At 42.8% G+C, this 143,131-nt stretch overlaps 4 protein-coding genes and 2 long non-coding RNA genes across 30 annotated transcripts; 3 read left to right on the plus strand and 3 right to left on the minus strand.

Moving 5' to 3' along the window:
- Window positions 1-270: 270 nt before the first annotated feature.
- LOC112666555 (uncharacterized) lies at window positions 271-36,506 on the minus strand. Of its 17 annotated transcripts, none has more exons than XM_049098467.1 (5): window positions 35,880-36,506; window positions 24,450-24,517; window positions 23,186-23,430; window positions 17,839-18,837; window positions 271-867 (listed from the first exon to the last, which is right to left on the minus strand). In XM_049098467.1, the coding sequence occupies exons 4-5, from the start codon at window positions 18,255-18,257 to the stop codon at window positions 705-707; spliced, it is 582 nt and encodes a 193-aa protein (XP_048954424.1). In that variant the 5' UTR covers window positions 18,258-18,837; window positions 23,186-23,430; window positions 24,450-24,517; window positions 35,880-36,506; the 3' UTR covers window positions 271-704. The 17 variants fall into 17 exon arrangements, 10 of the variants coding, with proteins under 10 accessions (XP_048954424.1, XP_048954428.1, XP_048954422.1 ...); XM_049098471.1 differs by having other exon boundaries at window positions 23,186-23,464; XM_049098465.1 differs by having other exon boundaries at window positions 35,835-36,506.
- A 10-nt stretch (window positions 36,507-36,516) lies between these two features.
- Window positions 36,517-57,590, plus strand: LOC112666554 (zinc finger protein 709-like). Of its 3 annotated transcripts, XR_007404387.1 has the most exons (5): window positions 52,957-53,081; window positions 53,440-53,566; window positions 53,743-53,803; window positions 54,347-56,247; window positions 57,255-57,590. XR_007404387.1 is itself a non-coding variant. In XM_025457645.3 (4 exons), exons 1-4 carry the CDS (start codon window positions 36,659-36,661, stop codon window positions 55,992-55,994), a joined length of 1,839 nt encoding a protein of 612 aa, XP_025313430.3. In that variant the 5' UTR covers window positions 36,517-36,658; the 3' UTR covers window positions 55,995-57,590. The 3 variants fall into 3 exon arrangements, 2 of the variants coding, with proteins under 2 accessions (XP_025313430.3, XP_048954410.1); XM_025457645.3 differs by lacking the exon at window positions 52,957-53,081 and adding an exon at window positions 36,517-36,661 and having other exon boundaries at window positions 54,347-57,590; XM_049098453.1 differs by having other exon boundaries at window positions 54,347-57,590.
- On the minus strand, window positions 53,499-86,835 carry LOC118351738 (uncharacterized). Of its 2 annotated transcripts, none has more exons than XR_004807664.2 (3): window positions 86,678-86,835; window positions 57,645-57,897; window positions 53,499-53,636 (listed from the first exon to the last, which is right to left on the minus strand). It is a non-coding gene; the product is annotated as an uncharacterized LOC118351738 (long non-coding RNA). The 2 variants fall into 2 exon arrangements; XR_004807665.2 differs by lacking the exon at window positions 86,678-86,835 and adding an exon at window positions 63,591-63,818.
- A 29,655-nt stretch (window positions 86,836-116,490) lies between these two features.
- On the minus strand, window positions 116,491-117,876 carry LOC125753196 (uncharacterized). The gene is made up of 2 exons (XR_007404396.1): window positions 117,504-117,876; window positions 116,491-116,983 (listed from the first exon to the last, which is right to left on the minus strand). It is a non-coding gene; the product is annotated as an uncharacterized LOC125753196 (long non-coding RNA).
- An 8,567-nt stretch (window positions 117,877-126,443) lies between these two features.
- On the plus strand, window positions 126,444-130,149 carry ACP5 (acid phosphatase 5, tartrate resistant). 2 transcript variants are annotated; one of them, XM_025457640.3, is made up of 6 exons: window positions 126,444-126,594; window positions 127,709-127,797; window positions 128,055-128,339; window positions 128,575-128,702; window positions 128,795-129,140; window positions 129,539-130,149. In XM_025457640.3, the coding sequence occupies exons 3-6, from the start codon at window positions 128,055-128,057 to the stop codon at window positions 129,809-129,811; spliced, it is 1,032 nt and encodes a 343-aa protein (XP_025313425.1). In that variant the 5' UTR covers window positions 126,444-126,594; window positions 127,709-127,797; the 3' UTR covers window positions 129,812-130,149. The 2 variants fall into 2 exon arrangements, with proteins under 2 accessions (XP_025313425.1, XP_025313424.1); XM_025457639.3 differs by lacking the exon at window positions 126,444-126,594 and adding an exon at window positions 126,669-126,822.
- A 5,702-nt stretch (window positions 130,150-135,851) lies between these two features.
- Window positions 135,852-141,224, plus strand: ELOF1 (elongation factor 1). 5 transcript variants are annotated; one of them, XM_035703606.2, is made up of 4 exons: window positions 135,852-135,996; window positions 139,945-140,078; window positions 140,238-140,308; window positions 140,591-140,731. In XM_035703606.2, the coding sequence occupies exons 2-4, from the start codon at window positions 139,963-139,965 to the stop codon at window positions 140,632-140,634; spliced, it is 231 nt and encodes a 76-aa protein (XP_035559499.1). In that variant the 5' UTR covers window positions 135,852-135,996; window positions 139,945-139,962; the 3' UTR covers window positions 140,635-140,731. The 5 variants fall into 5 exon arrangements, with proteins under 5 accessions (XP_035559499.1, XP_025313422.1, XP_048954434.1 ...); XM_025457637.3 differs by having other exon boundaries at window positions 135,853-135,996; window positions 140,596-141,224; XM_049098477.1 differs by having other exon boundaries at window positions 135,879-136,000; window positions 140,596-141,224.
- The last annotated feature ends 1,907 nt before the right edge of the window (window positions 141,225-143,131 follow it).

The following is a 143,131-nucleotide window of genomic DNA, read 5'->3' on the forward strand; positions in this document are numbered from 1 at the left end:
AGCAGACTCGCAGGATACTTGAGGCCTCACTGTTGCCAACCTAAGGCTCTTTTTCCCTCTAGCAGGGCATTAACGTTAAACAGTTGGGAGCTGTTTTACTCTGGCTGCCTCAAGTCTTTGTCAATGGGCTGCAGGTTTTAAGGGCGTTTAATTTTATCTACATTTCCTTCTGCCTTTGTTTCCCACGTCAGACTGAAAAGAGCCGCCGAGCCCAGCTACAGCTACAGGGTCCAGGCTTCTCACTGAACCAAGTGCCCTTGGGATTCTTTCTCTTAAGGACGAAATGAGTGGGGGCTGGAAAGGGATAGCTGGAAGGCTCAACACGAGCAAGGAGGAAAGATAAAATGGATCCAGACTCTTCATTATGCAACCCAACCGACCTGAGTTCCCCGCTTGGTGAGTCACAGATAGAAATTACACTGAGTTGCTGCATCAAGAAACCTTTATTTGCAGCAACTGAGGAGATCCTGGGGATTAACTTCCAAAGCCACAATTCCCTGAGCAACAGTGAGTGGGTTCCTTTAATTTAGGGTTAGGATGAATATTTACATAGGAAAACCTTGTCATTGTATGTAGAGGTGCTGTGTGTGCACCTTCAGAAAACATGCCTATACAGATGCTGTACGTCATGTAAACCAGTTTCTTGGTCCTCCTTGGGTGGAGATTTTAGTATTACAATGAGGTAAAGGTGGCTGTCCGTCATTCTAGAGGGTGCTCTGTGGTCCATCGTGTGTAGGCACCATTGGAGGATTACCCTCAAACTGGTCTGGGTGGGCTAGGCTGGCTGGAGGTCTTGACAGGGCAGTCGATATCGCTTGAGGGGTGGTTCCCTTTCCGTTTGCCTGAATTGAGAGAAACTGGAAAGAGCTTAAGGAAAAATATGGGACAAAGGTTGGTGAGCACAAGCAGGTGAGCAGTAAAGGTCAGGTCTTGAGGTCTAGTTAGTGACAGTTACATATCATTAGGTCACATATAAGTGTGCATTTCTAAACAAGGGTCAGAGTCCCATGAGTGGCCTCGGAGCCTTATGCACCAAACTTTTGACTCCTGGAGGATATAAGACCTCTAGTTTAAAAAAAAAAAAAAAGACCTCTAGTTTAGTCTGTCCTGACCTGAACTCCTCTTACCTGTACTACCTTCAGCTAGAAACTGAATCAGCAATTCCCTGTGCACACCTGTAACCACGCATTCAGGAGCATCCACAGAAAGACAATGGAGTCAGTGCCAGTTCAGAAAAAGTTCTGTTTAGGGACACCTGGGTGGCTCAGCGGTTGAGTGTCTCCCTTTGGCTCCGGTCATGATCCCAGGGTCCTGGGATCAAGACCTGCATCGGGTGGGGAGCCTGCTTCTCCTTCTGCCTGTGTCTCTGCTTTCTCTCTCTCTTCTCTGTGTCTCTCATGAGTAAATAAATAAAATCTTAAAAAAAAAGAAAACCCCAAGTTCTGCTGCCTGTAACTCAAAAGGCCAATACTCAAGAGAAAAGAGATTGGAAAGAATTTGAGCTTTATTCAGGCCAGCCACCTGCAGAGAAGGCCGACTGTTGTCCAAAGCCTTCCCTGGAGGTTTCTGCCGGGCATAGGAATTTTTTAAGGAGTTTAGGCAGTTGAGGGAGTGCAGTAGTCCCTAACATTTCTTAATTAGGTGCAGAAGCAATAGTGCCAGCTACAGATGTTTTCTCAGTGTTCAGAGGGTAGTTCCTTATGTGGGGGGGATTGTGAAAGGGGGTCTGGTTTCCCAACTTGTGGGAGTGCCCTGTTCTCCCTTCCTTCCTTGGTATTATTTATTTGTGAAGGAGAGGGAAAAGCAGACTCTGCGGTGAGCAAGGCACAGAGCCCAGCCTGGGGATCCATCTGAGGACCCTGATCTCCTGACCTGAGAGAAACCAAGAGTCTGTCGCCTAACAGACAAAGCCACCCAGGCTCCCCTGCCCTGAACTTTCTAGGAAAGAATGTAGTTCTATGGATATATAAAGAAAGGTTAATCAATCACAAGGGCTAAGGGTTTGTTAAAGTTTAAAGACTATTATTTAAGTTGGCCAGAGGGGCTGAGGTGTCTTCAGGACATTTCCTTTTTTTTTTTTTTTTAAGATTTTATTTATTAATTCATGAGAGACAGAGAGAGAGAGAGACAGACAGACAGACAGACAGACAACACAGGCAGAGGGAGAAGCAGGCTCCATGCAGGGAGCCCAAGGTGGGATCCTGGGTCTCCAGCATCACACCCTGGGCTGCAGGCAGCGCTAAACCACTGAGTCACCCGGGCTGCCCTGTAAAATATATTTTATTAATAGAAATTAATAAAACTCAAAAGGCAGTATAGAATATTTTCAAACCAGCAAAAAAGAGGTGAATTTCTGAAAATACAAAATATTTCAGCATTACATTCCATTTGTTAAGAGTTTTGGAATCGATCTTTCTTCCTTTGAGTATGTGTATTAAGGTGCTGAGGTCTGCTCTTTACTTTTGAGTGACTTTATGGGGTGCCTGGGTGGCTCAGTTAAGCATCTAATTTCTGCTCAGGTGATGATCCCAGGGTCCTAGGATCAGCTCCACCTCTGGCTCCTCACTGAGCAGGGATTCTGCTTCTCCCTCCCCCCATACCTCAGCCCTCCCCGCTCTCCCTCTCTTCCCTCCCCCCCAAGCCCTGTGCTTGTGCTCTCTGCTCCCCCGCCTCTGTCTCATATAAATAAATAAATATCTTAAAAACAACAACAATAGTAAAGAAGACTCCTGCCCACATTTCCTGCTCCATTCCTCTGCCTTTACTCTAGCCATACCATCAAATAACCAGTTTTGATGACTATGCCATCATCTGACCAGTGCTTCTTTATATAAAAACAAGCCTGTGTGAATGTCTATTTTCCTTACATGTGTTTGCTCTTTTCATGAGTGGTTGGGGTCCATATGCTGGATGTTTAACTACTGAAAATTTGAGGGTCACTCCTCCCTTTTCCCCTAGTGCTCCTTATCTGGACAGGCAGATAAGAAAGCCTTGGTGGCTCCCACCCTGTGAACTGCTCCTTGCTGGGGAGCTGCTCCTGTGTGCTGTGCTACTCTGCATTGTGTTTTTATTCTTTAAAACCTCCTGCAGATTTGGCCCTCTGTCTCATTGAGTGCTGTAAATTATGAGTAATAAGGTGAAAGAAGTTTTCTCACAAAGAATGATGATCTTAAGATGATAATATTTGGTTCATTTGCATTGCATTTCGGTCATTTCCCAGCAACCTGTGGACCCTGCCATTGGAGAGAAACAAGGCGGAATGTGATCACAGGGAAAGTGTGCATACAACTTCCACGTATTCATAATGCTGTTAGATTTATGAGGACGTGTGCAGAGAGAGTAAGTTTCTGATGATCAAGTAATGAAATAAATGTTTGGAGAAGAAAGAATCATTTATAACCTTCCTAGAAATGGAATCTAGTTCTCCAGTGTTGTCAGTTTTACACATCCTACTGAACACATATTGAAGATGTGGCTATGAACTTCACCCTGGAGGAATGGGCTTTACTGGATCTTTCATAAAAGAAACTCTACAGAGATGTGATGCAGGAAACCTTCAGGAAACCTGGCTGTGGTAGCAAAGGATGATGGCTTACCTTCACCTTGTTAATCAGAGGACAAGCGTTTCTTGCCCATCAGCATTGCTTTAAGAGGGGTGGCTGGGTGGCTCAGTTGGTTAAGCATCTGCCTTTGGCTCAGGTCAAAGGGTCATGAGATCTAGCCCCATATCAGTCTTCCTACTCAGCAGGGGAGTCTGCTTCTCCCTCTCTCACTGCCTACTCCCCCCTCTACCCCCCCTTGTGCTCTCTTCCTCTTTCTGTCTCAAATAAATAAATAAAATCTTAAAAAAAAAACAATATTGCTCTAAGATGTGGAATGTGGGAAGGGAGGACACTGGTAAATAAACTAAGCATGGTCACAGCTAACATATGCTAGAGAATCTAATAATTTTTCTAAAATTTATAGTATTTTGAAATTCTTTGTCTTGGCTTTGCATTTAAGAGGGAAAAAAGGAAGATCATGACATTGAAGATTAGTATAATAACCAGGGGAGAAAACTAAGGTAATAGCAAGCAGTGTTTCCTGTGAGAATGCTAGTATGTTATAAAAATTTAAAGGAGGGATCCCTGGGTGGCGCAGCGGTTTGGCGCCTGCCTTTGGCCCAGGGCGCGATCCTGGAGACCCGGAATCGAATCCCACGTCGGGCTCCCGGTGCATGGAGCCTGCTTCTCCCTCTGCCTGTGTCTCTTTCTCTCTCTGTGACTATCATAAAAAAAAAAAAAATTAAAGGAAAGAAACATAGCAACCTCTGCTTCAAATTTGGTGATTCTTACAAGATTTTCATCCCAAATATTTTTATGTGTGCATAGTTGTTCAGTGTTTGCAAGATAGTTCATTTGGAAACTGTATCAATCTCTACCTGTGAATATCACTGTTTTGTTTTTTTTTGTTGTTGTTGTTTTAATTTTATTTGACAGAGAAAGAGAGCATGTATGCATAAACAGGGGATGTGTCAGAGAGAGAGGGGGAGAAGCAGGCTCCCCACTGAGCAGGGAGCCCAATGGGCTCCATCCCAGGACCCTGAGATCATGACCTGAGCTGAAGTCAGATGCTCAACCAGTTGAGCCACCCAGGTACCCCAATATCACTGTTTTGATAATAGCATGGGTGAGGTCCTCTTGCAGAGCATTCCTTCTGTTCAACTTGAAACAGTTTCGACAAGGGAGATAATCTACACTTGAGGTATAAATCGTAAAAATTTTGTTCAAATACTTCCTATTAACAAATATGAAATTTGTTAATAAAGCAATCATTGATAATGTGCTTCTTGTTTTTTTTTACAGAAGTTTTATGGTAGAGAGATTCTGTCCAGCTAAAGAGGCTGGTCACTGTGGAGACAAGTTCAGCTTTATTCCAAATCTCAATCTGAACAAGAAACCTAGTGAAGTGAAACCATATGAATGCAGTGCATGTGGAAAAGTCTTCTTGTATCTTTCATCCCTTAATAGGCACATCAGATGTCATACTGGACACAAGCCATAGAAGTACCAGAAATATGGAGAGAAGCCATACAAGTGTAAGGAATGTGGTAAAGCCTTTAGTTCTCCCCAGTTTTTTAAAAACATGAAAGAAATCACATGATCCCAGGGTCCTGGGATCGAGCCCCAAGTCAGGCTCCCTGCTCAATGGGGAGTCTGCTTCTCCCCCTTCCTCTGCTGCTTCCCCTGCTTGTGCTGTATCTGTCTCTCTCTCTCTCTGTCAAATAAATGAAAATCCTCAAAAGAGATAAAGTTGCATATATGTCGTGTTTACTGAACCTCATTCTAAAAGCAAATTGTTGCAAGGTGAATTTCTACTAATTACTCTCAGAAATGAATTTAAAGTGATAGAATTCAGAGTTGTCTTTCAACAATAGCACTTAAGATTATAGGTAGTGTTTTTCCTAAATCAGTTAATAATATTTGAAAATCTTAAAAAAAAAAACAGGAAACAAGTGTTGGTTGGTAAGGACATGAAGGAAATGAACATTTGTACTCTGCCAGTGGGAATGTATGTTGGTATAGCCATTGTGGTAAACAGTATGGAGATTCCTCCAAAAACTAAAAATGAAACTAACCATATAGTTGAGCAAACCACCTTCTGATTATACATTCACAGAATATAAGTTCAGTACCTGTAAGACATATGCATTCCCATGTTCATTGCAGCATTATTCATAGTAGCCAAATTATGGAAACAACCTGTTTCGTCAACAGATGAATGGATAGTGAAAGTGTGGTGTGTGTATACAATATTCAGCCTTAGCAAAGAAGGAGATCCTGACATTGGACAACAGGCATGACTTTGTAGGACATTATGCAAGGTGAAATGCATGATCTCACTTATATGTGGAATCTAGAAAGTCATGAAGCAAAGAGGAGGGGGTATCAGAGTGGCTCAGTCAGTTGAGCATCAGACTCTTTATTTCAGCTCAGACCCTGACCTCAGAGTTGTGACTTCCAGCCTGATGTTACGCTCCAGGCAGGGCATGGAGCCAATTAGAAAAGGAAAAAAAAAAAAAAGGAGAGAGAGTAGCACTGTGGTTGTCAGATGATGGTAGATGGGGGAAATGGAGAGATGTTGGCCAGACTGTATAAGGATACAATTATGTAGGTGAACAAGTCTGGAGATTTAATGTGTAACATGGTTACTATATTAAAAATACTGGGGGTCCCTGAGTGGCTCAGTCAGATAAGCGCCTGTCTTCCGCTCAGGTCATGATCCTGGAGTCCTGGGATCAAGCCCCACATCAGGCTTCCTGTTCAGCAGGGAGCCTGCTTCTCTCTCTCTCTCTCTCTCTGCTGCTCCCCCTGCTTGTGCACTCTCTCTCTCAAATAAATAAATATTTAAAAAAAATAAAAAATAAAAAATAAAAATACTGTATTAGATACTTCTAACTTTCTAAGAGTAATTTCAGATGGTTTCATCACAAAGAAATGGTAATTTTGTGAGGTGATACATTAATTAGTTTACTTGTAATTTCACTACATATGTGTATATCAGATCATGTACACCTAACATATATACAATTTTATTTAAAATATGTAAATTGGGACACCTGGGTGACTCTGGTTGAGCGTCTGCCTTTGGCTCAGCATGTGATCCCAGGGTCCTAGAATCAAGTCCCACATCAGGCTCCCCATAGTGAGCCTGCTACCCTGCTACTCCCTTTACCTATGTCTCTGCCTCCTCTGTGTCTCTCATGAATAAATAATATCTTTAAAAAATATATATGTAAATTAATAGTAGTTATAAAGACCATCTAAAAAGCTCTGGATGGTGCTTACTTTGCGGGGTAGGAAGCAATGGTCAGGTTGGAGCTGCACAGGACAGCTATGAACTGCCGAAGTCTATTTATTACTGTTGTTAAGCATCTGCCTTTGGCTCAGGGTGTGATCCTAGAGTCCTGGGGATTGAGTCCCACATTAGGCTCCCTGCATGGATCCTGCTTCTCCCTCTGCCTATGTTTCTGCCTCTCTCTTTGTGTTTCTCATGAATAAATAAATAAAATTTAAAAAATAAATAAATTATACATCCTTCATAAGTATGATCTGTTCACTTCAAAGAGATGTTGAGGCATGAAAAAATATTTTCAAATATTGTGCATTATTTTCTAACCACCTCCTTATTTGGTTTTTACACATTTAGCCCAGCAGGGAATTTCAAGTGTTTCTTTAATGGGCCTATTGATATTTACCTTGATACTCATTTTGACTAAGGAATGAGTAGCCAGGGATCCCTGGGTGGCGCAGCGGTTTGGCGCCTGCCTTTGGCCCAGGGCGCGATCCTGGAGACCCGGGATCGAATCCCACATCAGGCTCCCGGTGCATGGAGCCTGCTTCTCCCTCTGCCTGTGTCTCTGCCTCTCTCTCTCTCTCTGTGACTATCATAAATAAATAAAAATTAAAAAAAAAAAAAAGGAATGAGTAGCCAAAGATCGGGAACATGTTCAGTGCCTAAATTTAGAAAGAACTGATTACATAAATTTGTATCATCTTATGTTCCTTCATAAAAATCCAGAAAGCCACCTATTGATATGAAAACAAGCATCAGGGTTTATTTTTCAAAAAACAAAAAGTATATAGTACTATACTTTCTATAAATCTATTACCTTTGTATATTAAAAGGAAAATAGAAAAATGTATAGTTTAAATAATTTGTTTACACAGGTGCTGAAAAGACTAATAAGGAACGAGTGAAATGTATGGGAACTTGAGAAAGAACAAATGCTAAAGAACATGCTGGCAGTGAGTGAGCCAGCAGACTTATAAATAGGCTGAGTTTTGTGGGGTTTTTTTTTTTGTGAAGATTTTATTTATTTATTCATGAGAGACACAGAGACACAGGCAGAGAGAGAAGTAGGCTCCACGCAGGGACTCGATCCCGGGACCCCAGGATCATGCCCTGAGCAGAAGGCAGGCACTCAACCGCTGAGCCACCCAGGCTGAGTTTTTGAATCTTGATATTCACTATATTCAGTTCATGCTAAACCAAAAAAGTGTTTGTTATCCATATTTTATTTTTATTTTTTTAAAGATTTTATTTACTTATTCGTGAGAGACACAGAGAGAGGCAGAAACATAGGCAGAGGGAGAAGCAGGCTATCTACGGAGCCCAATGAGGGAGTCAATCTCAGGACCCCAGGATCAAGCCTTGAGCCAAAGGCAGATGCTCAACTACTGTGCCACCGAGGCATCCCTGTGTTATCCATACTTTAGTTTTAATAGTTTATAAATCAGTGAATTAATGGAAAGTCACTTCTGTAAGTGTTAATCTTCTAGGGAGTATTTTTCATGAAGTGTCCAGTATGGGTTTGCACACCCTCCATTTATTTTCTCAATTGTATTTGTATATAAATGATAAGTGGTATTATAGCTTGTAGGGCCATCATGTTTTAAATTACAGAGCATTGGGATTCCTGGGTGGCGCAGCGGTTTAGCACCTGCCTTTGGCTCAGGGCGTGAATCCCACGTCGGGCTTCCGGTACATGGAGCCTGCTTCTCCCTCTGCCCATGTCTCTGCCTCTCTTTCTCTCTCTGTGTGTGACTATCATAAATAAATAAATAAAATTAAAAAATAAAATAAAATAAATTACAGAGCATTTTCTGATACAGCATTTTATTTTTTTTTTAATTTTTATTTATTTATGATAGTCATACAGAGAGAGAGAGAGAGAGAGAGAGAGAGAGAGAGAGGCAGACACATAGGCAGAGGGAGAAGCAGGCTCCATGCACCGGGAGCCCGACGTGGGACTCGATCCCAGGTCTCCCAGGATCGCGCCCTGGGCCAAAGGGAGGCAACAAACCGCTGTGCCACCCAGGGATCCCATCCCCGCTTACAGCATTTTAAATGCATCAAGTTGCAGTATGAGCATGAGGAGCTCTGCTGACATACTGCACAGTGAAAGTCTTAAAAATTATGTTTAAAACAATCATTCAGAGTCTCTGGAATTGATTGTAACAGTAAGTAGGAAACAGGGAACATCAATTTAAGGGATTCTATGAAAATTCTACAAAAAAGGTATGAATCTGTGGTATTTAAACCATGACTGCCCCCTCCCTTCACCCTCTCAACTCACACTCCACTCCAGGGTAGTGTATCCAAAAATACAAAGTTTTCTGTTCCAACTTCCTTTTGGAGGGCTTTTTTCCCTAGGAATAACAGGAATTCACCATATCTCAACCTGTCTCTAGCTACCCATTACATGAGGTTATATTGCACATGATATACTTGAGAAGTGGGAGCACGCTTTTTTGCACCTAGCCCCTGCTCTTGTTACATAGGCTTTACCATGGGCATGATATGCTAATACTGGGATACTGATCACCCTTGCCTCAGCTCATAAGTTTGTGGTTCCATGCCATCAAGAGGCAAAAGCAGAGAGAACATCAAGCTCTTGTCCCTCCCCTCCACTGAGTAGTCAATTCCTAGAAAGAATGTAATCCAGACAGAAGCTTGCCATTATCCCTACCCATGTTCCAGAGCCCTAAGCAGAGAAATTCTGCTTGTAGGTGAGGGAAGAGCAAGCTGTGAAACATAGTTCTTGATCTCCTGGCAAAGACTTAACTTTAGTTACTACATTATGAGAGTTAAAAGCCAGAGGGCACTCCACTCTCAAGACAGGAAATAGATGCGAAAGACAATTGGCAGATTTGTGGATTTAATGAAGATGCAGCTTGGTCTATAGGCCAGCTCATTCACAGGAGAGAACCAGGGAATAAGACTGCAAAGAGGAGTCTGCTAAGGCTCAGAGCAAATGTCAAACTGTATCTTCAGACAGTATTACTATAAAGGATCCACACAGTATTACTATAAAGGATCCACAATATGTTTGGATTAGTTTCTAGGGCAAATTTGTCCAAGAACTTTGTTGAAAATAGTAGAGCCACCAGTCAGCAATTAGTCCATTTTATCAACTGGCTGTGGTCCAAGAAGGAGGAGAAGAGTTTCCTGCTAAAACCAATGTACCAGATGAAGGTGGACATAATCAAAGCTGTATCTCCCTTCTCTGCCAAATGGCAACATCAGAGGCCTAACGCTGTGAGGCAGAAATAAACTTCATCAAGATAATCCAGGAGGTCATCAAACAACAAAAGACAAATAGATAACACTAACAAGGCCTGGAAGAGTGTGGGATACCCACTGAAGGTGCAATATATTATCTAAAATGTCCAGTTGTTGGGGGATCCCTGGGTGGCTCAGCGGTTTAGCACCTGCCTTCAGCCCAGGGCATGATCCTGGGGTCCTGGAATCGAGTCCCACATCAGGCTCCCTGCATGGAGCCTGCTTCTCCCTCTGCCTGTGTCTCTGCCTCTCTCTGTGTCTCTCATGAATAAATAAATAAAATCTTAAAAAAATAAAATAAAATGTCCAGTTGCAACTAAATCATGAGAAATGCAGAGAAACAGAAAGATATGACTCATCCACTGGATGAAAAAGAATAGGCAACAGAAAATGCATATGAGGCTTTAACAGATGTCAGAGTTAGCAGAAAATATGTCAAAGTAGACATTACAAGTATATTCACAACTAAAGGAAAGCATGATTAAAGGAGTAAAGGAAATGACCTCACAACCCTTAGGAATTCCATCAAATACAACAAAATAACAAGGTTGGTGAGAATCTAGACAAATCGGAATCCTTGGACTCTGTGGTAGGAATGAAAATTGGTGTATCTGCCATGGAAAACCATATATTAGCTTCTTTTAAAAAAATATTTTGGGGATCCCTGGGTGGTGCAGAGGTTTAGTTATTTAGAAATAGTAGTGCTATTATTCGATTAAAGCCTATAGACATAAGTTCTAAACAATGACTAGAAAAATTGAAATCAGTTGGCCCAGGGCGGGATCCTGGAGACCCGGGATCGAATCCCACGTCGGGCTCCCGGTGCATGGAGCCTGCTTCTCCCTCTGCCTATGTCTCTGCCTCTCTCTCTCTCTCTCTGTGTGTGACTATCATAAATAAATAAAAATTTAAAAAAATATTTTGTTTATTTGAGAGAGAAAGCATGAGCAGGAGGAGGGGCAGAGGGAGAGAGAGAAGTAGGCTCCCTGCTGAGCAGGGAGTCCCAAAGCAGGGCTTCATCCCAGGACCCCCGGATCATGACCTAAGCTGAAGGCAGATGCATCCAGGTGCCCCCATATATCAGTTTCTAATAAAATTACTGTATGATCCAGCATTTTCATCTCTAGTTTTATAGTAAAAAGAATTGAAAGCAGATTGTTATAGAGCTATTTGCATATCCATGTTCATGGCGGTATTTTTCACAATAGTCAATGGTGGAAGCAACCCAAGTATCTATTAATTGATGAATTGATGAACAAAAAGTGATATATACATATAATGGGATATTTTATTGAGCCGTAAAAAGGAAGGAAATCCTGACACAGGTTACATGTGGACCTTGAGGACATTATACTAAGTGAAAGAAGTTAGATACAAAAGGACAAATATTTCATCATTCCACCTATATAAGGTACAGAGTAATCCAGTTCATAAGGATAGAATGTAGAATGGTGGTTGCCAGAGGCTGGAGGCACAGGGTCTGGTAACTTTTATTTAATGAACATAGAGTTTGTTTTATGAGATGGAAAGAGCCATAGAGATGGATGATGGTGATGGTTGTACATTATGAATGTATTCAATACCAGTGTACTCTGTGTTTCAAGATGGTGAAGGGACGCCTGGGTGGCTCAGCAGTTTGGCACCTTTGGCCCAGGGCGCAGTTTGGTACCTGCCTTTGGCCCGGGGCATGATCCTGGGGACCCGGGATTGCATCCCATGTGGGGCTCCCTGTGTGGAGCCTACTTCTTTCTCTGCCTGTGTCTCTGCCTCTCTCTGTGTCTCTCATGAATAAATAAATAGAATCTTTAAAAAAAAAAGATGATGAACATGATGGGCACCTGGGTGGCTCAGTTGGTTTATCAACCAACCCTTGATTTTGGCTCAGGTCCTGGAATGGAGCCTCACATCCAGCTCCACACTGGGCATGGAGCCTGCTTAAGATTCTCTCTCTCCCTCTCTCTGCCCCTCCCCCATTTCTCTCTCTAAAATAAATAAAATAAAATCTTTTAAAAAAGAGAGAGGTGTATGTGGAGGCTAGATCCAACATGAGGAAGTGTGGCCAGATCCTACTGGCCGACTACAATAATCCTATTCCCAGCCTCCTCCTTTCTTTTTCATTTGAGAGATAGTATAGGTGGGGATGGGGCAGAGGAACAAGCAGACTCCCTGCCAAATGCAGAGCCCAACACAGGGCTAGAACCCAGGACCCTGAAATCAAGACCTGAGCTAAAATCAGACACTTAACCAACTGAGCCACTCAGGTGCCCTTCCAGCCTCCTTCTTTCATTGACTCCACTCTGGAGACTAGAATGTGAAATATGCTCATTATCACTTCCCTTGCATTATAACATGGTTTGGCCAATGAGCCATAAGTCCCCAGAGAGATTTTTGTTTTTTTCTATAATGTTTCATCTATAATGCATATGCATTTGGTACAACACTTTTTTCTCCTTTCTTCCCATGTGTTTGAATACAATGGAGCCTGAAACAGCATCCTGGTACAACAATGACTAAGAATATCAAAGAGCTGCCAATTGAAACCCTATTTGTTGAATAACTGGATCTAAGCCAGCAAATTGCCTACCTTTGGGCTGCTTGTTAAATGAGAAAAACAGGCACTTATTGGTTCAAATCATTCTTTACTCATGAAAGTGAACATAACTTCATTCAATTTAAGAAGTTAGAAAAAAGACTGGTCAAATGTATTCCCCACTTTCACAAACATAAGAAAGAGGATAATAGGGGATCCCTGGGTGGCTCAGCGGTTTAGCGCCTGCCTTTGGCCCAGGGCGCGATCCTGGAGACCCGGGATCGAGTCCCACGTCGGGCTCCCGGTGCATGGAGCCTGCTTCTCCCTTTGCCTGTGTCTCTGCCTCTCTCTCTCTCTCGACTATCATAAAAAAAAAATTAAAAAAAAAAAAGAAAGAGGATAATAAACTTACAAATCAAGAAATAGTAGTGCTAAAAAAAAAGAAATAGTAGTGCTATTATTCGATTAAAGCCTATAGACATAAGTTCTAAACAATGACTAGAAAAATTGAAATCAGTTGCTTTTGGGGGATAGGAATTAGAATTAGGGAGGCAGAGTAAGAGATCACTTTTTAATTTAAAGATTTATTTTAATTTTGGGGAGGATGAACACTTTAAAAATTTTTTTTAATTTTAAAAATTTATTTGAGAGACAGAGAAAGAAAGTGGAGGGAGGGACAGGGGGAGAGTGAGAATCCCAAGCAGACTCCCCGCTGAGGTTGGAGTCTGACATAGGGCTCAATCTCAGGACCCTGAGATCATGGTCTGAGCCAAAATCACAATTTGGACACCCAACTGACACTCACCCAGGTGCTCCTGAGACCACTTTTTATTGCTAGAAGTGTTATGGTATTATGTGATTCTTGAATTAAAGAAATACATTACTTTGATAAAAATGTAAATTAAAAAAAATTTAAAGAGTGAATGGAAAGTAGATCTAGGAACTTTGACCCATCATGATATAGTAGGAAGAATATGGAGAGTCAGAGCTGAATTTAAGTCTTGCCTCTGCTGCTTATTTTTTTTTTTTTATTTATTTATGATAGTCACAGAGGGAGAGAGAGAGAGAGAGAGAGAGAGAGGCAGAGACACAGGCAGAGGGAGAAGCAGGCTCCATGCACCGGGAGCCCGATGTGGGATTCGATCCCGGGTCTCCAGGATCGCGCCCTGGGCCAAAGGCAGGCGCCAAACCGCTGCGCCACCCAGGGATCCCTCTGCTGCTTATTATTAATACAGTCTTGGGTGATTCATTTAGCCTTTAAGTCTGGTTTTTTTCCACTGTGAAATGGGGTATTGACTTGCTCAACTACTTAGGTGGGTACAAGGACAGGCTCCACCCTCCTGGGATAGATCAAGTGTCCACTCCCATCCCCTTTCCTAGCTCAGGTAATACCCCAGCCACAGATACTTGCAGAGTAACTCCAATTCTGTATTCCCTGGTTTCAATTCTTGATTGAAAGTGTTGTTTTGGTTTTGTATTTCTATAAACCATAAGAATTGGGGTATTTTCCATAGTCTCCAGGTCCCTGGTCATTAGTCAAACTTTGAGAATTTCAAGCAGAAAACAGGTAAATGTTATATTTGAGAGCATTAGGGACAAACTTCTCTACATCGACATTTGAAGATAAAATGTATTTCTTCATACTTGGAACACTGTAAACAGATAAACTACAAAAATAAAACCCTGGGGCAAAATTCTAAATCATGAGAATAATCAAGCTCTCATATTGTTGTAAAAACAACAATGTGCAGGGTATTTTTGTTAAAACGCCCTTACATGGATGTTTCTAAGAAATATCTCAGGGGAAGCTGGTTGGCTCAGTAGTTGACCATCTGCCTTTGGCTCAGGGCATGATCCTTTGACTCAGGGCATGATCCCAGGGTCCTGGGATGGAGCCCCACATCAGGCTCCCTGCTCAGTGGGGAATCTGTTTCTCCCTCTGCCCCTCCCCCTGCTCATTCTCTCTCTTGCTCTCTCTCTTTCAAATAAATAAAATCTTAAAAATAAAGAAATATCTTATTAGCTCTGTTTTCAAATGACTTGTATACTAACAAATGTTATTGTTTTTACTTTTCACTTCCTGAAAGCATATATTAAAATATCCCTTGTCAATAATGGATATTCAGATCCACTTTGTTACTTTTTCCATTTAACTATTATACATTCTGAGTCAGTATTGGCCCATGCATGCAAGTTCAGGAATTACTTCTTAGGGAAATTTGATTTTTACCCTTATGCTTTTAAAATTTTGTTACTAAAAAATATAAATAAATAAAAATAAAATAAATAAAATAAATAAAATTTTGTTACTAACCTGAAACTTTTTATCCACTCATAATACCAAATACTTAAATCATGTTTGTGTCAGTACCTCTTGCCAGAAGCCACCAGGACATACCTGTAGTCATGGAGAGCAGCGTACCCACTTGTAATCAGCAGGACTGCAAAGGACTGTGGGTGTATCATGAGAGTCTCCAGAAGTACTTCTAGAATTTGCACCATAGTTTAGAACACCAAACTGTGTTTAGTGATCTGTATGATAGTCAGTGAAGGAACATGTTGCTCTCTATTGGATACTGTGAGGAGGTAAATGTAACTGTGATTGCTAATCATAATTGTTTGGAATGTTTGGTCATTTACCTGTAATGCTTTCCTTGTTTTAAATAAAGTCAGATATACAACCCCAGCCCATCAACTGAAGCCAAATACTCTTTCCTTATTACTGAATGCTTTCCTCTATAATAGTTCATCCCTGCTCCTTGCTTTGAAGTTCTCTGGATTCTTTAGAATAGAGATTGCCCACTTCATGAAGTGTGAAATAAAATGAGCTTAGATCAACTGGATTATTCTTGTTCATTATATTAACTTATTTAATGAGTCAACTGAGGCCTGCATCTTTCAATACAAAATGACAAAGACAGGACCACTTTTCAAAGTAGGTCTTTCTTGCTGAGGAACTGTGTTTTCATGTTAACTTTTGAGTGTCCCTCTCTACCAGGCAATCTAGCCTCAAAACATACATAATAAGCACAAAATGAATCAAGGCCCGATAGGCTCTGGAGATAGAGACATTAAAAAGTTCTTACAGTCCTGGTGGCTTTTAATTTTATGGGGAAAGAGACACCTTTAACAAATGATAAGCCTTGGGTTTTTTGTTTGTTTTGTTTTTAAGATTTTATCCATTTATTTGACAGAGTGCTCACAAGCAGGGGGGTCAGCTGACAGAGGAGAGGGAGAAGCAGGCTCCACGGGGAGCAGAGAGCCCAATGCAGGGCTCCATCCCAGGACACCAGGATCATGACCTGAGCCGAAGGCAGATGTTCAACCAGCTGAGCCTCCCAGGTGCCCCAAGGCTTGGTTTATAAGCCAGAAATAAGAGCTTTGAAGGTAAGTTCACAATGGTATATAAGATAATGGGACCCAAGGGTGTGTTGTCCATCTTCCCTAGAAGGGTAGTGGCCTCAATGATTAAGGATGTCACCATGAAGCATTTCTATTTCCACCACCTCTTACATCTTAAGGTAACGCTGTCTCAGGAATTGCTCAGGTTTGAATGTAAACAGTAGGCATGATACAGACAGTCCTGCCTTTGTAGGTATAGTGATTTTTCAAAAAACTAAGAACAGAATAACCATATAATGCAGCAATTTAATTTCTGGATGTATACCCAAAACAGTTAAAAGCAGAGTCTCAAAGAGATATAAACCTATGTTCACAACAAATAATGGTGGATGTGAACCCAATGTACATCAAATGATGAATGGATAAGCAAAGGGGAGTGCATACATACATGTATGTTATGTTATTCAACCTTAAAAAAGGAAATTCTGACCCATGCTACATGTTCAAAAATTGTGGTGCTAATAGGCTGTATTGGTCAATATATTGAAAACCATTGAGTTGTACACATTAAAGAAATCTGTTGTATAGCATGTATATCTCAATAAAGTAAAATAATTAAATACCTCAATTAAATATGTGCTCTGAGTTTTGAACTAATGTGTTTAGTAGAGTACGAGTTTTCAAGTACGACATACATTACCTAACATTTTATTTTTTCTAACATTGGTGAAAGTAGGAATTCAGTTGCCCTAGGGATATCATAAAGTTTACATTTTTAAATATTTAGGCACACACTCAAGAGCTGGATTTCCTTCTAGTGTAAAATGGACACCTGAGAGGTGTTTTTTTTTTTAAAGATTTTATTTATTTTATTCATAAGAGACACAGAAAGAGGCAGAGATATAAGCATGGGGAGAAGCAGGCTCCCTGGGGGTGCCTGATGAGGACTCGATCCCAGGATCCTGGGATCAAGACTTGAGTCAAAGGGGGACGCTGTACCACTGAGCCACCCAGGTGCTCCAGCACCTAAGAGTTTTAACGAACATACCTCACAGCTAATGGTTGGGGGAGAAGGGTCCCTGAGCTGAGGCTCAGGCTTCAGCATTCAAACTTCCACAACAACCAAGTGCTTGGGAGAACGTGGAAGTCTTTAGCTGAAGTACCACTGCCTGCAGGTGGAGAAAGGATGGGTGGAGCCTCAACGCTGATGACAGTTAAAGATCAATATGGAGCCAATCTTTATTGTATACGGTGAGGTAAAATTTTTGTTAAGATTTTATTTATTTCAGAGAGACAGAGCACCAGCAGTGGGGAGGAGGAGAGGGAGAGAGGGAGAAGCAGATTCCTCGCTGAGCAGGGAGCCCAAAGCGGGGCTGGATCCCACCAACTGAGCCACCCAGGCACCACGGGAGGAGGTAAATTTTAAGTGTGTCTGTAAACAAGAATCATAGCTCCCTGAGTGGCTTCGCAGACTCGTGCCAACCCCTGAACACCCCCTGGCCCCTGCTGCCCTAGCCTGGTCAGGTGCCCCTCTTGCTCTGAACAAGAGCATCCCTCCACTGGAACCGACTCTGGATCTCCCTGCGCACACTTGTGTCCCCACATCTAGAAGGAGCTGCAGGAAGACGCCACTGTTCCTTTATGGCCTGGACCAAATTTTGTCTAAATATTGGCCCAAACGTCCAAGGAACCGACACCCGCAGAGACGGGTTCTACTAAGCAATCGGACCTCCTGTTGTCACTCAGGAGCAGAGGGGCGGGTCCCTTGCGAGCTGTCCAATCAGGGGCAGCCGCAGGGGCTGGTGGGCGTGGCGACGCTCGGCAGCCGTGTGGACGCCGGTGGCCTTGCGATCGCATCTCACCTGCGCGTAACGGTCTCTGGTGGTTCTGCTGGAGCATCAGTCGCGCAGATTGATGCACCTGCTGCCGGCACCATAGGGACGACGCCCGCGGACTGAGAAGCCGGGAAGCGGTGAGTGTGCGGGGCCGGGGGTGCCAGGACGGGCGGAGGGGCTGGCGACGCGCGGTGGCGGGACCCGACCCTCCTCGGGAGCTTCCGAGTACCCGGGGACGCCGCTCTGACCTCAGTCCCCTCCGGCGCGCCGCGTGCGGGCTGGGCCGGCAGCTGGGACCCCGGCGTCCTGTCTGGTCCCTGCGCGCGGCCGCGTCTCCCCGATGGTGCGGTGACCACGGGGAGGGTCGTCAGGGGACAGTCGTGACTCGGTCTCCCGGGTTCGTGCGCAGGAGGTGCTGTGGTCTGTGGGGTCCCCAGTCTCTCCATTCTCCTGGGGGCGCCCCTTTTCTCCTGAGTGTTCTAGATGTTCGGGAAGCAGAGTCTCAAATCCACGATCCTGTGTCCCAGCCCGTCCTTTCCTGGGACTGGCAATAAATGCTTGTTTCCAGATCCCGCCCCGCCTCCCCAGACGCAGATTCCCCTCTCGGATTTACAGCATCAGCGATGATTTGTCCTCCATGGTGCATTTCAAACAGACACAGTGTTGTAATTGTGTATCATTTATCCACAGTCAATGGATGGCTCGTTTTAAAAGGCTTATTTTTTATTCGTGGATATTTTACATGAGAAGAAGCAGAGAATAACCACCTGGAACAAGGTTGTGTGAAATCATTGTGCCCCTCTCCCCAGGATCTTTCCTGGGCACAGACATCCTGTGGAACTTTGAACATCCTTTGGAGCTTTCCTGAGTGATCTGTCCTGAGATCACTTGTGCCTTCGTGGGTTTGTCACGTTGAAAACATGTATTCCCTCTTTTAAAGTCAGTTTTGCAATAAATGTAAAATGTATTTAATCCATAGGTCTTGAAAAACAGTGTATTTCCAAAGCGGCAAGAAAGAGGAGAATTCTGGGGCAAAAAAAAAAAAAAAAAGTGTTACATTGCATATGCTAAAGTTTTTTGTTTCCCTTTTTCTTCCCCTGGCAGGATGTTTCTGAGATCTGTTCCTTACTTTTGGGTGATGTAAAATGAAATTCCAGAGCTTAGACTTGCCACACCAGAGTGTTCAAGTGTGATTGTTTATAAAACAGTTTCCTGGCATACAAATAATAATTAACATCATTTTCTGAAAACAAGAGATACTTGTGTTTTCTTGTTAAAAAATACAGTTGTCTTCCTTCCTTTTACATAATCGCTGGGATTGATTTTTTTTTTTTAAGATTTTACTTATTTATTTATTTATTTGAGAGAGAGAGAGAGAAGGGGAGGAGCAAAGGGTGAGGGACAAGCAGGCCCCCGCTAAATGCAGAGCCAGATTGGGGGGGGTGCTCAATCTCATGACCTGAGATCATGACCCTAGACATAATCAAGAGTCAGCAGCTCAACTGAGGAGCCACATAGGCCCCCCAGGTTTGAGGGATTTTGTTGGATTGTTCATACACGGAGTTTGTGTTACTTAAAATATCAGTGGTGGTGTAGAGCAACTCTAGTGGGGTCAGAGGTATGCACTCAGTATCTCTAAAGGCCCCCATTTGGAGACTGCGAAGTACTTCAAGGCCAAGTTCTTTCTGTGGGACTTCCCCTACAGGTATCTTACCTACTCACACACACACCTGAGAAGGAGCCCTTTACACTGAAAGTACAGAGCCCTGGAAAGCTGGGGATGGAAGGGCTCTAAACATACATTGGAATTTTGTATCCACAGTGTAGGTGTATTCAGACTGTAAACTGTTTACATTGAGAAAGTCTGGGAAAGTCAAGTTCTGTGTCCTGGATTAGGGTCAGTGACTGGCGGGGGGGGGGGGGGGGGGGGTTGGGTTGGGTTTTTTGGTTACCTTGAATTGAATCCTGCTGAGAATTTCCTCACGCATTAGACCGGGAGCCTGAGGGAGGGAGGGAGCAGATCCATCATGCTCCAGGGAGGGGAGGGTGTGTGGGGATCCCAGAGGTCATTCCTGTGACTGCTCAGGTCCCTACCCTCCTTCACCAGGGACTGAGCCACTCCAGGACTTCAGTCTCCACCAGGAGAGTCTAGAATGTGGAACCTTCTGAATGTGGCTTTTCTTCTGTCCTGGGTTCCGGAAGCAGGCTGCTCATCTGTGCTGCGTCCAGGGTTTCTTTCCTTTGAATTCTTTATTGATTGATGAGGGCAGCCCTTTGGCTCTGGTTCCCCCCAGTACTTGGGTTCCTAAACTGTAAGTTGATTGACGATAAGGTGTGAGGAAAGCTAGAAAATTCTGGAAACCGAGTAGAATCAGTGATATGTTGGGTGAACTTCAAGATGTAAAATGAACATGGTTAAGCTCTCAGGTCATTTTTCATTTTGGATCAGTTTTTGTTTGTATGTGTCCCTAGAGAACATTGACATTCAACAGGCTAGAGCAATGGAATTCCTATTTTTTTTAATTAAGATTTTTAAATTTATTTATTCATGAGAGAGAGGAAGAGGCAGAGACATAGGCAGAGGGAGAAGCAGGCTCCATTCAGGGAGCCTGATGCGGGACTCGATCCTGAGACTCCAGGATCAGGCCCTGAGCCAAAGACAGGCACTTAACTGCTGAGCCACCCAGGTGTCCCTGGAATTCCTATTTTAATTGATGGGAGGAAAATGGCCCAAAGCTTCTGTAAATCTTTTAAAATCCAATGCATTGAAGGAGCTACACTCAAACTCCTAAAAGCATTAGAAAATGCTACTTATTCCTGGAAATATCCTAAGTGTGGGTTAGGCAAAGGACAAACTGTTGATGGGAGATTGTCAAGCACGACGGTCAAGAAAGAATTCTTGGGACGTTTTATAACAAAAAGGCACAGGGACAGGACCCATGGGCAGAGTGCTGCATTTGATTGTGAGGAATGACTGATCATATAGGGTTTTCTATCCTATGGAGGTGAAGGTGATATTAGGGCTTCAGGTAATTGAGTCTATAGGTTCCTGGTAGCCTATCATTAAGATTGTGTTTTTCTGGTAAATCATTAAGATAATTACAAACTAGACTGGTGTTTTGGGTCCTACTTGACTGCGATCTTTATCAGCTGACCATTTATTTTTCCCCTGCCTTTGTTCTTAGGCAGTTTTAGTGCCTGAGGAATGTGATATGTATATCTCGCCTTAAGGGGGGTGGTTTCGGGGTGTCAGCTCATGTTTTGCCCTCAGCTTACCTTTAACTTTCTCATCAGTGATGCTATAACTGAACTAATGGGAATTTGCTCCTTGGTGAGTTACAGTAGAGACTGCGCCAGGGGGAGTTATCACACAAGGGAAACTATTTGTGGTAAATAAGGAGATCACAGGGAATAATTTCCAAAGCCTTGACTACTGGAGCAGGGGTGAGTGGGTTCCTTTTTTTAGCATTAGGATGTATATCCAGAAAGGGTAATTCTTTCCTCATATGGAGAGGTGGGAATAAGGTTTCGGATGCGTCTCTCTCTCTCTCTCTCTCTCTCTCTCTCTCTCTTTTTAAAAGATTTATTTATTTGTTTTAGAGACGGGGGCACGAATGCAAGGAGAGAATCCTCCAGCAGATTCCCCACTGAGCCCAATGCAGGACTCCATCTCAGGACCCTGAGATCATCACTGAAGCTTAAACCAAGAGTCCACTGCTTAACCAACCGAGCCACCCAGGTGCCTGAAGGCTGCACATGTGTCCTAAGGAAACACGATTGTACATACAGTGTACGGTAATGAGGTTTGTGCTCCTTCTGGGTGGTTTCTTAATTTTTTTTTTTTTTTAAATAGGCTCCACACCCAGCATGGAGCCCAAAGCAGGGCTTGAACTTAGGCCTGAAATCAAGACCTGAGCTGAACATAAGAGTTGGTCGCTTAAGGGACTGAGCCACCCAGGTGCCCCTTGGGTGGAGATTTTAACATTATAATGAAGTAGAGGTAATTGTTGGACACTCCATGGTCCAGCTGCCCAGGTGTCAATCGCAAATTCTGTAGGCCCCTGGAGCTCTTCCTCTTGTTTGCCTTAAAAGATAAAGTTAACCTTCCTCTGAGGAAGGCAGTGGGGTTCAGAGGGGGTCTTGCTGGTGACCCTTTTACCCTCATTAATGCTATGGGGCACAGTTTGAATCCTGTGAAAACAACTCAGAAATGTGCATGAGGTCAGTCTACTTTTGAAACAGCACTGGTTTTACCATTGATTTATTGCCTCCAACTCAGGCTATTTCCTGGCCGGGTAGAGACTGTTAGTTTTTGCATTCCTTCTCTTGCCTTAAAACCCTTAACTGCTGAAGTCTTTGGATTTCTTTGTTGTAACACCTCCTAGAAGTTCAGCCAGAGGTGTCCTAGGGCAAGTACGGCTGGTAAAGCATAGATCACAGAGGATAGTGAGGGGCCTAAGATCATTTGTTTCATGTCATTAAAACTGTGTCTTCTCTTTCTTTTGCTGGAGACTCATAGCTGTCTGCTTACAATGCCATGTGTTCTTTTACTTGGGGATTTGAAAATGTTTTTTTGTATGGTGTACACTTTTGTAAATGTTAGTGTTGAAAGAAATTCAATCTTAGAATAGTTTCCAGTGTACAAGTGTTATAGGTAAAGAAAAAGGAAATAGTAAATTATGGTATATATAAACTTCTCTATTTTAAATAAATCTGTTAGGTAGGAAAGTCTAAGCTAAGAAACTTGCTGGCCACATATCCTAGTCCCCTCCTGCATGGTTATCCCAGCCCCCCTCAAACACAGTGTTGATCGTTTCTTGAAACTTCTGTTATGATTTTCTTATATAAAAACCATTGCAAAGGCATTTTTTTCTTATCTGTGTTTATCCTTGTAATGAGCAGTTGGACTCACATTTTTGGCTGTTTGCTCACAGTTTAAGCCTGCCCTCTGCCTCTGAACTGTGCCCCCAGCCTGGAAGGCTGATAAGAAAGTCTGCAAGCTCCTTCCTCTGGCACTGACTTCAGATTCAAACACAAACCCCTGCCTGTGTGCAGAATTTCTGCTTCAGCCTAACCCCCCAACCACAGCGAAAGCCCAACCAGATGGCTCCCTCTCCTTGCTTTCTGAAGCCATTTCAGAGCTGTTTGAGAGGCTCACCCTTCCTTCCCCCAGAGATCTATTATGTTGGTCCTAAGCTTTCCCCTACTCTGTCAGAGTGTGTTTGTCTGTGTGCATATGTGCCACATGGGTGTCATTCTTAACGTGGGAACCATATATCCATCTGCAGGTGGCCATAATAATTGGCTCCATGAGCAGCATGTCTAGATGTGATCACCACCTGTAGGTCTACTTCTCTTGCTCTGATTTGCTCACCTGCTCTGATGCCTGATGGCAGCATGTAGTAGGGGGCTACTGGTGTGACCTTTGCTGCCCCGTGTCACACTGGTGACCCTCCCAAGCCTCAGTTCTGTGTTCAGCCTCCAGAGTTGGCACTTAGAATTCCTAGGCATGTGGGAGTAGGAGTGTGATGAGGGTAGGACTGGAGCTCTTCTCAGAGTGGTCCTGGGTTGATGTCTTTGCTGGTTTTCTCTGACACACCTGGGGGTGAGGACTATACCCTGTGCAAGAGAGGGGTCCATCAGGTGGTCACTCCTGAGAGAGCAGCCATTTAATCAGAGAAAGAGAAGAGAGAGTGAGAGGCAGCTAGCAGGTGGTGGGCTGAGTCCAGACCCCTGGCCCCAGAGGGCTCACCAGGACCCTTAGGTCCCTCTGTTGCTACCCCTGCCTCTACTACAGCAAAGAGCCTCAGCCTCCAGTTTAGGGGATGACATTCATGGTCCCCCTGTGGCACAGCAAAGGAATTAGTTCAAATGTGACTTAAGTCCAGGATCCTTGAACCCTATGGAGCAATCAGTTGTCATGGGGGAAGCTCCTAACCCTGATGGCGCTGTTTTGAGACCCTGAAGGAAAGAAATGTATCAATACTGGGTTAGAGAGGACACCTCCTCCCCTGAAGTACATCCAGTGATGGAAAAAACCAAGACTGAGAAGGAAGCAAAAGAAAAAGTATTGAAACCAAGGTCTAAAATTTGACCAATTGGAAACCCAACATAGAGTAAAAGAATTTATACAAAGAAAAGGATAAAAGTACACTGCCTGGCCTTTGTGGTTCTACAATATAGGTTCTACAATATAGGTTCTGAGTTAATCTTGCCATCCACTGTAATGTATTAATTTAGGAATCTTCATGCCAATAATCAATACTAGCGTTCAACTTGGAGTTATACCTGGGGACCCCCACTAAGTTTTAGCAAGATACCTCGATCATCTTTGGGGAGTTACTCAATATAAAACAGGAGGCAAAGGGGTATGACTTGCCCTAATCATCAGAAAACTATTGTCTGGCCTAAATTCCCCATGGTCATAATACACTGTCCTGAAATATCCTACACCACACAAAGAAGTTCTGAACCAATGAATCGTGAATTAAAATTTTAAATGAAATCTTTGGCACTTCCAAAATTTCTTGAAAATACCCCAACCTTCCCCAGCACCCCCCCCCCCCCGCTAAATTACTATAATCAGACCCAGTTAAATGAAACCTGGCTTTCCACGATTGAAAACTATTGTACCATACCTATTAGGAAGAAGTGATTATCACCAGAGCTTCTCCTTTTAACAGCCAAGGTCAGCCTGTTCTTAAACCTGGAAAGAATGGATGACACCTCAGAGTGGATTGCCACAATTATGAGGTTGTGGTCACACCAAACAAGCCCCTCTTCCCAGTCCCCAAGATTACTGGAATTACTGACAACCCAGTCGGCACCTGGTAAATATCCTGCCATCATAGATTTGGTGGGGTCTGTTCTGTTCAGTGCCTGTCTCCACAGCCTCATAGCACAGTTGCCTTCACCTTGGGGGACACGATTCACCTTTACTGGGTACCCCCAGGAGCCTTGACACTACTGCGCAGCACTAGGTACTGGGCTTTCCTGAAAGTAGAGGTTCTCCCAGGCCCTGAGCATGTGACCTTCCATCTGGTTACACATTATACTTTGGGTCCTGGAAATAGCAGCCCATGAGCTCAGCACAACTACTGGGACCTCCTTGAGACATAGTGGAACCACACCTGAGTCCTCTGGCACATCCCACTGCAGGAAGGGGTGGCCTCCCCTCTCCTCAGTGCCATACTGGGCGCCATTGCTCTGGAAGAGGTCACCCCTCTCACATCTCTCCCTTGGCTCCTTGGGGATCTCCTTGGCTGAGTGAACTACAGTAGAGAGGTTGGTTTGTTTTTTTAAAATCTTTTTGGATGACATCACTACATTCATATGTGATGGAGCTCAGTGAGATTTGCTGCTTTTTATCACTTAACTGGGACATCCTTGATAAAACGTGGGACCCAAACATAACCAAGACATCTCAAACTAACAAACATCAGTCAGTGATATTATTTTAAAACTTTTTTTTTTTTATTTTTTTATTTTAAAACTTTTTGATAAATTAGAAAGATAGTAGGAAAAATGAACAATTAAGCTGCAACTTACACAATTTTTAAATAAGAATCAGAGAAGCTCCCATCTGAGATTCTGTTCCCTTGATGATAATTGTCATGGAAACAGAATATTGCATTACAAAAATTGCTTCCAGTTCTATTAATTGCGTTAAAAATAGCAAAATTGGACAGCCTGGGTGGCTCAGCAGTTGAGCATCTGCCTTTGGCTCAGGGCATGATCCCAGGATCTGGGATCGAGTTCCACGTTGGGCTCCCTGCAGAGAGCCTGCTTCTCCCTCTGCCTATGTTTTCTGCTTCTCTCTCTCTCTGTGTCTCTCATGAATAAATAAATAAAATATTTTTTTAAAAATAGCAAAATAATATACTTCTATTTTTGTGACAGCTTCTCTTTTCCTAGCTTTATTATGACATAATTGGCAAATAAAATTTGCACCTATTTAATGTGATGATACATACGTTATGAAATGATTACCTCAATCAAGCTAATTAACACATCTATACTTAAATAAAGCGAGAAAACCGAAATAGTGGTTGGAGATATAGACCCAAGGAAATGAAGTCAAATGGCACCAGAGTCAACCCAAAGAAGACTTCATAAACACATTATAATCAAATCATCAAAAATCAAAGACAGAGTTTTGAAAGTAGCAAGAAGAAAGTGACACATCACATACAAAGGAATCCCAGCTAGATTATCAATGGATTACTCAGCAGAAACCTTACTTACAAGCCAGAACAGAATTGGATGCTATATTCAAAGTGCTGAAAGAAAAACACAGTCAACCAAGAATGCTTTTTCTAATAAAGCTGTCCTTTAGAAATGAAGGAAAAATAAAGACTTTCCCAGACAAACAATTATTGAGGGAGTTTAATCACCAGTAGACCTGACATAGGAGGATTTTATTAAATCTTAAAAAAAAAAATAAAAAAAAAGAGTAAGGGCAGCCAGGGTGGCTCATCAGTTTAGCACTGCCTTCGGCCCAGGGTGTGGTCCTGGAGACCTAGGATCAAGTCCCATGTCAGGCTCCCTGCATGGAATGGAGCTTGCTTCTCCCTCTGCCTGTGTCTCTGCCTCTCTCTCTCTCTCTCTCCTTGTGTCTCTCATGAGTAAATAAATAAAATCTTTAAACACAAAAAAAGGAAGTTCTTCAAGGATAAATGAATGGATGCTAATTAGCAACATGAAAAAAATGTGGAAGTATGAAACTGGTCAAACCAACTTTTTGTTTAAAGATTTGATTTTTTAGAAAGATCTATTTATTGCTACCTTAGCATTTGTTTCATTTCCATTTGCATAGAATATCTTTTTCCATGCTTTCACTTTAAATTTTTATGTGGCTTAAGGTCTAAAGTAAATCTCTTGCAGGCAGCATATAGATGGGGCTTTTTTTTTTAAGATTTATTTATTTTTATTTATTTATGGTAGACGGGGAGAGAGAGAGAGAGAGAGAGAGGCAGGCAGGCAGGCAGAGACACAGGAGGAGGGAGAAGCAGGCTCCATGTCGGGAGCCCAACATGGGACTCGATCCCGGGACTCCAGGATCGCACCCTGGGCCAAAGGCAGGTGCTAAACCTCTGAGGCACCTGGGGATCCCCGGGGCTTTTTTTTTTTTTAATTCATTCAACCAACCTGTGTTTTTTTATTGGAACATTTAGTTCATTTATATTTAGAGTAATTGTTGTTTTATTCATTAATGAGAAACAGAGAGAGAGAAGTAGAGGGAAAGGGAGAAGCAGGCTTCCCACTGAGCAGGGAGGCCAATATTGGACTTGATCTCAGGACCCTGGGATCATGACCTGAGCCAAAGGCAGACACTTAACCAACGCAACCACCCAAGGACCCTTAGAGTAATTGTTGATGGGTACATACCTATTACCATTTCATTTATTGTTTTCTGGTTGTTTTTATAGTTCTTATCTGTTCCTTTATTCTCTTGCTTTTTTCCTTTGTAATTTGATAACTCCTTTACTGTTATTCTTGGATTCCTTTCTCCTAATTTTTTGTATATCTATTATAGGTTTTGTTTTGTGGTTACCATGAGAGTTATATATAACACCCTGGGTATATAGAAGTCTATTTTTGATGTTAACTTAAATTCAAGCCCATTCTAAAGGCACTATGTTCCCCCTCCCTTTATGTTTTATGTATTTGATGTCACATTTTACATCTTTTTATTTTGTGTATCCTTTAAATAATTATTGTAGATACATTTGATATTAATACTTTTGTTTCTTATCCTTCATATTAGTGAAGGATATTAGTGAACCATTAAGTGGTTAATCCACTATCTTTATGTTTGCTTTTACCAGTTAGATTTTTTCTTTTGTAATTTTTTAAGTGTAAGTGGGCACGAAAAGGCCATAACTAAAAGAAGTTCCTTTATCATTTTGTAATACCAGTTTAGAGGGCTATTAACTTTTGTCTGCAAAACTTTTTATCTTTCCTTTAATTATGAATGATAATCTTCCTGTGTAGAATATTCTTGCTTATAGGGTTTTTATTTTCCTTTTAGCACTCTGAACATATAATGCCACTTTCTTCTGGCCTGCTAAGTTTCTTTCTTTTTTTTTTTTCTTAAGATTTTATTTATTTATTCATGAGAGACAGAGAGAGAGAGAGAGAGAGAGAGGCAGAGACACTAGCAGAGGGAGAAACAGGCTCCATGCAGGGAGCCCAACGTGGGACTTGATCCCAGGTCTCCAGGATCAGGCCCTGGGCTGAAGGCGGCACTAAACCACTGAGCCAGCTGGGCTGCCCTGGCCTGAGTTTCTGCTGAAAAATCAGCCTATGGTCTTATGGGTGTTCCCTTATATGTAACTAGTTGCCCTTTGTTTTTTTTTTTTAAGATTTAAAAAAATTTATCCATGAGAGAGAGAGAGAGAGAGGCAGATACACAGGCAGAAGCAGAAGCAGGCTCCCTGTGAGGAGTCTGATGCAGGATTTGATCCCAGGACTCTGGGATCACGACCTGAGCCAAAACCAGATACTCAACCACTGAGCCACCCAGATGTTCCTGTAACTAGTTGCTTTTCTATTACTGCTTTTAAGATTTTTTTTCTTTTTAATTTTTGATGTCTTAATATGTGTCTTTCTGTGGGCTTCTGTGGGTTCATCTTGTTTAGGGCTCTGTGTGCTTTCTAGACCTTAATGTCTGTTTTCTTCCCCAGGATAGGGAAGTTTTCAGCCATTATTTCTTCCAATATGGTTTTTTTTTTTTTTTCCCCCTTTCCATCTCTTCTCCTTCTGGGTTCCCTGTAATGTGAATGTTAGCATGTTCGATGTTGTCTCAGAGGTCCCTCAAAATATCCTCATTTCTATTATTCTTTCTCCTTTTTGCTGTTCAGTTTGGATGATTTTCACTAACCTGTCTTCCACATTGTTGATCTGTTTTTTTGCATCCTTTAATCTGCTGTCAATTCCCTCATGTATTTTTCATTTCCTGTTTGTATTCTTCAGCACTGATTGGTTCATTTTTAATATATTCTCTTTGTTAAAGATCTCACTGTGTTCATATATTCTTCTCCTGAGTTTGGTGAGTATTTGACCATTACTTTGAACTTTTTATCAGGTAGATTATCTCCATTTCACTTATTTCTTTTCCTGGGATTTTGTCTTGTTCTTTCATTTAGAACTTCTTCTATCTTCTTATTTTGCCTGGCTCTCTGTGTTTGTTTCTATATATTAGGTAGATCAGCTGTCTCCTGCTGTTGAAGGAATGATCCTATGTAGAAGGCATCTTCTAGGGTCCAGGAGTGCAATTACCCTATTTTTTTTGTTCTAGTTATCAGAACCAGACTCTTCAGTAGTGTTACCTGTGCGGGCTGCCCATGCCCTTCTGTTGTGGATGGGCCATGACTGATGCAGGCATGCTTGTGGGAAGACCCTGGGATCATGCCCTGAGCCAAAGGCAGACACTCAACCACTGAGCCACCCAGGCATCCTTTTTGTTTTAAAGATTTTATTTATTTATTCATGAGAGACACACACAGAGAGAGGCAGAGACACAGGCAGAGGGAGAAGCAGGCCCCTGCAGGTAGCCCAATGTGGGACTTGGGGACATCCCAGGACCCCAGGATCACGCCCTGAGCCAAAGGCAGACGCTCAACCACTGAACCACTGAGCCACCCAGGCACCCCAAGACCTACTGATTTTCAAAGCCAGACATGAAGGAGGCTCATATTCCTGGTGCCCCTCCCCAGAGTGGAGGGTGCCTGATATGGGGCTTGAACCCTTTCCTCCTCAAGGTGGGCATTTGTGCCTGTGATAATTTTCCCAGTTGTGGGTCCCCACACCAGGGGGACTACATCTCAACCTCTTGTACCTATCTTGATGTAGCTTTTTCTTTATAGCTTTAGTTGTGGAAGTGCTGTTCTGCTAGTCCTCAGGTTTTTCTCAGAGAGTATATACTTGCTCTCCATGTAGTTGCAGCCTCGGCATGTTTATGGAAGAGGTGAACTCAGGATCCTCCTACTCTACCATCTTGAGTGGGATCCCAGCCATTATTTCTTTAAATAAGCTTTCTACCCCTCTCTTTCTCTCTTTTCCTTTCAGGACTTCCATATTGCATATGATATTTCACTTGATGGTATCCCATCAGTCTTATAAGCTCTCTTCATTTCTTTTAACTCTTTTTATTTTTATTCCTCTAACTCTGTAATTTCAAATGATCTGTCTAGAATCTCACAGATTCTTTCTTCTGCTTAACCAAATTAGCTCTCGAAGTTATCTACTGCATATCTTATTTCAGTCATTGTATTCTTCAGCTCCAGAATTTGTTTCTTTATGATTTTTATCTGTTGAACTCCATTTTGCTCTTGTATTGTTTTCCTAATTTCATTGAATTGACATCTGTGCTCTCATGGATTTCATTGATTTTTCTTCTAACTGTTATTATGAGCTCTGTGTCTGGACAATTTGTAGATCTCCATTCTTTTCTTTTTTTTTTTAAATTTAAATTCAGTTTGCCAAAATATAGTATAACACCCAGTGCTCATCTCATCATGTGCTCTCCTTAATGCCTGTCATCCATTTACTCCATACCCCCCCACCTCCTGTAGATCTTCATTTCTGTGGGATTGGTTACTGAAAAATTATTGTGTTCCTTTGTGGTATCATTTTTCCTTGTTGTTTTGTGTTTCTTGAAGTTTTGTATTGCTGTCTTTACATTTGAAGAAACGGCACTCACAGTATTTACTGACTGAGTTTGGGAGAGAAACGCCCTCTCTATTCAGCCCAACTAGATATTCTGAGGCTGTCTCAGATTTTTTCTATGGATACACCCACATCATGCCTCTTTTGCCTCTTTGGGAGAAATTCTTGAGGCTATATGCCTTCTCTCGGTCTTTCAAAGCCAGCCTGGATGCTTAGAGCTTCTCATTTTTCTCCCTAAGGTTGTCCCCTGAAATACTCAAGTGTCTGTGTCTTCTCCCAATTCCACCAAGTCAAACTAGTTGAATGTACATGTTTGGAAGACATCTGCCTCAGACATCTGTGCTCATCATCTCAGAGTATGCAGGGAGCCAGACCACAAGGTGGGGGTTGAAGCATATGGAGCATCAGGCACACCCATAAGCCAGTTGGAAATGTCCCAGCAGCTGGTGAGTAGGCCTCCTGATGGTGTTTGTAGAGACAGTAGGATCTGCAGCCCTTTTTAAAATTTCTAAGCCCTGGATGGTATGAGTCCTGCAGATTTGCCAGTATCAGTCTTCCAGCCACTCATCCATCCTGATCCCTTCCATATTCTTAGAGAAGAAAGCAATGAACTTCTTGTGCAGGGTCCTACACCACTGGGGAAGCCAGGTGCTCAGTCACTTTGCTCTCACTTTCTCTATGGAAGGAATCTCAGGCCAAACTGAGGGACACTCAGGAAGGGGTTTCAATGATGAGGTGTGTTGCTTTGAGGGAGGGGTGATGCAGGTAAAATGGAACTGTTCCTCTTACTATCTGCAAGTCTGTCTGCTCTCAGTTTTTTTGCTCTAGTTGTGTGCCAGAAATTCTCCACTGAATTCTCCAAGAGATATTTTCATCCTTGTGTGGTTGTCAAAATCGGTGCAATGTGAGGAGATGTTAGTAGGAAAGTTTTATTCCACCTTCTCCATGACATCATTCTCTTATTGACCTATACATAATTTAGAAGTGTGTTTATTTTTTATTTTTATTTTTTAAAATTTCACTTATTCATGAGAGAGAGAGAGGCAGAGACACAGGCAGAGGGAGAAACAGGCTCCATATAGGGAGCCTGACATGGGACTCAACCCCGGGTCTCCAGGATCAGGCCCTGGGCTGAAGGCTGCAGCAGTAAACCGCTGAGCTACTGGGGCTGCCCTGAAGTGTGTTGTTTAATCTCAAAGTATTTGGGGGGTTTCCAACTATCTTTCTATTATTGATTTCTAGATTAATACTATTGTGCTCTGGAAACATATTTTGTATAATTTCTTTTCCTTAAATTTTTTAAGCTGTGTTTTATGTCCCAGAATATGGCCTATTTTGGTGAACATTTCACATGCACTTGAGAAGAATGTGTATTCTGCTGTGTTTGAATGCTGTGCTGCATGGATTTCAATTATTTCCCCTTGTTTCTTTCTTTTTCTCTCTTTTCAGATTTAATTATTTATTCATGAGAGACACAGAGAGGCAGAGACATAGGCAGAAGGAGAAGCAGGCTCCCTGCTCAGAGCCTGATGCAGGACTTGATCCCAGGATCATGCCCTGACCCAAAGGCAGACACTCGACCACTGAGCCATCCAGGCATCCCTTGTTTTTTAAATCTTGATTGGTGATTTTTGAGTTTCCTATATCTGTAGTTTGGTGTCTATTATTAATTTTGGGGAAAATCTCGTCCATTATTGCCTCACTTATTTGCTCCTTTCTTCTTCATATATTTTCATTATGTGTATATCTTCTGTAATTGTCCCAAAGTTCTTGGATTTCTGGTCTTTTTAATTTTATTTCAGTATCAAGGAGCTCATGGATTCCTCACACATTTCCACTTTATCAATGAGCCCCCCAGAGGAATTCATTTCTGTTCTATTCTTTTGGGTTTTTTATTTCTTGCATTTTCCTTCTGATTCTTAGAGTTTCTACTTCTTACATTACTTATCTGTTCTTGCATTTTATCCACTATTGCTGTAGAGCACTTAGCTATTAATCATGGCTGCTTTACATTTACGGTCCAATCATTGCAACATATTGCTATGTGGGAACCAGGTTCTTTTGCTTGTCCTATTTCCTGAAAATGTGTTTTTTTTTTTAATTTTTATTTATTTATGATAGTCACAGAGAGAGAGGCGCAGAGACACAGGCAGAGGGAGAAGCAGGCTCCATGCACCGGGAGCCCGATGTGGGATTCGATCCCGGGTCTCCAGGATCACGCCCTGGGCCAAAGGCAGGCGCCAAACCGCTGCGCCACCCAGGGATCCCTGAAAATGTGTTTTTTAAGTCTTTCTGTATGCCTTTTAACTTTTTGTTTAATGCTAGACATGATGGACTTTGGAAAAGGAACCGAGGTAAATAGGGCTTTAGGGTAAGGGTTCATGTTTATCTGAGTAGGGTTTAAGCTGTGTTTACTATCTGTTTTGGCTGTCAGAGGCTAAAATATTCTCAGGTGTCCTTGTTTTTGTCACCCATGTTGTCTTTAGGGTTTATGGAGGTTTCTTAAATAAGTTATGAAATATACAGTTCTTCTGGTTATTCCAAACAGGAGTCTTCCTGATGTAGTGGAATATTTTGGGCAGAGAGGAAGTATTCTGTGTCATATGATTTGGACTTAGTATTTTAATGAGTATGTGTCCTTGGGCTGTGACCTTCTTTGGTATAATAGGGAAGATATTTGGTGTTTGTCATGGTTCTAAGTTGAGATTTCCTAAATACAGCACTTGGACTTTCTGAATGATAAGAGTGACAGGAGCATTTTATGTTCTAATGAGGCAATTGTTTGCTGGCCCCTAGATAGCTTTAAGATGGTAGTTAGTTGCCAGGAAGACCAACCTTGGATTGGAAGTTTAGAACTTTCAGTCCAGTCCCCAGCCTTTGGGGAGTGGGAAGGAAGGAGCTGGAGATTGAGTTATCTGTCAACTGCCAATGATTTAGTCATTCATGCCTATGTACAGAAACTTCATAAAAACCCATAAGCTTTGCGATTCAGAGATCCTAAGATATCAAAGTGCTGGAAGTGTGTTGTGTCTGGAGAAGGCATGGAAGTTCCCTATCACCCCCCACATACTTTGCCCAATAAGCCCCTTCCATTTGGCTATTTCTGATTTGTATCTTTTATAATAAATCAATAATAAGGGATCCCTGGGTGGCGCAGTGGTTTAGCGCCTGCCTTTGGCCCAGGGCGCGATCCTGGAGACCCGGGATCGAATCCCACATCGAGCTCCCAGTGCATGGAGCCTGCTTCTCCCTCTGCCTGTGTCTCTGCCTCTCTCTCTCTCTCTGTGACTATCATAAATAAATAAAATTAAAAAAAATAAATCAATAATAAGAGCTTTTTATTAGTTCTAATAGTGCCTCTGTCAAATTAACAAACATGATCCAGGGAACCTTTGAATTTTTTTAAAAAAATTATTTATTCATGAGAGACACAGAGAGAGAGGCAGAGACATAGGCAGAGGGAGAAGCAGGCTCCTAAGAGGGAGCCCAATGCGGGACTCAATCCAGAACTCTGGGATCACACCCTGAGCTGAGGGCAGACACTCAACTGCTGAGCCACCCAGGTGTCCCGGGAACCTTTGAATTTGTAGTTGGCCATCCAGAAATGTAGGTAGTAGCAATCCCCCTCCTTTTGTGGCTGGCATCCGACATGGGGGCAGTTTTGTGGGACTGAGCCATTAAACTGTGGAATATGATGTATTTCATATTAGAATTAAATAGAATTGTAGGCCACCCTCATCCTTAATGTCCGAGGGTTGGAGAACCAGTGTTGGGAAGCACACCATGTGTTTGCTCTCAGGAGCTAGGAAAAACAAAAACAAAAAGTATCTCAACCTCAAGTGTTTCTAAATTTCCCCCACTCTCAACTTAGGTCAGGTAGGAAGGATAACTAGGACTCAGCTATTTCGTAGCCCCCAGTTGGCTATTTCATCCCCCTGTCCCCCACACCTGCTACGTCAGGTAGGTTCTGGTAAAATCCCAGTCAGTCTCTTGTAAAACAGATTATTTTAAGGACAGGTCTTGTTAAAGAGAATAATGTGGGCATATGTTAAAAATGGCTATATTTCTGTCTCTCTTTCCAATTCTGGACACAGCAGTTTGCCATGATATTAATGTTTTCACAGTTCTGTGGTGTTGGTTTTGTTGGCTTTTTTCTGGTGAGGATGGGAATGTCACCTCTAGGTTCCTTACATGCTAGATGATAAACCAGAGGTCTCTGGTTTTTAATGTTAGTTGGATAATAACTTTAAAAGCCTCATTCTTCTTTCTTCTCCTTGTTCCCTGCATCTGAACAAGATGAGAAGAAAGCCTGGCTGCTCATTGATTTGTTGCTGGCAAGAGATTCAGTCCTGGGAAGTCCCTGCCCTTGTGCCCAAACTCTCACTCTGGACAACCCCTGAAGCTCAAGAAAAAACCTAGGCCAGGCTCCTTTCCTTGCTCTTTCTTTTTAAAAAGATTTTATTTTTTATTTATTTTAGGGAGAGAGGAGTAGGTGAAGGGCAGAGAGAGGAGAGTCTTAAGCAAACTCGTATGTTGAGTACAAAGCCCGACTTGGGGTTTGATCCCATGACTTTGAGATCAAGACCTGAGCTAAAACCAAGTCACCCAGTTGCCCTCTTTCCTTGGTCTTTCAAGGCATTTCCCACCTTTTTGAGAGGCCTGCCCTCCTTGGACACTTGTATTATCAAAGTAATTAACCTTTTCTCTTTTTTTTTAAGATTTTATTTATTCATGAGCGAGACACAGAGAGAGAGGCAGAGACACAGGCAGAGGGAGAAGCAGGCTCAATGCAGGGAGCCCGATGTGGGACTCGATCCCGGGGCTCCAGGACCATGGCAGGGACCACGCCCTGGGTCGAAGACAGGCGCTAAACTGCTGAGACACCCAGGGATCCCCAGTAATTAACCTTTTTATTTGTTCCTGGAAGGGATGTGTTGTCAAGCAAACCCAGCATGGGGGCCCACCTGACACTGCAGGTGACCGTAACAGTTATAGAAGGGGTAATATGATACATATATATTGCAAAAACACTTTGCTTAATTATTCTATTAATAAATACTCCATATCTTTATGTATCATACATGCCACTTTTTCTTTTTAAAAAGTAGGTATGATGATGAGTTTATGCCAACGGTTCTCTAAATAGACAGTTGGCTTTTAACCAATTTTCCCACCAAAACCATGAGTGGAAACTCTGATTGCCACATTACAGGACAAACATATACAAATTAGGTTCTTTTCAAACAGAGTTTCTTAAGGTTTTTAAGATCAAATATATTAAGGAAAGAACTTACGAATGTTTTGCGGTAGGATTTGCTAATATAATCGTCCTCGGAGTCATCAAGATTCCTAACCTGGGCAGTAGTGAGAGTCTCCTCACGTCCCCCGGTCTGGCTCACCTCCATCCTGCCCCACAGATGACCACCGTCCTGACGCTGTTTATCCTTGATACCTTTACCGTGGATTATTTCTCACTAAGCAGTGTTCTTTCAGTTTTCTTCTTTGACCTCTGAACAGGTGAGTATCAAGGGAATCACACTGACCGGTTTTCGGTTTTCGGGTGGTTTTTTGCCGCAATGTTTCTCACATGCGAGCACCCGAGGCTTCGGGCCTGGTCCAGGACTGTGGGGCTCACACCTCCCACGAAGCTAAGTGCCCCAGGACTGCGAGACTCTTTCCATACAAAGAGTGGGGTTGGGAGGTCGCGGTGGGCAGACGACTCCCTGCGGGACGATGGTCAAAGATCAAAATGGAACCATCATCATTATGACGCACTGTGAGGTCACTTTTGTCCGTGTTTGTGACGAAGGGTCACGGTTGCGCGAGTGGCCTGGCGGCCTTCGGGTCCAAGGCAGCGTCGTCCTGGGCGGGAACAGGTTGCAGCCCACTGGCCAAGCAAGGTCGCCTCAAAGACGTGACCTCCGGCCCGCTGTCAGTCAGGCGGGCGGGGGCGGGGCCTCGCGAACCGTCCAATCCGGGGAGCCGCCGGAACCGTACGTGCGGGCGACGCGCTGTGGACGGCGGGGACTGTGTGCCGTCGCTGCTGGCCGCGGAGCCGCGCATCACCTCTCGCCGCCCTGAGAGGCTCCGGGAGGCGCCGCCGCCGCCTCGGGCGCCGTGACCCCCGCTGGCCGCGGCAATCGGATGGTGGCCGACCCGCTACCCCAGAGAGCGAGCGATGGTGAGTGTGCGGGGCCAGGAGTCGGGCCGGGGGCCGGTGGGACCGGCTGGAACCGGCCGTGGCGGGACCCGGCCTCCCCGCGGTGCACTCTGGAGTCTGGGGACCCGAGGCCGCTGGTGGCGCGGCACGCAGCGCGGGGTCCGGCCGGCCGCCGGGGCCCCCGTGTCCTGCCCCGTCTCTGCGCGGCCGCGCCTCCCTGGGTCGGGCGATGACCGCGGGGAGGGTCGTCAGGGGACAGTCGTGCCTCGGTCCCCCGGGTTCGTGCGCGGGCGGTGCTGTGGTCTGTGGGTCCCCCATCCCTCTCTCCCCGGGGGGCCCGGTTTCCCCTCACTTTTCCAAACGTTTGGAGAGAAGGGTTCAAAGCTACGGCCCTGTGCCCCCAGCCCAGCTCTTCATAGGACTGGCAGCAAATGCCTAAATTTCCAGATCTTTCCCTGCATTCCGAAACGCCATCTTTCCTCTCCAGTTCATAGCATCATTATTAACCGTTTGTTCTCCGTGATGCATTTCAAATTACGCACTGTTTTACCGTTTATCCACAGAGCCATGAATGGCTCTTTTTAAAGGTTTATTTTTGTGGATATTTTACATGAGAAGAATGCAGAGACTAACCAGCTGGAGCTGTGTGATGAAATCCTGTGACCCTCCCCCCAGGATCTTTCCTGGACACTGACGTCCTGTGAGGAGTCCTTTGCGTGGAGGTTCTTCTTTAAAACTTTCCTGGGTGATCTGTCATCACGGCCCCTCCTTGCAGTGGTCACTATGAAAAGATTTAGTCACTTGAAACTTAGAGCTTGGGAGATAGTATGTGAAGTATTTCCTAAAAAGGTGAATTTCAGGGGAAAAAATTTACCTTCCATTTGTTAAAAATCTTCCGTTTTTTTCTTCTGAGTGGGTATCGCAATATTCTGAGGTAAATCCTTACTTTCAGGTGATTTTAAATGGTATATCAGGGCCTAAACTTCTAACCTTAAGTATTCCAACACAGTTGCTTAGAAATCAGTTTCTTGGAAATAATTGACACCTTTTCTGTTAGTAGCTGGTTTTCTTGTTGAACCAGTAAAATTCCTTAAAATTGTCTTTCCTTCTCTACACGTAAACACTGGGTTTGTGTGATTATGCCAGATTCTTGAACCCCACTGTGTTTACATACTTTAAATTATCAGTGGTGGTCCAAGGCATTGTGACTGGGGAGCACAGGCCGAGGACTCCAAGCTCAGGCCAGCTTTGAGCTGGCAAAGGCAAAGGGAGTTTTCTCAGCCCTGGATATTTTTACACATTTGGGTTTTGCATCCATGTCATAGGTGCACTCGAGTGTAATTTGGCTATTGAGAAACTGAAAAGTCTGGAGTTCTGTCTCCTGGACAAAATGTTTATGAATTGGGGAGTTCAATGGAGTTAGAACCTTAAACTGAGTGTGCCAGAGAGTTTCCTCATTTGTAATCCTGGAGACCTTGGGAGAGGGAGTTCCTATAAGCTGCCAGGAGAGAGGAGGGTGTGCAGGGCTCCCAGAGTAAGTACATTTTTGCAGCTGTTCAGATGACCCAACCCGCCCTCCTTCACCAGGGCCTGACCCACTGTGGAGGCGCCATCTCAACTGGCCGTGTCCAGAGCCCAGCTTGGAAATGTTTAATTTCTGAATGTGGGTTTTCCTTAACTCTTGGGTAAACAGGCTGCTTATCTGAGCTGATTTGAAAGTTTGCATTTCTTTCCTTGGCATTCTTTTTTTATCTATTGAATATTCCAGGCCCTTCAGCCTAGTTTCCTTAGTAGTTTGCAGTTTTATTTCCTGTGTGAATGGGTAAGATTTTTTATTTCTTGGGCTTTGAAAATGTAACTTGACTGAGAAAAATGTGTGAGGCAAGAAAATGTTGAAAGCGGACAGAACTTTTATTCCTTTTAGGTAACAATCTCAAGCTGTGAGATGGGCATATGGAAATTAATAGGCACATCCTTTGTTTTTGTTTTTATTTTATTTTATTTTATTTTTTAATTTTTTTATTTATTTATGATAGGCACACAGTGAGAGAGAGAGAGAGGCAGAGACACAGGCAGAGGGAGAAGCAGGCTCCATGCACCGGAAGCCCGACGTGGGATTCGATCCCGGGTCTCCAGGATCGCGCCCTGGGCCAAAGGCAGGCGCCAAACCGCTGCGCCACCCAGGGATCCCTGTTTTTATTTTTTAATATAAAGATTTTTAAGAAATCTCTACACCCAACGTGGGACTCGAACTTATAACCCTGAGATCAGGAGTCACATGCTCTACTGACTGAACCAGCTGAGCACCACTCATTTTTATTTTATTTATTTATTTAAAGATTTTATTCATTCATGAGAGACAGAGAGAGAGGCAGAGACACAGGCAGAGGGAGAAGCAGGCTCCATGCAGGGAGACCGATGCGGGACTCCATCCCAGGGCTCCAGAACCATGCCCTGGGCGGAAGGCAGGCACTTAACCGCTGAGCCACCCAAGGATCCCCTCATTTTTATTTTTAGATCAGTTTTTGTATGTTCATGTCCCCAGAGAACTTTGACATTTAAAGGTCATACTATTTTTAAGGCAAATGAATTTCTATTTTAATTGATGTAAGAAAAACTACTTGAGTTTATGTAAATCTTTAAAATACCTAGTAGGTTTCCGGTTTTAAATGCAATCCCTTAATGGAAAGCTGCGTGCTATTCATCCCTGATAGTATCCCTAGTGTGAGATATAGTAGAAGGACAAACTATGATGTCCCTTGTTCTTTTAGAGATTTGAAATTTTTCATTTTTTATGGGTTGCAGTTTTATTCCTGTTAGTGCTTGAAGAATTAAATCTTAGAATGATTTCCTATGTAGAAAAGTTTAAATTAAAATTAAATTTAAAGTACCAAAAGTTAAAAATACTATTAAGTAGTAAAATATAGTGTATATAAGTTTATTTTCTTTGTCAAAAATCAGTTTACTACATTTGTGTGGGTCAATAGGAAAGCAGTTGACTTCTGCATCCTTCAACTTTGCTGTACTCCCAATAATTTTCAGAGCAATCTCTGAAATTGTTGGGGATACGATCAGATATTCTACATAGAAAACCATGTGCTATGTAACTCACAGGTTTATGTTTTGCTTCTCAATCTATATAACTTTTATTTCCTTTTGTTGCCTTACTGAATGAGCTAGGTCTTCCAGGACAATGAAGAATAGGAGTGATGAGAGACTTCTTACCTTGTTCTTTATAAGTGTGTGTTGGGTTTTATCAAATGTTTTTTCATTTTCACCACCTTTCATTCCTTCTGGTATTAGTAATCTGTCTTCCCTCTTTTCTCACTTAGCTTGACTAGACATTTACCAATTCCATTAATCATTTCAGAGAGCTAGCTTTTGGTTTTCTTGATAGTGTCTTTTAATTTCCTGTAATTTTAAATGTCTTTTGTAAATTTTACCATTTTATTTTTCTTATTTTTATTGAGATATAATTGGCATGTAACAGTAGTTTCAAGTGCAACATAATGGCTTGGTATTTGTATATATTGTGAAATATTTTCACAGTAAGTCTAGTTAACATCTTTCATTGCACATAGTTACAATTTCTTTACTGACCATAGAAATTTTAAGATCTACACTCTCAGCAACTTTCAAATATTCAGTAACAGTATTATGAACTCTACTCACCATGTTGTATCCTATGTACTTATGATTTATTTTGTAACTGAAAGTTTGTACTTTTGACCTCCCTTCACTCATTTTCCCCACCCTTCACCGCTGGCAACCACCATTTTGCTTTCTGTAGGAGTTTGTGCTTTTGTTCTTCTTATTTTTTGGATTTATTTATTTTAGAGAGAGCATGTGCACAGTGAAGGAGGGGCAGAGGGAGAGTCTCAAGCAGACTCTGCCTAAGCACGGAGCCTGATGTGGGTCTTGATCTCAGGACCCTGAGATTATTACTGGAGCTGAAACCAAGAGTGGGATGCTTAACTAACTGTGCCACCCAGATGCCCCTGTGTTTTTGTTTTTAGATTCCACATATAAGGGTGGCTCAGCGGTTTAGCGCCGCCTTTGGCCTGGGGCCTGATCCTGGATGGCCCGGGATTGAGTCCTACGTTGGGCTCCCTGCATGGAGCCTGCTTCTCCCTCTGTCTGTTTCTCTGCCTCTGTGTGTGTGTGTGTCTCTCATGAATAAATAAATACAATCTTTAAAAAGAAAGATTCCACATATAAGTAAGATCATACAATATTTGTCTTTCTCTCTGACTTACTCCACTTAGCATAACATTCTCAAAGTCTATTTATGTGTTAAGAATGGCAAGATTTAGGGCACCTGGGTGGCTTAGTTGGTTAAATGTCTGATTCTTGATTTTGGCTCAGGTTATGATCTCAGGGTCATGAGCTCAAACCCTGCATCAGGCTCCATTCTGGCCTTGGGCTGTTTAAGATTTTCTCTGTCAAAAAATGGGCAATAGGGATCCCTGGGTGGGCAGCTGTTTAGCGCCTGCCTTTGGCCCAGGGCGCAATCCTGGAGACCCGGGATTGAATCCCACGTCGGGCTCCCGGTGCATGGAGCCTGCTTCTCCCTCTGCCTATGTCTCTGCCTCTCTCTCTCTCTCTCTCTCTGTGACTATCATAAATAAATTTTAAAAAAGGGCAATATTTTATTCTTTTTTATGGCTGACTATTTCCATTAATATCAGTTTGTTCATTGGTGAATGCTTGCTTTCATATCTTGGCTATTGTAAATAATAATGCAGTGAATATAGGGGACATGTTTTTTTTTTTTTTTTTCCTGATAAATATCCCAAAGTGGTACTTTTGGAACACTTGGTCATTGTATTTCTAATTTTTTGAGGACTCTCCATACTGTTTCCATAGTGGCTGCACCAGTTTACATTCCCAATAACGGTGCATAAGGGTTCCCTGCACCACCAAAACTCATTTCTTATCTTTTTGGTACTAGCCATTCTGACAGGTGTGAGCTGATAGCTCATTGTTGTTCTGATTTGCATTTCCCTGATGATTACTGATATTGAGCACTTTTTCATATACCTGTTGGCCCATCTGTAAGTGTTCTGTGTATAAATGTCTATTTAGATTCGCTGTTCATTTTATTTAATTGGATTTTTTTTTTGGTGTTGAGTTTTAGGAGTTTTTTTATGTATTTTGGATGTAACCCCTTATCAGAGATAGGATTTGTGAATATTTTCTCCCATTGAATAGGCTGCCTTTTCATTTTATTGATGATTTCTTTTGGTGTGCAGAAGCTTTTTAGTTTGATATAGACCTACTTGTTGATTTTTGCTAGATCTAAAAAGCCATCTTCAAGATTGATGTCAAGGAGCTTACCACCTGATTTCTTCTAGGAATTTTATGGATTCGTGTCTTACACTCAAATCTTCAATCGATTTTGAATTGAGTTTTGTATATGGTATAAGAAAGTGGTCAGGTTTTCCCAGCACTATTTATTGAAGAGACTGTCCTTTCTCCCACTGTATATGTTTGTCTCCTTTGTTGTAAATTAATTGATCATGAAATGTGGGTTTATTTCTGGATTCTCTGTTCTGTTCCACTGATTTATATATTTTTATGTCAATTCCATACTGTTTTGATTACTATAACTTTGTAACATAGTTTGAAATAAAGTTCTGTGCCTCCAGATTTGTTCTTAAGATTGTTTTGGCTATTCAGGGTCTTTGTGGTTCCGTGCGGATTTTAGGATTGTTCTATTTCTGTAGAAATGCTATTGAAATTTTGATAGGGATTGCATTGAATCTGTAAATAGCTTTAGATAGTATGGATATTTTTACAATATTCTTTCAATCCATTGAGCATGAGATATATCTTCCCATTTATTAGTGTCATTATCATTTTTTTTAATGTCTTACAGTTCTCAGTATAGAGGTCTTTCATTTTTTAAAAAAAAGATTTTATTTATTCATGAGACACATAGAGAGGGCAGAAACACTGGCAGAGTGAGAGAAGTAAGCTCCCGCAGGGAGCCTAATGTGGGACTAGATCCCAGGACCCTGGGATCACGACCTGAGCCAAAGGTAAATGCTCAACCACTAAGCCACCCAAGCATCCCTGGATCTTTCACCTTTTTATTAAATTTATTCCTATTTTCTTTTTGATGCAATTGTAAGGGACTATTTTTAATAATTTTATTGTTTTTAATTTTAGTATAGTTAACATACCTTTAAAATTATTAAGTTTTTTAAGGTGGACTGTTTTCTTAATTTCTATTTCTGATAGTTTCTTATCAGTATAAAGAGACAATTTTTTAAAGATTTTATTTATTTATTCATAAGGGACACAGAGAGAGATAGAGGCAGATATACAGAGGGAGAAGCAGACTCCATGCAGGGAGCCTGACGTGGGACTCGATCCTGGGTCTCCAGAATCAGGCCCTGGGCTGAAGGCGGTGCTAAACCGCTGAGCCACCCGGGTTGCCCGAGACAATCGATTTTTGTATATTGATTTTGTATCCTGCAACTTTGCAACTTTATTGAATTAGTACAAACAGTTTGTGTTGGAGTCTTTAGAGTTTTCTATATACAGCCAGCCTCCAGCTTATCTATGGTTTGACTCAAGATTTTCTTTTTACTTTTTTTTTTAAAGATTTTATTTATTCATGAGAGACACAGAAAGAGAGAGGCAGAGACACAGGCAAAGGGAGAAGCAGGCTACATGCAGGGAGCCCAACGTGGGACTCGATCCCAGGTCTCCAGGATCACGCTCCGGGCTGAAGGCAGCACTAAACTGTTGAGTCACCCGGGCTGCCCTTTGTTTTACTTTTTGATGGTGTAAATGATTGTTACAGTTACAGCCTTTTGGTCTCAGTGCAACTGTTCTGTTTTTTACTTTCAGTATGGTATTCAATAAACTACATGAGATATTCAACACTTTGTTAAAAAATAGGGTTTGTGGGGTGCCTGGGTAGCTCAGTTGGTTAAGCATCCAACTCTTGATTGCAGAGCTATGGGACTGAGCCCTGTGTAGGACTCCTCGCTCAGCAGGGAGTCTGCTGGAGATCCCCTCCCCCGTCCCCCTGAAAAAATAAATCCTTTTTTTTTTTTTTAAAGACTTTAATAAAAAACAGGCTTGGTGTTAGATTATATCTAACTGGAGGCTAGTGTAAGTTCTAATAATGATTAGGATAGGTTAGGCTAAGCTTGGATGTTTAGTAAATTAGGTGTATTAAATACATTTTCAATTTAGAGATTTTTCCAATTTATGATACATCAGTACGTAAAACAATCTAAGTTGAAGAAGATCTGTAGAATATGTCATCTACAAATAGACCATTTTATCTCATTTTTTTCTAATCTGGGTGCCATTTTTCTTTTTCTTGCTGAATTGCCCTGGCTAGAACATCCAATTCTATGTATTGGGCATCCTTCCCTTATTCCTGATCTTAGTGGAAAAACTTTCAGCTTTTCAGCATGGTGTATGAGGTTATCTGTGGGATTGTCATATATGGCTTTTATTATGTTGAGGTACTTTCCCTGTATACCCACTTTGTTGGAGAGTTTTTGTCATAAATGGATGTTGAATTTTACCGCCTTTTCTGCATCTATTGAGATGATCATGATTTTTAATCTTCATTTTGTTAATATGGTTTATCACATTGATTTGTAGACGCTAAACCCTACTTGCATCGTGGAATAAATCCCACTTGTTCGTACATAGTATGTTATCTTTTTATTTTATTTATTTATTCATTCATTCATTCATTCAAGACACAGAGAGAGAGAGAGCCAGAGACACAGGCAGAGGGAGAAGTTGGCTCCACGCGGGAGCCGGACATGGGACTCAATCCCCTGTCCCCAGGATCACACCCTGGGCTGAAGGTGGCGCTAACCCGCTGAGCCACCCGGGCTGCCCTGTGTGTGATCTTTTTAGTGTGTTGTTTGCTAGTACTTTGTTGAGGACTTTTCTATTTTATGTTCATCTGGGATGTTGGCCTGTAATGTTCTTATGGTATCCTTGTTTGGTTTTGGTATTCGGGTAACTGGCCTCAAAATTAGTTTGGAAGTGTTCCCTCCTGTTTTTTATGGAGTTTGAGAAGGATTTGGTGTTTTTCTTTGAATGTTTGGTAGAGTTTACCAGTGAAGCCACTGGTCCTGGATTTTTCTTTGTCGGGAAGTTTTTGATTTACTGGTTGATTCTTTACTAAAAATCAGTCTGTTCAGATTTTTGGCTTCTTCATAATTGTCTTGATATGTTTTTTTGTTTCTAAGGGCTTAATCTAGGTCTTCTAGGTTGTCCAATTTTTTGGTGTATAATTGTTCATAATGTCTTATGACCATTGGTATTTTGTGGTACGAGTTGTAATGTCTCTTCCTTCATTTCTTGTTTTTTTCTTTTTTCTTTTTTAAGGTTGTTTCATGAGAGATACAGAGAGGCAGAGATACAGGCATAGGGAGAAGCAGGATCCCTGCAGGGAGCCCAATGTGGGACTTGATCCCAGACCATGCCCTGAGCCAAAGGCAGATCCTCAACCACTGAGCCACCCACGCATCCCTTCATTTCTGATATTATAGATTTGAGTCCTTTTTTTCTTGGTGACTCCAGCTAAAAGTCTATCCATTTTATTTACCTTTTTTCTTAGAAGATTTTATTTGACAGAAGAGAGCATGTGTGAGCACAAGCAGGGGGAGCAGCAGAGGGAGAGGGAGAGGCAGACTCTACTTAGTGGGAATTCCAACAAAGGGCTCAACCACAGGACTCTGGGATCAGGACCTGAGCTGAAGGTAGATGCTTAACTGACTGAACCACCCAGCATCCCCTCCATTTTGTTTATCTTATTAAAAAAAAATAACACACTCAATTTCACCGTTTTTTTCTTCTATTGTCTTTTTTAATTTGTATTTTGTTTATTTTCACTATGATCTTTATTTTTCTCCTTCTTATAACTTTGGATTTCACTTTTTTTCTAGTTCCTTGAGGTATAAGTTGGGTTTATTTGAGATCTTTCTTAATGTAAGCATTTATTGCTATGAACGTCCTTCTTGGAACTATTTTTGTTGCATCTCATAAGTTTTGGGGTATAGTAATAACCGTTTTAATTTTTGTCAAGGTTTTTAAAAAAATTATTTTTTTAGTTCTCAACTGATTTCTTTCATCTATTGGTTGTTTAGTAGCAGGTTGTTTAATCTGTATGTATTTGTGAATTGTCCAGTTTTTCTCCTTGCAGTTGATTTCTAGGCCTACCATTGTGGTTGGGAAAGATGCTTAATAGGGCTTTAATCTTAAGTTTATTAAGATTTGTGGCCTAACATATCTGTTTGGAGGATGTTCTATTGCACTTAAGAATGTGTATTCTGTTCCTTTTAGATGGACTGTTACGGCCTTCTGGTTTAATATGTCATTTAAGCTCAATGTTTCCTTACTGATTTTCTGTCTGGATGATATATCCATTGATGAAAGTAGGCTATTAAAGCCCCCCTCCCCCCACTATTGTATTGCTGTTTCTCTCTTTAGGTCTGTTAATATTTGCTTTATATATTTAGGTCCTCCTATTTTGAGTGTATAAATATTCACAAATATATCCTCTTAATGGGATTCACCCCTTTATCATTATATAATGACTTCCTTTGTCTCATTACAGTTTTTGTCTTAAAGCCTGTTTTATCTCATAAAACATCTAGTTTTAGTTTTCATTTGCATGGAATAATTTTTCCCATCCTGTTACTTTCAGTCTGTATGTCACTTTCAATTTATCCTTTCCACCTGAGGTCTTTTGTTTGTGTTTTAAAGATTTTATTTATTCATGAGAGACACAGAGAGAGGCAGAGACACAGGCAGAGGGAGAAGCAGGCTCCATGCAGGAACCCGATGTGGGACTTGATCCCGGGACTCCAGGATCACGCCCTGGGCCGAAGGCAGGTGCCAAACCACTGAGCCACCCACTGATTCCTGCAGTATAGATTTTTATTTTATTTTATTTTTTATTTTTTAAAATGTCTCATTAAATTTTTTAATGTTTTTAAATGTTTTAATGTTTTTTAATGTTTTTAAATGTTTTTAAATTTTTTAAAAATTTATTTATGATAGTCACACACACACACACACACAGAGAGAGAGAGAGAGAGGCAGAGACACAGGCAGAGGGAGAAGCAAGCTCCATGCACTGGGAGCCCGACGTGGGATTTGATCCCCGGTCTCCAGGATCGCGCCCTGGGCCAAAGGCAGGCACCAAACCGCTGTGCCACCCAGGGATCCCCTGCAGTATAGATTTTTAAAAGTCTATTCAGCCACCCTGTGCCTTTTGATTGGAGAATTTAGTCCATTAATATTTTAAAGTAATTATTGATAGGTATGTACTAATAGCCATTGTTTTCACTGTTTTCTGGCTGTTTTGTGATTTGTTCTGTCTCTTTTGTAATTTTATGATTTTCTAGAGGAATATATTTAGATTCCTTTATCTTTTGTGTATCTACTATAGATCTTTGTTATAAGCTATTTTAGTAACCTCATGGTAATCACATCTATTTTAATTTGATAACAATGTAAGTTTGAGTGCATTGTAAAACTATACTTTTTTATTCCTCCCCATGTTTTATGTTTTTGATATCACAGTTTACATCTTTGTGTCTCAATTATTAACAAGTTAGTTATTTTCATACCTTTGTCTTTTTTTTTTAAGATTTCATTTATTCATGAGGGGGCGGGCAGAGACACAGGCAGAGGGAGAAGCAGACTCCACCCAAGGAGACCGATGTGGGACTCAATCCTGGGACTGTGGGATCATGCCCTGACCCAAAGGCAGACACTAAACCGCTGAGCCACCCAGGCATCCCATACTTTTGTCGTTTAACCTCAATTTTCACATGATTAACCCACCACCTTTACATTAGTCTGAATTTTACTATATATTTACCTTTGTCAGTGTAATTTGTACTTTCGTATTTTCCTGTTATTAATTAGCTCCTTTCATTTCAACTTAAAGAAGTCCCTTTAGGGGATCCCTGGGTGGCTCAGTGGTTTAGCACCTCTCTTGGGCTCAGAGCATGATCCTGGAGTCCCAGGATCGAGTGCTGCATCGGGCTCCCTACATGGAGCCTGCTTCTCCCTCTGCCTGTCTCTCTCTCTCTCTCTCTCTCTCTCTCTCTCTCTCTCGTCTCTCATGAATAAACAAGTAAAATCTTTTTAAAAATCCCTTTTGGATGGTTTGCAAGGCCAGTCTGCTGTTGATCAACTCCCTTTAGTTTTTGCTTCATTAGAAAACTCTTTCTCCAATTCGGAAGGACAGCTTTACTGAGTTGAGTTTTCTTGGTTAGCAGGTTTGTTTGTTTGTTTGTTTTTTCCAACACTGGATATATCACATCACTGCCTTCTAGCCTGCAAAGTTTTTGCTGAAAACTCTGATGATCTTATGGGAGTTCCTTTGTAAGTAACAAGTTTTGTTGTTGTTTTTCTCTTGTTGGTTTTAGCAAGAGAGCAAGCCTGTCCTTATCTCTAGCTTTTGATGCTAATTATGTTTCTTTGTGTGAGTTTCGTTGGGTTCATTGTATTTGGAACTCTCTGGGATTCCTGGATCTTGATGTCTGTTTCCTTCTCCAGGTTAGGGAAGTTTTCTGCCATTATTAAAGTTAAGTTTTCTGTTCCTTTTTCTCCTCTTTGGGAGTCCTATAATGCAGGTGTTGGTCAGTTTGATGTAGTCTCATAAGTCCCTTAAGCTATTGTCGTCACTCTTCTTTTTTTCTTTTTACTGTTCTGATTGGGTAAGACTATGTTATCTCTAACAGATTCATGGAAGGCCAAAACAAGCCTCCCCCCATTCCAGCCTTGGTGGGCATTCCTAATGTGTGTCTGTTAATCTATAAGGGGCCAGGAACATGTAGCCCCAAGAGAAGTCATTGACCAAACATGAACAAGATGGAGGGGCAAAGGTGGAGCTAGTATTGTCAGCACTCCTACACTACTGTCTTTCCCAGTCTCTAGAGAGGATGTAGTTTGGGCCCCAGGAGTGTTTTTAATTAGAAGCTTGCCCCTCAGATCACAGCTATGAAGATAAACTAACAGGCCTCTTTTGCAGAGACTGAGTGCTTCAGTCTGTTGTCTCTCTGTGCCCTGGAAATATAAGCCAGTTAAGAACTCTTCTTCCATTTGTTAAGTCTTGTGGGATCCATCAGCGTAAGCCCCACTGACCACCACAGCCAGGCAATCTAGAGGTGTTTCTTGGACAGCAAAATTTTCTATAAAAATCAAGTGTCAGGCAAGAGCACAAGCTCCTGGGAGATACTGGAGAGCTGGAGAGAGGAGGCAGAGGGAGAGCACAAAAATTGTACCTGCTCACCTGTTTTTGGAAAACATTTCAATAAGTCCTTACACATATGTTAAATTAGATGCCTGCATGTAAGATTAGCAGGCCATGTCTTTTTTTAAGAAGTGGGGGAGGGGCAGAGGAAGAGGGAGAACGAGAATCATAAGCAGGCTCCACACCCACCAGGGAGCCCAGTGCAGGACTCTTATTAATCTCATGACCTGAGCTGAAATAAAGAGGTCCTTAACCAATTGAGCCATCCTGGCACCCCTCAAGCAAGACTCTTCTACAGAAAGCCTGGGTGCTTTTCAGTCAGTGGCCTCTATGCTGGGTCTTGGGTTGAGTGTGTCTGCACATGTGAACCTTTTAAGAACTGTTTCAGTTTGCTATAGCCTTCTTAGTCCTGTGGATGCAGGCTCCATGGGCTTTCAAAGGTAGATATTTAGGGGTCCATCTCAAGTTCAGGTCTTAAAAGTTGGGAGTACCAGATATGGGGTTCAGAACCTTCACTCCTCAGGGAGAAGCTTGGGATTTTGAGTTCCATCTTGATTGTGACTTGCTGTACCTGGGGTGGGGTTTATGGCAGGATTGTGTCGCAGCCTCTCCTACCTCTTTTTTTTTTAAATTTTTTTATTTATTCATGATAGGCACACAGTGAGAGAGAGAGAGGCAGAGACACAGGCAGAGGGAGAAGCAGGCTCCATGCACTGGGAGCCTGACGTGGGATTCGATCCCGGATCTCCAGGATCGCGCCCTGGGCCAAAGGCAGGCGCCAAACCGCTGCGCCACCCAGGGATCCCTCTCCTACCTGTTTTATGTGAGTTGTTTCCTCATTCATCCAGTGTGTCAGAGTTGCTTAGTTTGGGGGGTTTGGTTTTTCCCAAGGAAATTATTCCAAATGTAGATGTTCATTCAGCGTGTCTGTGAGAGAAAGTAAGTTCAGGATGCTTCTGTGTCACCATCTTGAACAGGAATATTTCATTCTGCTTGAGGTTTAATTTGTTGTTCTTTATAGTTTCTCTGGTAGTTGCTTAAATTATTGACCGTAGATTTTTTTTCCCTTTTGTTTATTCAGTGGTATAAATTTCCTTCTAGGCTCCTACAATTGCTATACTAGACAACTTTAGATAAATTCTATTTTCATATCGTTCAAAATAATAAGACATTTTGATCTCAATATTTAGAAGTTTTTTAAAACTTAAAAAAATGTTATTTATTCATGAGACACACAGAGGAGAAACAGACAGACAGACAGGCAGAGGAAGAAGCAAGCTCCATCAGGGAGCCCAATGTGAGACTTGATCCCGGGACTCCAGGATCACGCCCTGGGCTGAAGGCAGTGCTAAACCGAAGGCAGTGAGCCCCCTGGGCTGCCCTAGAAGTTTTTAATCTCCATGTCTTTGGTGATTTTCCAACTACTTTCCTGATACTGATTTCCAGATTAATGCTGCTGTCTTCTGAGAACATAGTTTTGTAGGATTTCTGTTGCTTCAAAGTTAAGGTGTTTTATATCCCAAGAGGTAGTTTGTCTTGGTGAATGTTACCTGTGAACTGGAGAAGAATGTGTATTTGCTGCTAATGACATAGTCCATGGATTTCAATTAAAGTTGTTCATTGGTGCTATTCAGTGTAATTGTATCCTTCCTGATCTTCTGGCTGCTGGAACTCTTATGTTACTGATATGGGGGTGTTGATGCATCCAACTTTATGAGTTTTTGCCTAAGATATCTTGCTACTCTTGTTATTTAATGCACATACACAGAAAGAATTGTATATTTTCTTGGAGATTTGACCCCTTTATCATTACGTGATTCCTTCTTTATCTGAAATTTCCTTGCTTTGAAATAGGCTGTGTCCGACCTTAATATGCTCTGCCAGCTTTCTTTTGATTATTGTTGGCATGGTATATCTTTCTCCATCCTTCGATGTTTGTGTCTTTATATTTTCTTCTTTTTTAATATGCTATTATAGTGTCTTTCAGTGTTAAGGTTTGGATCATTGATGTTTAAGGTGGTTATTGATAATGTTGATTAGCATCTTTCATTTTACTCTTTCTCTGTTGTCCTTGTTTCTGTGTCTTTCACCATTTTTCTGCAGCCTTTGGCTTTAATTGAACATTTTAGGTCTTCTTACCATATCGATTATAGTTATTTGAGTTTGTTTTCTTGAGTTTACTTAATGTCACAGTATTCCTCACTTCTCCGTGTCCTTTGTAACATTGTCATTCGTTTATCCAAAAGTTATCACTGAATACAAAAGTGATACTTGTCAGATTTGTTGGTAAAAGAAAAGGTATTTTACCTACAGTAATTTTTCCTAATGCTTTACCTTTCTTTTTTACCTCCTGATGAATTTCTTTTCAGGTTTCTTGCACAATAGATGTACTCATGTCAAATGCCTCAATTTTTGTCTCAAAGTCTGTATTTCTCCCTCATTTTTGAAGAATAATTTTAACAGAATTGCAGGATGGTGGTTTTTTTTTACTTTCAGCACTTTCACTCGTTTCTTCTTGCTGAAATGGTTTCAGAAAGAAGTCCATTTAATTCTTACTTTGTTTCCATGTAACTTAGGTTTGTTTTTCCCCTTTTGGCTTCTCTAGCTATATTCTCTTTGTCATTGATTTTTCTCCAGCTTGAATAGGATGTGCTTGAATATGCATTTTTGGTTTGGGTTGTTTTTTTTTTTTTTTCTTTCATGTTTTGTGTTCTTTTAGCTTCCCGGATCTGCAGTTTGCTATTTTGAATGGTAGGAAGATGGAGTCATTATTGCTTCACTTACTTTTTCTGTTCTTTTCTGCCTTTCTTTTCCATCAGTTATTCCCATTGTCATTATCCCAAAGTTCTTGGATATTGTGTTTTTTTTTCTGTTTGCTTAGCCCCAGTGAAACAGATTCTTCTGAAGACAGGCCTTGTTAAGAATAGAATATTCTGGGCATATTTCAGTTTAGCTTCTTTTCTGTCTCCAATTTGAAGACCGTGGTTTGCCCTCTTTCCTCAGTTCTCTGATGGATCTAAGAAGAGTTGTTCATTTTAAGTTTATTTTTTTATTTTTTGTTTTTTGCTTTTTCCTTGCAAGGGAGTGACTGCTTCAAATGTTTAACTGCTTATAGCTTTGAAGCTCATCCCTCCTCCCTCCTTCTGTGGTCCAGTTCTATCCAAGGCAGTAAAAAAGCCTAGTGCTTACTACTTTGGCGGTGGCAAGAGATTCCATTCACACAAGCTCCTGTCCTTGTGTATGAACCTCTAGTCCACCCACAGCCTCAGTTAAAAAGTCCACGTGTTTTCCCCTGTTCTCTCAAGCCATTTCATGCCTGCTTGAGAGGCCTGCCTTCCTCCCTAGAGACCTCAATTAGAAAATAAACTCTATTATACCCTGTTGGCAGTATGTGGTGTCATCAACTTAGGGATTCCTATATTTGGGTGTAGCTGTTGTGCTTCTCTGCACCACATCAGAGCTCATAAAGGAGAGAAAATGAGAGGGCTCCCTCTAGAGTGGCTGGTCAGGAAACTTCCTCCTGAAATTGGAGAATGAAGATTTTATGTTCATTTGGAGGAAAGCACTGCTGAATCCTTTACAGATTTAATAATCACAAACAGATTCATTATCAGACCATTGTAGATACCAGTGAACTCCCTCACAACCTGCAGTTCTTAATGTTTTCATCAAGGTTAGAATGGCCAGGGTACGCTGTTAGAGTTTGATCAAAAAGCTCTTCTAACACCTTTGCATCTCTGTGTGTGTGCTAAAAAGTGAGAAGCAACCCTGAGGCTCATCATGAGTATAGAGTTTTTGTGGAGATTTAAATTGTGCCTTTTTAGCAGCATGTCCTATCATGCTAAATTGTCTGAGCCCTAGCTTCTGAATAACTTCCTCGCTCCATGAAATGGGACAGAGAGAGAGAGAATGGAAAAACTGATAAATATCACACAAGTTAAAAGTACTACTTCTTCATGAGAATATTTTCCTTTATCTAGTTACATCAGGCTACCTCTAATGGCCTGGAGCACTTCAGGCTGGTATAGCAAGCTGATCCTTATTACAAGTTGCATTTCCACAGGCCTCCTGGACTCTCATGTTTGGTGATGGGACTAGAAGAAAAAGCTTCCAGTTCTTCACTGTGTTTTATTCATTAAAACCTCATGCAGATTTGACCCCGTACATCATGGAGTGCTGAGTTAAATGGTAGGTAAGAAGGAAGGAGATGAGAGCATTTTTCTCAAAAGGAATTGGTGTGCTTAAAATAATACTTTTCATTTGTATAGCATTTCTCTCATTTTTCCAAGGTGCTCTAGGCCCTGTTATTAGAGAACAGTAACGTTTAAAGTGATCCCATAAAGATGAATAAATAATTTGCATGTGTTCATGATGCTGTTAAATTTATGAGGAAGTATGAACAGAGTAAGTTTCTCATGACCAAGACATAAAATAAATGTGTGGGTACCACAGAATCATATATAACCTTCCTATAAATTGAGTATAGATCCCCAGTGCTGTCAGACTCATCATACATGCTACTATAAACATATTTGGGATGTTTTAGGACTCAGTAACCTTTGAGGATGTAGCTGTGAGCTTCACCCTGGAAGAGTGGGCTTTACTGGATTCTTCACAAAAGAAACTCTACAGAGATGTGATGCGGGAAACCTTCAGAAACCTTTCCTCAATAGGTAAAGATGATGACATTCGTTCTTAACTTTGGCAATTAGAGTACAAGTATTTCTTCCCATTGATCTTGTTCTGTGGAAAAAGAGTACATTAGTAAGCTAATCTCATCATAGACCTAAAATCTACTAATTTTTCTGTGATGTCTGATTACTTGGAATTATTTTTCTCTGTATTTTAGGGAAAAAATGGAAAGACCATGACACTGAAGATAGGGACAATAACCAGGAGAGAAAACTAAGGTGAGTCACACAATAGATAGGATGCTCATGTCGGATACTGCTATATTATAGATTTTTAAAAACCAAATTATTCAAATTTATCCTTACATTTTTTTGGTCTTGAAAGTATTTACTAAATGTGACATAAGGTGGGCAGCCCAGGTGGCTCAGTGGTTTAGTGCTGCCTTCGGCCCAGGGCCTGATCCTGAAGACCCAGGATCGAGTCCCACGTTGGGCTCCTTGCATGGAGCCTACTTCTCCCTCTACCCGTGTCTCTGCCCCCCCCATGAATAAATAAATAAAATCTCATGAATAAATAAATAAATAAATGTGACATAATGTGTCCATTTTGGAAACAACGTAAAGAAACCTCATATATTAATCATCTCCGTTTACATAATAGCTGTGGTCAAGTCCACTTTATGGAGTATATAGTATTTTAACTTTTCAAACGATTCAGAAAGGGTAGGAAACCTTCATTTTGCTAAAAATTATAAAATAATTCTAATATCCTAATATTAATTACTAAGAAATAATTAATAAAATATTTGTTTTTTTTTACAGAAGTAATGTGGTAGAAAAACCTTGTGAAAGCAAAGAGGGTCATCAGAGTGGAGAAACCATCAGCCAGACTCCAGATCTTAATCTGAACAAGAAAAGTCCTGGAGTAAAACCACCTGAAGGTCACCAGTGTGGAGACACCATCACCCAAATTCCAGATCTTAATCTCAACAAGAAAAGTTCTTCTGGAGTAAAACCACCTGAAGGTCGTCAGTGTGGAGAAACCATCACCCAGATTCCAGGTATTAATCTGAACAAGAAAACACCTTCTGGACTAAAACCATGTGAATGTAGCGTGTGTGGAAAAGTCTTTGTGCGTCACTCATCCCTTAATAGGCACATCAGATCTCACACTGGACACAAGCCGTATGAGTATCACGAGTATGAAGAGAAGCCATATAAGTGCAAGGAATGTGGGAAAGCCTTCAGTTACCGCAAATCTGTTCACAGACACGAAAGGACTCACACTGGAGAAAAACCCTATGAATGTCAGGAATGTGGGAAAGCTTTCACGTGGCTCACAACTTTTCGAAGACACATGATAACTCACACAGGAGATGGACCTTATAAATGTAAGGAATGTGGGAAAGCTTTTAGTTGTTCAACTTCATTGCGAACACATGAAAGGACTCACACTGGAGAGAAACCCTATCAGTGTCAACAGTGTGGTAAATCCCTCAGATCCCCACTGGGTTTACGAATACATGAAAGAAATCACACTGGAGAGAAACCCTATGAATGTAAGCAGTGTGGGAAAGCCCTCAGTTGCCCCAGTTCCTTTCGAAGACATGAAAGGACTCACACTGCAGAGAAGCAGTATGAATGTAAACAATGTGAGAAAACGTTCAGTTCTCCTCTAGGTTTGCGAATACATGAAAGAATTCACACAGGAGAGAAACCTTACGAATGTAAAGAATGTGGGAAAGCCTTCATTTCTCTGTCAAGCATTCGGACACACATGATAACACACACTGGAGATGGACCTTATAAATGTAAGGAATGTGGGAAAGCCTTCATTTGTCCCAGTTCCTTTCGATCACATGAAAGGACGCACACCGGAGAGAAACCCTATGAATGTAAACAGTGTGGTAAAACCTTCAGTTGGCCCAGTTCCTTTCGAATACATGAAAGAACTCACACTGGAGAGAAACCTTATGAATGTAAGGAATGTGGCAAAACCTTCATTTATCGCACAACCTTTCAGGGACACATGAGAAAGCACACTGGAGAGAAGCCCTATAAATGTAAAGAATGTGGGAAAGCCTTTATTTCTCCGTCAAGTGTTCGAACACACATGATCATGCACACTGGAGATGGGCCTTATAAATGTAAGGAATGCGGGAAAGCCTTCAATTTTCCCAGTTCATTTCGAATACATGAGAGAACTCACACAGGAGAGAAGCCTTATGAATGTAAACAATGTGGTAGAGCCTTCAGTTGTTACACATCCTTTCGAACACATGAAAAAACTCACACTGGAGAAAAACCCTATGAATGTAAGGAATGTGGAAAAGCCTTCATTTATCGCACTACCTTTCGAGGACATGTGAGAATGCACACTGGAGAGAAACCATACAAATGTAAAGAATGTGGGAAAGCCTTCAGTCGCCCCAATTCATTTCGAAGGCATGAAAGATCTCATACTGAATAGAAACCTTTTGAATGTAAGCAGTGTGGGTAAACATCAATTGACCTTCATCCTTACATGTAAAAACCCCCATTGGAAAGAAATCTAATATAAGCAAGCCTGATACATGGATTCATGTATAATGCTCCAGAAAACTGTAAATGAAAGAATCATTATAAAAGTTATAGATATATTGTCTTTATCAGTGCCTCATTCTTAAAGTGGATCTTTGGACTGTGGATATTTTACTACTTATCTTTCAAAAATGAACATTGAGGTGAGATAATTCTGTAAGTACTCTATTACTGTTTAAAGGCTAATAGATGTTTGTTTTCTCCTTAAATCAGTTAATATTTTTCTTTTTCCATTTTGGAGTTTGTTTGACCATGGGTGAATTGAAGTGGTTTCTAAATGTGCAAGTAGGTTTAATTTTTATTTAATGTCTTATTTGAATTATCAATGAATGACACTTTAGTATTTGTTGGGATTTTCCTACTGGCCTTCTGTGTCAGCTACTGGATATCTTTTACCCATCATATATTCCATCTTTCTTAGGAGAAAATCAATTCTTGTTTTGGCTTAAAAGAGCCTTATTCTGTTTTCCTTGCTAATAAAAAGATGGTATAAATCTGTAAATATGCAAAGTTTATTATGAAGTATAGTCTGATCAATTATTTCCATCTTTTGCCCTTTGCCATTCCTTCTGGCTAGGATTTGAATAATTAACTTTGCATTAAGACAAACCAATTATCGGATAATAAAATATAGAATTGGAGGTGGCTCTCCTAAATTGTGTTTCGTCACTTGGGTAATGTAATATATTCTAGAATCTGTTTCCTTTGTGATTCTATGTTAGTATTTACCTGAAGCCTCACTTGCATGAGATTTGGAAGGCAGCAGTACTGGAGGAATTAGGTTTCAGAGCCACCATACAGAGAGAGACAGCTGCGTAGGAGCTTTGAGGATACCTGCTTGCAGCTTATTTTCCTGATCCCTTGCCCTGCCAATTACAAGCATCCTCAGAACAATTAACTGCTCAACTTCCATTTCTCAGAAGTGTAGGTTTCCACACATACCTTCACAAGTTTACATCAAAGATCCATGACAGTTTGTATTTTCCTGCAAGCCCTCATGTGTCTACCAGGCAACTAATTTGAACTTCATGGTTGTTCAGACTCCCCTCTCTTCTATACTGTATTCATATTTAAGGTCTAATTTGTGTAGTAAACACCTTGTTCTGGTAAGACTGTTAGTAACCATGTATTCCTGATTCCACTATGCTAGCTACAATGATGCAGTCCACAAGAACCATATTGGACTTTGTTCCTCTGCTGGGCTATGCAGCCACTGTTCTGACCCTGTCTTTCCCTATGAGAACTGGTACCTTCCTCATATCAGGCAGATTATGAATGTTTCCCTTTGCTCACAGCTCTGCATAATTCCTCAGTATGTTTTCAGGTATGTTTGATTGTATGTGATTAAAAGTAATGCATTTGTCAAAATCCTCTGTAATCATTTCTTAAAACATTTTATTAACTGTTTTAATACAATTTATATGCTAATATATACAGAGTTTCTCCTTTCCTAAGAGTATATATTAAATCCCATTGTAATTACGAATTTTCAGATCAGTTTTGTAATTTTGTCAAGTTAAGCATACATTGTCAATATTACCTTGCATATCCATGTTGAGTTACTTTTCATTCTTTTATATGTACAATCTCTGTCATGAAACTTCTCATTTGGTCAGTGTCATCTGGCTAGACAAAACCCACTAGGTTCATACCAGCAGTCAGCAGTGGTGTGATGAATTGTAATATGAACTGGCACCTGGGTGGTTTAGTTGGTTGAGTATCTTTCTCTCAATTTTGGCTCCAGGCTGTGAGTTTGAACCCCATGTTGGGCTCCATGCTGGGCATGGAGCTTGCTTAAAAAAAAAAAGAATGCAAACCCTGAATGATTGGATTTATCAGTAAGAGGGTATTTATTAAAAGGACTTACATAACTTGGGTTTTTGCTAGGTGATTTGATTGCTATTCAGTAAAAGCAAGAAATTTCTGGAGGTGTTGGATGCTTTGTGGAGGTGAGCTTTTTTTTTAATAATTTATTTTTTATTGGTGTTCAATTTGTCAACATATAGAATAACACCCAGTGCTCATCCTGTCAAGTGCCCATGTGGAGGTGAGCTTAATTCTACCATTGTTTTTACCTTCTAGAAAATGATTACCAGTGTAGTGGGGCTAAGCCTAATTCATAAGCTCCAGTCAGTTATATTATTAAAAGGAGAATTTTAGTAATTTTTGTGATTTGGAATGGACTCTTTTCCATTTTGAGAGATGTGGTTACAAAATACCCTTATTTTTGTCTTGATCCATCATGATCACCAAATTGCTTTATTTGATGATGGAAATGTTTGGTATTTTTCTCTCCAGCACAAATGAGACTTCACAAGGACAGTGCCAGTCCCCTAAGAACAGCTGTTGCCCTTCCTACTCTTATCTAAACATCAGTATATTTCCTACAATAAGCTGATGGCCACTGTTTACCTCAGTATCTCAGTGAAAATGTGTAAACTTACTTCCTAGTAAACTATGTTTAGTACCTCCTTTTTGGTGTCATTGAGCCTGTAAGTTTAGGTAAGTTAGGTAAATTTACATTAGCCTGTAAATTGAGAGAACAAAATCTAGCAAAGGAGAAAAACAGAATTACTATTCCAATCAAGCCTTTCTTGCTCAGAGACTACTCTTTTTTAAATTATTTTTTTATTTTTAAAAAGGATTACTTATTTGAGAGAGAAGAGAGAGCACGAGGGAGAGGGAGAAGTGGGGTTTGATCCCAGGACCCATGACATGAGCAGAAGGCAAACACCCATCCAACCGAGCCACCTAGGCATCTATTTTGTTTTGTTTAATATTTTGAGAGCAAGCAGGCACCAGCAGGAGAAGGGCAGAGGGAGAGGGAGAAGCAGACTACTCTACTGAGCAGGAAGCCCACTTGGGGCTCAATCCCAGGACTCCCCAAGTTGAAGGCAGATGTTTAACTGTGCCACGTAAGTGCCCCTCAGGGACTATTCTTGATGCTAATTTTTGAACATCCCTTACTTGTCAGGCACCATAATACTCAAAACATACCCAGTGTAGCAAAAATAAAGTCCGTATAGGATTTCAATTTAGGGGCATTAAACACACATGTTCTTGCACTCCTGGTGCTCATAGATTTGTGAGCAAGAGAGATGGTTAACAAATAGTAAAATGTTGGATAATAAGATGGAAGTAAGGGCTTTGAAGGAAAGTAGGCAATGACATGAAATAATAGGCTGGGATTGTGCATATCTATGAGGATAGGAGCCTTGGTGAGTGAGGATGTCCCTACTGACCACTTGAATTTCCACCATGCAATAGATCTTAAACACTTTCAGGAACAACTTGGGGTGTGAAAGTAAACAGAGGACAGTAGAAATGAAGTCCTCCATCCCTGTGATTAACAGTATTCATCTTTTTTGTGGTTTTCTCTATGTAATATGTGATCATGAGTTTGGACCTGGATATCTGGGACTTGAGACTTGTCACTGATTTGGGTCACAGATATTTGTGGTATTTCTTCACGTTTAACATCATTTGAGAGCATTTCAATTTACCTGTATTTACAGTTAAATTTTGCTTCTATACTAACTGCATATTATAAACCCTCATTAAACCCTGGAGTCTCTCCCAGTTTGAAAAAAGGTTATGATGATCTGCACTGTTCTAGCCTACCCAAAGTTTATTCTGTGAAGAGAGTGGTATTACACAAGTCTATTGTGATTTCCCAGTGGAAACACCAAAAATAGCTATGACTGTTTAGAAGGCAGTTATCTAAGGAATAATTAAGGAAAGCTGCAGGCACAAAGTATCATTTTGAGTAATATTCTAATTTTATGTAAAAATGTGGGAAATAATGTCTTTCTGTAAGGAGTAATTGGAAGCTTTTTGTTTCATTGATCCACCATAGCTCCATAATCCACCTTACTGTCCACAGGTGTCATTTCTATATGCTTACACTTTCAGCACATTACGGACCAGAAGAATATAAAAGTAACCACTTGGCATTTTATTAAAGAGCCAAGGGAAGATAATCCTGTTCATTTTTTAGTACTTAATTACATTTTCTCAGCACCTTGGCAGTAATTTCATGCTTATTCTTTCATTGGATGCTTCACCAGGCATTCCTTCCATCTTACAAAAGAGAAACTTGAGCACAAAAAGAGTCCAAACTCACAGAGCTCTTAGGTATGGAGGCCTAATGTGTGCCACCTATTTATTTATCTTTTTAAAATATTTTTATTTATTTATTCATGAGAGACACAGAGAAAGAGAGAAGCAGAGACACAGGCAGAGAGAGAAGCAGGCTCCATGCAGGGAGCCTGACGTGGGACTCGATCCTGGAACTCCAGGGTCACGTCCTGGGCCAAAGGCAGGCGCTAAACCGCTGAGCCACCCAGGGATCCTCCTGTGCCACCTATTTAACTGAGCATTGTCAAAATTTTAAACTCAGAAGATCACTGCAAAAAAATTTCACTTTTACAAATTTTTTGAAAATTCACAACTATGCTTTATATAGTATGTGTGTACATACTCAAAATGATTAATAGAAAGCAATAAACATGCTTTATGCTGGGAGAGTATTAAATTTTGCTGAACCCTGTCATGTGTGCAACTCTTCTTTCCACCACACTGGGATATTACTTAGGAAGAACTAAAGGACAGATGAAGGAGGACTCAGGCCTTTTCTTACAATCCCATCTGCACCTAGAGTAAATTGAGTGGGAGGGCTCTCAGGATCTAAGACTCTTCAGTCAGACCTTTGAAATAATGTGGTTCTGAAACATAAGGGTATACCCTGCAGTTATCTCCAAGTGCCATCTGTCTGAGGACATCCTAACTCATAAGCCTCAGTATCCTATCCTTCCATTGCCATCTTGAGGCCATTTATAGCTCACAGGCTGACTTTGCCTGCTGCTTACTGGAAAGCATCTTTAGAAATTCACACCATAGAGGCCTCCTCATGAAAAGATATTGGTACCTACAGGACAGAGAAAAAAAAATGGGTATTCTGGCCTATCTCACCTACAAGTCAAAGTGTGTTACCCTGTCCTCCGAATGATATTCTGGAGGAGGTCACCCCTTTTCAAGACTCGGCCATTTGGGGAGTCCCTAGGGAATGAATGACTAGGAGAGTTCATATACTTTATGGACCCTGTGCCACCACCCTACCTGATGAAGTCAAATGCAGAAATACTGTTTCCAGATCAAATAGGCCCTCCCTGATCAAAGACTGTACCAAGCTCAGCTCAGTTACTCAAATCCCAGGCAATGGGATAAAGAACTCTAGGAATATTTTGAATCACAAGTATATGTACATACAAATCAAGGTCCCTCCTAACTGTACATATTAAACTTCAAACTCCAGAGGCTTATTTCAATACTCAGGGCGATAAGTTAACTCAAATTTCTGAGACTCCTACATCTCAGACATACTATAAACCTTGGCCCTGTGTGCCCATGAAATAAAAAACCATGGAGGGACCTCTACTCTAAAGCTCTAGCCAGAATGGAAAGGACTTCCCCCGACATGGCAAACGTAGTGACTGACCAATGCACCTGTTGTGAAAAATCACAGACAGCACTGGGAATATAAACAATGGACAGAATTCCCAGGCCAAGAAGGGGGTTTTAGCTGATGGAAAATAGACTTTATAGAGCCCCTTATCCCCTATGCTGGGCTACTTGATATGATCAGACCATGTCATATTAGTAGGGACATGACTCACCCTATCAAACATGCCACTGAAGAAACCAAAATGCAAGGACTAAGACATTCTAGACATTGATGTGATCAATTCATTTCTCAAAAAAATATAAATGCACACTGGGTTCCTGAAAAAGGCATTCATTGGAGCTTGCTTCATAAGCCAAGCCTTCATAGAAGCCAGAATGGCTTACTTAGACAAACCTTGCTATCTTCCAAATAGGTCTTCCTGTTGTTCGAGGCATTAGACTCAACCCTCAGACCCATTACTTTGTTCTTATCATGTTTGCAGACATGTTTTGAGAAGAGGCCTTTCTATACCTGATATTTCAAAATGGTCATTTTCACAGACCTTTTTTATTGTAATAGTGCCCAACAGCCAATGCTCCCACCTCTGGACCTTCCTCTTAACATCACTTGTACTCTGTACCCTGTGTTGTCAAATTTCTTTCTTCCTTCCTTTCCTTCCTTCATTAGATACCCTCTTACACTGTTGGGAATGCAAGCTGGTGTAGCTACTCTAGAAAACAATGTGGAGGTTCCTCAAGAAGTTAAAAATAGAGCTATCCTATGACCCAGCAGTTGCATGTCAACATTTCATTTTAGTCTCCCTCTTTCAAAACAACCTTAGGGCCATCTCAACACAAAAGGGATATTTCCCTACCAACTGCACTCATATACTCATTGTCCTGGGAGTCACAGGCACTGTTGGAGGCACATATGAAGTCATTCAAATTCGCATCATTGATCCAAATCAGAAAACGTCCAAAACACTCAGCACATGCAGCAGACAGCTAATGTTTTAGTTGCTTTCCACAGACGAAAACTGGCAACTATGGTAGCGGCTGACTACTTGGCTTTGGACTATTTATTGGCCAGGCAGGAAGAGTTCTATTCCCTTAAAGGGGTTGCTTGCTGCATGTAGACAACACTGGCAAAGTGTCATCAATTACTCAACAAATGAGACAACAGATAAAAAGAACCAGTAACATTTAAAATGATTGAACAGGTCTCTGAAAGTCTATTGACATGATGATATTCCTGGATCCCTCCCAAAACCTTGAGATGACTAGTTTCTGGTGAGTTTTCAAATTTTCCTCATCTTTACTATAACATAACATGTTGCTTGTGCTTTTCACGTGGCTTTTAAAATTCATATTCAGGTTGTCTGGATGGCTCAGTCAGTTAAGCACCTACCTTTGGCTCAGGTCATGATCCCATGGTCCTGGAATTGAGCCCCCCATCAGGCTCCCTACTCAGTGGGGAGTCTGCTTCTTTCTGTGTCCCTCCCCCTGCTTATGCACTCTCTTCTCAAACAAAATCTTTAAAATTCATATTTCAATTTATGTAAATACAATGTGGCATAATTCAGTCAGCAATCATCAAGCAGTGAACTTTAATAAAGACACTCCTTTTTTGATGTTTGACTACTAGCTTTAGATACCCACTCAACCTGCCTGGCCCACAATGAACAACAGAACTAAGAGGGTTCACGTATGACCCTTTTCTTTGTGCCTATGGTAGGTGGGTTTAAACTTTAAAAAAAAAACACAGCCTCAACTCCTTGACACATTAAAGGCTCTACCTGCTTTCTCCCCCTTTGATCCAGCCACTTGAACCCACTTGTACTTGCCCTACTTTCCTAAAGTGCCTCTGAGTAATAAACCGGGAGCAGAAGCCACTTGAGCCAGTAACCTGTAAGAACATAGACTGTAAGAGGTAAGTTGCTTAGGTATAGTCTACCTTGAGAATTAAATGGTTTGGGGAACCCAATCTTGGGGTGCTTCCCGCAATTCATGAATCCTTCCTGCAGGAGCCAAACCAGGTACTCACCGTGAAGTTTAGAAAAAATTGCCTCATGCTTCATGCAGAAAACAGGAGGAAATGTTTTGATACATATACAGTGCATTCTGTTCTCCATAACTTAGGACATCCTTCAAAGAAAATTAAATTGCCAAAGCTTTATCTGAGTGGGGAAAGAGCAATTGCATAACTCCAGCCTCTTCACCTTTCCTCTTTGATAAAAGGGGAGGAATAAAGGCCAAGAACCTTTTCTGGTTTTCATAGTCCAGGGATTCTATGTCATCAGAACATCACAGGTTTAATCATAATGAATAGAACATATTCCCTCTCAAAAATCTACCCATCATACCAGCAGAGCCCCAGTGTAAGAACTGAATTAAAACAGCTGCACAACACAGACTCTACCTAAGATTGAGTTGCTGGGATACCCAAACACACTGGGGAGAAAAATACAAGGATGCTGGAGGATACTGAAGCCCTTGATACCTACAGCTACAACAAACATTAAACTCTTTTTAAAAAAGACTGACTATCTATCTATCTATCGAGAGGGACAGAGGGAGAGCAAGAGCACAAGAGCGGGGCATGAGGGAAGCGGACTCCCCACTGAGGAGGGAGCCCAATGTGGGGCTCAATCCCAGGACACTGGGATCATGACCTGAGCCCAAACAGATGCTTAACCAACTGAGTCACCCAGGTGTCCCAAACATTAGACTCCTATTCAAGAACATACAAAACCTCCCATTAAAGGCCTATTTTCTTCAAATCCTAATTTCTTCAAATCCTAACCGATACACATGTCTGGCTTTCAACCAAAAATTGGAAGGCATACTGAAAGGGAAGAGAAAACACATTCTGAAGAGATGAAGCAATCATCAAAAGAAGACTCAGGTACAGGGGAGACTTTGAAGGACTGAGCTAGGAATTTTTTTTTTTTTTTTTTTTTTTTTTTTTTTAACTTATGATAGTCACAGAGAGAGAGAGAGGCAGAGACACAGGCAGAGGGAGAAGCAGGCTCCATGCACCGGGAGCCCGACATGGGATTCGATCCTGGGTCTCCAGGATCGCGCCCTGGGCCAAAGGCAGGCGCTAAACCGCTGCGCCACCCAGGGATCCCGAGCTAGGAATTTTAAATAACTATTAGTTTCACACAAAGCCAACTTCAGAACAAGGAAGATTATTTGGGAGAAAGAGGAGCATTACATAGTAAATGTGCCAATTCTCCATGAAAACATACTAAACCTTAATATATATGTGCCAAACAACAGAGTGTCAAAATAACTGATGCAAAATGTACAGAACTGCAAAATAGACAAATCCACAATTTTAATTGAAGACTTCAGTGTCTCTTTATCAGTAATTGACAGACCCAGCAGGTAGAAAATTGGTAAAGGTATTGTTGAAGGGAGCAGTACCATCAATCAACAGGTCCTATATATTTATAGATGTCTTCATCCAACAACAGGATAGACATTCATCTCAAGATAACGTGGAACAGATAGACTATATTCTAGGCCTTAAAACAACCTGTGGGCAGCCCGGGTGGCTCAGCGGTTTAGCACCACCTTCTGCCCAGGGCGTGATCCTGGGGACTTGGGATCGAGTCCCACGTCAGGCTCCCTGCATGGAGCCTGCTTCTCCCTCCACCTGTGTCTCTGCCTCTCTCTCTCTCTCTCTGTCTCATGAATAAATGAATAACATCTTAAATAAAATAATAAAACACACCTGTAAAGAAGTAAAGCCTTTCTAGAAACTCTACAAGTATGCTCTCAGACCACAATGGATTTAAACTAGAAATCAGTAGCAGAATGGTAGCTGGAAAAACACCAAATATGGAATACTGAGCCACATGCTTCTAAATAACATGCATCAAAGGAGTCTTGAGATAAATTTTAAAATATTTCAACTGGGGCACATGGCTGGCTCAGAAGAATATGCGACTCTTGATCATGGGGTCATGAGTTCTACTCCATGTTGGGTGTAGAGATTACTAGAAAAATAAGTAAACTTTAAAAAAGTATTTCAGCTAATGGAAAACAAATCTATCTTATCAAATATGTGGGATGACGTAATAGTGCTTAGGAAGAACTTTAATTTTAATTTATTAAAATTAATTTTAATTTATTAAAATTGGATTTATTAAAAATGGATAGGTCTATTAATAGACCACATCTTCTTTATCCATTCATCTTTCGATGGACACCGCGGCTCCTTCCACAGTTTGGCTATTGTGGACATTGCTGCTATAAACATCGGGGTGCAGGTGTCCCGGCGTTTCACTGCATCTGTATCTTTGGGGTAAATCCCCAGCAGTGCAATTGCTGGGTCGTAGGACAGATCTATTTTTAACTCTTTGAGGAACCTCCACACAGTTTTCCAGAGTGGCTGCACCAGTTCACATTCCCACCAACAGTGCAAGAGGGTTCCCTTTTCTCCGCATCCTCTCCAACATTTGTTGTTTCCTGCCTTGTTAATTTTCCCCATTCTCACTGGTGTGAGGTGGTATCTCATTGTGGTTTGGATTTGTATTTCCCTGATGGCAAGTGATGCAGAGCATTTTCTCATGTGCTTCTTGGCCATGTCTATGTCTTCCTCTGTGAAATTTCTGTTCATGTCTTTTGCCCATTTTATGATTAGATTGTTTGTTTCTTTGCTGTTGAGTTTAATAAGTTCTTTATAGATCTTGGATACTAGCCCTTTATCTGATAACGTCATTTGCAAATATCTTCTCCCATTCTGTAGGTTGTCTTTTACTTTTGTTGACTGTTTCTTTTGCTGTGCAAAAGCTTCTTGATGAAGTCCCAAGAATTCATTTTTGCTTTTGTTTCTCTTGCCTTCATGGATGTATCTTGCAAGAAGTTGCTGTGGCCAAGTTCAAAAAGGGTGTTGCCTGTGTACTCCTCTAGGATTTTGATGGAATCTTGTCTCACATTTAGATCTTTCATCCATTTTGAGTTTATCTTTGTGTAGGGTGTAAGAGAATGGTCCAGTTTCATTCTTCTGCATGTGGATGTCCAATTTTCCCAGCACCATTTATTAAAGAGACTGTCTTTTTTCCAGTGGATAGTCTTTCCTGCTTTGTCACCTATTAGTTGACCATAAAGTTGAGGGTCCACTTCTGGATTCTCTATTCTGTTCCATTGATCTATGTGTCTGTGTTTGTGCCAGTACCACATTATCTTGATGACCACAGCTTTGTAGTACAACCTGAAATCTGGCATTGTGATGCCCCCAGATATGGTTTTCTTTTTTAAAATTCCCCTGGCTATTCGGGATCTTTCCTGATTCCACACAAATCTTAAGATGATTTGTTCCAACTCTCTGAAGAAAGTCCATGGTATTTTGATAGGGATTGCATTAAATGTGTAAATTGCCCTGGGTAACATTGACATTTTCACAATATTAATTCTTCCAATCCATGAACATGGAATGTTTTTCCATCTCTTTGTGTCTTCCTCAATTTCTTTCATAAGTGTTCTGTAGTTTTTAGGGTATAGATCCTTTACCTCTTTGGTTAGGTTTATTCCTAGGTATCTTATGCTTTTGGGTGCAATTGTAAATGGGATTGACTCCTTAATTTCTCTTTCTTCAGTCTCATGTGTATAGAAATGCTATTGATTTCTGGGCATTGATTTTGTATCCTGCCACATTGCTGAATTGCTGTATGAGTTCTAGCAATCTTGGGGCGGACCCTTTTGCGTTTTCTATGTACAGTATCAGGTCATCTGCGAAGAGGGAGAGTTTGACTACTTCTTTGCCAATTTGAATGCCTTTTTTTTTCACTTAATGTGTATTTAATGTTCTCCCCATGTCTTTCCTTGATAGCTCATTTCATCACTGAATAATATTCCATTATCTGGAATGACCCACAGTTTATCCATTCACCTCTCGAGGGGCCTTCCAATTGCTTCTATACATATGTGTGCATGCACATTTTTGGGTGAACATAAGTTTTCAACTCATTTGGGTAAATACCTAGAGGCACAGCTGCTACATCATATGGTAAGACAGGAAACTGCCAGACTACCCTCCAAAAGTGGGCCTCTCAGGTCCAAAATATATGGTTAAGAATAGATGTAATTAGGGGCATCTTAGCATCCTCTCCCTTTTAACCCATATCTCTACTCTCCTTGGGAGGCCTGAGTTAGATTGTTATTTCAGTGTATACTTCCGCTTGTACCCAAGGTGGTTTAATGGAAGTTTTGTACATTTCCAGGCAGAAAAGACCTCTTGTTTTTGTCTTTTTAAGATATTATTTGTTTATTCATGAGAGAGACACAACAGAGAGAGGCAGAGACACAGGCAGAGGGAGAAGCCGGCTTCCCCCAATGTGGGACTCGATCCCAGAACTCTGGATCACACCCTGAGCCAAAGTCTCAACTACTGAGCCACCCAGGCATCCCATTTTTTTCTATTTCTACTTTTAAAATGTTTTACTTTGCAATGTCATCTGGGAATATTTTATTAATATTTTTGTATTATGGAAATATTATCTTTTAATATAGGATTTTTGTGAATGTCATGTGACTTAAGAAAAACGTGTATTCTTTATTATTAGGGTGTTATCTTCCATATATTCATGAGATATAGCCAATTCAGAAGTGTTATATCTTCATTGTGAATTGTGGATTTTAGCATCAAAAAGTGTCCTCCAAAAATTAAAGTAGAAAAAAGAAAAAAATTTATTCTAAAAAACAGTGTCCATTGTTATTACATTAAAGTACTTTAGGCTTCACTTCTACTTTGTCTTCTAACAGAAACACTATTTCTGTTCTCTTTTAAAAATATTTTCCTGGTACAATTTGTGTGTTCCCTTATTTTTTGCCTTACTAACTTCTCATTATAGACTTGTCTTCTGTATACAATATGTATCTACATTGTGTTTTAGGAACCAAAATAAAAGTATTTTTCTTTTACTAGGTTCGTCAAACCTATCCATACACAAATGGTGTGTTTGGTTTATGCCTGTCATAATTTTCATAAAACTTGCTATTTTCTAATGATTTCATTTACTTATTTATTTTTCTAATGATTTTAGACTTAGAGAAGTTTTTTGAAGTTGTCTACCTGTGTCCATCTTACATTAGGAGGGGAAATGTGTCACACTGAAGGACCAGTACTGATAAGTATTAATAATGTCCAATTTTCCTTAGTTTTTCTTTTTTCTTTTTATTTTTTTTAAAGATTTATTTATCTATTTATGATAGACATAGAGAGAGAGAGAGAGGCAGAGACACAGGAGGAGGGAGAAGCAGGCTCCATGCCGGGAGCCCGATGTGGGACTCGATCCAGGGACTCCAGGATCGCGCCCTGGGCCAAAGGCAGGCGCTAAACCGCTGAGCCACCCAGGGATCCCAGTTTTTCTTTTTTTTTAAAAGATTATGCTGAGTGAAGTAAGTCAATCGGAGAAGGACAAACATTGTATGGTCTCATTCATTTGGGGAATATAAATAATAGTGAAAGGGAATAGAAGGGAAGGGAGAAGAAATGGGTAGGAAATATCAGAAAGGGAGACAGAACATGGAAGACTCCTAACTCTGGGAAACGAACTAGGGGTGGTGGAAGGGGAGGAGGGCGGGGGGTGGGGATGACTGGGTGGTGGGCACTGAGGGGGGCACTTGACGGGATGAGAACTGGGTGTTATGCTATATGTTGGCAAACTGAACTCCAATAAAAAATAAATTTTAAAAAAGATTATACTTATTTGAGAGAGATAGCAAGAGAGAGCATGAGCAGGGGGCAGGGAGAGGGAGAAGCAGGCTCCATGCTGAGCAGGGAGCCCAACTTGGGGCTCAATCCCAGGACCCCAAGATCATGACCTGACCCAAAAGCAGATGCCCAAACTTTCGTTAGTTTTTCAGTGATGCCACTTTTCTCCCCCAGGAGCAGATGCAGGATATCACATTACATGAAGTCATCAATCTGCTCAGGTTTGTTGCCGTGCCAGTTTGCCAGCTTCCCTGTTGACTAACTTGAGTTTTGAGGAGTACTGCTTAGGTATTTTTTTTAAAGTGTCCCACTGGCATTTTTCTGAAATTCTTTCTCATCATTAAACTAGGATCATGAGTTTTATGGGGTAAGAACACATAGATAAAATGTTGTTTTCATCACATCACATCAAGGGTATGGATTCTCAACATGACATCACTGGCCATGGCAACCTAGGTTGTCTTTCTAAGTATCTGTATTATAAAGTTATTTTCACCCCTCTTTCATACTATACACTTTGCAAAGTAGACATTATGCAGAGATCATTCTTAAGAAGTGGCAGTGATACCTCACCCTCTTGAAGGGAAATTAGCTACATACATTATTCGGAATTCTTCCGTATGAGAGTTTTACTCCTCTCCCAATTTATTTATTTAATCATTCATTTATATCAATATGAATGATGGACATTTATTTTATACTTTGGGGGTTACAACATCCCAATACTACGTTATTTACTCTGTTGCTCAAATTGTTCCAGCTCTGGTCCTGGGGAGCTCTTCTAGTTGGCTCCATGTCCCTTTGTCATACCTTTTTTTAAGCAATTGCTGGGATAAGATGCTCCAGGTACATCTATTATACAGGCACATCTCAGAGATATTCAATAAAGCGAATATCAAAAATGATGTACATACTGCAATTTTAAAATAATTTGTAGCTTAAAAATGTTGACCATCATCTGAGCTTTCAGTGAGTCAATCTTTTTGCTGGTGCAGGGTCTTGCCTCCATGTTGATGGCTGCTGACTGATCAAGGTGGTGTTTGTTGAAGGTTGGGGTGGCTATGGAAGTTTCTTTTTTTTTTTTTTAAAGATTTTATTTATTTATTCATGAGAGACAGAGAGAAAGAGGCAGAGACACAGGGAGAAGGAGAAGCAGGCTCCATGCAGGGAGCCCGATGTGGGACTCAATCCCGGGTCTCCAGGATCACACCTGGGCCAAAGGTGGCGCTAAACCGCTGGGCCACCAGGGCTGCCCTGGAAATTTCTTAAAAATAAGACAACAATGAAGTTTGCTGCATTCATGGACTCTTCCTTTCACAAACGATTTCTTGGTCTCATACAATGCTGTATGGCAACATTTTACCCACAGTAGAACTTTCAAATTGGAGTCAACCCTTTCAAACCCTGCCACTGCTTTATCAACTAAGTTTATGTAATGTTCCAAATCCTCTGTTGTCATTTTAACAATCTTCACAGCGCCTTCTCCAAGAGTAGGTTCCATCCCAGAAACCACTTTCTTTGCTTTTTCCTAAGAGGAAACTCCATTCTTTAAAGTTTAATCATGAGATTGCAGAAATTTAGTCCTATCTTCAGGCTCCATTTCTTTTCTTTCTTTTTTTTTAAAAAATCATTTATTAGAAAGACACAGAGAGAGGCAGATACATAGGCAGAGGGAGAAGCAGGCTCCCTGTGGGGAGCCTGAAATGGGACTCAATCCTAGGACCCTAGGATCATGACCTGAGCCAAAGGCATATGCTCAACCATTGAGTCACCCGGGTGCACCCTCTATTTATGATTCTAGTTCTCTTGCTCTTTCCACCCCACTTGCAGTTATTTCCTCCACTCAAATCCTGAACCCCTCAGAATCATCCATGAGGCTTGGAATCACTTCTTACAAACTCCTGCTTATGTTGATATTTTGACCTCTTCCCATGAATCACAAATATTCTTAATGGCATTTAGGATGGTGAATCCTTTCTAGAAGGTTTTCAACTTAGTTTGCCCAGATCCATCAGAGGAATCTGTCTATGGCAGCTATAACCTTGTGAAATGTATTTCTTAAATAACAAGGCTTGAAAGTTGAAATTCTTTCTTGATTCATCAGCTGCAGAATGGATAGGGGGTTAGCAGGCATGAAAACAACATTAACCTCATTGCATATCTCCATCAGAGCTTTTGGGTGGCCAGGAACCTTTCGTCTTCTGAGCAGGAGATCTCAACAGTGAGCTTAAAATATTCAGTAAGCTATGTTGTAAACAGATGGGCTGTCAACAAGGTTTTGTTGTTCCATTTATAAAGCACAGGAAGAGTAACTTAACATATTTTTTTTAGATTTAGCATAATTTGTAATGGCCCTAGGATTTTCGGAATGGCAAGTGAAAGTGACTTCAAGTCACCAGCTGCATTAGTCCCTAACAAGTCAGCCTATGCATTGACTTCTCCCTAGCTATGAAAGTCCTCCATGGCATCTCCTTCCAATAGAAGACTGTTTTGTCTACATTGGAAATGTGTTGTTTAGTATAGCCACTTACATTAACCATTTTAGTTAGATCTTCTAGATAACTTCGAGCAGGTTCTACATTGGCACTTGCTACTTAGACCTTCCACTTTTATGTTCAGGAGAAAGAACCTCATGAACCAACCTCTTCAAACTTTTCTTCTGCAGCTTTCTTACCTCTCTGAATCTTCACAGAATTGAAGAGGGTTAGGGCCTTGCCCTGGACTAGGCTTTGGCTTAAGGGGATGCTGTGGCTGGTTTGATCTTTTATCCAGACCGCTCAAACTATCTCCATCAGCATTAGGCTGTTTCACTTTCTATTATTTGTGTATTCACTAGAGTAACACTTTTAATTTCCTTCAAGAACTTTTCCTTTGCATTCATAACTGGCTAACTGGCAAAAGAGGCTTAGCTTTAGGCCCATCTCAGCTTTCAACATGCCTTTCTCACTAAACTTGATCATTTCCAGCTTTTAAGTGAGAGACATGCAGTTCTTCCTTTCACTTGAACACTTAGAGGCCACTGTAGGGTTACTCACTGGACTAATTTTAATACTGTTGTGTCACAAGGAAGAGAAAGGCCCAAGGAGAAGGAGAGAGATCGGGGGAATGGCCAATCAGTGGAGCAGTCAGAACACGTTTACCATTTTATTAATTAAGTTTGAGGTCTTCTGTGGGCATAGTTTGTGGTACCCCAAAACAATTACAGTCATAACATCAAAGATCCCTGATCACAGATCACCATAACAAATGTATGAATGAAAAAGTTTGAAATATGGGAATTACCAAAATGTGACACAGAGACATGAAGTGAGCAGATGCTGTTGGAAAAATGGTGCCAAGAGACTCACTTGATGCAGGATTGCCACAGAGCTTGATTTGTAAAAAATGCAGTATCTGCAAAGCACAGTAAAATAAGGTATGCATATAGTCCCATTCCCAGTTCTAAAATCAGTAATTTCTCCAAGAAAGCTTACATACTGGTTTTTTTTTTTAATGAAATCTGTATTCTTTGTTATTTTTACAACTTTAGGCTTCCATATTTGTTCTGGTTGTTATCTTTGTACTTATTCCCTTTTAATACCTTTGTTTCTGTTTCCTTATTTAACTAGTCACTATCTGGTTCATTATTAAGTTTATTTTTAGGTCCTTTCATGCCCTGCAATTGACTATACATCTGTGAGCTTATTCCATTTTTGTATCTTCCTTTCCTTTCATTTATAGTTTCATCATTTCTACCTGTTGGAATATGTAATGTTTGCTTGTATATTTGTCTTCCACTCTGATTCCCTTGTTTGCTTTAGTCTTCTTATGTATATCTACATATCTTACGTGCTCGCCATTAGTTCTCTTGCTGTAGTTTACCAACTGTCAACTGTCACTTGGTTGCATGATGCCCGTTCTCTAGTAGACGTAGGAAACACTGATGGTGCTGAATACTCTATGATCTTACATGTTGCAAACTGTTTTTATACGCAGCCTTGATATTTACAACAAAGCATGTAAAATCCTTGCTTCACACTTGCTAAGTCTCATTTAAAACACTGCTTGATGGGGCACACGGCTGGCTCAATCGGTAGAGTATGCAACTCTTGATCTCAGGGTTGTGAGTCTGAGCCCCACGTTGGGTGTACAAATTACTTAAGAAAAATAAATTCTTCGGGATCCCTGGGTGGCTCAGCGGTTTGGCGCCTCCCTTTGGCCCAGGGTGTGATCCTGGAGTCCCGGGATCGAGTCCCACATTGGGCTCCCAGCATAGAGCCTGCTTCTCTCTCCTCCTGTGCCTGTGCCTCTCTCTTTCTCTCTCTACATCTATCATGAATAAATAAATAAATCTTTAAAAAAAAAAAGAAAAATAAATTCTTAAAACACCGCTTCATCGTTGACTTTTTTTGTACAAGAAACCGATAAATTATCTAGATACTTTTAGTCAAGGAAACAGAACTGTGAGTTGACATGCTAAGGGCAAATCTTTAGGTAGACTTAACATGTCAGGCTGATTATTTAAAACTTGACATTCAATATTAATCTATAATAAACATTTATATTAATCATATAGAATGTTTAATTTTACAAGTGAAGTGGGGTGCCTGGGTGGCTCAGTTAAGCATCTGCCTTTGGCTCAGGTCATGATCCCAGGAAGGAAGGATCCTAAAGTTGGTTTAAGCTGAATCCTGGGATCAGCCCTGTGTTGGGCTCCCTGCTCAGCAGAGAGTCGGCTTCTTCCTCTGCCTCTGCCTGTTCCCCTGCTTGTTCTCTTTCTCTCTCTAAAATAAATAAAATCTTTAAAAAAATAATAATTTTACAAGTCAAGTTAGCTGGGCCATGGTGCTCAGATATTTGGTCCAATTATTGTTGAGCATATTTCTGTAAAGGTGTTCTTTGGAGGAGATTAACATTTAAATCAGTTGACCTTGAGTAAAGTGAATTACCCTCCCTCCATAGAGCGGATGTACCTCATCCAGTAAGGTGAAGGCATTAAAAGAAAAAAAAAAGTGACATACCCTGAGCAAGAAGGAATACTGCCAGCAGACAGCTGCTGGAGTTGAACTGCAAATCTTCCATGGGTCTCCAGCCTGCCCACCTACCCTGCAGGTTTTGGATTTTGAATCATGTATTTCCATTCCTTAAGATTAATTAATTAATCTCAATCTCAAGTTCTCTCTCTCTGTCAGGTCTCCTCCTTCACCTTCTTTTACTCCTCCATTTCCATATATACACATACATACATGTTGTTGATTCTGTTTCTCTAAAGAACAAAGACTAACACAAATATTGGTACTAAAGGTGGTTTTAAAGGAGTAAAATTTTTTTTGTAGGCTCCACACCCAAAGTGGAGCCCAACACAGAGCTTGAACTCACAACCTGAGATCAAGACCTGTGCTGATATCAAGAGCCAGTCACCTAACTCACTGAGTCACCACTAAAGGAATAAAATCTTAAAGAGTTTTCTCAGTTGCCTATGAAGTCTCCAGAATTGGCTAATATGATTAGATTTAAAGAGAACAAGCCCCTAAGGTGAGGTACAATGTATGACCCATGAAAAGGTACACTACACTCAAAAAGAACTACTTTTTAAAAAAAGATTTATTTATTCATGAGAGATACACAGAGAGAAGCAGAGATATAGGCAAAGGGAGAAGCAGGCTCCCTGTGGGGAGGCTGATGTGGGACTCGATCCCAGGACCCCAGGATCACGACCTGAGCCAAAGGCAGACGCTCAACCACTGAGCCACCCAGGTGCCCCAGAATGACTTATTTCATATAACTTACAGAAAAAGAAATCTGGAGTATATGTGTGGGAATGGAGATAAAAAATGTAGGGTAATAGTGGAAGGAACCTAAAGTTGGTTTACGCTGAATTTATTGATCTGGAAGTACTTAGCAGAGAGTCTGCCCTAACACTGCACCACGGGGATTAGCTCTACAGGTAAAGCTCCACCAGTTTTGTTGGCTAAGTGAGCGAGATCAGGTATGGGGCAGGTGCTGTGGACTGAATCTCTTGCCAGTGCCAAAGCAGTGAGCAGCCACAGTCTCTCATCGCTATGTACAGGTGTGCAGCACAAGTGGAAGGGGGTGTGTGAGGCTTTAATAGTGTCAGCAAACAACAAAAAAGGTGAAATAAGAGACTTCTGGTTTCTGATTTGGCATGTAAGGAGCTTAGAATCTGGCATTCTCATCCTCACAGGAAAAAAAAAATCAAACAACTTGAAGTCAACAATATTTCTTACATCCATCAGAAAATTGTGGTCAGAAGGCAAACTCTATCTCCAAAACTGGAAAGAGGGACAGAGAAGGAGACATCTTGAAATATGCCCAGAATATTATTCTTAACGAGGCCTGTCCCTCAAAAGAATCTGTTACACCAGAGCCTAATCAACGGGGCCTTTACCAGAACCCAACTGTTTTGGAGGTGAGGATAGCCAACCTGAGTTCCCTCTAGCCTTCCTGTCTTACCTAATGTGGGGGTAGGGGCTGAGAAGCAATTGTAAAGATGATAGTTTTTTCCCTTTTTGATAGAAAACACGTGATATCTTTTCCAATACCACTTCTCCATCTCTTCAACACCAACCTGGTGTCCTACATCCCAAATCAATTCTTTTTTTTTTTTAATTTTTTTTTTAAATTTATTTATGATAGTCATACAGAGAGAGAGGGAGAGAGAGGCAGAGACATAGGCAGAGGGAGAAGCAGGCTCCATGCACCGGGAGCCTGATGTGGGATTCGATCCCGGGTCTCCAGGATCGCACCCTGGGCCAAAGGCAGGCGCCAAACCGCTGCGCCACCCAGGGATCCCCCCAAATCAATTCTAAAACTACCTGGAGTCAGCATCGGACTCCACACATTAAGGGCTCAATTCCACAAGACTGCCCCCACTTCAGATGCCAGCCAAAAATAGAGTGCTTGGGCTACTCACATTTCTGTTCAGCCAACTAAAAACTTGGAGTCTTCCTCTACACTGCCTCAGGTTAGATTGTTCATTAAAATAGCTCTCAGAACATGGGGGCGGGGGGCGTGGAGAACACAGAAAACCACTTTGCTTACTATCACCAGTTTTTTAAAAAGATACAATTCAAGAACAGTCAAATGGAAAAAAATGAACGGAATGAAGTTGGGGTGAGGTGGGGTGGATACAGGCCATGAGTCATCCATGTCTCCTGCAAGCATGCCACCTGCACCTTGATGCATTCACCAAACCAGAAGTTCTCTGAACCCTGACACTTAAAGGAATGTTTATGGACATTTCATTATGTAAGAATAATTGATTAAATCATTGACTGTTGGTGGTTAACCCAGCCTCCTGGCCTTCTCCATTCCCGGGGCGCTGGGGGCTAGGGCCAAAAATTCCAAGCCTTTAATAAAGGCTGGTCTTACCGGTGACCTACTGCCAACCTGAAGCCATCTAAGGAGCTGCCAAGAGTTGCCTTGTTAGAAGAAAAGATGCTCTGGGGCACCTGGGTGGCTCAGTGGTTGAGCGACTGCCTTCAGCTCAGGTTGTGATCCCGGGTCCTGGGATTGAGTCCCACATCAGGCTCCCCGCGAGGAGCCTGCTTGTCCTTCTGCCTTGGTCTCTGCCTCTCTGTGTCTCTCGTGAATAAGTAAATAAAATCTTTAAAAAAGGAGGAGGACGAGGAGGAGGAGGAGGAGGAGGAGGAAGAAGAAAGAAGAAGCAGAAAAGATGCTCCTCTCACCCCTATCACTCAAGACATTCCAAGAGCTTTGGGAGGTCTGTGCTAGGAACCAGGGACAAAGACTAAGTATCTTTCCTATCCTACCACAGAAGGTCACAGCACAGGGACACAAGCTCACTAACAGCCTGAACCCAAATCACAGGACTATAAAACACTTTCCTTCCTTCCACAGGGCTACTATTTAACAACAATGAAATATGCTGAAGGAACTGCATTTTTCAGACCTTTTAAAACTCCAAAGACAGGGCAGACAAAAGGAAAGAAGAAACCAGAAGAAATTTTAGCCTCTGACACAGGTACAGCAAAGAGTAAACACAGACTAGCCAAATAAACATAAAACATCACACTAAAGGCCTATTTATCTCAGTTCCTTTTTTTCAGTACTTCATGTTCTTCCAACAAAAAATTACAAGCCATATTAAGAGAGCTAATCTTGAAAGGAACCAAAAAGGAAAAAACAAAAAACCTCACCTGTTATAGAGAGAGATAAGAAATTAAGTCAGACTTCCTTTTACTTCTTGGTTTTGTTTTGTTTTGTTTTTTGTTTTTTTAGTTTTTATTTAAATTCCAGTCAGTTGGGGGGGGGGCAGAGTTAAGATGATGCAGGGCTAGGGGGGCCCTAAGTCCCTAAGTGTGTTTTATCCCTTGAATACAATTAGATAGTTATGAAATCATTCTGAACACCCAAGAAATCGATTGGGGGTCTGGGAAAACAAAAACTGCGAGTCTAAAAATAGTCTACATTTTGGAAGGTAGGAGGTGCGGAGAGTTGACGTGGGGGAGAGAGAAAACTGAGGGGGGTGGGTGGCGCCGAGCTTAAGGAGGCTACTGCAAAATATAAGGAGTGGAGCACAAAATCTGAACTTTAAGAAGTCCTCTGCCACGGGGGAGGTGCCTGGCTTAAAGGCGCTAAGGTGGCAAAGCAGGGCAAAATCCCGGGAGTGACAGCAGGGTCTGAGGATCCCCCACCCCCGGTCACGAGAAGAATGGGTGCTGCCAAGGTGCTGCACTGTTCCCAGGCAAAGGAGTCAGCGGGCTGAGAACAGCGAGTCTTGGCACCAGCTTTCTGCTCTGTTTTGCTATAAACCGTGAACCACTGCCCAGTCATTTGACATCTTCCCTGGGATGTCAGGCAAACTGCAGAAGTGTGGCGAGACCCTCCCCAGGTGGAACCCATGTCCGGGACATGGGAGTCCCTAAAATTTAGAGTTTGGAAATTCAGTCGTGCACCTGAGATTAAAAAAAAAAAAAAAAGCTCAGACACAGGCAGAATGGATGCAGGGTTCAGACAGAAACTGGGGACACAAGAGGGGTGACTGATTGTTCTCCTGTGAGGACTCATGGGGGTGGGGGTGGGGTACGAACTTCAGCTCCAGCTGGAGAGAGGAGGCAACGCCAGACTCATTCTGCCCATCAGCTCGGAAAGCCTTTAGGGAGCAAAACAGCGCCACCTAGTGGAGGCCAGAGTCGCTTACAACAAGCCTAGCCCAGAGGGGCCCTGGAGGCGCGTTTCCGCTGAAAGAAATGAGGCTGAGAGTCCTGCAGCAGGCGCCTTTCCCAGAAGGCTAGCACAAACAACACATCAAGTCTACTGACCATAGAGTGCTGTAAAGCTTCAGCTCTAGGGGAAATAGAATCTAGCTTCCTTTTTGCTTTTGTTCTTCTTTTTTTCATTTTTTCAATTCCTTTAAAATTATTAATTTTTGAAAATTTTATATATACATTTTTGGCTATATTTATTTAATTTCTTTCATTTCATTTTTTATTTGGGGAACTTATGACCCTCAGATCAAGACCTAAGCTAAAATCAAGAGTCAGGTGCTTCACTGAGGCACCCAGGTGCCCCAAAGATCTAGATTCTTCTACCAAGCAGACCAAAACACACCTAGGATCTAGGTTTTCTGCGGTTTTGGAGGGTTGTCTTTCTTTTCTTTTCTTTTCTTTTCTTTTCTTTTCTTTTCTTTTCTTTTCTTTTCTTTCTTTCTTTCTTTCTTTCTTTCTTTCTTTCTTTTTTCTGGACAAAATGATGAGTTGAAGAAATTCATCCCTAAAGAAAGAAGTAGAATTCAGGGCCAGGGATTTAATCAATATAGATATAAGAAAGATGTCTGAACTAGAATTTAAAACAAGGATTATAAGGATACTAACTGAGCTTGAAAAAAAGTATAGAAGATATTAGAGAATCCCTTAATGCAGAGATAAAAGCACTAAAATCTAGTAAGGTCAAAATTAAAAATGCTATAACCAAGATGCAAACCCAAACTGAGGCCATAAAAACAAGGATGGATGAATTAGACGAGTGAATCAGTGGTATAGAAGATAAAATTATGGGAAATAATGAAGCTGAAAAGAAGAGGGAAAGAAAGATAATGGATCACGAATGTACACCTAGGGAACTCAGTGACTTATTAAAACATAGTAATATTTGTGTCATAGGAGTCCAAGAAGATGAAGAAAGAGAAAAGGGGGCAGAAAATTTCTTCAAATTATAGCTAAAAACTTCCCTAATTTGGGCAAAGATACAGACATCAAAATTCAAGAAGTACAGAGAAATCCCATTAAATTCAACAAAAAACAACCATGGCAATGGTATATCATAGTCAAATTCACAAAATACACAGACAAGGAAAGAATCCTGAAAGCAGCAAGGAAAAAAAAAGTCCTTAACCAAAAAGAGAAAAGAGATGAGCTTTCCAGCAGATTCGTCCACAGAAGCTTGACAAGCCAGAAGAAAGTGGCAGGAAATAGCCAACGTGCTGAATGAGAAAAATATGCAGCCAAGAATTCTTTATCCAGCAAGGCTGTCTTCAGAATAGAAGGAGATACAGAGTTTCCCAGACAAAAACTAAAGGAGTTTGTGACCACTAAACCAGTCCTGCAAGAAATTTTAAGGGGGATTCCTTGAGTGGAGGAAAAAAAGACCAAAAGCAACAAAGACTAGAACAGACCAGAGAACACCAACAGAAATACCAACTCTACAGGTAACAACACAATGGCACCAAATTCATGTCTTTGAATAATTACTCTGAATATAAATGGACTAAATGCTCCAATCAAAAGATAAAGAGTGGGATGCCTGGGTGGCTCAGTGGTTGGGTGCCTGCCTTTAGCCCATGGAGTGATCCTGGGGTCCTGGGATCAAGTCCCGTACTGGGCTCCCTGCATGGAGCCTGTTTCTCTCTCTGCCTGTTTCTGCCACCCTCTCTGTGTCTCTTATGAATAAATACATAAAATCCTTTAAAAAAAAGATAAAGCGTACCAGAATGGTTAAAAAAAAAAACCTACACCAACCAAGATCCATCTATATACTACCTATATGAGACTTGTTTTAGACCTAAAGACACCGCTGATCGAAAGTGAGGGGATGGAGAACCAGCCATCATGCTAATGGACATCAAAAGAAAGCTGGAGTAGCCATACTCATATCAGACAAACTAGATTTTAAAACAAAGACTGTGACAAGAGATGAAGAAGAGCATCATATCATAATTAAGGGGTCTATCCATCAAGCAGACCTAACAATTGTAAATATTTATGCCTCCAACTTGGGAGCACCCAATTTTATAAATCAATTAATACATATAAAAACTCATTGATAATAATACAATAATAGTAAGGGAATTTTAGCACCCCACTTACACCAATGGACAGATAATCTAAGAAGAAAATCAACAAGGCAACAATGACTTTGAATGGCACACTGGACTGGATGGACTTAATAGAGTCAGAACATTTCACCCTAAAGCAGCAGAATACACATTCGTTTTGAGTGCACATGGAACATTCTTCAGAATAGATCACATACTGGGTCACAAAGTGGCCCTCAACAAAAACAAAAAGATAAGATCATACCATGCATATTTTCAGACCACAATGCTATGAAACTTGAAGTCAATCACAAGAAAAATTTTGGAAAGACCACAAAAACATGGAAATTAAAGAACATTCTACTAAAGAATGAATGGCTTAACCAGGAAATTAAAGAAGAAATTTAAAAAATACATGGAAGCGAGTGAAAATGAAAACACAACAGTCAAAAACCTTTGGGATGCCCATAGGCATACTTCCCCTAAGAAGGAAGCATATTGCAACACAATATGCTTGCAACACATATTGCCTACCTCAAGAAGCAAGAAAAGACTCAAATATACAACTTAGACCTACACGAGCTAGAAAAGGAATTGCAACTAAAGCCTGAAGCCATCAGAAGAGGGAAATAATAAAGATTAGAGCAGAAATAAATGATATATAAACAACAACAACAACAACACCCAGTAGAATGGATTCAGGAAACTAAGAGCTGGTTCTCTGAAAGAAATAATAAAACTGATAAACCCCTAGCCAGACTTATCAAACAGAGAAAGGACCCAAATAGATAAAATCACAAGTGAAAGAGAAGAAATCACAACCAAACCCGCAGATGTACAATTATAAGAGAATACTAGGAAAAATTATACGCCAAAAAAAAAAAAAATGGGCAACATGGAAGAAATGGACAAGTTCCTAGAAATTTATAAACCACCAAAACTGAAACAGGAAGAAATATAAAATCTGAACAGACCCATAGCCAGCAAAGAAATAGAATCAATCATAAAAAAATCTCCCAACAAACAAAATCCTGGGCCAGATGGCTTCCCAGGGGAATTCCACCAGATATTTTAAGAAGAGTTAATACCTATTCTTCTCAAACTGTTCCAAAAAATATAAATGAAAGGAAAACTTCCAAATTCATTCTACAAGCCAGCATTTCTCGATTCCAAAACCAGACAAAGACCCCTCTTAAAAAGGAGAATCAGAGATGCGCTTGAGTGGCTCAGTCAGTGAAGTGTCTGACTCTTGATTTTTTGGCTCAGGTCATGATCTCAGGGTCACGTCATGAGCTCAAGCCCTGCATCCAGGTCCGTGCTGAGTGTGGAGCCTGCCTAAGATGCTCTCTCTCCCCCTCTCTTTGTCCCTTCTCCCCATTTGTACTCTTTCTCTGAAAATATAAATAAATAAGAATTACAGGCCAATACCCCTGATGAACATGGATGCAAAAATTCTCAGTAAAATACTAGCAAATCAAATTCAACAGTACAGAATCATTCACCACAATCAAGTGGGATTTACTCCTGGGCTGCAGAGGTAATTCGATATTTGCAAACCAACCAACAGGATACATCACATTACTAAAAGAAAGGATAAGAACCATATGATCCTGTCAATAGCTGCAAAAAAAACATCTGACAAAACACAGCACCCTTTCTTGATAAAAAACCTTCAACAAAGTAGGGACAGATGGAACATACCTCAACATCATAAAGGCCACATATGAAAGACCCATAGCTAATATCATCCTCAATAGGAACAACTGAGATCCTTTCCCCTACAGTCAGGAACAAGACAAGGAAGTCTACTCTCACAATTACTATTTAACATGGTACTGAAGTCGTGGCCTCAGCAATCAGATAACAAAAAGAAATAAAAGAGATCCAAAACAGCAAGGAAGTCAAACTTCCACTATTTGCAGATGACAAGATACTCTATGTAGAACACTCAAAAGACTCCACCAAAAAAAAAAATGGCTAGAACTGATAAAGGAATTCAGTGAGGTTGCAAAATACAAAATCAACATATAGAAATCTGATGAATTTCTATACACCAATAATGAAGCAAGAGAAAGAGAAATCAAGGAATCAATCTCATTTACAATTGCACCAAAAACAATAAATACCTAGCAATAAACCTAACTAAAGAGCTGAAAGACCTGTACTCTGAAAACTATAAACCACTGATAAAAGAAATTGAAGAGGTCATACTAAAAAATGAAAAGACCTTCCATGCTCATGCATTGGAATAACAAATATTGTTAAAATGTCTATATACCCAAGGCAATCTACACATTTAATGCAATACCTATCAAAATACCACCAGTATTTTTCACAGAACTAGAAAAACAATCCTAAAATTTACCTGGAACCACAAAAGACCCTGAATAGCCAAAGCAACCTTGAAAAAAGCAAAGGTGGAGGCATCACAATTCCAGACTTTGGGTTATACTGCAAAGCTAAGGTGATCAAAATAGTATGGTACTGGCACAAAAATAGACACATAGAACAGCAAAACAGAATAGAAAATGCAGAAATGGTATAGGGTCAATTAATCTTTGACAAAGCAGGAAAGATTATCTAATGGGAAAAAGTCTCTTCAACAAATGGTGTTGGGAAAACTGGACAGCAACGTGCAAAAGAATGAAACTGGATCCCTTTCTTACACCATATACAAACATAAATTCAAGATGGATGAAAAACCTAAATGTGAAACCTGAAACCACCAAAATTCTAGAGAACAGGAGCAGTAACATCTTTGACATTAGCTGTAGCAATTTCTTTCTAGATATGTCTCCTGAGGCAAAGACAGCAAAAAAAAAAAAATTATTGGGACTTCATCAAAATAAAAACAGCTTCTGCACAGTGAAGGTAACACTCAGATTTCCTTTTAGAAATCATGAAAGCAGGTAGAGAGTGAAGAGTTTTAAACAGTTTTAAGTGTACTTGATATGTGAAAACAGGAGAAAAAAATGTAATCACATAAAATGCGTCTCAACCAGAAGGCAGAGAAAAGAGGTCAGACAAAAGAGAAGCAAAGAACAAACTCAACAAATATAAAATGGTAATAATTATGGTAATAGTATCAATCCAACTATATCAACAATCATTTTAAACATTAATGGTCTAAATATAAGAAATGAAAAATAAATAGTGTCATAGCAGATAAAAAAATAACTAATTAACTGTTGTCTATAAGAAAGTCACTTTAACAAAAAAGATAGGTTAAAAGTAGCAAAATGAAGATAAACACACCACATTAACATTAATAAAAAAAAAGCAGGCATAGATAAGTTTCAGGCAAAGGAGACTTCAGAGGAAGGAAAACTGACAAGGACAAAAATAGGCACTACATAATGATAAAGGGGTCAAGACTCAAAAAAGGCGCAGCAATTATTTGTGTGTATGTGCGTAACAGCAGAGTGGCAAAATATATCAGGCAAAAATTGACAAAACTGCAATGAGAAGTTAGTGAATTCACTGGTGAGGTGAACAGCCTTCTATCAGTAAGTAGGAGTTCCAGCAGGCAGAAAATCAGGACAAGTAGACTTGAACTGAAGAACACCATCAATCAATTGGATTTGATTAAAATTTATTTAATATCATCCAACAAGAGCAAAATAAACATTCTTCTAAGCTCACTTGGAACACTCACCAAAATAGATCACATCCTGGGACATAAAACACACTTTTAAAAATTTGAAAGACTAGAAATCAGATTATACATGCCTTCAAACCACAATTAATCTAGAAACCAATAACATAGTTGAAAACCAGCCCCCATACTTGGAGAATAAACAATATACTACTAAATTACACATGGATAAAATAAGTATCAAGAACAATTAAAATTATATTAAACTAAAAAAATATATTAAACTAAAAGCAAACGAAAATAAAACATCAAAATTTGAGAGATGCAGTAAATTAGTATCTACAGAGAAATGTTTAGCATTGAATGCAGACACTAAAAAAGAAGAGCTATAGGCAAAAAAGTCTAAGCACTTACTTTAGGAAACTAGAAAAACAAACCCAAAGTAAGCATGAGAAGAGAAATAACAAAAGTTAAAGATAAAACTGTGGACAAGAAAGGATAACCAAGAAAAAGAAAAGCAGGTTCTTTCTAAAAAGCAATAAAATAAAGGAGGAAAGACAGATTAATTTCAAGAATTAAAGGAAAATGAAATAGCATTTGGGAAAATGAAAATGAAAATAGCATTTGAGAAAATACAACAGCCATTTATGACAACAAACTAGGAATAGAGGAAAACGTTCTCTTCTTGAAAAAGAACATCTACAACAAACCTACAGCCAACACCATATTTAATGGCAAGAAACCTGATGCCTGCCCCACAATACCAGGAACAAAATAAAAATATCCTATCACTTCTTCTATTCAACACTGTACTGGAAATCCTAGATAATGCAATAAGACAGGAAAAGGTATACAGATTGGGAAGGAAGGATATAAACTGTTTTTTTTTAAGATTTAAAAAATTTTTTTAAATTTATTCATGAGAGACATATAAAGAGAGGCAGAGACACAGGCAGAGGGAGGAGAAGCAGGCTCCATGCAAGGAGCCCAGTGTGGGACTCAATCCCAATAATCTGGGACGCTCAAACGCTGAGCCACCCAAGCGTCCCCATAAACTGTTTTTGTTGCATATATCATGTAAGCAGAAAATCTCAATCCACAATAACAAAGAAAATTTCTGGAACAAATAAGAATATATAGCAAATTTGAAGGATAAAAGGTTAATAAACAAATGTCAGTTGCTTTCCTATAGATCCGCACAAATGGAGTCAACCAATCTTTGACACCGGAACAATGGCAATTCTATAGAGAAAACATGGTCTTTTCAGCAAATAGGACTGGAACACTGGATACCCATGTACTAAAAGAAAAATCAAGACATAAGTCTTACACATTTCACATAATTAATTCAAAATGGATAATAGATTGGGATCCCTGGGTGGCGCAGCGGTTTGGCGCCTGCCTTTGGCCCCGGGCGCGATCCTGGAGACCCGGGATCGGATCCCACGTCGGGCTCCCAGTGCATGGAGCCTGCTTCTCTCTCTGCCTGTGTCTCTGCCTCTCTTTGTCTCTATCTCTCTGTGTGACTATCATAAATAAATTTTAAAAATTAAAAAAAAAAAAAAAAAAAAAAGAGAGAGAGAGAGAGAGAGAGAAAGGCCCTGGGCTGAAGGCGGCGCTAAACCGCTGAGCCACCCGGGCTGCTCCATTTTTTAGTTTTGAAATTTAATTCTTTCTTGCCCCTTTGAAAATAAATATTTTATGTTGTTCTTGCTTCAAGATTTATTGCCTTAATATACTTTTATTTATTGAGAATTGAACTCAAGTGAATAAATCTTTTCAAACCTAGGGAGGGGCAGTGCTGACAGGAGAGATCACCCAGAAAAGTTTCCAAAGATCCACTTCCACCCAACGGACGCCCCGGGCCCAGGAAAGATGAGGGCGGGGGGAGGCACACGATCTCATACAGCGTAGCTCCGGGTGGTTAATTCTCTGCTTCTTCCCATGTAACATTTCCACAAACAAATCTTTTAAAAACAGCTACCCCTTGACTGTGGGAAATTGAATAACCATTAAAACACGGCCTCAGCTTGAAGTGCGGCACGGAGCATGGTTGCTGACGCTGTCAGAGGTTGGCTCGGGGAGGCGAGGAGGGATCTCGAAATTTAGGGATGTACTGCTAGCCCTAGGAGGGGCTGGGCTGGGGGCAGCGTCGTGGATTTGAGACTCTGCTTCCCAAACATCTGGAACACTTGGGGGAAAACGGGCGCCCCTCGGGAGTAAAGATGGACAGGGGACCCCACAGACCACAGCAACCCCTGCGCACGAACCCGGGAGACCGAGTCACGACTGTCCCCTGACGACCCTCCCCGTGGTCACCGCACCATCGGGGAGACGCGGCCGCGCGCAGGGTCCGGACAGGACGCCGGGGTCCCAGCTGCCGGCCCAGCCCGCACGCGGCGCACCGGAGGGGACTGAGGTCCGAGCGACGTCCCCGGGGACTCGGGGACTCGGCAGCTCCCGAGGAGGGTCGGGTCCCGCCACCGCGCGTCGCCAGCCCCTCCGCCCGTCCTGGCACCCCCGGTCCCGCACACTCACCGCTTCCCGGTTTCTGAGTCCGCGGGCGTCGTCCCTACGGCGCCCGCAGCAGGTGCATCAATCTGCGCGATCGACGCCGCAGCAGAACCACCGGACACCGCTACGCGCAGGTGAGATGCGATCGCGAGCGAGGCCACCGGCTCCACGCGGCTGCGGAGCGGCGCCACGCCCACCCGCCCCTGCTCGCCCCTGATTGGACAGAGTAACTGCATCTGGAGGTCACGTGCTAAGCAGAACCTGCTTCCGCTCTCAGACCGGTACTTGGCCGCCCGGAGGTTGTTGGCGCTTCACCGCGCCCGCACGGGACACAGGTGCGCGCTAGGAGTTCAAGACCGTTTCTAGCTGGACTGACCCCTGCTGGAGAGGGCGATCATGCCAGGCCAAACTGGATCGGGAGGATCTCTTGTCTTCCAGACGTCAGGGGCTTCGCATATATATTTGATAATTTAAAGACTCCTGTGGCCTCTTAATAGGAAGTTAGAACCACACACCCACCCCCAGCCCTATCCTAGGCGCAGGGACTCTTCTCGGAACAACCACAAACTAGGAGCTGTGTTCAACAGGTTCTCAGATGTACGTTTTACAATAAAAGGAAATTTATATATATATTTTTTGAAAGGAAATTAGATCAATTTTTGAGTGTGTGCCTAGAGAACTTTGACCTGTGTGAATGGCTATAATATCCCTAAAGCAATTGATTTTTTATTTTCACTGATACAAGAAAAACAAATCATCCTGCAAATTAGGGATGCACTCGGAAACTATTAATATGCTTAACAAATTGGATGGCAAGACTCTTGCACTGTAAAAATTTACCCATTAATTTGAAGTTTATACTATACAATAGACCCCTTTAAGGTGTACAATGGTTTTCAGTACAGTATATTAAAAATATGTGCAATAATTACAATTTTAGAATATTTCATCATCTCAAAAAGCCCTTACCATTTCCTCCTCCTGCACTCAGCCCTGGACAACCACTAATCTACTTTCTATTTCTATACATTTTATTGATTTTTAAAGATTTATTTGTGAGAGAGAGTACTAGTGCACTAGCAGGAGGGGCAGAGGAAGAGAGAGAGAATCTCAAGCAGGTTCTGCTCTAAGGGTCAGTCCCACATGGGGCTCTATCTCACGACCAAGAGATCACGACCTGAACCAAAGCCAAGAGTAGGATGCTTAACTGACTGTGCCACTCAAGCGCCCCTCTAGCTCTATAGATTTTAATATTCATTGACTTTCTTACAAATGAAATTATGTAATAAGTAGTCTTCGTGGTTAATTAACTTCATTTACTCTGTTGACTTCGTTTACATTTTTCGCACAATTTTTTCAAAGCGTATCCATGTTGTAGCAGGTATCAATACTTCATGTATTTTTGCAGCTGAATAAGAGTCCACTGTGTGGATTATTAGCCTTAAAAATAAAACTGGCAGTTATTTTACCAGCAAAAGTGGGATTATTGGGGATCCCTGGGTGGCTCAGCGGTTAAGCGCCTGCCTTTGGCCCAGGGCATGATCCTGGGGTCCTGGGCTCGAGTCCCATGTCGGGCTTCCTGCATGGAGCCTGCTCCTGATTCTGCCTCTTTCTCTCTCTCTCTCTCTCTCTCTCTCTCTCTCTCTCTCTCGAATAAATAAATAAAATCTTTTTTTAAAAGTGGGATTATTGAAGAATAGCAAAGAATTGCAATTTGGAATAAGCAAGGTAGGGCAAAACCATAGGCAAGGCGGAAGGCTCTTTTATGGAAATAAGGGGAGAGTGGGAGGGCTTTTACTAACAAAAGTCTATCGGAATAAACTGGGAGTTCAAAGTATAGGGACTTTTCATTGGCTGAGTTGTGACGGTCTCTCATTGGCTATTGCCAAGGGAGGAGAAAAACTTTCTTCCTGCTTCTGGAATAGTAAAGCAGCTAAAGTAGTCTGAATGTGCAAGGTGCACCTGTTCCCGTGGCGTTTGCAATTGATCACGAGCGGTAGGGCCTGAGAGCTCCCCCTGCTGGCCTCCTGGCGCCATTGTAAGCGAGGTTTCCTTTTATTAATTTTCACAGGATACAGCAGGTTTTCTTCATCCATTTCATCCATTAATGGTCATTTGGTTTGTCACTATCTTTGACTACTATGAATGCTATTGCTGTAAGCATTCGTGTACAAGTTTTTGTTTAGACATGTGTTTTTATTTCATTTGGGCATATGCCTGGGAGTGGAATTGATGGCTCATATGGAAATTCTACATTTAATCTTTGAGGAAATGCTAGACTGTTTTCCAAAGTGGCTGCATCACTTACAGTTCCACAAGCAGTATATGAGAGGCCCAATCTATCCATATCCTTGAAAACAACTTATTATTGTTTTTAAAAATATTTTGTTTATTTATTCATGAGAGACACAGAGAAAGAGACATAGGCAGAGGGAGAAGCAGGCTCCCCGCAAGGAGCCGGATGTGGAACTTGATCCCTGAACTCCAGGATCACACCCCCAGCCAAAGGCAGACGCTCAACCGCTGAGCCATTCAGGCAACCCGAAAACTTATTATTCTTTCATTTAAGTCTAGCCAGTCTAGTGACTGAAGTTGTATCTCATTGTGATTTTGACTTGTATTTCCTTGACGTGTGATCATGTCCAGCAAATTTTCATATACGCTTGGCATTGGTGTATCTTTCGTGGGAAAATGTTTGGATGCCTTGCTATCTTTAAATTGGGTTATTTGACTTTTTGTTTTTGATTTGTAGTTCTTTACACAGTATATACTTGATACAAGTACCTTATCAGATATATTATTTCCAAAATTTTCTTCCATTCTGTGGTCATGTTTTCACTCTCTTGTTTTAAAACATTTTACTTTTTATTTTTTTTTTTATTTTTTTTTTACTTTTTATTTTTTTAAAAGATTTTATTTATTTATTCATGAGAATACACAGAAAGAAAGAGAGCGAGAGGCAGAGACACAGGCAGAGGGAGAAGCAGGCTCCATGCAAGGAGCCCGACATGGGACTCGATCCTGGGTCTCCAGGATCAGGCCCTGGGCTGAAGGCAGGCGCTAAACCACTGAACCACCTGGGCTGCCCCAACATTTTACTTTTAATTGTGGCAATATACACATATTGTAATTTAACATCTTAATCATTTTAAGTGTACAGTTCAGTAGCATGTGGTACACTGACATTCGGAAACCAATCTCCAGAACTGTTTTCATTATGCAAAACTGAAATTCTATACCCATTAAACAACAACTCCCATTCACACCTATGTCTAGCCTCTGGCAACCACGATTCTATTTTCCTTCTCTCTGAATGTAACTACTGTCAGAACCTCATATAAGTGGAATCATGCAGTATTTGTACTTTTTGGACTGGCTTATTTCACTTAACATATTGTCCTCAAGGCATGCATATTGTAACATGGGTTGGGATTTCTTTTATTGTTAAAGCTGAATAATATTCCATTGTATGTATGTACTACATTTTGTGATCCATTTATCCCCTCATGGACACTTGGGTTGTTTCCATTTTGGCTATTGTGAATAATGGTCCTATGAACAAATGTGCATAACGCTCCTATTTCCTTTGATCAAATAAATCTTGTGCCTTTTACTAAAAAAAAAAAGTTTATAAATATCTGAGTCCATGTTTTGAATTCTTTGGGGTATATATACGGGGGGGAATTGTTGGATCATATATTAACTGTAATTTCTTTTTTTAAGATTTTGTTTATTTATTCATGAGAGACCCAGAGAGAGAGAGAGAGAGGCAGAGACACAGGCAGAGGGAGAAGCAGCCTCCATGCAGGGAGCCTGATGCGGGACTCGATCCTGGGACCCCAGCATCACGCCCTGAGCTGAAAGCAGCGTGAAACACCTGAGCCACCCAGGCTGCCTTTAACTGTAATTTCTGAGAAGCCACCATATTGTTTTCCATATTAGTGGTACAATTTTACATTTCCACCAATAGTACACAAAGATTCCAATGGATATGTTCATTGTCTTTTAAAAATATATTTATTTATTTATTTATTTATTTAGGAAGAGAGAGAGAAAGAGCATAAGCAAAGGGAGGGGCAGAGAGAGAGGGAGAGATTCTCAAGCAGACTCCACACCAAGCATACAACCTGGGGCTTAATTTCATGACCTGAGCCAAAATCAATCAAGAGCCACCCAGGCACTCTGGATGTGTTCATTTTTTTGTTGGTGTCCTTTGAAGTACAAAACTTACTAATTTTGATGAAGTCCAAAATATCTTTTTTCTTTCTTTCTTTTTTTCTTTTTCTTTCCTTCCTTCCTTGTTTTTGCTTTAGGTGTTGTTGGGGAGGAAAACTTTTTATCTATCCTTTAAGATTGTTCTAGGTGGTCTAAGAATTAAATAAGAGACAAATTAACAAGAGAGAAAACAAAGTTTAATTACATGCACATGGAGGTCCAATAATAAATTGAGACCCAAAGAAAAGACAAAGGTATACAGCTTTTATGTTATAGACAAAGAAACATAAATCTTTGAGAATTTAAAGTACAATGATAACTTATTTTGGGAGCCCCAGTAAGTAATTCTAAGCAGTATTTGGACTGGAGTAGTAAATTAGTAAGGGTAACAAGATTTGTTTATATAGGCTTTTATATAGGCTAAACTCCTTGTTTCTGACAATAAGGATGTCTCTCTACCTACTACTGCAGGGAGGATACTTTTCACTTGGGAGATTTATTTCACACTTTCTGAAGACAAAGGTGGGCCAGAGTGTTCTTGCTGCACTGGCCATGTCTTAAGTAAATAATTCAAAATAATCAATTGGGGGGTGGCCTGTCCTGGGCCCCTACAACGTCATATCTAAGAATTATTTGCCAAATACAAGGTCATGAATATTTCCTATTTTTAAAAGAGTATTAGATTTGGGGTTCCTGGGTGGCTCAGTCAGTTAAGCATCCAACTCTTCTCAGCTCAGATCTTGACCTCAGAGTTGTGAACTTGAGCCCCACATTGCGCCACACTGAGCATGGAGCCTACTTAAAAAAATAGAGTGGGGATACCCGGGATTGAGTTCCCCATCAGGCTCCCCGCAGTGAGCCTGCTTCTCCCTCTGCCTATGTCTCTGCCTCTCTCTGTGTGTCTCTCATGAATAAATAAAATCTTTAAGAATAAATAAAAAATTAAAATTAAAAAATGGAGTATTATAGTTTGATCTCATGTTTGGGTCTTTGTTTCATTTTGGGTAAATTATTGTATGTTCTGTAAGTAAGAGTCAACTTCTTTTTTTGCATATAGCTATCCAGTTGTCTCAGTACTGAGATTTTACACAAACCTTATCAGAGGCCCACATCCACTTGATCTTCATAGAGTAAATTTGTCCTACCCTGACCCCATGTGGCAGAGGAGAGTCTCCTGGCCCTCAAACCAATGCCCAAAGGTGGATTTATCCAAATGACTTGAAAATTTAGGTCTACACAAAAACTTGCACATGAATGTTTATCACAGCTTTATTTATAATTGCCAAAAGTTGGCTGCAATTGAGATGTCCTTCAGTAGACGAATAGGTAAACAAACTACTACATCCAGACAATGAAATATTGTGTAATGCTAAAAAGAAGTGAGCTATCAACCCATTAAAAGACCTGGAGGAAATTTAAATGCCTGTCATTAAGTGAAAGAAACCAATCTGAATTTTTAAAAAGATTTTATCCATTTATTCATGAGAGACAAACTCAGAGAGAGAGAAAGGCAGAGACATAGGCAGAGGGAGAAGCAAGCTCCATGCAGGGAGCTTGATGTGGGACTCGATCCCAGGATCACGCCCTGAGCCAAAGGCAGACGCTCAACCGCTGAGCCACCCAGGGATCCCAAAACCAATCTGAATATTATATACTGTGTGATTACAACTGTATGACATTCTGAAAAAGGCAAAGCTATGAGACAGTAAAAGATTAGTGGTTAAGGATTGTAGGAGGGAAAGAGGGATGAATAGGTAAGCACAGAGGATTTTTAGGGCATGAAACTAATCTATATGATACCTTATTGGTGGTATCATTAATCATATCAATATATTTGTCAAAACCGATAACACATACATCATTAGTGAATTCTAATGTGATCTATAGGCTTTGGGTGATAATAATGTATCAGTGTAGGTTCATTGATGGTAACAAATGTACCACTGGGGTGTAGGATGTTGATATTGGGGGAGGTTATACACGTATGGAGACAGGGGCATATGAGAACTTGGTACTTTCCATTCAATTTTGCTGTGAAACTAAAACTACTACTAAAAAGAAAAAAAAAGCTTGTTAAAAGCAAAACAAAAACCAAGTTCCAGGCAGCTTCACTGCTGAAATCTACCAAACACTTAAAGAATTAATACCAATCCTTCACAAACTCTTCCAGAAGATTAAAAACAAAACAAAACAAAACCCTAGGGACGCCTGGGTGGCTCAGAGTTTGAGCATCTGCCTTCAGCTCAGGGTGTGATCCTGGGTCCAGGGATCAAGCCCCACATTGGGCTCCCTGAGAGGAGTCTGCTTCTCCCTCTGTATATGTCTGTCTCTCTCTCTGTGCCTCTCATAAATAAATAATAAAAATCTTTAAAAAGAAAAGACATTACAGAAACACACACACACCAATTTCTTATAAATATGTGTGTAAAATCCTCAACAAAGTACTACCAAACTGAATTCAGAGACATATATAAAAGAATTATACAATATGACCAAATAGGGTTTTTTTTCTGTAACCAAGTAGGTTTTATTCCAGGTATACAAACTGTTTAACACCCCCAAATCAATTATTGTAACACATCATATCAATAGAAAAACATCACATGATCATCTTCATAGACACAGAAAAGCATGTGACAAAATCCAACACTGTTTCATGATAAAAAAACATACAGCAAACTGGGGTACCTGGGTGGCTCAGTCTGTTAAGTGTCTGCCTTTGATTCAGGTCAGGATCCTAGGGTTCTGGGATTGAGCCCAATGTCGGGTTCCCTGCTCAGTGGGGAACTGGCTTCCTCTCCCTCTGCCACTCCTTCTGATTGTGTGTGTGCTCTCTCTCTTGCTCTCTCTCTCAAATAAAATCTTTTTTAAAAGTGCATCAAACTATTAACAGAAGGGAACTTCCTTAGGCTGACAAGGGACAGCCAAGATCCTAATTAATGGTGATAGACAGGACGCCTTTACCCATAAGATCAGAACCAGGACAAGAATGTCCACTCTTGCTATTTTATTCAATATGGTATCAGGTGTTCTAGCCAGGTCAGTTAGGCCAGAAAAAAATAATAATTAAGGCATCCAGATTGGAAAGGAAGAAATAAAACTCTATTTTGACACAGAATATCCTAAGGAAACTTCTAAAAAACTATTTGAACAAATAAATGACTTCAGCAAGATTGGAAGTAGAAAATTAACACATAAAAATCAATTGTTTTCTTATACACTTGCCATGAAATATATTGAAAATGTAATTAAGAAAACAAGCCTATTGTAAGGGTACTGACAACACTGACTCAATCTTTGGCTTTCCCTCTTGTTCATGTCCATGCAGTGACCTCTCTCAGGCTATGATTTCCAGACCCCTTGTAAGTTATTTTTTTTTTAATTTTAATTTATTTATGATAGTCAGAGAGAGAGAGAGAGAGAGAGAGAGGCAGAGACACAGGCAGAGGGAGAAGCAGGCTCCACGCACCGGGAGCCCGACGTGGGATTCGATCCCGGGTCTCCAGGATCCCGCCCTGGGCCAAAGGCAGGCGCTAAACAGCTGCGCCACCTAGGGATCCCCTGGACCCCTTCTAAGTTAATGTATGCCCTGACTAGAATGTGGGAAGACTTGTTCTGATCTTCCCTAAAGTGGCTCATGGAAGGCCTCACTTTAGATAAGCAGTAGGGATGCCTGGTGCATGGATGGTGCCATTTTATTCTTTTTTTTTTTTAATTTTTTTTTTATTTATTTATGAGAGAGAGAGAGAGAGAGAGAGAGAGAGACAGGCAGAGGGAGAGGCAGGCTCCATGCACGGGAGCCCGACGTGGGATTCGATCCCGGGTCTCCAGGATCACGCCCTGGGCCAAAGGCAGGCGCCAAACCGCTGCGCCACCCAGGGATCCCGATTTTATTCTTTTTAAATATTTATTTATTCTATGGAGAAAGAGAACAGGGGGAAGGGCAGAGGGAGAGAGAGAATCACAAGTAGACACCCTCCTGAGCATGGAGCCTGATATGGGGTTTAATCTCGCAACCCTGAAATCATGACCTGAGCTGAAATCAAGAGCTGGACGCTTAACCAATGCTTAACCAACTGAGCCACCCTGTCGCCCCTGGATCGTGCCATTTTAGATAACTACCCTGTGGCCTCCATCACCATGTCCCTTGCTCTATAAAAGCTGGGGATTAAGGTTCAGGCTTAGCAGAGAATAGCTGCACAGCACCAGGATCATTTGTCCATCCAATTCCTCCTTGTCAGTAAATTACCCTAAAAAAACCTCTGTGTAAACAGTAGGGAGTGCTTTGCTTCATTTTTTGTTCTTAAAGTACCTTCTCAGTCTGGAGGATACATTACTGACCCTCCTTCACCTTCTAACATCTACTTATAATAGCACCTAAGGAATAAAATACATAGTAATAAATTTAATTAAAAAACTTATACTCTAAGAACTACAAAACCTTGTTGAAAGAAATTGAAGAAGGTCTAAATAAATGGGAAAACCTTCCATGGTCAGGGATCTGAAGTTTTAATATTGTTAAGATGTCAGTTCTCCCCAACTTGAGCTATAGATTCAACATAATCCCAATCAAAATCCTAGCAAGTTATTCTGGATAACGACAACTGATTCTAAAGTTTATATAGAAAGGCAAAAGGCTCTAGGGTGCCTGGGTGGCTCAGTCAGTTAGGTGTCCAAATCTTGATCTCAGCTCAGGTCTTGATCTGAGGGTCATGAATTCAAGCTTTGCTTTGGGCTCCATGATGGCCATGAAGCTACTTAAAAAAAGAAAAGACAAAAGACAAAAGACTCAGAATAACTGACACAATACTAACAAAGAACAAAGTCACAGGTATGTCCCAATCTGACTTCAGGACTTATTATAAAACTGCAGTGATCAAGACAGCGTGGTTTCGCAAAAAGAGAAATAGATGAATGGAACAGAATAGAGAACCCAAAAACACACATATATAGTCAGCTGATTTTTGACAAAGAAGCAATGGCAACTCAATGGAGAAAGTCCTTTCAACAAATTGTCTTTTCAACAAATGGGATGAAATTCCTGGACCTTCATGTGCAAAGAAATAAATTAAACACAGACTTTACAATATTCATAAAAATTAACTAAAAACGGAACTCATAAACCTAAATGTAAAAAGCAAATTTTAAAACTTCTCAGAGTTAACATAACAGAAAATCCAGACAACTTGGGTTTGGCAATGAGGTTTTCAGATACAACACCAAAACCATGATCCATGAATGAAAAAATTGATAAACTGAACTTCACCAAAATTAAAATTTTCAATGCTTCAAAAGAGCTTGTTAAGAGAATGAAAGAACAATCCAAAGATTGGGACAAAACATTTGCAAAGTACATCTGCTAAAGGACTGGTATCCAAACTATACAAACAACTCTTAAAACTCAGTAATAAAACAAACAACCTCATTTGAAGATGGGCAAAAAAATCTGGAAAGACAGCTTACCCAAGAAGATACTCAGATAGCAAACAGGCACATGACAAAATGCACAACACCATATGTCACTGGGGAATTCCAAATTAAAACAGCAATGAGATGCTGCTTACATCTAGTAAAGTCCGAAATAATGACAATACCAAATGCTGGTGAAAATGTGGAGCAACAGCAAGTCTCATCCATTGTTAGTATGAATAGAAAATAGTACAGTCGCTTTGGAAGATAGTCTGGCATGCTCTTACAAGCCTTACTATACAACTCGGAAATCTCAGTCCTAGGTATTTTACCCAAATGAGCTGAAAACACACAAAAGTCTTCACGCAAATGTTTATAGCACCTTTAGTCACCACTGCCAAAAACTAGAAGCATCCAAGATACGCCTTTCAATAAACAGATAAACAAACTGTGGCATATCCATATAACTAAATATTATTCAGTGATAAAAAGAAATGAGCTATCAAGCCACAGAAAACTCAAGGACATGGAGAGAGCTCAAATGCATATTAATAAGTAAAAGAAGCTGGTCTGAAATGACTAGACACTGTATGATTCCACCATATAACATTTTGGAAAAGGAAAAACTATTGAGATAGTAGAAAGATCAGTGATGGCCAGGGATTTGGTGAGGCAAAGCAAAGAAGGGGCAGAGGGAAGAATAAATGAAACACGAGGGATTTTTAGGGCTGCAAAACTACTGTATGGTACTCTGATGGTAGGTATATGACTTCATACATTTGTCAAAATCCATAGAACTATAAAACACAAAGAGTGAGCCCTATCATGAACCATGAATTTAGTTAATAATGCTGTATTAGGGATCCCTGGGTGGCGCAGCGGTTTAGCGCCTGCCTTTGGCCCAGGGCGCAATCCTGGAGACCCGGGATCGAGTCCCACGTCGGGCTCCCGGTGCATGGAGCCTGCTTCTCCCTCTGCCTATGTCTCTGCCTCTCTCTCTCTCTCTGTGACTATCATAAATAAATAAAAATTTTAAAAAGTTTTAAAAAAAAATAATGCTGTATTAATCAACTTTAATCATCATCGAATGTAATACGCTGTTTCATCAGTTGTAACAAATGCACTACACTAATGCAAAATGTTAAAAGTCAGGGAAACTGTGAGCCAGGGGAAAGGGGTCATGGGAACTCTGTAAGAGCTGCTCATTTTTGCAGGAGTAAACCTAAAACTTCTCTGAAAAATAGTCTATTAATTTAAAAAATTAACAACCATTTCGTGGATGATTCATAACTGTGTAAAAATGAAACCTGATATATAACAGTACATACATTATGATGCGATATGCATAAAAACACACAAAAATAAAATATATTGACATAGGGATGCATACACAAGTTATAGAACTATGAGGAAAAGCAAGGAAATTATCTTATAATTCATGACACTAACTCCATCTGGAGAGAGATGGAGTGATTCCTCCCTTAAGTATCATTTTGAGGGCAGCCAAAATGGCTCAAAGGTTTAGCACCGCCTTCAGCCCAGGGTGTGATCCTGGAGACCCAGGATCGAGTCCCACATCAGGCTCCCAGCATGGAACCAGCTTCTCCCTCCGCCTGTGCCTCTGCCTCTCTCTCTCTCTCTGTCTCTCATGAATCAATAAATAAAATCTTTTTTTTTAAATATCATTTTGAGTGGGTATGAAATCTTCTTCCAAGTCTTGGCCTGCCTGATATTATACAGATTCCCTATATGACATTTCAGTTGACTGTGCAATCGTTTCATACATCTTCTACATATGTAATATTCTATACGTTTCTAAAATGTAAAGCTCAATATAAAAATAAATATTGGAGTGCCTGAAAGGCTTAGTCAGTTGAGCGTCTGATTCTTGATTTTGGCTCAGGTCCTAATCTCAGGGTCCTGGGATCAAGCCCTGGGTCATGCTCTGCTCTCAGTAGAGAGTCTGCTTGAGGACACATTCCCTCTCTCTCTCTCTCTCTCTCTCTCTTCCTCTGCTACTACTATTGCTTGCATTCTCTCTCTCTCTCAAATAATTATTTAAAAAAATTTTTTTTTCATGATAGTCACACAGAGAGAGAGAGAGAGGCAGAGACATAGGCAGAGGGAGAAGCAAGCTCCATGCACCGGGAGCCCGACATGGGATTCGATCCCGGGTCTCCAGGATCGCGCCCTGGGCCAAAGGCAGGCGCCAAACCGCTGCGCCACCCAGGGATCCCTCTCTCAAATAATTAAATGAATCTTTTAAAAAAATAATAAATCTCAGTGCAATTTGAATTACTAGCAACAAGACACTGGAAGAAAATTTTTAGAGGATATCATAGCCACAGTTTTAACTAATTTCTATTAAAAATAATTTTCTTAAAATCCTAAAATATGTCTAATGAAAGCTATTAAGTGGTTATAATGGGGGAAAGTATACATTGAAAGGCATCAAAGTATCATGAAGTAAGTGTTAGACAGGAGACTGAATATCACAATGATGCAATCACTCCCCACATAGATTTGGTGTTTTAGCAAATTGCATTGAATTCACCATAAGGTTTTGTTTTGTTTAAAGATATTTATTTATTTATTTATTTATTTATTTATTTATTTATTTATTTGAAAGAGTGAGTGAGAGAGAGAGAGCACACCAGGAGGAGTGGCAGAGGCAGAGGGAGAAGCTCCACAGAGCAGGGAGCACGACATGGAGCTCGATCCCAGGACCCTGAGATCATGATCTGAGCTGAAGGCAAAAGCTTAACTGACTAAGCCACCCAGGTGCAAAACTCAGGTTTTTGTTTTGGTTTGGTTTTGCTTTAAGAAAAATTAACTTTAAGTAATCTTTACACTCAATGTGGGGCTCAAACTTACAATCCCGAGATCAAGAGTCACATGCTTTACCGACGGAGCCAGCCAGGCGCCCCTGTTTTGTTCTTTTTTTTTTTTTTTTTTTTTTTTCCTGTTTTGTTCTTGAACTTAATTAAAACTCCTTTTAAAAACCAACACAGAAGACAAATGTCTAAGAATAGCCAGGATTTTGTACAGAACACTGTTAGAGAGTGTCATGGGACTGAATGTTTGTGTCCTCCAAAATTCACATGTTTAAATCCTCCCCTGCGCTGTGATGGTATTAGGAGGTGGAGCCTTTGGGAAGTGATTAGGTCATGAGGGTAGAAACCTCATGAATGGAGTTATAAGAAGAGACACAGAGAGTTTGTTTCTCCCCTCTGTGCTCTACCATGTGAGGATACAATGAGATCACAGCTGTCTGCAAATCAGGAGGCAGGTCTTTACCAGATACCAGATCTTCTAGCATCTTAAACTTGGACTTCCCAGCCTCCAGAACTATAAGAAACAGATGTTTGTTATTTAAGCCACCCAGTCTATGGTAATTTGTGATAGAACCCCATCAGACTAAGATTAGGGAAGTATTTTCCCTAGCATACCTCAAGACTTTTAAATCTATAGTAATCAGGACAATATGATATTAGCAGAGATATGTACAAACAAACCAATGGAAAAATAGGAATTTCTGGAACAAGGACATCTATTTAAGTTACATGAACCCATGACAGAGCAGGTAATGATAGAAATGATAGACATTTTAACACAGAGAAAGACAAGTGTTTATCTACAGTAGAATAATGAATCATCTCCTATCATGTCCATATACAATAATTACTATAGAGCTACCTATAAAAGATGAAAATAGAACACTCTAAAAAAATTACAGGCGAACGTTCTTTATAGCTTCATAGTAGGGAGAGATGTTTTATATAATAAAATAAAGTGGGCTCTTTCTACCTTTGTGGTGTGTGTGGTTGACTCACCATGTCTTCTCACAAGATTTTTAGAATCAAGTGACTCCTGGCCAAGAAACAAAAGCAGAATTGTCCACTTTCCCAATGGATTCAGATGAAAACTGGTAATAAAACCAGATACAATTCCAAGAAAAGATGGAGAAAAATCAAGCTCGATCAATAAGGAAGCACATGTGAGATTGCCCATGTATTTATGCTGCACCACAGTCACTACATTTTACTATGTCACAATGAAAACATTACCACAATCTCTGAATAGTTGGGCATGTTTTATTGGGGAAATCATTTTTCTCTTTGTTTCTATGCTTCTGCACTAGTAGGGGGTTCAGAAGTAAATATGTGAGAACTTTCATTTGGGGGGAAGAAAAAGGAAGAGGGGTGCCTGAAGACATTTGCCTTCAGCTCAGGTCATGATCCCAGGGTCCTGGGATGGAGCCCCATATCAAGCCCCTTGCTCTGTGGGGAGCCTGCTTTTCCCTCTCCCTCTGCAGCTCTCCCTACTTGTGCTCTCTCTCTTTGTCAAATAAATAAATAAAATATTTAATAAAAAAGGAAAAAAAAGAAAATAGGCCCAATAGAGATGGACAAATTCAACTCTATTAAAATTAAGAAAAATCTGTCAAGGGGCACCTGGGTGACTCAGTGGCTGAGCATCTGCCTTTGGCTTAGGTCATGATCCTGGGGTCCTGGGAATGAGTCCCACATCGGGCTCCAGGCAGGGAGCCTGCTTCTCCCTCTGCCTGTGTCTCTGCCTCTCTCTCTGTGTCTCTCATGAATAAATAAACTCTTTAAAAATAAATAAATAAAACTACAGTTTTAAAAAAAGAACAATCTGTCAAAATGTAGAATTGAGTGAAAATTTGGGAGAAAGTGAATTGGGGAGAAAACATTTTAATACCTACAGATAATAAAGGATTAGTGTGCAGATAGTAAAAAATGGTAAGAAATAAATTAAATATGAGAAAATGACCTGAAACTTTCTTCAGAAGATGAAAGACTATATAGGAAAAATGCTCAATACCAATGATAATGAACAAAAACAATATATCATCACATACAGATTCTATTTATTGCCACATAGGCAAAAATAAAAGCTGTTGGCAATTGCAAAGAATAAATAAATGCACATGCATGAATCGTAATATAGTAATAGCATTTCCTAGCAAATTTGAATGTATCCATGATTTATAGCCCAGCAATTTTTCCCATGTAAAAAATTTAATAATGCACTAGCATTATTAGTTTAAATCCTAAGCATCACATAAATAGCTTTCTCTTTCAAGCGATCTGAATCACTACAGGTTGAATCCACCTATGCCTCTCTAGTTTCCCTTAATTTCCTTCTTTCCTTCCTTCATTTATAGTAAGCTCTATGCCCAACGTGGGGCTTGAACTCATGATCCTCAGATCAAGAGTCACATGCTCTACTGCCTGAGCCAGCCAACCGCTCCTACCTCTATTTATTTATTTTTTTAAAAGATTTTATTTATTCATGAGAGACACAGAGAGAGAGAGGCAGAAACATAAACAGAGGGAGAAGCAGGCTCTCTGTGGGGAGCCCAATGTGGGACTTGATCCCAGGACCCCGGGATCACCACCCGAACCAAAGGCAGACACTCAACCACCGATCCACCCCTCCTACCTCAATTTAAATTAATTTGAAATGGTCTTCCAAGATAGACTGTGATATCTTGGGTAAGTGCCACATCCATTTTCTTTGTTCCTGTTCTCCCTAACCTGTAACACCACCTGCTTATTGAGGGCACACAGAGAATATTTTAAACTGACCATCAAGGGATCCCTGGGTGGCGCAGCGGTTTGGTGCCTGCCTTTGGCCCAGGGCGCGATCCTGGAGACCCGGGATTGAATCCCACATCAGGCTCCCGGTGCATGGAGCCTGCTTCTCCCTCTGCCTGTGTCTCTGCCTCTCTCTCTCTCTCTGTGACTATCATAAATAAATAAAATAAATAAATAAATAAACTGACCATCAAAAAAAATTAATTAATTAATTAAAAAAATAAATAAACTGACCATCATCTGTTCTAAGAGTGAATGGATAGTAATGTTGCCCTCACCACAAGAGGGAGCACCACTGCCTTTCCATTTTTGGAAAATGGTTTAAGCAGTTTCCTTTTTTTTTTTTTTTTTTTTTTTTTTATAAATGAGCATACAGTTAATAGAAGTAAAAGTAACACTGTTTGGCTTAATTTCATCTACACTATTTAATTTTTCATAAGTTCTTAAGAAAGCAGTAAACCTTATGAACCTTGATTTCCCTGATTGTGAAAAGTGTGATTAAAAAAAATCCACACTTGGAAAGTAGTAGGAGTAACTGAAGTGCGAGAAAGGACACTATTGGAGGAGTTCACATTAGGGAAGAGACCTGATATAATTGATTAGTATAAGAAAAAAAGAGGATGCTGTGAAGATGGCACAGAAGGAAGCACCAGGAATGTCTCCCTACTTAGACAACATTTACACTGGTAATATCTGTCTGTCTGATATAAGCATTTGAATTCTGTAGTCTATTGAAGGCTTTCAAATTCCAAGGCACGGCTTGAGAGGTAAGTTGAGGTAAAGTTAACTTCAGCTCTTAGCAAAGTAGCAGCCATCCATTCCCTACCCCCAGCCTGATGGCAGTAACTGTGCATGTATTCCTGGAGCAGTTTGCACACAGATTGTGGGAGAAAGGGTGGGCAAAAAGGACCTTGTTCCCCAAATACCAGGAATCTGTGCTCTGATGGTTGACTACTGCTTCTGATCACATAGGTGCAGACAAAGAGGCAGTGGTCACTGTTATTGCAATTCCTTGCATTATTGTAAGCCCTTCCCTCTATAGGTGAGATCATTTCCAAAGTATTTGAAGTGTGGGTGCCCTTTTTCCTCTTTAATTTCCCCCCTTTTTTCAGGAGCTAGACTAGGATATTAAAAATCAATTATGTATATACAGAAAATTAGAAAGTCAGTTGGGCATGCCCAAGGAAAGGCACACACTCAGAAAATACTTAAATTTGCACATGCTGATCCTTGGCACAGAGATAGCTTACAACAATAAAATAACAACAAAAAAATTTTTTTAATTTATTAAATAAGCTCTATGCCCAATGTGGGTCTTGAACTTACAACCCTGAGATCAATAGTCACATACTCTATTGACTGAGCCACCCAACAACCCCTAAAATATACCCCCAAAACATTATAAAGCAAACCCTGGAAAAGGAGGAGAATCTGATTTCCAGAGTTACAACATTTTTAGATTCAGTTGTCCAGATTTCAACAAAGACCTCACAAGGTGTACAAAGAAATGAGAAAGTACAGCCATTTCAAAGGAAAAAATAAACCAACAAAAACTGCCCCTGATGGCAGATCTACTAAACAAAGACTTTAAAACAATTGCTCAGAGGACTAAAGGAAGATGTAGAAAAAGAAAACAATGTATTAATTAAATGGATATGCCAATAAGAAATAGGAAACATAACTGGAGCACCTGGGTGGCACAGTCAGTTAAGCATCCAATTCTTTATGTCAGCTAAGGTCATGACCTCAGGGTCATGAGACTGAGCCCCAAGTCGGGTTTTGCACTCAATGAGGAGTCTTCTTGAGACTCTCCCTCTCTCTCTATCCCTGCCCTTGCTCTCTCCCTCCCTCTCTCTAAAATGAATAAATTAAATAAAATTTTAAAATAAAAAAAGGAAATAGAAAACATTTAAAAAGCCTGGTTACAATTTTTAAAAAGATTTTATTTATTTATTCATGAGACACAGAGAGAGAGAGAGAGAGAGAGGCAGAGACACAGGCAGAGGGAGAAGCAGACTCCATGCAGGGAGCCTGATGTGGGACTTGATCCAAAGACCCTGGGATCACGACCTGAGCCGAAGGCAGACACTCAACCACTGAGCCACCCAGGTGTTCCTGGTTACAATTTTTATTTGTCAATTATATGTCAATAAAGATGGAAAAAATAAACCTAGTTTGGGGGAATATTCTGGAGCTAGAAAGTACAATAACTGAAACGAAAATTTCACTAGAGGGATTCAAAGGCACATTTGAGCAGACAGAAGAAAGAATCAGCAAACTTGAAGAAAGATAGGAAAATGAAAATTATTGAGTCTGAGGGACAGAAAGAAATAAGATTGAAAAAAGTGAACAGAGGTTAAGGGACCTGTGGGACGCTATTGAATGGACCAACATTTACATTGTGGGAGGCCTAGAAGAAGAAAGAGAGAAAAGGAGAAGAGAGGATATTTGAAGAAATAATGGCTTAAAACTTCCCAAATTTGATGAAAGACACAAATATAAAAAACATACAAGCTGAATGGACTCCAAGTAAGATGAACTCAAAGAGACTCACACCATGACACATTATAATCAAACTATCAAAGCCAAGGGCATAAAGAATTTTGAAAGCAGCAAGAGAGAAGTGAATCTAGGGATCCTCAAAAAAATTGTTAGCAGAGTTCTCATCAGAAGCTTTGAAAGCCAGAAGACAGTGGGCTGATATATTCAAAATGATAAAAGAAAGCAAAACAAAATTATCAATCAAGAATCCTATATCCAGCAAAATCATCCTTGAAAAGTAGTAAGAAAAAAGTTGTGGGGCGCCTGCCTTTATTCATGGGAGACACACAGAGAGAGAGAGAGAGAGAGAGAGAGAGGCAGAGACTCAGTCAGTTGTGTCCGCCTTTGGCTTGGGTCATGATCTCAGGGTCCTGGGATCAAGCCCCACATCGCATCGGGCTCCCTGCTCACTGAGGAGTCTGCTTCTCCCTCTCCCTCAGCCTCTCCCCCTGCTCGTGTGTGCTCTCTCTCCTTCTCTCTCACATAAAGAAATAAAATCATAAAAGAAAAAGAAAAAAGTTGCAAGGCATATACAAAGCAAATAGCAAAATGACAGAAGTCCATCCTTATCAGTACTTATTTTACATGTAAATGAGTTAAATGTTCTAACCAAAAGACAGAGATTAGACTTTGAATTTTTTTAAAGTAGGTTCCATACACAGCATGGAGTCCAACTCAGCACTTGAACTCATGACCCTCATATCAACACCTGAGCTGAGATCAAGAGTCATGTTAAGTCAAGATGCTTAACCAACTGAGCCATCCAGGTGCCCTTGGACTTTCAATTTTTAAACATTAAGGCTTCCCCATCTTTTTATGAATTATAAGTACCATATATAAAAGCATTGTGAATTGGATGCTGAAAACCATGGGGAAAATAAGGAAACCAAACATCCAATGGTCATTAATTAAAATAATATCTTTAATCTACTTACAATAGTTGTAGCATTTACTGCCAGGTCAGATGGGCATGTTTGGAAGATAAGACAAAATGACTGAGTTTAATGAATGAAAAATGATCCCATTTCCTTAAAAAATTACATGTGTATGCATGCACACGCACACCCGTGCACACACACACACAATCTTATATCAGAGGACACTGTACCATCACTGAAGAATAAAATAATCATGCAATCTCCTTTCCTTTCTCCTCACATTAACTGCCTCAGGAATAATGTTCTGTTTACTTGTTCCTGGAAAAGTGTTTAGAGAAAGGGCAGTATATCCCGCTAAGTGGAAGGGGATGTTTACTTACGGCTCTTGTATATTATTAGAGATTCCAACAATTAAATAGCTGATTATTGTATTGACTTAAATATTTATGAAAGCTTTCAGGAAAAAATAAACTTTCGTGTTACCACAATGTGGAAAAAAGGTCAGAAATAGTTATTCTTGGGCAGCCCTGGTGGCTCAGCAGTTTAGCGCTGCCTTCGGTCCAGGGCATGATCCTGAGTACCCGGGATTGGGTCCCATGTTGGGCTCTCTGCATGGAGCCTGATTCTCCCTCTGCCTGTGTCTCTGCCTCTCTCTCTCTCTCTCTGTCTCTCCTCTCTCTGTCTCTCTCTCTGTCTCTCTCATGAATAAATAAGTAAAATCTTTTTAAAAAAAAAGAAATAGTTATTCTTGTGAAAAAATATAAAATAAATCCAGAAAACCTAGAGAAACTTAGGGAAGCTCTAAGAGACCACATTTTGGTGAGGAATTTTGGGACCAAAACATACACATCACCATGTGATTTTGCATTAGGATATTTCCTTTTGGTCTTCCTTTAAAACAAACAAACAAAAAGCTTCTTCGCTACCCTTCAGTCACAAAAATATTCTCCTGCATCTGCTGATAACTTTATATTTTTACTTTTCACCATTTCAGTATGAGTTAACTTTACTGTATGATATAATTTAGGAGGTCTCAGTTCACCTTTTTGCGGGACAATATGTAACTGTTCTAGCACCATGTTGAGTAGACTTTCCCCGTTGAATTATTTGGGGCTGTATGTCTAAAATCAATTAGCCAGAACACCTCAGTGGCTCAGGCAGTTAGGCATCTGACTCTTGATTTTGGTCATGATCTCAGGGTTGTGATATCGAGCCCCATGTCAGGCTCTGTACTGGGCATGGAACCTGCCTAAGATTCTCTCCCTCTACCGCCTCTCTCTCTAAAAAAAAAAAAAAAAAAAAAATAGAAATTTAAAATAAATAAATTAGCCAAGAAGGTAGGGAATTCTTTTTCATTGATCCATGTCTAATCTTAACGCCAGTCCCACACTGTCTTGGCTACTGTAGCTTTGTAGTATGTTTTGAAATGTCCTACAGTTAATGTCTTCCTGTTCTAGACCCTGTTTATCTCTGAAACCCAGTGACTTTCCTTATCCATACTAGTCCACCCAACTGGGGTCCTGCTCCTCCATCCTACATAATTCCTCCCACTCTGGTCTCCTACTCCCCAATACTTCAGGATTTTGCTGTTTCTCCTTCTGGGTCTCTATTCTTCCTCTCTCTGGAAACCAACTCTCTGCTTCAACATTATATCTCTTTACTCTCATTCCCATGGACCCCTTTCCTCCTCAGGCTACTGGTCTCCTCTTCCTGGGGTGGTTCCCCTTCCTTGGGCAGAAGTCTGCCCTGGGTTTGTCTCTGTCTAGGTCTGTAGGGGTGCATTTGGTATCTTCAGAATGTCCCACCTGGGGTGGGCATGGTAAGCACTTGCCCCAGGTGCACAGGACTCACAAACATTTCTGGGCTCTTTGCCTCAACTCCTACTTCCTTCTCTTGTCCCTCACAGGGTATCCTGGGGCTAATGTGGGGGTACCCTAAGGGTTTAGGAGAGGGCACCTTTTATCAGGAAAAATGAAAGGGGATGGAAAAGTCATATGAATGTTCTTCTTACAGAAGACAGCACACACGTGAGTTTTTACTTAATAGAAAGTTCATTTGTAACACAAACTTTCACCAGCACTTAATCTGTGCATTGCCACCAACTCAGGGGATTATATCCTCCAGGGAGAGTGGAAGACCATGTTACTTATTAAACTACTATCTCTTAGCTTTGATCCCATCCTTATATGCTTTTTCATGTGTTACTGGAATGGGGCCTCAGAAAATCATGTTTCTGCTTTCCAGAGGTTCCTGGTTAGGCACCACCAGTTGAAGGTGGTAGAGACAGACAGAAAGACTGTAGGCAGAAGGGACTCACTCCTTCCTCTTTCCTGTCACACCTGCTTCTTCACTCTGCAGAGGCAATTCCTGCTGGCATCAGCTGCTGACCCCACTTTGCAGCTCTCCCATCACTTGCAGAAGCAGCCTCACGGACACTCCTTAGAAAAACTAGTACAAGCCAAGCTGCACTGCTTTCTCAGGATTCTGATTTCTAGCCCCACAGGACCCACCCTCCAAGATTAACGAGACTTACTCTCTCATCTTCCATTTGATCCCCCAGTCCTAAAGAGAAGCAAATTCTTCCTATAGTTGCTACCTCTTCTCTACCTTTGAGTTTTCTTTCTGTTTTTCAGTTCTTCAATAACTGGTCAATAATTTTTATATTCAATTCTCATTATTAATGTGACTTCTGACTGGGCCATGGATGGTATGAAGACCATCCTCCAACTCCCTAAAGTTCATGCCTTTCTTACCAGCACAAGATGCCAAGGTAGTTTGAGCTCAGAGATAGACCCCACCTCTACCAAGCTAATCTCGTGACAGGGGCCTCTGATCCCTTGTGTTGGCCAAACCTGCCTCTTGGAAACTTCTTCCCTCTCCATTGTAGCCTCTACCTCTCCTGGATCTTATACCATGCCTCTCTTCTCTTTGGACTTCATCAGTAGCTCATGTGCCATTTTTGGGAGCTGGCCCTTGAACTGGAGGAACAGAGCAGACCTTATTTACTAATTGATGTGTAAGACTGTTCTAACCTATTTGGCAGATATCTGAAGGACTGGTGTAAGGTGCTCACATTTCATTAACCAAACTCAAATCTCAAGTGGGAAAAGAAGCAGGCATTGCTCATAAAAGCTGCATGGCATTATAAAGACCTACAAATATCTGGGGCAAGAGTTTAGAAGATTAAGACATAACAATAGGCTGCCGGGATCCCTGGGTGGCGCAGCGGTTTAGCGCCTGCCTTTGGCCCAGGGCGCGATCCTGGAGAACGGGGATTGAGTCCCACGTCGGGCTCCCAGCATGGAGCCTGCTTCTCCCTCCTTCTGTGCCTCTGCCTCTCTCTCTCTCTCTCTCTCTCTGTCTATATCTATCATAAATAAATGAATAAATAAATAACTATTTAAAAAAAGAGAGAGAGAGAACATGTGCAAGCACAAGCAGCAGAGGGAGGAGAGGAAGAGGGAGAGGAAGAAGCAGACTTACCACTGAGTAGGGAGCCCAATGTGGGGCTTGGTCCCAGGATTCAATCCCAGGATCCCCGGATCATGATCTGAACCAAAGGCAGACACTTCCAACTGAGCCACCCAGGCACCCTGGCTTCTAAGATATTTTAAGGAATAGCATCTGTTGGGTTTCCCCCCATCTCTTCTCCTTTTGGCAGCTAGGCATTTAAGAATTATGACACTCATAAGCAACCAAATATATGGGGGAATTTGGAAAACCGCTGCACACAGCCAAAGAAAAACACAGGTTCAGAAAAGACTTCTGAAGCCCTTAAGCTTCTCCCTCGGGCTGATCTACAGAACAGACTCCTACCACAATTTTAAAAAAGAGAAAGAAAAAAGAAAACCCTGGAGAAAGGGTGAGGGCCAAATTTCCAGAGTTATCACATTATAAGTTTTAATCTTCAGTTTCAACAAAACACAGCAAGGCAGACAAAGAAAGAGGAAAGTATGATCCATTCAAATAAACAAAATGAACAAAAACCAGCCCTGAGGAAACTCAAATGTTGTGCTTACTAGAAAAAAACCATAAAACAACTATGTTAAATATGCCCACAGAATGAAAGGAAAACATGGTCAGGGATGGAAAAATTATATATGAACAAAATAAGAACATTAATAAAGATAGAAATTAAAAAAAAAAAAATAAAGATAGAAATTATAAAAAGAAACCAAAGAGAAATTATGGAGCTGAAAAATACAATAACTGAAATGAAAAAAATCTATGAAATGGGTTTATAGATTTAAGTAGGAAGAAGAAAGAATCGGCAAACTTGAAGTAGTTTGAGTATGAGAAGTGGAAAGTAAAATGAAGGGCGCCTGAGTGGCTCCGTAGGTTAAGTGTCTGCCTTCTACTCAGGTCATGATCTCAGGGTCCTGGGATCGAGCCCCAAGTTGGGCCTCCCTTCTCAGCTGGGAGTCTGCTTCTCCCTCTTCCTCATCCCCTCCTCTCTGCTCCTGCACTCTCTCTCTCTCTCTCTCTCTCAAATAAGTAAATATTATCTTCTAAAACAAGAAAGAGGGCACCTGGGTGGCTCAGTGGTTGAGCATCTGTCTTTGGCTCAGCTCATGATCCTGGGATCCTGGGATCAAGTCTCACATCAGGCTCCCCACAGAGATCCTGCTTCTCCCTCTGCCTATGTCTCTGCCTCTCTCTGTGTGTCTCTCATGAATAAATAAACAAAATCTAAGAAAGAAGAAAAGAAAGAAAGAAAGAAAGAAGAAAGAAAGAAAGAAAGAAAGAAAGAAAGAAAGAAAGAAAGAAAGAAAGGAAGGAAGAAAGAAAGAAAGAAAGGAAGGAAGGAAGGAAGGAAGGAAGGAAGGAAGGAAGGAAGGAAGGAAGGAAGGAAGAAAAAGAAAGAGAGAGATAGATGAACAGAGCCTAAGGGATTTGTGGGGTGCCATCAGGTAGACCAACACCCATATATGGGAGGCCCAGAAGGAGAATAATGAGAGAAAGAACAGAAAGAATCTTTGAAGAAATAATAGCTGAAAACATCCTAAATTTGATTAAATAAATGTATCTATAAATCCAAGAAGCTCAACTAACACCAAGTAGGATAAACTCAGAGACCCACAACAAAACACATTATATTCAAATTGTCAAAAGACAAAGAATCTTGAAAACAGCAAGAGGGAAGTGACTTGTCACATACAAGGGTCATCAATAAGATCATAAGCAGATTTCTCTTCAGAAACCTTGGAGGCTAGAAGGTAGTGGGTTGATATATCAAAAGTGCTGGGGGAAAAATTTTTTTTATACAGACTGTCAACTGAGAATTCTATATCCAATAAAAAACTGTCCTTCAAAAACTGAGGTAAAAACTAAGATATGCTGAGATAAATGAAAGCTGATGAGAGTCATTACTACTAGACCTGCCTCGCAAGAAATGCTGAAGAAGCCTTCCAGGTTGAAATGAAAAGAGAAAAGACATCAGACAGTAACTTGAGTCATATGGAGAAATAAAGGTCTCCAGCAAAGGTACCTATATGGGCAAATATTATAATTACGGTTTAACTCTACTGATTTTTTAAAACAAGATAAATTTTAAAACAATTATAAATCTATGATATTGGACACAATTTATTTATTTATTTATTTATTTATTTATTTATTTTTAATTAATTAATTTATTTTTAATTTATTTATTCATGAGAGACACGGAGAGAGAGAGAGAGAGAGAGGCAGAGACACAGGCAGAGGGAGAAACAGGCTCCACACAGGGAGCCCAATGCGGGACTCAATCCCGGGTCTCCAGGATCACGCCCTGGGCTGCAGGCAGCGCTAACCTGCTGAGCCACCCAGGCTGCCCTGGACACAATTTATAAAGATGTAATTTGTGACATCAATAATTCATAGGGTTGGGGCACCTGGCTGGCTCAGAAGGTGCAGCATGCAACTCTTGATCTCAGGGTTGAGTTCAAGCCCCAAGTTGGGTGTAGAGATTACATCATACATACATATATACAGCATAGGCTTATGGACCTGTATAGAAATAGAATATACATACTTTATTAAATTTAAGCTGGTATTCATTCAAATTAGATTTTTATAAATTAGAATGTTAAATGTAACCATAAAGAAAATATCTACAGGAAAATACATAAAAGGAAATGAGAAAGGAAACAAAATGTTTCACTACAAAAAAATAAATAAACACAAAAGAAGGCAGGTACCTGGGTGGCTCAGTCCTTTAGGTGTCTGCCCTCTGCTCAGGTCATGATCCCAGAGTCCAAGGACTCGAGTCCCATATCAGGCTCCCTGCTCAGTGGGGAGCCTGCTTCTCCCTCTCCCTCTCCCCCTACTTGTATTCTCTCTCTCACTCACTCCCTCTCTCTGCGTATGTCTCTGCCTCTCTCTGTGTCTCTCATGAATAAATAAAATCTTTTTTAAAAACACACAAAAGAAGGCAATAATGGAAGAAATAAAGTACAAAAAAGCTATAAGACATACAGAAGACAAATGGCACAATAGTAGAAATAAGTCCTTCCTTATTAGCAATTACTTCATAAGGAGATGGATTAAGCCTGTAATCAAAAGGCAGAGATAGAATGGAATTTTAAAACCTTTGGCCAGGGTTAGGGGGATGTGTGTGCTGCAGGATGGAAGAGTGCTGGCTCACTGACCCACTCTCAGTCAAGGCCAGGGCATTCTCAGCCCAGCCCCCCACACCCCTCACCTGAGCCTCTCCTGGCTCAGTCCCGCCCCCTTCCCTGCAGTTCTGGGACCTGCATTGACACCCTCAGTATGTCTGCTCACACTGGTGCCAGGAAACATGCTGCAGCACTTGGAGCACCAGTTCACCTTCAGGGAGAACTCAGGCGGCATCCTGAGTCCTCTAGTGACATTGGGCTTGAGAATGGGGAGGGCAGAAGTGGGAAGGAGACAAGGCAGCAACAAAGAGAGAAGGGAGAGAGGAAACCCTGCTTTGCTCCCACTCAACCCAGGCCACTCACTGCCTACAGGACTTGTTCTCCTTCACCATCACCTACTTGCAAAAGACCACACTGTCATCCAACCAGCTCCAGGCTGGTGCCTCCAGGCTCAATGTAGAAGGGTGAAGTTCTGGAGATGGTGTCTGTGAATTGGTGGAGGAACTTGAATGGTTGGAGTGTGGCTCTGAACCTCAACACAGAGTTTGAGGAATATCTGGTGAGTCTAAGCTCCAAAAGTGGTTCTTGTATCTCTTGAGGAGACTTCCAGACAAGGATAAAGGTCTTGAAGGTCTGGGGTGGTATCTAGTGCCTCCTTGGTGTGGATTGGAGGGTCTGACTTTATCAAAATTATAAAAAATATTTACTCTCCAAAAGACCCAGGAAGACATGAAAAGAATCGGCAGACTGGGAGAAAATATTTGTAAAACATGTATCTGACAAAGGACTTTTATCTAGAATATATAAAGAACTCTCAAAACTTGGGGCACCTGGGTGGCTCAGTGGTTGAGCATCTGCCTTCAGTTCAGGTTGTGATCCTGGGGTTCTGGGATCAAGTCCCATATTGGGTTTCTCCCTCTGCCTAGGCCTCTGCCTGTCCCTGTCTCTCATGACTAAATAAATCTTAAAAAAAAAAAAAAGGAACTCTCAAAACTCAACAATTTAAAAAATGGCCAGTTAGAATATGGGCAAAATGGAGGTGCCTGGGTGGCTCAGTCAGTTGACTCTTAATCTCAGCTCTTAATCTCAGCTCAGGTCTTGATCTCAGGGTTGTGAGTTCAGGCTCTGCACTGGGCATGGAGCCTACCTGAAAAGAAAATGGGCAAGATATATGAACAGACATTTCACTGAAAATTATATAAAGATGGTAAATAAGCACATTCAAAAATATTCAACATTATTAGCCATTAAGGAAATGCAGATTCAAAGGAGACATTACTATACACCTGTTAAAACAGCTAAAATCATAAATAGCAATAACACCAAATGCTGGTGAGGATGCAGAGAAACTTAATTGCTCATGCTTTGGTGGTGGGAATGTAAAATGTAAAAAAGCTAAACATGTTCTTACCATAAGACTCAACAATTACACTCTTAGGCATTTATCTTTAAAAATAGGGGTGTCTGGCTGGCTCAGTGGGAGAGGCATGTGACTCTTGATCTCAGAGTCATGAATTCAAGCCCCACATGGGGGGTAGAGATTACTTAAATTTTTTTAAATTTAAAAAATAAAGAGAGATGCTTAGGTGGCTCAGCGGTTGAGCATCTGTCTTCGGCTCAGGGCATGATCCTGGGATCCCAGGATCAAGTCCCACATCGGGCTTCCTGCATGGAGCCTGTTTCTCCCTCTGCCTGTGTCTCTGCCTCTCTCTTTGTGTCTCACATAAATAAATAAATAAAATCTTTTTAAAAATTAAAAAATAAAAATAATAAAAAAATAAATAAGTTCACATAAATATCTGTACATAAATGTTCATAGCAGCTTTATTCGTAATATCCCTAAACTGGGAACAACTCAAATGTTCTTCAGTGGGTGAGCAGTCACATAAACTGTGGTACATTCAAATCATGAACTACTAGTCGGCAATAAAAAGGAACTAGGTATTGATCCGTTAGCAACTTGGATGAATCACAAAGGAATTGATTTGAGTGGGGGGGGGAGCCAATCTCAGAGATTACGTAGGTTATAGTTCCAGTTATATAGCATTTTTCTTTTTTAACAGCTTTATTGAGATACAAATTCACATACCATACAATTCACTCATCTAAAGTAGACAATTCAGTGACTTTCAGCATAGTCAGAGAATTGCGCACCCCTTACCACAGTTTTAGTACATTTTCATTACCCCTACAAAAAAATCCCCACCCCTCTTAGCTATCCAACAGCTCTAGGCACCACTAATACCCTTTCTATCTCAATAAATTTGCCTATTCTGGAAATTACATGCAAATGGTCCTTTGTGATCAGCCTTTTCACTTAGCATCGTATTTTTTTTAAAGATGTATTTATTTATTCATTCAGAGAGAGCAAGAGAGAGAGGCAGAGACACAGGCAGAGGGAGAAGCAGGCTCCATGCAGGAAGCCCGACGTGGGACTCGATCCGGGTCTCCAGGATCACACCCCGGCCTGCAGGCGGCGCTAAACCGCTGCACCACCAGGGCTGTCCAGCATCGTATTTTCAAGGTTTACTCATGTTGTAGCATTTTTCAGGACTTCATTTCTTCATACGGCTGAATAATATTTCATTGTATGGATATGCTAGAACATTCTTGAAATGGCAAAATGATAGGCAGGGAGAATTGATTAATGGTTTCCAAGCTGGAGGTGATTGCAGCCATAAAAGAGTAACACAAGGGGTCCTTGTGATGGAACTATTGTGTACAACTGGACTAATCATGCAAATATAGCCCCGAAAAACTAGAAGCAACTACATGTGCCTGTACACACACACACACACACACACACACACACACACCAATGCATGTAAATCTGAAGAAATCTGAGTAAGGTCAGAATTTATATCAATTTCCTGGATAGTTTATTGTACCTGAGTTACGCTACGTGTTACTATGGGGGGTGGGGGAGGAATGGGTGAAGAGTATACTTGATATCTCTCCTACAACCACATGAGAATCTACAATTATAAGAAAATAAAAAGTGTTGGCTTTGTTTTTTGTTTTTTTTTTACTGAGTCACTAAAGTCTGGCCCACACTCAAGCAAAGCGAAATTAGGCTCCATCATTTGAAGGAAGGATGTTTTGGGCTAAACATATGTGTCTCTCCAAATTCATTTGTTTTTTGGTTTTTTTTTAGATTTTATTTATTCATGAGACACACAGAAAGAGAGGCAGAGGGAGGAGAAGCAGGCAGCATGCAAGAAACCCAATGTGGGACTCAATCCAGGGAATCCAGGATCACGCCCTGAGCCAAAGGTAGACACTCAACCACTGAGCCACCCAGGCATCCCCTCCAAATTCATTTGTTGAGGCCCTAACCCCCAGTGTGATGGTATTTGGAGGTGGAGACTTTGGAAGGTGATTAGGTTTAACTGAGGTCATGAGGGTAGGGCCCTCATGATGAGACATTCTCCTTCTAAAAGACACCAGCGGGGCTTACCCATTTTGTCCCCCCCCCCCCCACTGTCTCTGTCCCTGCCATGTGAGGGCACAGCAAATGGTGACCATTTGCAAGCCTGGAAGAGAGTCCTCATCAGGAATTGAACTGGCTAGCACCTTGACCCTGGACTTCCCAGCCTTCAGAATGGTGAGAAATAAATGTTTGCTGTTCCATTAGAGTGGGTTGAGTGACTAAGACAGAGGAACAGCAAAGAAAACCCAACACACCAGAGATGTGTCATAGAGGGGACAGAGCGTTGGGGTTAAGCCTGAACTTCGGAGTTGGAAAGAATTGAGTTTAGACCCAGGCTGGTCACCATGGACAAGTCCCTTGAGTTCTCTGAGCCTCAGTACACCCTTTTGTAAAATGGAGATGATAAAGCCATTGTGAAGCCGCCTTTAAACTACATAAGACTTGGCATCAGGTACATATGGGTAACTGCCGTTATTATTACTGTTATTATTATTCATGTAGTTGTCCATGCTAATGATGTGATATACCAAGATGAAGGGTGTGGACTTACTCTCCAAAGCACTGGGGAGGCCAGGGAGGGGGTCCGGGGGTGGAGGGCTGAGCCAGGGAGAGACAGGGAAAGGTCCCTTTGGAACTGCAGTAGATGAGTAGGAATTAAAGGCTGGGACAGCCACCCAAGCAATGGTGTCTGGCCCTGGGTGGTGGCCATGGGATGGAAGGAATGAGAGCAAGACAGAAATTCGGGACTAAGTGTGGGTCTCAATGGTGACCCCATGAACCAGGCTGAGAGGAACCACCCTAAGGGAAGGGTGAGGGGGGGAAAATGTATCAGGAATTCAGTCTTGACCTGGCTGTGCTTGACCTTCTGCCTAAATTAAGGTTGGGTTTTGTTTTTTTTTAATTTAAGGATTTTATTTATTTACTCATGAGAGACAGAGAGAGAGAGAGGCAGAGACACAAGCAGAGGAAGAAGCAGGCTCCCTTCAGGGAGCCTGATGCAGGATCAGTTCCAGGACCCCAGGATCATACCTGAGCCAAATGCAGACGCTCAACCACTGAGCCACCCAGGTGTTCCTGGGACGTCTTTTCTTTTTTTTTTTTTTTTTTTTTTTTTAAAGATTTTATTTATTTATTCATGATAGTCACAGAGAGAGAGAGAGAGAGAGAGAGAGAGAGAGAGGCAGAGCGAGAAGCAGGCTCCATGCACCGGGAGCCCGACGTGGGATTCGATCCCGGGTCTCCAGGATCACGCCCTGGGCCAAAGGCAGGCGCCAAACCGCTGCGCCACCCAGGGATCCCTGGGACGTCTTTTCTTATTGTGCCTTTCTGATGCTCCCCCGCGCCCCTGAAGATGCTGCCATAGACACCTCCTCTGAGAATGTCTCTGGAGCAGATGCAGTGGGCAATTTCCCAAGAAGCCGACTGCTCATCAGCTTCTCCTGAAAGCATCTGAATCCCCAGGAATCTCATTCGAAGTTTCTCTGAAGCAATCCTTGGACGGAGGCACCGCAGGACTCTCCAGGCCCTGCACATGGGAGCTCGAAGAAGCCTTTGCTCACCAAAACGGAGACGCTGCCCGCAGGCTGCTGCTGCAGTTCAGGCTGTGGCCACGCGGGGGCAGAAGTGCACAGATCCAGGGTCTGAGAAAGACACCCAGGCCTTGTCCCCTGAGTTCCCAGGCAAAGACCTCTGCCATTTGGGGTTGGGGGGTAAAGGAGAAACACCGGCCATGCAGCTTTTTTCCCACCTGTCCCACCCACCCAGTGCCTGAATCCTATGTCCAACAGTTAGTGGAAATCATGCAAAACCTAAGTTAGATCAGTCCCTCTGCTGAGAATTCTCCATGGTGGCCACCTCACTGTCAATAAGGCCCCCATCCCCGCAGCCCCCAAAACCCCAGACTGTCTGTCCCACACACCCCCCTCTGGCCCTGCTCTCCTCTCACTTAACCCCTCACTCCCTCTGCTCCAGCCACACTGGCCTATAGGTGCCTCGAAGCCAGCAAATTCAGGGCAGCACCTGGGTTTCAGACAGCTTTGGTGCCTAGAAAACCCTACCACTGTGATTACTTTGTAAATGTACAGTCAATGGAAATGATATTTTTAGAAAGTTTCCCTTAAGGCTTTGGTTCCAATTACAGCTATTATGTTATTTATATACCTGGGTAAGTGGACTGCTACTTGCAAAGAGGCCACTGGGCACGCTTTTGGATCCATCTAGAAATGTCGCGGGATGAAATCACTTAAATGCTGTATGAGGCATTTACAAAAGTGATATATCTGATTCTGTAATCTTGTGAAATGCCTCCACCAAGCAAGCTCTTCTGAAATCCTTAGCAGTTATTGTGAATCTAAAAATTAAATATAAATAGGGAGAAATATGTTCTCATTCCGATACTACTTCTAAACCTGGCCAAATCATCATGCAGTTTCCAATTTAGTTATCAGCTTGAAATTAATTAATCATCTCTACAAGCAGACAAAAATCCAGTAACTCTTGCTCCTTCCAAAGGGGGGCGGGAGATTATATTATATACTCTTAGGGTCTCTTTTGTTTTTTTCTCTTTTTTATTTTATTTTATTTTTTTATAAATTTATTTTTATTGGTGTTCAATTTGCCAACATATAGAGTAACACCCAGTCCTCATCCCCTCAAGTGCCCCCCTCAGTGCCCGTCACCCAGTCACCGCCACCCCCCACCCACCTCCCCTTCCACCACCCCTAGTTCGTTTTTAGGGTCTCTTTTGAATTATAACTATGAGGGTGGGCAGCCCGGGTGGCTCAGCGGTTCAGCGCTGCCTTCAGCCCAGGGCCTGATCCTGGAGACCCAGGATCGAGTCCCACATCAGGTTCCCTGCATGGAGACTGCTTCTCCCTCTGCCTGTGTCTCTGCCTCTTTCTCTTTCTCTCTCTGTGTCTCTCGTGAATAAATGAATAAAATCTTAAAAAATAAAATAAATAAAATAAAATAACTATGAGCGTGGAGGGACCATTCAAACCTATTTTCTTCTTTTATAAAAGGAAAATGTAAAAAAAAAAAAGGAAAATGTGTATCTGAAACAATTACAACTGGAAGTTAACTTTTTCTTCTTCGTGTAGCGGTACAGGGCTATTTGGGTGATTATATTCTGTCCTCTTCTGTTTGTCAAATTTTAATTTTGGTAAAATACGAGTAACATAAAGTTTACCATCTTTACCATTTCTAACTGTATAGTTCAGTGGCTTTCAGTACATTTCACATGGTTGTGCAACCATCACCACCGAAATCCACCTCCAGGACTTTTTTTCATCATGCAAACTGAAACTCTGTCTCTGTTAAACCTTTACTCACCCCCCTCACCCCCCCCCCCAGACACACACACACACACGCAAACTCTACTTTTGATCCCTATGGATTTGACCACCCTAAGAACCTCCTATGAGTGGAATCATACAGACCTTTTGTAACTGGCTTATTTCACTCACTCAGCAGGATGTCCTCAAGGTTCATCCATGCTGTAGCAGGTGCCAGAATCTTGACTGTGTTTTTCAAGTTAAATTTAAAACAAAAATAAAAGAGCATGGGCACATGATTAAAATAAAAGATCTTTTGCAGAGCGTGTAATGAATGGCAAACACCTGTGGAATCTGGTCATTTCCACCATTCTGAATGTGCCGGCTCCCTCTCTTCACCCACAGGTGAATGGAGCTCTCGCCTGCTGATTTTCTGTGGTAGTGGATCAGGCTTTAGCTAACAGCTTCTTCCTTCCCCAACTGCCTCCTCACACAGTTCCTCTGCTGGCCATTTTTGAAAATTTTCAGGAACATACTTACCTCATTATTTCTTCTTCTACAAACTATGGTTCCTTTGAGTGTTCCAACTGGGTAATGTTAAAAGTGGGTATTTTTAAGGCACTTCCTAGGGCACCCCTCAATATTTCTACATAGATTAATTCATTTAATGTCCACAATAACCATGTCTGACCTCAGATAGGTGCCTTTACAAGCCCATTTTACAGATGAGAAGCTGAGGCCCAGAAAGCATAAGTCACTTGCTCTAAGTCACAGAGCTTAGCAAGTGGCAAAGCCTGAGCTGCCTTTGGTTATTTTGTTTTGTTTGTTTGTTTTCAATCTCACTGGGAGTGAATAAGTTGTTTCTTTAATGACTATAGTGAGGTTTATGAGAACTCAGGCAGTGTACATTTAAGATCTGTCCACATCATTGTATGCAAATTCTACATCAAAGGAAAGAGCTGTAAACAAAGACTGAACTCTAGTTAATAGTATAACTAGTATAACCCAATACTGCAGTATTGGGAGGGAAGTGTGCGGGTGTCTGTGACATATTAAAATGAGTAAAAAGTGGGGCGCCTGGGTAGCTCAGTTGGTTAAGTGTCCAACTCTTGATTTTGGCTCAGGTCATGATCTCAGGGTGTGAGACTGAGCCCCGAGTCAGGCCCTATGCTGAGCAAGGTGCCTGCTTGGGATTCTCTCCCTCTCCTTCTGCTCCCCTCACCCCCACTGTGTGCAAGCTCTCTCTCTTAAAGAAAAGAGTAAGGATGCCTGGGTGACTCAGCGGTTGAGTGTCTGCCTTTGGCTCAGGGCATAATACCAGTTTGGGGATCAAGTCCTGCATCGGGCTCCTCACAGGAAGCCTGCTTCTCCCTCTGCCTGTATCTCTGCCTCTCTCTCTGTGTCTCTCATGAATAAATAAATAAAATCTTAAAAAAATGAAGAGTAAAAGTTAAGATGGGTGAATGGGTAGATATTAGAACAAACACATTCAAATGTTAATTGCAGTATCTGTACAATTGTACAATTCTTTTAAGATTTTATTTATTTGAGAGAGAGTGTATGTGCACACAAGTGGGGGGGAGGGGCAGAGGGGGAAGTGGACTTCCTGCTGAGCAGGGGCCAGGATATGAGTCTCCATCCCAGGACCCTGAGATCATGACCTGAACCAAAAGCAGATGCTTAATGGACTAAGGCACCCAGGTGCCCCTACAATTATACAATTCTTTTTTTTAATTTTTATTTATTTATGATAGTTACAGAGAGAGAGAGAGGCAGAAACACAGGCAGAGGGAGAGGCAGGCTCCATGCACCGGGAGCCCGACGTGGGATTCGATCCCAGGTCTCCAGGATCGCGCCCTGGGCCAAAGGCAGGCTCCAAACCGCTGCGCCACCCAGGGATCCCCCAATTATACAATTCTTTTAGCTTTGCTGTATGTTCGGAATATTTCAGAACAAAATGTGGGGACCTCCGTCCTGAGCTTCCACGGGAAAACCTGTCTTCTCTCACCCAGACAAGCAAGATGTCCCTCAAACTCAATACATCCACATTTGGATTTGTCTACTTCCCCCCAAATGGTTCCTCTCAGTCTCTTCCTTGGGGTGCTTCCCATTCACAAGGCCCAAAAGCTGAGAGTTGCCAGAGATTTCTTCTTCTCACCATTGGGCCCCAAGATTTATCTTAGTATGACCAACTGTCCTCCCATTTTACCTAAGACTGAGGGTTCCCGGGCTGTGGAATATTCTGTACTAAAATCAGGCAAACTGAGATGAGCTGGTCTCCCAATCTATCATTTCTTCTTCTTAAACACATTCAGGTTCTCCAAATTGCCACTGCCCTAGTCTATACTAATAACACACATAAAACAGCAATGACAGAGGTGCCTGGGTGGCTCAATTGGTTCAGTGTCTGCCTTCAGCTCAGGTCATGATCCCAGGGTCTTGGAATCAAGCCCCGCATCATGCTCCTGGCTCAGTGGGGAGTCTGCTTCTCCCTCTCCCTCTGTTTCCTCCTTCCTGCTCATGCTCTCTCTCTCTCTCTCTCTTGCTTTCTCATTTGCTCTCTCTTTCTCAAATAAATAAAATCTTAGAAAAAAAAAACAGCGATGACAATAAACTGTGGTAACTGCTTATATCGAGTGTTTCTTGTGCACAAGGTGAGGTTCTGCGTATTTCATCCATGGCAGGTCTTTTGATCCACACAACACCCTGTATTGAACAACTAACTGTAATATCATCTGTGTTAGAGATGAAAGAATAGAGAGGTAAAGTCACCAGCCCCTAGTCACACAGCTAAATGACAGCAGAGGGGCTGGAATCTGAAGCCAGGCAGATGGCCACAGAGCTCCCCACCTCTCCCCCAGGCTCAACCACCATTGAACACCCATCCTAGATCACTGACTTGATCACACCAGCCCATGGAGGTTCCCCTCACTGCGGACTCACCCTCAATCAACCCAGTCATCTGTGCTTTCATCAGAATGATTATTTAGGTAAATATTGTTTCCCTTACCACACACATATTACCAGCTTATAATTTTTAAAGGTAAATTCAGTAAAGAAACAAATGAAAAAAAAAAGAAACAAATGAAGTAGAAAGTAATAATTTCCCATAGCAATCCTCCCCAGGGATATCACTTTTTAAATTGTTTATTTGATAGAGAAAGAGAGCACGCTCCAGAGAGAGTGCAGGAGGAGCAGAGGGAGGAGAGAAGCAGACTCCCCACTGTGCATGGAGCCTACCTCGCCTGGGAGCTTGGTCCCTTGTCCCTGAGATCAGGACCTGAGCCAAAATCAAGAGTCAGGTACTTAACCGACTGAGCCACCCAGGTGATCCAGGGATACCACTTTTAATTGGGTTCCTATTGGGACCAGAATTTCTTCTTGGCATATAGCAACCAGCACATGTAGTTCTGAACCACAATATAGTGTGACAGATGGATGGATATATAGACAGACAGATATAGAGATGGATAAATGAATGGATAGCCAAATGGATAGATACAATCTGATATAAATAGATGATATACATACAGATCTAGCTTTGTCTTGCTTTTTTCCAAACTGATCTTGTAAATACAAAACTTGGAATCCATCCTCCAAATCTGTCACCACCAGATCAAGTCCACACTCCATGGCTCCAAGCCCTTGGTCCTATGTCCCTGTTTAACTCCTTATCTCTACCTCCTGATACTGTCTATTTGCCTCCCACCTGGGACTATCCTCACCACACATGGTAGTCTGGTGCACAGCGTCCCTCCCTGACCCACACTTGTCAGAGGTCATGTTAACACTGTGCCCCCATCTGCCCCCGTTGTGTGTACATTGCTTGACCATTCAAACCTGTTTTCACGGGAACTCCCAGTGGGGAGGTTGGAAGGGGTGCCTGACAACAGTAGAGACTGGGGAGTGGGTGATAGGCATAGGCTAATTGAGTCAAGAGGTCAGGATAGTTTGATGAGATGGCATTTAAGCCAAGTACTCATTGACAAAAAGATGAGGGAGAGTGGCCCAGTGGAGGGAACAGCAAGTGCAAAGGCCCTGAGGTGGGAATTAGTTGTCCTTAGTGTCACTTGAGCACTGTGACCTAGACATGAGAGAGATGCTTTGAAATGCATTGAGGGCCATTGAAATTTCTCCAAGAGTTTTGCCCTGGGCAGATTACCACCACCACCAACAACAACATCAATAATAATAATAATAACAACAAGGTTAGAACTTAAGCAAGCTGTAAGGGAGTTGGTGGAATTCACTCAAGGGATAAAGCCAGGACAGTAGGGGGAGGAAGCTAGACACTCAGACAGGAGGGAAGAGTGTGTCCTGAGGGCATTCCTTCATTCCATCATTACCCAAATAATTCCTCAGCAATGGCCCTTGTGTGCTCCAGATTCCAGATGCCAAAGAAAATAGCAGTGAACCAGACCAAGAAAGTTCTTGTCCCCTAAGAGCTCATTCTGGTGGGGAGACAGACAGAAAATGAGATAAGCCAGTATGTGGTTTGTCAGACAGTGATAAGGGCTACAGAGGGTGAGGAGAATGAGAGGGGGTCATCTGGGGGTGGGGTGCATTTTAGATAGGTTACAGGAACTTGGATATAATGGGGAGGAGTCATAGAGTATCTGGAGAAGGAAGGGTCTTTTAGGCAAGTGGAATGGCAAGCGCCAAGGCCCTGAGGCCAGAGTGAGGCTCTATTCCAGGAAGGGTGAGAGGGCCCAGGAGTGTGACCACAAGGGGAGAGGGGGAAGTGGGGAGGGCAGAAGCCAAAGGAGGAACTCAACCATAGGATTGACGACGTTGGTGTTGGGAAGCAAGACAAGAGTGAGCCAAATCCTGATCCACCTGCATAGAAAATCAGCAGAACAGGGCTCCGTTGTGCAAATGGAAGGATAAGAGCTTATCAGAACTCACAAGGTGACCAGAGAGATAAAACCAGGAATCCACAGGTTTCCTGATATGCTCAGCACAGTCTGGTTTGTTTTAATCATGTGCTCATGCTTTTGCACTTTTTGATCATTCTTTTAAAGATTTATGTATTTTATTTATTTGAGAAAGTGTGTGTGTGTGTGTGTGTGTGTGTGTGTGTGTAAGCATGGGGAGGAGTAGAGGGAGAGGGAGAGAGAGAATCCCAAGCAGGACCCACTCAGATGCAGGGCTCAATCTCATGACCCTGAGATCATGACCTGACCTAAAACCAAGAGTCAGACATTTAAGCAACTGAGCCACCCAGGTGCCCTTGCACATTTTCTTTTTTTTTTTTTTTTTAAAGATTGTATTTATTCATTCATGAGAGACAGAGAGAGACAAAGAGGCAGAGACACAGGCAGAGGGAGAAGCAGGCTCCACGTAGGGAGCCTGATGTGGAACTCAATCCCGGAACTCCAGGATCACATCCCGGGCTGAAGGCAGGTGCTAAACTGCTGAGCCACCCAGAGATCCCCGTCCTTGTACCTTTTCATTAAAAAAAAATATATAGAAAGGGATCCCTGGGTGGCGCAGCGGTTTGGCGCCTGCCTTTGGCCCAGGGCGCGATCCTGGAGACCTGGGATCGAGTCCCACGTCGGGCTCCCTGCATGGAGCCTGCTTCTCCCTCTGCCTATGTCTCTGACTCTCTCTCTCTCTGTGTGTGACTATCATAAATAAATAAAAATTAAAAAAAAAAGCTATAAAAAAAATATATAGAAAATGTTAACACTTGAAAAGGCTACAAAATGATATGTATCACTAGTATCCCATTTTTCTGAAGACAAATGTAGGCATAACAAAATTGAAAGGAAAAAATATATTAATGGATAATGACTCTCCAGGCAGAGGTATTACTGGTGAGTGTAATGGTTTTTGTTTTTCAGTATTTTCTAACTTTTTATAAAGACCATGTACTACAAAAAGATAATAAATTTTGTGTGATCTCAAAAAATAAAAATAAAAAAAACACAGAAAGCAGAGAAGATAATCATTAAAACACCCTGGGACCCTCCATTTAAAGAGAAGCCAATGTTAACACAGTCCTAAATGCTTCAGATATTTTTTTCCCTTCTCCTTTTCCTTCTACTTCTCCTTTTTTTTTGTTGTTGTTATTGTTGTTGTTGAAAGAAAACATTTGTGGCCCCTGGGTGGCTCAGTCACTTAAGTGTCTGTCTTTGGCTCAGGTCATGATCCTAGGGTCCTGGGATCAAGCCCCAGATTGGTCTCCCTGCTCGGTGGGGAGCCTGCTCCTTCCTCTCTCTTAGTGCTCTCTCTCTCAAATAAATAAAATCTTACAAAAAAGAAAATAGTAAGGATCAAGTAGAAGCCCCCTTCCCAGCCCCCTTTGTTCCCAGACCCAATTCCATTCTCTCCCTGTCTCCCCAGAAGACACCTGTTGCCCTGCCTCTGGAAAGGGGTCTTTGTTTCCTGGGTTTACATTTTCCCATATAGGTATGTTAAGAGGAAGTCAAGCAAAGCAACTAACAAGACTTTTCAAGCAAAAATCCAAACAGTACATAAAATATAGAGAATGCCCCACCCCATCCTAAAGAAAGGAAAGTAATAGCTAGAGCATAAATTTCCCTGTCCCAACAGAGCAGGTTTTCCTGTCTGTCTTGTTCATTGCTGTGTCAGCCAGTACTGGGCATACAGTGGGTGCTCAATATGTGTTAAATAAAATTTTAGGTTTCTTGGGTCAATGTTTTTTTCTTTTTCTTTTTTGTTTTTTTTCTTTTTCTTTTTAAAAGATTTTTATTTTTTTGAGAAAGAGAGAGTACAAGCAGGGGAGAGAAGCAGACTCCTGGCTGAGCAGGGAGCCTGATACAGGGCTTGATCCCAGGACCCAGAGATCATGACCTGAGCAGAAGGCAGACGCTTCACCAACTGAGCTACCCAGGTGCCCTGGATCATGCCTGTTTTCAAAGTAAACTTTTGTTTAGTTTAGAATAATTTTAAGATTTCCAGAGAAGTTGCAAAAGATGGTGCAGGCACTCCATGATAATTCAGGCTGTATTTGGATGTCACCAGTTTTTCCATAAATACTCCTTCTCTGGCCCAGGATCTCACATTTCATTTTGTTCTCAGGTCTCCTGAGTCTCCTCCAATCTGTGACAGCTCCTCAAACTTTTCTTCTTCATGCCTGGGACATCTTTGCAGGTCAGGTATTCTGTAGAATATCACCCAATTTGGGTGTTTCCTTGGTGCTAATTTTTCTCATCCTTAGCTTGTGGTTGCACGTTGCTGGAAAGAAACCCACAAAGACAAGGTGCCCTTCTCGTGCCATTATGTCAGGGCCACATGATGTCAGTGAGACTGATCACCAGGGATGTCAACCTGGCCCCTTCAGTTAAGGTGGTGTCTCCAAGTGTCACCACTGGAAGATTCCTGACTTTTGCTTTTCCGTCCTATGTTCTTTGGATGGAAGTCACTAACTCCTTTGAGTCCAGTCCACACTCAAAAGGAAGTGGGAAGGGTTGAGTTCGATCTCCTGAAGGGGCCTTTCAACTTGGGCTATTTGGTGTTGTTTCTAGGGAAGATTTGATTTTTCTGCCCTCACACCCATTTCAAAGACCAGGAAGCTGGGGTTGAAGAGACCTACTTCCTCACTAGAGGGTGACCCAGCCCAGGATGAGGCCCACCCAGCGATCCTGGCTGTGGGTGCCCCAGGTGTAAAGGAAGGGGGCGACTCAGCCTGCCTGAGGGAGAGGGGAGGCGGGAGGAGGCGCAGGGAGGAACTCTGGTCCCTGAGCCCCAGCCCGAGCTGGAGCCCGATCGCCGATCGCCGGCCTGGGCCGTCCCCTGGGGTGCTCAGCCCCATTTTACAGATGTGCCTGCCGCCTGCGCCCCGGAGGAGGCGTGGCGGCACTGGGTGGCCCAGCCGGATCCAGGGCCCGGCAGGCCGGGCCTCGCGCCCGCCCTCCCCGCCGGGGATCAGCTGGGCGCCCGGGTCCCGCACCCCGGGTGGAGGGCGGCGGCCTCCTCCACGGCCAGCCGTCCGCCGAGCGCCCCGCCGACGGCAGGTGAGACCCGCGGGGCCGGTGCGATCGCTGCGGGGGCCCCGGGGGAAGGGGCTCCGCCTGCCCGGGTGACCCACTTCCTGTTTGTCGGGGCTGCGGGGCGGGAGGCGCAGCTAGCTGGGTGACCCGAGGCAGGTCACCTCACCTCGCTGAGCCGGTGACCTCCGCGCCGAAGGAGGGCCTCCCCCACCCCCACCCGGGTCGGCCTCGCAACGACTGGAGGGAGCCGACGTGAGTGTGCAGGGAGGAGCCTGGGCGGGAGGAGGAAGGCAGGGAGGTGGGGGGCAGGTGGCCCCACTGCCCTGGCGCCCCACCTGCCTACCCCTAGGGGCAGCCTGCCATCGGAGGGCCTGCAGGCAGCTGCTGAGAATATGAGGGTCAAAACTCAGTGGTCACATGATGTGTCACCAGCTGCCCCCGCCTGGGTTCCTCCTGTGGGGAATGGGGGTGGGGAGCAGGGGAGGGTGTGGGCAGGACTTCCTGGAAAGGGGAGACCCTGATGTTTGGGGGAAGGTGGTGATCCTGGGACTCAAGCCCAGATGTCAAACACACACCACCCAGCAGGCACACAACTCACGTGAGACACAACACAGCCCCACAACACCACTCCAGCACAACACAAGGACACAAATCAGTTTCCCACACAGTTCCACATTAGAACCCAGGCAAATGTCACAGGCACACCACTCGGGCCTTGTAGGCTCAGTGCGCACATCTACAGGGACAAAGGACTCCCAGGCACACAGCAGACATGTGACCCAGGCAGGCACGCTTGGCTACACACAGGAAACAGACACACCCAGACACAAGCAGACAAACACGTCCTGGGAGTACATGGACACACAAGATGTGTCTGGCTGGGGCACACAGATACAGCCCCATCCACAGCACACAGAGGATAACGGGGTGCCTGGGGCCCCCGGCCATAAACAAGCTCATATGGCCAAACACAGAGGCTGTGATGGAAGGCACGGCTGCACTCGTGTGCCAGACTCCCACCCGAATCCCGTGTCCGGCACTGGGGAACTCCAAAGCTCACATGACCCAAGGGGAGGGCTTCTGGAACAGTCTTCGGAGAAACTGCATCATCCTCACTAATGATCCATTTCCGCCCCAGGGAATAAAGGCTCAGTGACCCGCCAGTTCTGCCCAGGAGCTCACCTGCCTCTCTGAGCCCCCCGCTGACTGGCTAGTGCCTCCCCCAGGGTGAGTGCTGGGTGTGGGATGAGGGCAGCCAGAACTGGGCCTGCACAGCCACCCTTCCCTGCCTCTGGACCCCGCCTACCCTCTGACCCTTCCAGCTGGCTCTTGCCCTCAAGTCCTGGGAACTAGGGACTCCCCCGGGGCTTCCCCTGGGGCCAGCCCTGCAGGGAGCAGTCTCCCCCGATCTTGGAGCAGGGGTCCAAGGGCCCATTGCCTAAGCCTCAGTCCTGGGCCCTCCCTGCTGCTCTCTCCCTTCCCAGATGGACACACGGACTGTGTTGCTTATCCTACAAGCCTTGCTGATGCTCCCCCTGGCTGACGGAGCCAACCCGGGAGCCAACCCGGGAGCCAATCCCGTCCTGCGCTTTGTGGCTGTGGGTGACTGGGGAGGAGTCCCCAATGCCCCGTTCTACACAGCCCGGGAAATGGCCAATGCCAAGGAGATTGCCAGGACTGTGCAGATCCTTGGCACAGACTTCATCCTGTCCCTGGGGGACAATTTCTACTTCTCTGGTGTGCAGGATGCCAACGACAAGAGGTTTCGGGTGTGTGCCACTGGAGCGGAGCGGGGCCGGGGGGGGGGGGGGGGGGGGGGGGGGGGGGGGATGGGAGGGGACCTGTGGAAAAGCTGTTCGACCTTTTGACTTTGGAGAGGGCAAAAGCAGATGTGTGGGTACCTAGAGCACTCAGTGTCTCCCTTGGCCCTGGCCCCTGACTTGGTGGAAGCACAGGGGTAGCTGCTTGACCCCGGGGTGGGGGTGTCCCTTCTATGTCTTGCAGGAGACCTTCGAGGATGTGTTCTCTGCATCTTCCCTCCGCAACGTGCCCTGGTACGTGCTGGCTGGCAACCACGACCACCTGGGGAACGTCTCAGCGCAGATAGCCTACTCCAGGATCTCTAAGCGATGGTGAGCTGGCCCCCAACCCCCTGCGCTCTGCCACGCTGACCTCGGGCTTATATGCTCAAGACGTGTCCCCACTGCTTCTATCTCTTCCACAGGAACTTCCCCAGCCCCTACTACCGGCTACGCTTCAAAGTCCCACGGTCCAACGTGTCTGTGGCCATCTTCATGCTAGACACAGTGACGCTGTGTGGCAACTCGGATGACTTCCTCAGCCAGCAGCCCGAGAGGCCCCGTGACCTGGGGCTGGCGCGCACACAGCTGTCCTGGCTCAAGAAGCAGCTGGCGGCGGCCAAGGAGGACTACGTGCTGGTGGCCGGCCACTACCCCGTGTGGTCCATCGCCGAGCACGGGCCCACCCACTGCCTAGTCAAGCAACTGATGCCCCTGCTGGCCACGTACAAGGTCACCGCCTACCTGTGTGGCCATGACCACAACCTGCAGGTGAGAGGTCTGTGGGTGAGGTGGGGAGGGGGTCCCCAGCCCAGCCAGTGTGCCACATAGTGCACTTGGACTTTCCTGCTGCTTGGTGGTGGAGGGTGTCTCCCAAATGTCCCTGAAGCTATATGCTGTCTAACCTGGAAAATAGCCCAGAGTTTCCTAAAAGGCATCATACTAGCTACCAGTTGCCAATTGCTCACTCAGTTCTCAGGCTGTGAAGTAGGACCGATGCACTGCTAACAGGTAAGGAAACTGAGGCCCAGAGGAGTTTTGGTCCTTGCCCGAGGTGACTCCATGGCCAGGTACAGACCTGACCCTGGACTTAAGACTCCGCACAAAGCCCATGGTCAGCTTCACTGAGGGGCTGGGACCTCCACTGACCCTGGGCTCTCCGTGCACAGTACCTTCAGGATGAGAATGGTGTGGGCTACGTGCTGAGCGGGGCTGGAAACTTCATGGACCCTTCGAAAAAGCATCTGCGCAAGGTCCCCAACGGCTACCTGCGCTTCCACTATGGGGCCGAGGACTCGCTGGGCGGCTTTGCCTACGTGGAGATCAGCCCCAAAGAGATGAGCGTCACTTATATTGAAGCCTCGGGCAAGTCCCTCTTCAAGACCAGACTGCCAAGGCGAGCCAGGCGGCAGCAACCACGAGTGCACCACGCTAAGGCCTGAGGCAGACGGGCCTCCCTGCCAGGCAGTGGGTGGGCCTTGCTGGGACCCGTGCCCATGGGCAGGCTTTCTCATGGGCCCACCGTGCCACAGCAGAGCAGAAGGAGAACCACAGATGAGGGGGGCTGTGGTACCAGGTGGCCCTTGTGACAAGGATGCTCACATATGTGAAAGACACATGGACACGTGTGCCAGCTGGAGTGCCATGCCCTGCAGCCAGGCTTGTCCGACCTGCGCTCTAGGCAATGGGGGTGGGGGCAGGGAAGGAAAGCTTTCTCCTGAATCAAGCATCTTTCTATCACTGCCCAATATTCAATAAAAGAATAGTTGCAGAGGCTGAACGTGTGTCTTGAGCGTCTCTTTCCTCCCCTACTGGCACGTCCCATCACCTGGGTCTGAGAGGGGCGGGGCTCTCCCACTTGCTGCTCTGTGCCTCCTTGTCTCAGCTGGCCTCATACATCGATGTGATTTTAATAAAGGCCAGACAGAGGGCACCTGGGTGGCTCAGTTGGCTGGGTGTCTGCCTTTGGCTCAGGTCATGGTCCCAGAGTCCTGGGATTGAGTCCCATGTTGGGATTCCTGCTCAACAGGAAGTCTGCTGCTCCCTCTGCCCTTACACCCCCACCCCCACCCCCGCTCATGCTCTCTTTCTCAAAACAATAAAAAATCTTAAAAAAAAAAAAAAGATCAAACAGAAAGAAGGGTGACCACGCCACACAGGCCTTCCTCCTATGTGCCCAGCTCCCCAGGAGCACCCACTGCCCCTCATTTTTTTCCTGTCCCAATTGATGCCTCCATAATAAAAACACCCCCCACCAACTTTCTTACACAAAACAACATGATATACACAACACAGTTCTGCACATGCTCTTTCTGCTAACCACAACTCGACTGTTCATAACAATATTCCTTTTTCCTCATCTCAGTATGGAATTGGTAATGCAATCACATGGATTGAAAATCTAAAATTTAGAGGCACCTGGGTGGCTCAGTGGTTGAGTGTCTGCCTCTGGTTCAGGTGATCCTGGAGTCCCAGGATTGAGTCCTGTATCAGGCTCCCCACGGAGAGCCTGCTTTTCCGTCTGCCTGTGCCTCTGACTCTCTCTCTCTCTCTGTCTCTCGTGAATAAATAAATAAAAATCTAAAAAAAATAAAATAAAAAGAAAGGTGCAATATCTCTTTCCTTCCCTGTTCTTCTGTCTCCTGCTCTGGAAGGAAATAACTTTTTATCCATGCCTTGTTTCCTTCCAGGATTTCTCTATTCAAATAAAAGCATATGTGAACTTTTTTTCTCCCTCCTCCCACTGATCTGCACCTTATTTGTTGTTTCCCAACCAACTTTATGGACGCGTCATTGACACATCTAAAGTGTGCAGTTCATTGAGTTTTGACACAGGCACACAGCCACAAACCCACCACCACAATCAGATATGAGCATTTCCCACAGCCCAAAGATTCACTTTGCACTGTTATTGCTGCCTGTTATACCTGGAGATCTGCCCATCAGCTCTCAGGGGAGCTTCTGGCTCTTTCTACAGTTAACAGAGGTCTTGACTGATTCCGCTGTCTAACTAACCAGCCATCTAGTGAGGTTTGCCTGAATCACTTCCAATAATTTTGCTATCCTCAAATGCATCGCTGCAGCAAATACCTCTATAAATTAATTTCCTATATGTACAAATACATTTGTATGACAAATTGGATACATTCCCAAAAGTAGGACAGCCCTTCTCTATGATAGTTTCCACCTTATGCCCTGGGCTCCTGGCTGGGACCCACTGAAATCTTTTCCAGCCTTTCCCTCTTTCCAAAACAGCTTTAGCGGATACCCCCGGACCCGTGCTTGTGTACATCTGTGCAAGTACATATGCAGGAAAACTTCCAGAAGCAGAAATATGTCAGGGTCTGTTTCTTACAATAAGTGCTGAAAGCAGAATGTTCATCCTGAGTCGAAAGCTGCAGAGAAGCCCAGTTCCCCTGGGGGGGAGAGTTGAGTAACACCCACCCACACATTGCCTGAGCCATCCAGCCATAAGCAGGTCACAGAAACTGCTGCCTTGGCCCGCCCTCAACTGTCACTTCAGCTGCTACCTGGCAGGGACCCACTTGTTTGGCTCCAACTGTCAGCCCCGCTGACTGAAATGATATAACAACTTGAACAAAATATAACTGAATTACCTCCAGGGAGAGGAACTTGGTGGAAGTGGCATCTTCCATTTGCTACTTTATAGAAGTTGATATTGTTGAAGTTGTTACAGATGCCCAGGATCCTATTAACATTAAACAAGCTCTCTGACCAAAATGCCAGTCTTGGGTTCCTTCCAGCTCACGTTTACCTGCCTGGCATTACTACCAGCCAAACTCTGTACCAAAAAACACCATCACTTCTAGCCCTGACCCATGAGGCAAGGGCCAGAATCATCCTCGCTTCTCTGAGGACATTAGACAAACTTGACAAATTAAGCGATGTGCCCAAAGTCTTGCCCAGGAAGTGGCAGGCCCTCAGTCTTAACCACAACAGTGAAGGTGGTTCACAGCTACCCTGCCTCTTCCCACTGACTCAGAGGCTCCAGGCAGGCAGGGATCTGAATCAGAAGTCAGCCCAATGTCCTTGTTCACAGGGCCCAGAGTGTGGAATTAGCCCAATGTCCCTGTTCACAGGGCCCAGAGCATGGAAAGGAGAAGTGACACATCCAAGATCACACAGGGAATGAGTGGCAGGGAGCAGGATTGCCACCCAGACCCCCTTCTCCACAACGACCAAGTACTGCTGCCAAGTACCAAGCCCTGTGCCAGGCAGCTGAGGACCCAAGGAGCACCAAAAAGAATAAGGCAGGGCGGACACTCGTCATCAAAGGCCTTCCACCCAGCTCAGGGGACACCGCCAGCTAGCACGCAGCCACTGTCAGAAAGATGCCTTCTAAACGTCAAAGAACAGGATGGCAGAGCTCCTCAAGCCACTCACAGGTTCTCACCTCCTCTCACTCTCCCCAAGCAACCTCTTGTGACTCAACCATCATGGATATTATCATCTTCCCCACTCCAGTCTTCACCCCAGGTGCCAGGACAGTCAGTAGCAGCATTCTCTTGCGGCTAGCAGCTTGTCGTGGAGGTCAGGCCACACCCTCAACAACCGTGCAGGCCAAGAATCATAAATAAAAAGGTGAGAGACCTGCCTTACGAAACGCACCATCATCAAAACAACAGGACACGAGCTCAGAGAAAACATCCAGAGGAAATCCAGAAACGTATTCAAGAACACATGAGAACGTGATTAGGTTGAAGGCGACGCTGCAACTTCACGGAAAGGTGTTATTTGCCTGGTCAGTTTTCCCAGAAGACAGAGCCTGAGCCCTACTTCAGACCGTATACAAAAAATAGAACCCAGAGGGGTCACATGTTTTAGTATAGAAATAAAACACAATAGATGAAAACAAAGATCTCAATGAAATGGTTCAGAGTACTGCTATTTGTAATTGCCCCAAACTGGAAACAAACCCGATGTCTATCAACAGGTGCAAAGATAAATCAACTGTGGTCCATCCACACAATGGAATATAAAACTCAGTGATAAAATTGAATAAACCACTGATAGACACTATATGGACAAGTCTCAAGCTGAATTAAGCTCAGCAAAAGAAGCTGAACTCAAAAGACCACACATAATGTATGATTCTGTTCACAGGACTTTCTGAAAAATACAAAGCTATAAGAACTGAAAACGGATCAGATGGTGCCAGGGGCTGGGGGCAGGCGCAGGAACTGACGACCAAGAGACACGAGGAAACTTTTCAAGGATGATGGATATGTTCACTATCTTAATTGTGGTGATGGTTTCATGGGTACATACGTATGTCAAAATATGAAATTTCATAGTCTACATACGATTTATTGTCCGTCACTTATATCCCAATAAAGCTGTGAAGGAAGGAAGGTAGGAGAAAATGAGAGAGAGAGAGAGAAATAGAAAGAAGTAGAATGAGAAAGAAAAGAAACAAGCAAACCCGGCAATCCTAAGCAAATATGGGATTGTCCATATATATTACGGCCGAGTTGCAATATGAATTGTGTAGCTACTAAAAACAAAAGCTACTTGTGTTTTGACTATTCAGGGTAAATAGCAAGTTGCAAGGTAACCTATGGTAGGATCCCATCCTCTGCAAGTCTGTATCAGCTCTGAAAAAGGGTCCGCTAGTCAGTTCCAAAGGTAACACTGCCCTCTAGGGGATATCTTGAAAATAGCTCAACTTAAAAAATACATCTCATTACAAATTATTTTCCTGAACACTCTAATGAAACAGTTCTAATCAAGGTCACCAGTGACCAAACACTTGCGGAGTCAACAGACTCAATTCACTTTCCTCATCTTAGTCAAACTCTCAACACATGTGACATAGCTGACCACCCTCCCTGTCTTGAAATACCTTCTTCTGGAGGCTTCTGGGAAAGGACATCCACCTCTCTATCCTCCTACCTCACTGGTCTGCCCAGGTTCTTGCAGACTCCTCCTCCTAACATCTAAGGATGGGGTGCCCCTGATCTCCTTATTAGCCCTCTTCTTTTGCTATACTTTTCCCCTCACCCTGAAACCAGGAGACCTCCTCTGGATCCAAGGCTTCAAATAACCTCCATGGGTGAATGATTCCCAAAATCACATTCAGATCCTTCTTCACCTGAGCTCCAGATTTCACTTCCAGTGGCCCGTTCCACACCTCTCTGCTTGTTTCATGGCTAGAGCACAACCCTTTATTTCTCCTCCAAATCATCTCCCTGAGAGGCAGCTCCAGACACAGGAGCTCCAGTGGGAGTCGTTTTTTTTGTTTTGTTTTGTTTTGTTTTTTTTTTTTATTCCCTTCTCTCCTTCACTCCATTAGATGTTCTGCAGGTACTATTTCTGTGTAACTCCTTTTCAGTCTTCTATTTCAACTTGAGGCTCAGCCTCCCAGAGCAGCCTTCCCAAGCCTCAGACCAGTTTGGCAGCCCCCTCCACCATCATACCCTCTGAGATCCACACATTCTTTTATGCTGAGCCGCAGAGCATAGTAACCGATCCTTTATGTCCAGCCTCTTTCTTAAATTGTGGGAATCGTAAAATCTTATTCCTTTCTCCTCCAACTCCTGAACAGTCCTTAATATGGCCCACAAGACGTCACGTGATCTGGTCTTTGTAGGCCTCTTCAACCTTTTCTATTATAACTTCAGCACTCAGGGCACTCCGGGTGGCTCAGCGGCTTAGCGCTGCCTTCAGCCCAGGGCCTGATCCTGGGGACCCCTAATCGAGTCCCACATCGGGCTCCCTGCATGGTGCCTGCTTCTCCCTCTGCCTGTCTCTCTGCCTCTCTCATGAATAAATAAAATCTTTAAAAATAATAACTTCAGCACTCAGTGTGGTCCACGGACTAGCAGCATAGACCTCAAAGGGAGCTACTTAGAAGTGCAGACTTTGAGACCCCGCACCTGACCTAATGGGTCAGACCTAAACTTTACAAAGCTCCGCAAGCTCTTATCAAAGTTTAAGAAGAGAGGCGCCTGGGTGGGTGGCTTAGTGGTTGAGCACCTGCCTTTGGCTCAGGTCATGATCCCCAGGGCCTGGGATCAAGTCCCACACTGGGCTCCCCCCAGGGAGCCTGCCCCTCTCTCTCTCTCTCTCTCTCTCTCTCTCATGAATAAATAAAATCTCTTAAAAAAAAAAAAAGTTTGAGAAGAGCCTCGGGCAAGCCCCCCATCACCCTGACTCAAGCATACTGGTATTTGCAATTCCTAAGCACTGAGATACTGGAATGTGTCCTCATGTGGGGACATCCAGGTGGCCTGCGAGGGGCTGGGGCTCCAGCTGGGAGAAAAGACAAGTCAAGACGCTGCGGCCAAGGGCGGGTTGGCCTTTCCAACGCCGGGAGGGCCCAGCCACCACCTCTCACTCCCGAAAGGCGGTAACCGCCACCCCCGGGAACTCACCAGAAGCGCGGGGGCGCACTACCAGTCAGAAGCGCAGGCGCCCTCGCGCAGGCGCGCTGCGACCCCGCCGCCCGGCCCGGGACGCGAGTACGCACGTGCGCTGGGGAGGCGGGGCTGCTCGGTGGGCGGTCCTGGCCGCGGGTGAGAAGAGGTGAGGGGTTTCCGCTTCCGGCGGGAGGCGGAAGCCGCTGTCTCCCGGGTGAACGAGGCCGTCGCAACGAGGGGAGAGGAGTGTAGGTGACGGTTCGCGCTGGTGGGCGTTGGGGCCTGGCGTGACGGGGCGCTCGTCTACTCGGGGGCGCAGCCGGGGCCCAAGAGGAGGCGTCGAGGACCCCGGGTTTGGGGGGTGGACTACCGGGGAGCTTGACTCCCCCGGACCCCAGCCCGCCAAGCGCCGCTGCTGGGTGGCCTGGCTCCCACCGGCGCCCGGCGGGAGGCGTCGCGGAAGCCTCGGTGAGCTTGGAGGGACCGCTCCCCCGCCGTCTCGTGAGTCACGGCAGGGCTGGGGACTGATCCCTTTTCCAGGCGACTTTGGCGCGCTCGGACCTAGGTCGCCACGGGGCAGGCTAAGGCCCTGGAGCTTTGTGTACGGCCAGACCCCATTCTGGTGTGGGGTCGGGGGTACTGCAGCCGCCGGGTAAGAGGAGATTCCGGGACCCGTCCATACCTTCTGATTCAGGAGACTTACTTATTCATTCAACAAGTAGTTATTGAGCGCTTAATGCATACCAGGCACTACCCACGCTGGGGATTCAGCAGAAGGCAAATAGTGCGTCCCAGCCCGTTCCCCTCGGGGCAGATCTGAGATGAGGTTCAGAATCTGCATTTTTTTTGAGCAATCCCCACCTCCACCTCATCCCCCCGCAGATGATTCTGTTACAGGTGGTACCTTTCCCAGCCTTTGGGAAAACAAAACACCGCTGGGAGCAGGTGAGAGCGTGGGCTGTAGAACTGGCCACACCTTTGGGGTCCCATTTCCTCTGCTGTCCTATTTCGTACCCTTTTCTCCCCATGGCGCACTGAGCTCCAGCTGTACCAATCTTTCTCTTTCTGGGGGGAAAAAAGCTGCCTCTGCCCCCAGAGCCTTTGCAGTTGCTGTTCTGTCAGCTTGGACTATTTTGCGTGGTTGCCTTCTCTCATCATTCGGCCCTCAGCTTAAATGACGTTAACCCCAAGGGTCCTTCGCACCCCCCTCTTTTTTTTTTAATTTTATTTATTTATTCATGAGAGAGAGAGGCAGAGACGCAGGCAGAGGGAGAAGCAGTCTCCATGCAGGGAGCCCGACATGGGACTCGATCCTGAGTCCCCAGGATCAGGCCCTGGAGCGAAGGCAGGGGCTAAACCGCTGAGCCACCGGGGCTGCCCTCGCACCCCACTCTTACATGAAATCGCCAGGTTCCAGAAGTATTCGCTTAGTGCTGATTGATTAATCTCATAGCACTTACTGATAATCGAAACTATTTCACTTATTAAGTTAAGGGTCTTTCTTCCTCTACTAGAATAGAGGTTCCACAGGAGTAGACACTTTGCCTGCCTTGATTGCAGCGTTGCTGTCATGAGCGGAGGCCCTGGCATTGGTTCATTCATTCATCCATTTAAGGTTTGTTGAGTGCCAGCTCTGGGCCACCAAGCAGTTCTTGGCTCTGTTGATACAAAGGAAAGACAGAAATCCCTGCTACCATAGAATTTACATTTGGAGGGAGGTAAGTGGGGTGGGAGATGCAGGGAGACCAACAGGGAGGCTGTGTGAGCATGACTAGGACTCCAACTATAGTCTTGGTGAGAAGTGGGCAGACTCTGGATGTCTTATAGAGGTAGAGCAGCAGGATCAGGATCAGATAAGGGGTGTGAGAAGGAGAGAAAGGAATTGAGGGTGAGTCCAAGGTTTTTGGATAGAGGGATTTGCTATCTGTTGGCATGGGGAAGACTGAAAGAGTGTTGAGGTGTCAGCAGCTTGTTTTTGAATGGGTTATGTATGAACGTGTGTTAGCATCAGGTGAAGGTGTAGCCAAGGCAGTTAAATGAGCCAGTCTGCAGTTGAGAGGAGACACTGAGGATGGTAAATCGGGGGGCATCAGTATAGCAGGGGCATTTGAAGCCCTGAGGCTGGGTGAGATCTCCATGCAGGTGAGTGCAAATGAAGTGGACCCCAAAGCTTGAGCTTATGGGCTCATGTACCATTAGAGAAGTTGGGGCTGGAGGGCGGGGGCAACAGCAGCAGCAGAAACTGAAAGGAGCCCCCATTGAGGCTTGAGCAGAGTGCAGAATCCTGAGAACCACATGGAAAGGTTAGGACTAGTGACCAGTGTGTCCAGTGCCCTGAGGAGGAGGGGGCCTGCCCCTTGGGGTGAGCAGAATGGTGAGGAGGTAGAGGGAGAATAGGAGGAAACAAATGAAGACAGTACAGACAGTTCTGCTAGATAAGCCCCCAGAATGAAGAGATGGTTGTGTTTTTTTTGTTTTTTCTATTTTTAGAGAGAGTGCGAGAGTGGTGGGAGGGGCACAAGGAGACACAGAATCCCAAGCAGACTCTGCACTGAGTGCAAAGTCCTACATGGGGCTCCATCTCTGGGTCCTGAGATCATAACCTGAGCTGAAATCAAGAGTCTGTGCTCAACCGACAGAACCATCATCCAGGCACCCCAAGAGCTGATTGTTTTTAATGATGTGTTTAATAGCTGTGTCTGTTAATGATCTAGTTGAAAGAGAAAATGTGATGTTGGGATCCAGAAGAGCATGGACATTCTTCCATAGCAGAAGAAGGAGGGCAGAATGGAGGGGTCCTGGGGGCTTGTGGATGTTCTCCACTGACTACTTCTGTTTACTCAAAGAATTGGGAACGCTCCAAGTTAAGAATGAGGGCGGGACATAGAGAGCAATTGCTAAATCTGAGTGAAATTCTGGTGGTATTTTCTGGCAGGCTGCCAGCCTCCCATGTCAGAGTGGGATGAAGCTAAAGCCACCCAGGAGGGGGGTGGAGGGGGGGTGGCAAGAGGGGAAAGCACCTTGGGAAGACACTCCCAGGTCTGGTGCTTGTAGAATCCTGAGCACAGTGCCTGGTGTGGGAGTTGTGCTCGGTGTTAGCCCCTGCTTCCAAGATATCTGTCCCTCGATGTCTCTCTGGCACTTGATCCCATCATTTCCCCCCAACATCTCATTCTTCCTGTACTTTAGACATCAGAGAATGGTGCCACCTTCTTCCCCACCCACCCTCTCCATCCCCCACCACCTTAGGAGTCATCCTGGATCCTTCCTCCTCTCACCACACTCACTCCGCTGATGTGTCTCAGTCTCACCTACTCCTTCAACAGCCCTGTCCTAGTTCTGACCTCATCTGCATTCAGATCTCTGACCTGTTCTCGATGCCTTCAAAAGGCAGTGATTCCATCCTTTCTTTCGCTGCCCCCAGGTTCCATCTAAATCCCTCCCACCTATTCCTGCTCCCTCCTTAGCCTGCCCCTCACCCCTGCCTGTGTGGTCCCCAAATCCTGGCTGGCGCTCTCAGATATGTGTGCTCAGTCTTGCTATGTGGCGTTTCTCTCCTCAAGTTGCCTGTCCCCTCTTCTCTGCCCAACAGCTCCTTATCCATGGGGAGACAGCTCAGGAGTTCTTCTGGAGGATCTGCCGGATGCCTTGAGTGTCATTCCTCCTAGGTGCCACTGGCATGTCCCTTTGACAGGAGGAGCAGCTGCTCCTAAAATCACCAGCTTCTGAGCACTTAGGCCCTGCCCAGCCTTGTGTAGCTGGTCTGTCAGAGTCTTTTATGTCATCCTCACCAGGAGCAGCGGCATCCCGTGTGGATGCCAATGATAAATGGGCCAGGTCCTATGCTCAGCCCTTGACTTACCATTTGTCGCAGCAGCCCCACAAGACCCCTCTGAAATACTTCAGCTCTATTTTACTGACAGGAAACTGAGGCCCAGGGAGTTTAAGTCACCAGTGTGGGGTCACCTAGTAAGTGGTGGGCCGTGATTAGAACTCAGGCCACCTGATGCCAGAGCCTGCTCCCATCCCCCCTGCCCAGAGTGCACCTGATTGCCCGCCCGCCTGCAGTGGGGACTGGGGCCTCATCCCACAGAGGCGGAGCCTGAGGGGCCAGCCAGGGCTTCTTCCCAGCCTGCCTCCTAGAGCCTCAAGCTGGGGGGCCCCCCTAGTTGCTGACTTTTGCCCCTGTCCCACAGGTTTGTCCTCCTACAGACATGGGGCGCAGAAAGTCCAAACGGAAGCCACCCCCCAAAAAGAAGATGACCGGCACCTTAGAGACCCAGTTCACCTGCCCCTTCTGCAACCACGAGAAGTCTTGTGACGTAAAGATGTGAGTGGGGGACAGGGCCTCCTCTCTCCTCCCAAAGTCAGAAGGCAGCTTCCCTGCCCCCACTGTCCTCCTTCCTGCCCCAGGCCATCCCAGTTGGGGGGATCACCACCCATAGACACAGGCTTCTTGACTCACCAGTCCCTCCACCTCCTGTTCCAGGGATCGTGCCCGCAACACCGGAGTCATCTCTTGTACCGTGTGCCTAGAGGAATTCCAGACGCCCATCACATGTATCCTTGGGAAACCAGGCTTTTTCCGGAAAGTGGGGTGGTGAGGGTGGGGGGCAGTCAGGGCTCCCCTTCCCCGGTGGGCTGCCCTAAGGCACCTGGCCAGGACTCTAGTCTCTGCATCTCTGGCCCTGCTGTTTGCCCTGGTGCATGGCTATGACTGCCCAGGAGAATAGGTGCCACCTGCTGACTTCCATAGGGCGTGGGGCAGGGATCTGGCTGACACCAGTGAGAGGTGTATACAGGGAAGGGGTCCATGCCACCAGTTGCCCTTGACCTCAGCGGCCCAGATCTGTCAGAACCAGTGGATGTGTACAGTGATTGGATAGATGCCTGCGAGGCAGCCAATCAGTAGCAATGCAGAGGACCCACTCCCTTGGTGGTGCCGCCTGCCATGGACCTGCCCCGCTGGCTACCAGTCCAGAGACATTCCAGGGTCCAGGGTGTGGGTCCAGGGCCTTCACAGCCCTCCGTGTGGATGGTGTGGGTCTGGGTGTGAGTGTGTATGGCTGTGAGTGTGGCCATGGCAGCGTGCTTGGGGGCACTGACTGGAAGTGAGGTGGGCACCCCAGGGGCCTGAAGTGCTTCACTTGGCTCTGAAAGCCTTTAACTTGCTTGCTCCTCCTCGGAGCCTGTGTCCTGACATTCTGGACAAGGCCAAGGCCAGCAGAGGCAGCCTCGGGACTCTCCAGCCTCCTCACCCACCTCACCAGCACCTTGCCCATTTGAACTGGACTGCCCTCCCTCCTCCCCTGCCTTCCAAGGCCTGTGGCCTGAGATTCAGAGCCACAGTCCCATAGTCCCCTTGGGCCCTAGCAGAATAGCCCCTTTCCCATTTAGTTGCTTTTGTAGAGGAGGAAGGGGCGGGGCCAGGGATAGCTGTCAGTCACCAGCCCTTAAATAAAGCAGCGGATGCAAACTCCTGCCTCTCTGTGATTTCCTGGGTTCTGGGTCAGGCCCAGGGGCTCAGTGAGGGAGAGGAGGAGACTGAGGCATTCGGAGGTGGCCTAGCAGGCCATCAGAAATCGGGTTTGGTTAGCCCAAACTGCCCATTTTGTCCACCCAACAGGCATTTGTGGTAAAACCAGGCTAGTGCTGGGCCCAGGGAACATGGGCCATGAACCTGCAGACATCTGGCCAGGCAGACATCTTCAGGCACAACAAAATGGGGCCAGTGGAGCCTGGGGTGGGATGGGGGGTTGGCCAGGGTAATTAGAGAAGGCTTCCGGGGGCTGGGGCGGGGGGAAGGGCGGCAAAAGGAGCAACACTCAAGGCCCACCCTGTACCAGAAGCTGCTGTCAGGCTTGCCCACCTTACCCCACTGTGAGGCAGATGCTCCAGACTCACAGGTGAGGAATTAGGCTGAGATGGGAAGTCACTGGCCTAAGGTCCCACAGCCAGAAGGCTGCAGAACTGGGCCTTGAACCCAGGAGGCCTGGCTTCATAACCCCGAGTCTGTCTTCTGAGTCCAGGGTCCAGGCTGAGGGAACAGCTCATGGCCTCCTTGGGGGTAGAAGAGTAAGGGTCTCTGAAAGGGATTTTTTTCTCTAAGGGTGGCGAGAGGTCACTGAAGGCTGGAGGTGGGGCCAGATGCACATGTGTGATACAATAAATATTGGCCTTTGTCCTTAGTTCCTGGCACAGAGTTCCTCAAATCCTTGCAACTTTCTAAATGATAGGAATGTCTTTTGTCACTCAAAGGTGCCCCTTTTGATCACACCTGAGTTGATGCTGGTCACCAGAAAGTGATCACTGCATGGGACCCTCTGTAACACCCACAACCTCTGAGGAAGGGAAGCAGGAGCTACAGGTTAAGCTGTATAAAAACTTCAGCAAGGGGTGCCTGGGTGGCTCAGTCAGTCACTTAGGTGTCTGCCTTTGGCTCAGGTAATGATCCTGGGGTCCCGGCATCGAGTCCCAAGTTGGCTCCCAGCTCAGCAGGGAGTCTGCTGCTGCCTCTCTCTCTGCCCTGCTAATGCACTTGCTCACTCTTTGAAATCTTAAAAAAAAAAAAAAAAAAAAAAAAATCTTCCAACAAGATTTGATGAGCTCGGGGTTGGGGGCCGTGGTGCTGCTGGGAGAGTGGGCACATGGAGAGGGTGTGGGAGCTCTACACCCTTACCCACACTGTCGCCCATGCACCTCTTCCATCTGGCTGTTCCTGATTTATATTCTTTTCTAATAAATGGTAACCTAATAAAATACAATGTTTGAGTTCTGTGAGCCACTCTAGTAAATTAATCAAATCTGAAGAGGTGGACATGGGAATCTCAGATCTCTTGCTGTTCAATCAGAAACACAGGTGACAACCTGGACTTAGCAATGGACCTGAAAGTGGAGGGACAGTCTCCTGAGCCTTTATCTTATGAGGTCTGATGCTGTCTCTAGGTCGTGTCAGAATTGAGTGAATTGCTTGATGGTTTTGGAAAAAAATGCATTTTTGAACCTGGCTGCTGGGATCTCTGGGTGGCGCCGCTACTGGTTTAGCGCCTGCCTTTGGCCCAGGGCGCGATCCTGGAGACCTGGGATCGAATCCCACGTTGGGCTCCCGGTGCATGGAGCCTGCTTCTCCTTCTGCCTATTTCTCTGCCTCTCTCTCTTTCTCTCTCTCTCTCTCTCTGTGACTACCATAAATAAATAAAAATTAAAAAAAAAAAAACCTGGCTGTTGGTGAACACCTGTGCATTGTATGGTGCCCTCAGACGGCCTTACAGTTATGGAGGTCCCGATGCTCTGGCAGCGGGGCTGATCAGCACCTGCATCTGGCCAGGGCCTCGAGCCAGGGCAGCAGGTGACCTGCGCTTTGCATTCCTTGTTAGTATTGCA

Source organism: Canis lupus, chromosome 20 (assembly GCF_003254725.2).
Source record: "Canis lupus dingo isolate Sandy chromosome 20, ASM325472v2, whole genome shotgun sequence".
Lineage (NCBI taxonomy): Eukaryota > Metazoa > Chordata > Mammalia > Carnivora > Canidae > Canis > Canis lupus.

Coding starts and splice junctions, on each gene's coding strand:
- ACP5 (XM_025457640.3), top strand. CDS start 128,055: ATGGACACACGGACTGTGTTGCTTATCCTACAAGCCTTGCTGATGCTC. Junction 128,340..128,574: donor CCAACGACAAGAGGTTTCGG/GTGTGTGCCACT, acceptor TATGTCTTGCAG/GAGACCTTCGAGGATGTGTT. Junction 129,141..129,538: donor GCCATGACCACAACCTGCAG/GTGAGAGGTCTG, acceptor CTCCGTGCACAG/TACCTTCAGGATGAGAATGG.
- LOC112666554 (XM_025457645.3), top strand. Junction 53,567..53,742: donor CAGAAACCTTTCCTCAATAG/GTAAAGATGATG, acceptor TCTGTATTTTAG/GGAAAAAATGGAAAGACCAT. Junction 53,804..54,346: donor AACCAGGAGAGAAAACTAAG/GTGAGTCACACA, acceptor TTTTTTTTACAG/AAGTAATGTGGTAGAAAAAC.
- ELOF1 (XM_025457637.3), top strand. CDS start 139,963: ATGGGGCGCAGAAAGTCCAAACGGAAGCCACCCCCCAAAAAGAAGATG. Junction 140,079..140,237: donor AAGTCTTGTGACGTAAAGAT/GTGAGTGGGGGA, acceptor CTCCTGTTCCAG/GGATCGTGCCCGCAACACCG. Junction 140,309..140,595: donor ATTCCAGACGCCCATCACAT/GTATCCTTGGGA, acceptor TCAGCGGCCCAG/ATCTGTCAGAACCAGTGGAT.
- LOC112666555 (XM_049098469.1), bottom strand. CDS start 18,257: ATGGAGAGACTGGGGACCCCACAGACCACAGCACCTCCTGCGCACGAA. Junction 868..17,838: donor CCAGAGACCGTTACGCGCAG/GTGAGATGCGAT, acceptor TTTTTCCTTAAG/CTCTTTCCAGTTTCTCTCAA.